Below are 113170 nucleotides of genomic sequence, written 5' to 3' on the forward strand. Positions count from 1 at the left end.
ATTTGGAAAGCTTGAAACCAAGGCTTTTGTTGAGGCTCCCATGCTTGTATATGCTATAGCCAGTCTTTCTCAGCCCATAGACAGTTGTCCCCACTTGAAGACTTCCTTCCCTGGGACAACTGCATTTTAGTGGGGAATAAGTCCCCACTGCTCTACTGGCCCATCTCCTTCTCTCCCTTCCAGTCCTTCCATCTTAGAAGAATCAGCTTACTATCTCAATGAACTACCAGTCAATTCCTTCCTCCCTCTCCACAGCAATCCCCAACTTCCAAACAAAGTTCTAATACACAAAGAAACTTTGAATTCCCTAAGGGACTAAGGAGAATAGAACACAAAGACCTGGATATAGGGAGTGGGGAGTGTGTCAGGGAAAGAGAACATTAACTCTCAATCTTCCCAACTTTCTAGAGCAGTGAAAAAAATACAAGATAGCAGTAAACATCTCAGTAAAATTTCCTACAACATAGTTACTCTTATCCATATTTTAGAGGTGAAAAAACTGAAATTCAAGGAGTTTTAGCAATTTGCCTAAGGTGGATAAAAAATAAATAAAAAAAAAAACCAGCCTCCTGCATTTGTGTGTTGCAGGGAGAGACCTGTTTCCAATAAAGGATTTTCCAGAAGACAAAAACGATCAACCTACAGGGGCTTTCTGAGAAAATGAAACACACCCTGTGGAATGTAGATAAGCTACAACTGGTAAAATATCAGTTTTTGTCCAAGAGAAATAGCCTATCATAATGGACATACCATACTAATCAATGTATATATGCTCCCCACTTTGTAAGACCCCCATGTAAAATGAAAACTTAACATCAGCCAATCAGAAAATTTCCTTGCTTGCTTCCACATAAGAGCTCCTTACCACCTGGGTTTGGTGCTGCCAAATCTGCAATTTGTCTATTGTCCATATCAAGTTTTACAATATTTTTTTCCATGCCTCAGTTTATCTTTGACAACACAGAGCTAACCGATAAAGGACAGCAACAAGTCCTGGATTTGGATCTCTCCTCTTAAAGGTCCCATTATCCCACCCCAGAGAATTTTAAAGCAACAAATGAAGCAGAATACCATGTGAATACTCCAACTTTAAAATCATAATTATGTGCAAAATTAACTGCCAATCAGTTATGGTGTTTGAGCTCTACAGCATGGAAATAAATCGGCAATTTCCATGGTATAACTTATGAATATTTTAGACGATGGCATATTGTTGATTTTTGCTAGGCCACAAGAACAACATAATAACAGACAGCCAGAAAAGGCTCCAGTTTTAACGATTTCACTATGGACATGGAATTGTCAGTAATTTTTCTCCAGATTCCTCAGGAGCTGTCACACAAAAGCTTAGAAGGTAAGGCAGGCCTTCTTAGTGGGTACGTGTGGATATACCTATAAGTGGAACACTGGATTCCTGATGCTATTCGTTGCTCAAAAATGGGCTATAAATGAGACGCTTGTGTGCCAAACTGGCATTCGCATTGTATGTCTCTCATGGGCAGTCCCTCCTGCCAGACAGATTACAGTCTGTCATGCTTCCTCCCACAAAGGATATGGAAGAGGGGCAGCTCAAAATTTTGACACTCAGATGACAAAGGAAAGCATTACTTGAGGAAGCCATTTCTTTAAACCCCAAATCCAGTCATTTCCTTTCTGACTCTGTCAACATTCACAAAGTAGAAGTAGCACAATGAGCCGCTATACCGCCAGGTGCCCAGAGCCTCCACGGCCTTGATCTGACGTGATTTTATCAGCCCTTCCCTCTTCAAACCCTTCAGGGTATTCTACTCCTACCCCAAAGTTCCTAGTGAAACAGAGTGCTTACCCTTCCAGCTCCTACCTGAGTTAAGGGTGGATTCCTCTGTTGGCTAGAATGTTTTTGAATCAGCCCACTCACGATGGTCAGAAAGTAATATCCTGAAACCTCAGCAGTCAGCATTTTACAGATATAAGACCTTGGAAACATATTTCCAGAGGGAATTTCTAATCAGTGACTTCTTTTTATTATTTCAATCCAATATGTGTTTTTAAACCATTTTCTATTTGTTCGGTGCTATAGAGTATATGAAAATTAAGCGCTTGCAATAGAGTTAGGGGTCTAAAATAAATAAGAGCAAATAGTAGAAGAGACAGAGTTTTCACTCTGGAATCCTGGCACCTGGTCTGATGTGTGGTGCTCCAGATTTGTTTAATAAATACAAATCGAATTGAAACTAAATAAATGGAGTAAATTGAATATCAGAAGCCAATTAAGTAACAAGATGAATGGAACAAACAACCATAATAAGAGGTCATTACGGAATGATTACCACATCAGCGAAGGTTTCAGGGACTAAGTTTGACCTTGAGGAACAGGTAGATACCCAACATTGAGAGAGTATTTAAAATAAAGCAAAAAGCAGAAATAGGCAAAATGTGTGTTGGCTAAACAAGCATTTTTGGAAAGGAAATTGTAAAAGACAAAGCTGGAAAGGGAAGTTAGGCTGAATTTGGGAGCAATTCAAATCCCTGGTTGAAGAGTTATGTCTTCTGTGCTCATGGCAGAGCCTTTGCTGAAAGCAGGAGTCTGCTACTACTTCCTGCATTTGGTATAAAGCTGCCAGTTCTAATGTACTTCTCATTGCAACTTCAGTCCTCTATTTACTATGAGGTATTTTGTAAAATATGTAATAAGAAAACTTCTGTCACTAAGGTAAGAAGGTAAATAGGTCTGTGTTTGTGTGTGTGTCTTTAGTTGGGAAATAAGCCTCAGAGTTATCATAAATAATCAGACTCCATACACACAACCTGTACTATATGTAAAGTAATAAGAAGTTTCTCACATATATAAATACTTCAATTTTTAAAATTAAATAGATAATGCTAAGATTAATAAAATATAAATTAATCTAAACACATGCACTGCATTTAGAATACTTTTTGCTATTATGTAATTTCTCAGTCAGGCACAGTTAATATTATGTAAGGGTCTGAAAGTGCTTTGTTATTGAAAAGGAGTCTCCAGCCTCTGAAATCTTAATAACCTCTGCACGAAGACAATTCTTCAACTTTGATATCTGATGGATCATCGTAATTTCAGGATGCTCCATCAATTTCAGCAAGTTCCTTCTCTGAAATTGTAAGGGCAAGTAGAATCGCCACAAAAAGAAGAGGTCAGATCTTTCAACGCCAAATCTTCTAATCCAAGATTCATATTCTTTTAGAGGAAGGTAGGTATTTTAGTTTCCCACCTGCTAAAACAAACACCATACAATGGGTTGACTTAATTAATGTGAATTTATTGGCTCATGGTTTCAGAAGCTAGAAGGCATGCTTTCTCCCAGGATCAGTATCTCTGGCTGTCGATCTTTGACATGTTTGACATGTTTGGCTTTTCCATCACAAGTCAATACACATAGTGGTGTTTCCTCTTTCTCTTCCAGGTTCCATCGATTTCCAAATTCTGGCTGCTCCCCATGGCTTCCTCTGTAAGACTTCCAATAATAAGATTAAGGCCCAACCTCATTCAGTTGACCCTCACCTTAACTGAAATAACTTCTTCAAAAGGCTTATTTATGATGACTTCACATCCACAGAATGGAATAAGATGTTTTTCTGGGGTATATAACTCCAAGAACCACAGCAGGTAAAGAATAATGGGTTAATTATTGAACAATTATCTCACTAATTAATGGGAGGTAGAAGAATGAAATGGGGTGTAAGCTCCATCACCATCATATATTGATTGCTTTAATGGTCCTAATTTTTTACCTGTCCAGACTCTTTGCTGTGCAACTTTGTCAAGCCCTCTTACCCTAATGCTAGGTCTGGCCATGTGACTTGTTTTGCTCAATGATATATTAGCAGACATGACACAAGCAGAGACTTGAACACTTGTTTCTGTTTGTTTCTCTTGCCTTTTCCACACCATGAAAGGCACAAAAGCTAACATGGTGGAGGGTGAAAAAGAAGTGGAGCATAAAAAACACCTAGTCAACCTAACTGAGACCATCCTAAATAGCCAATAGCCTGCCAAACCCTAAGTACATGGGCAAGTTCAGCCAAGATTAGCAGAGTCAACCAGCCAACCCAGAGCTGACCACATGCTTGAGATCAACTGAGATAAGCTTGTCGAGACCATCTCAAAGTCCTGACTTAAGAAAGAACAGAATTAAAAGAGGCAATTATTCTCTCCCAATCTAAGAACTACCTCATGAATCAGTTTCCTATCAGAAGAGTCATTACTTCCATAGATGATATACTCAGAAACTCATCCCCTTTAAAGGAGGTCCCATCTCCTGGTCATGACAGAGTGGCCTTAACAAAACAAACATGTCAGAATACAATAGTTCATACACCTCTAAAAGGTATATAAACAAATAGGGAGCGTTGAGGACATGAGAAAACCTACAATGCCCTGTTTGTTCCCTCCTTACTATCTCTATCATTCAGATTCCAACTCATGCTTCAAGACCATCTGTAGCCATTTGATATGGTTTATGAATTCCAAAAACAGATATTGCATTATGTTTGTAAACTGGTCTGTACCTGGGTATGATTAAATTATGATTAGGGCTTTGATTGGACCATGTCAGTAGGACGTCGATAAAACTACACAGTAGAGCAGAGGAATTAGTTGAAATTTTGATGCTGGAGTTTTGAGCTGGAGCTCGGGAAGTGAAGACACAAGAGAAGAACACAGAGCAATAGAGAAAGCTCCTTAGAAACTGCAGAAACTCTGGTGAGACAGACAGAGCCATTCACTTTATGTTTATAGCTGGCCTTGTGGAGAAAGCACAGCATCTGCACCTGGAGAGAAATGGAGCCCCAAGAAGAGGAGAACCCAGGAAGCCTGAGCTCTTGATCGATGTCAGCAGACATCTTTTTCCAACACATGAAAATAGAGTTTGGAGAGGGAAGTAATTTATACTTTATAGCCTGGTATCTGTAAGGTCCTACCACAAATAAATACCTTTTATAAAAGCCAACAGATTTCTGGTATTTTGCACCAGCACCCCTTTGGCTGACTAATACACTATCTCATATGGATTCTCTGAGGCTTCTCTGAAAATTTCTCTGATCATCATCACCATTCAAATTCATATAGGCCGGGAAGGAGACTTGGCCCAATGGATAGGGTGTCTGCCTACTACATGGGAGGTCCACGGTTGAAACTCTGGGTCTCCTTGACCCATGTGGAGGTGGCCCGTGCGCAGTGCTGATGTGTGCAAGGAGTGCCGTGCTACGCAGGGGTGTCCCCTGCATAAGGGAGCCCCACACACAAGGAGTGCGCCCCGTAAGAAGACCCGCCCAGCGCGAAAGAAAGTGCAGCCTGCCAAGAGTGGCACCACACACACGGAGAGCTGACACAGCAAGATGATGCAACAAAAAGAAACACAGATTCCCAGTGCTGCTGATAAGGATAGAAGCAGTCACGGAAGAACACACAGCGAATGGACACAGAGAGCAGACAATGGGGAGGGGGGAAGAAAAAAGAAAATCATATAGGCCTTTGTCTGTGGAGTAACTATATAGAAAAGGGAGAAAAACATAACTTTGACAATCAGAATTCAAGCTGTGCCACACATTAGTGGCGGGATCTTGGGCAAGTTGCTTATTCCATCTAACCCTCATCTTCTTCATCTGAAAATAGAGATGGTAATAATGCCAACCTCAAACCGTGAAGAGGTAGTTTATATAAAGTACTTAGTACAGGCTGGCATAAGGTAGGTATTAAAGAAATATTAGATAGCATCATCACTATTATTATAACTAGGAAAATAACTATTTTGCAATATGTAAAAATACTATAATAGATAGCACATAGTGAAATAAGATTTTTTTATTACTTATGATTTTGTCATTTTATGTCAGTTTTTTTTTTTACTTTTCATCTAAGAATTCTTAAATTCACACTGAGAACATTTTTTTTTTCAGTCATGTACCCATCTTATCTCCCCAGTGAAATTCTGAGTTCTTGAAGGTACATTATTTCAAAACATCTTATCTGTGGAGGGCAGAGAAACTTGAGTTACTCACAGTTTTATTGCTGTTTGCTCTCTGGCAGGGAATTCCTAACCTCACTACTAATGAAAGAAATGCCACCTCAAATTCTAATCTAGCTGCACAGCACTGAAGGTCTAGCAGAGCCAGGGCAGACACAGGGTTTCTGTTGCCCCTAGCAACCAGGGAGCTTCTGAATGAATGTATCAAGTCTCCAGCCTACTAGCATTACCAAGGGAGGCCAGAAAAACAGCCCAGAGAGGAGAGGTTGTTAAATAGGTGGAGACTGGAGAAAATAAGACCTCCTTCTTGTCTCACTCATAAACGTGGCAAACCCCAGACAGCCTGGATGCCTAGGTTCCAGGCATAAATGGATTTAGGATTATTTTACCCCTGTGAGTCATAATTGCCATGATATTAACACCTGTTGCCAGGAAAAGGCAAAAATCACTGTAATTACCAAAGCAATTGTCTCAGGAACACATTCTTTTAGTATTTTGGTTGGAGGAAGTTCAAGAATGCAAGTGATGGGTTTCAAATGTGGAGTTACTGGAGTTGCCCTACGTGCTGAGCTCTCGGAATTTAAGGAAGAAGGGGGAGTCAAAAGGAGTTATATTATTATTACCAACAGCAGGAAATCAAATAATTGGACACTCAACTCATTCAGTAATGGATGAAAACAGCTCTGAAACAGAGCATTGTAGTCTGTGGGAAAATATGGGAAGAAAAAAGATGAATAGATTCCTCAACCAAGCAATCAGTAATAGCTTGACCCGATAAATGGTAATACTTGGGAGTGGATGAGGCTCCCACATGGGAGGTCCCAGTTTTGGTTCCCGGTGCCTCCTGAATAAAACAAAAACAGACAACAAGCAAACAATGGAAAAACCAATTCAGGGGAGCCAATGTGGCTCAGTGGTTGAGCACCGGCTTCCCACATATGAGGTCCTAGCTTCCATCCCCAGCCTAGTACCTAAAAAAAAAAAAATTATATATATATATATATATATATATATATATATATATATATATATGTAATATTTGATGGCTGAAGAACCCACCTTTTAAAATAAAGCCAGATAAAAAAGACAACTGTGCAGGGGAAGTGACTTTGAATGGTAGGATAGGACTTAACACTGATAGCACACTGCTGATGGTTATTTTCTTGCTGTCTTTATGCTGTAATTCCTTAAAGGCCCTGTAATTCTAGATGGAATTTAAATCACAGACCAATGCAGTCATCTTGTTCTTAGAACACCAACTTTGTAGTTCCTTATGCTAATAGCTCAATTTCCCTGCAAGGACCATCTGGTTGTTTTCTTTCTTTTCTAAGAATTTCAAAACTTATTGTGCATTTTGTACTACTTACCTTGACTTCTACCCTCAAATTTGAGAGTAACTGCCTCTCCCCCAAGCACCACTGTCTTTCCAGACATGCTGCTGGAACTTAAGAGAGGTAATAGAAGAATAACCATGTAATACATTTAGCTTACTATAATCAAAACCTAATAAGTGTTAGCCGTTGTCATTATATATGATATGTTTTATTTATAATAATTGTATTAGCTTTGTTATAGCTGGGTTTACACAAAAACAAGGATGCAAAATATATTAAATTACATTATTTTTACAAAATTAAATTAAAGTGACTCCAAGTCACCTTTGAACTAGAACCTTGTCTACTACATAAAATGTGCTCAGAAAGAAGTTGTTGAATGGATGAACGAATGAACGACAGTGGGACAACAAGCACAAAGAAAGCAATAAGTCCCAATCAGAGCAGAAATTGAAGGAGATAGTAAAGGAAACTATCAGAGAAAACGAGGGAAAAACACTACTTACTCATAGACTTGCTAGTGTTTTTTGTTGGTTTCTTTTTGTTTTTTGAGCCTTTTGACAAAGTTAAGAATGGGATATGGTGAGCAATAAAGAAAAAGGAAAGGCAACGAGGATTTCCTACTCCCAGGGTGGCAAACAATGGCCCGCCAACCAAACCTATTATAGGTCTACCACCTATTTCGTAAATAAAGTTTTATGGGAAAACAGTCACAGTTATTTGTTTCTGTATTCTCCATGGTTGCTTTCATACTAAAGCAGCAAAATGAAGTAATCGTAACAGTGAACATACATTCTGCAAAACCTAAAATGTTCACTATCTGACTCATCCAGAAAAATTTTGCCACTCCATCTCCTATACAAACATAAGGTTGTACATGAAATGAACTGCTATCATAGCAGACCACTTGGATCTCCTGTCAATTAACTTATATTGTTATAACTAAAGACTGTTTTCTAAATTACAAACAGTTTGAACCAATCTACAGTCAAAATGCTATAGATTAATAATGATTAGGAAAAAGGATGCAAATGTTATTGGCCTTAAGAGCATAAAAGTATAAGTCGAAAAAGTTTAAACATGAAAATGAGGGAGGAAAACTGGAGAAAAAGGGCACTATTATTCTCATCTTACAAAATGAAGAGTCAAGTATAATTATATTTTATAATTACAAATGTAATCAATAAGATAACTAAAATAGTGACATATTTATATTCGGAAGGGGTAAAGGGAACTAGTGAGATATTTCTGAACTGAATCCTTCTTGATAACAGCAGGATGGCAATAGATAATATTAAAAATACATATACAAGATTAAGCAATAAAAACAAATGCTTTACAGAGTGGGCATTACCATCCCCAAATTCTCATGACTGAGGAACAAACAAACATAAGGTAGGAATGCAACCATGGACCAAAGTTGGCTTTTTACTATTCTAGTAATGAAAGAAGTTGTAACATTGATATAAAGACAGTGGTCACCAGAATTTCTGAAGGGAGCATATTAGTCAGCCAAAGTGATGCTAGTGTAAGGTACCAGAACTCTGTTGGCTATTATAAAGAGTATTTATTTGGAGTAAAAGCTTACAGTTACCAGGCCCTAAAGAGTCCAACTCAAGGTACCATAAGAGGTACTTTCTCACCAAAGTCAGCTGCCACGTGTTGAAGCAAGATGGCAGGCAGTCTCTCCTGGTCTCTCCTTCCTTCTTCCTCACAAGGCTCCATGGACCCACCTTCTTCTGATCTCAGCTGTAGGCTGGCATATGGCTTGTCTCTCAGCATTTGCTCTATCAGTCTGGCATAGGGCTCATTTCCTTCTAGGCTTTCTCAGCTGCTCAGCTGCAAACTATCAGGCAAATGGCTCAGCTCTCCTGGGGCCTGAGCTGTCTGAGCATCTCCTTTCTGTCACAGGGCAGGACAAAATGACCAAGTTCTCTTCTCTTCTGTGTCTTCTATGAGTGTCTGTTTATATAGGAACACCAAGAGGGCAGGGACTCAACCTGCGTTACACCCTACTGGCTTGGTTGAATCAAAGCTGGAATCTTAACATAATTTAATCAAAGACATCTCAGCTGAATCTAATACAATCCAAGGTTATCTCACCAAGAGGAATAGATTAGTTTACAAACGTAATCTCTCTTTTGGGGGTTCATAAATAATCTCAAACTGCCACAGGGAGGAAGAGAGAAGAATAGGTGTAACATGGGGCTTTTGGGGAACATTGGAATTGTTCTGCATGATATTGCAATGATGGCTACAAACCAGTATACATTTGGTCAAAATCTATAAAATTGTGTGGTGCAAAGTGTAAACCGTAATTTAAACTATAGACCACGCTTAGTAGCAATGCTTCAATATGTGTTCATCAATTAGAACAAATGTACCACACTAATGAAAGATGTTGTTAAAGGGGGAAGGTGTGGGGAGAAGGAGTAGGGCATATGGGAAATCCCTGTGTTTTTGATGTAACATTTATGTAATCAAAAGCTTTTTAAAAAAAAAAAAAAGTGTGTTAAAAATTGTGATATCTCAAGGTGCCACACTTCTTCAAAATAAAATTGATATGGAATGTTTCAAGAAAAGAAAATGCTTTAGAAATAGGTGGGTAACAACCAGAAGAATTAAAAGAAAAAAGTCAGTTAAAAGAGTTAAAAAGTGATCGCCTGGAGGGAGACACCGGGGAGCAGACCTGCAGCTGGAGAACAGCAAAATTCCTCCAGGTGAATCTGAGGCAGTTGATTTCATGGACCAGCATTTGGGAACAACTGCTAGAGACAGGACCAATTTCCTAGACATTTTTGAAGTTGTTTTCTGGTTCCTAGTTTGACTAGGACCATTCAAAGTAGGAAGCTCTCTATAACAGCAGAATGTTGCAAAGTAAATCAGGAAACCTGGGTTCAAACTGTTTTTCTACCTCTTTTCAGGGTAGGTGAAACTCCCTTAAGGTATAATAGGGTTAGTAACCCTAGTCTGCCTAACAATCAGGATAATTAGTGGGGCAATATAAAACGATGTTTGTATGATTGCTTTAGAGATTATATAAATACTATTTAAATGTATTGTTATGGTTATTACTCAATATAATCAAAAGGGGTTCAAGAAGCTTGATAATCTCTAGTTGCCAATTGTCCTTATTAAAATGTGTTATCCAGGAGGAAGGTTAAATTATCTCTCAAAGGCATTTTTCTTGTTTAAATCAGCCCACCATCTAAACATCCTTTCTGCTTGAGGGAGGGCCCATATCCCATTACTAAAGTTTGAGTAGGGTAGATATTTTCTTCTTCAGCTCCCTGGCAGCAAGGACAGAGGCCTGGCCAACTGGATGCTTCTTACTTGACTTTGAATCTGGAGGAAATGACACGACACAAATAACAGAGACAGTGGCCAAATGCCAGGACACCAGCAGCTTTAACTCAGAGGGTCCCAGGGAGGTCAGGCCAGTGGCCATATCCCAATCAGCTTTTCCTGTAATATGTTCTTAATTGTGTGTCCTATTGCCTGGCCTCTCTCAGGGTCTGTCATTTTCTGAGCTTACAAGACTTCCCCTTCCATTTCTGTGAGTTACCCAATATATTTTCAGTTCCTTCTTTTCTTTCCTAAGATAGATTTAGCCTCTGTTGTATATAACCAAGACCCAACAGATAGACTGATAGAAAACTTGAACTGGAGTTTGTTAACCTCCTTATAATAGTTAACAGTAGCTACTCAGCTAAACATTATAAAAACTAGTAATTAGAGATACTAATAAAAGAGATACTAGTAAAAGAGAGGGAATGTTTAAATAGATCTAATAGGGCAAACTTGGATTCCTTCTATGCAGCAAGTGATGGATAAGGATACAGAGGGGCTAGCCAGAGATGGAGTTCTGAAAATAAGGAGGGGTTCCTCAACAAGGCATCAAACGGCATCCAAATCTAATGCTACTGGTTTGTTATTTTGTTTTAGGCAAAACCTACTCACCAAGACATTCAATGCCAGTCCTTCAACTATGGGGATCTATAGCACCAAAGTAGAGACGAGAAGAAGGGATAAAATATTTTACATGCCTTCCCTTCAATGGAAGACAGAAAATGAGTAGGGAAGGAGGGAAAGCTACTAGGTCAGAACTATAGGAGTGAAGACAAGAAAAGAAATTTCTGTCTGCATTTTCTAGTTGTTTAAAAGAAATATTCCCAAATATTTCTGGCAAACTCTGGGAAAAGTTGTTGTGGGAAGAGTGAATAGTTCAGTGAAGGGCTATGAGCATAAACTTTCTTTCTCCTTCCATCTCTCAGTCTGTCCAAGCAAAAGAAGCATTGGAAGGAGATCAGCCAGAAGAGCTTATGCATTTGCCCCTACATTGTCATGTCAGAGCTTTGATGAGTTCTAACAATAAATAAACCTTGTTTGCTTGCTCACTTTTAAGATGGCAGGAATGGACTGAGCTTGCGTTTTTCTAGCAAGCATCGCGTATGAGGGGGAGCGGGAATGTTAGCCGTGTCTGTAGGAGGGTTCTAGAGGGGAATCATCTAGAGGTGGTCCCACGTGTGAGTCATAGCCATGTCTCAGGATGGTCCTCACCACTGCGAGAGCCGAGAGGACGGCGTCTACAACGGTACCCGCTGGGCCCTGAAAAGCAAAATGGACGAGCCATCACCCACAGGAGGCTTCGGACAGGACCAGTGTCTCCTCCGCAGTCACCAATCCAGAAACCCCTGCTCTGCCCAGCAGCTCACAGCAGAAATGCACAGGCTGCATCCAGGGACCTTAGCCCTCCCAGGAGCATTATGTGAGCCACACCCCTCCCCATGCTCCTGGACGCCATCCTGGGAAGGAAGGGTAGAAATCTGCCTAAGGACTGAGCCTCCTACCCTATCTAATCACTACCAAATGTTTCCCACTTAAATTATTAGATTAGACTGATACAATATAGTCCTTATCCTGGTGTCCACCCCTCACTCACACCACTGCCACTGTCCAGCAGGATGGGGACTTATAAGGACATCAGATCATTTAACAGAAATAAATTCCTCCTCCCTCCCTTCCCTCAGTTTCATTTTCACATAAAGGCAATATAAAGTAGGGAGGAAGAAAATATTAATTAATGTAACCTGGCAGCCTACTGCCTCAGTTTCCCACTCCCAGGTTAAGCGAGTCCTATAGCAGGAAAAAAGGATGCACAAGAAAGAGCTAAGTCAATACCAATTCAGCACTAAATTCCATTCCTTATGTGGCAAAAGGAGCAAATAAAAGCCAAAATGGTTGGAATCTGATGGGGGGATCTGTTAATCTTAAACTGGAGGATTTGCGCAGAAAAGTTAGACCTCTAGGGTGTGCTGTAACCTCTGACGTATCCAATCTAAGGAGAAACAGAGGAAGGGCTTGCATGCTGGGTTTAGGGGTATAAATTGTGTCATTTTCCTTTGTTCCGGGCGTCAGCCACGTTTTCTGGTTGTGCACCCCTTCTTGCAAAATTGAGAATAAATTATTTTTTTCTCCAAAAAAAAAAAAAGATTGCAGGAATGGCATTAGTATGCACTCTTTTTTTTAAAGATTTATTTTATTTATTTCTCTCCCCTTTCCCCCTGTAGTCTGCTCTCTGTGTCCATTCGCTGTGTGTTCTTCTGCATCCACTTGCATTATCCGGCGGCACTGGGAAACTGCGTCTTTTTTTTGTTGCATCATCTTGCTGCGTCAGCTTTCCGTGTGTGCGGTGCCACTCTGGGCGGGCTGCGCTTTTTTCATACGGGGTGGCTCTCCTTACGAGGCGCACACCTTGAGCATGGGGCACCCCTACATGGGGGCACCCCTGCGTGGCATGGCACTCCTTGTGCGTGGCAGCACTGCGCTTCGGCTAGCTCACCACACAGGTCAGGAGGCCCTGGGGATTGAACCCTGGACCTTCCACATGGTAGACAGATGCTCTATGAGTTGAGCCACATCTGCTTCCCAGTATGAACTTTTGTACTCCAATCAATGGATAACCCTAGACCAGCAGCCTTTTTCAAACCCCAGGACCAATAGAGCAAGGAGGGAAGGATGACCAGAATCATACTGCCAGCTAGAAGTAACCATGGAACCAACCATATCAGAAAAATAAAATAAAATAAAACTCTCTGGAGAAAAATTCTTAAGCAGCTATGAGATTTACAACACTTCACTTAGGGCTTAAGTGGAATATTAAAAACATAGAAAAAGAATTGTCAGAATGTATCTATACATGTTTGTCAAAGATTATAGAGAAACCCAAAAATAAACAAATTTGGAAAACGAATTGTCTCTAATTTGTCTCAATTCTCCAGGCTTTTTGTCTCTTTGCTCTTCTGGTTACATTCAGTATGAAACCTCAGTTAGTAGCTACTACGATATCAAATGTAATGTTTTCAAATTTTACTATTTTGATCAGGTGATAGCTGAGAAGGGGCCCAACACACAGACCATGCTATGAGTGACACCCCCTGGACCTGGCCAGGATTCAGAATAATCTGAGCAAGAGTGTAAGGGACTCAAATTTTTTTGAAAATGTAATAAAAATAGTCTTTATTTTATGCATGTAGGAATCATTGGAGATTTATTTCTTGTGATAACTTTCTCTTCCTATAGTATGTTGAGTCCCCTTTTCCTGCTGCTGAGTTCCTTACAATCTCAGTCTAAATTCTACAATTTTCCCATTCCCTTTGGTTATTAAAAGAGCCTATTTTCAGCAGTTACAGCTCAGACCTATTCATCTTCAAAATTTCAAACTTCATACTACTCCTACTCTCCCTCTCCTACCTCAAGTCTTAATTATTTGGAGTGGAGGGGAGAGACGTGATTAGGTGCCAAGACATACTTTCTCCCCATTCTCTTTGAAGACAAGCTCCCTAGATAATGGGGGCAGAGCAGAAGCTGCCCTATGGGAGGACCCACTCCTGCTAATGGAAAGACCTCTGCAGATGTCTGTAGTTCAGGTAAGCTGTGGGCATGGTTATCTTGAGGCTTCATTTCCACCCCCTCCATCACTAAGGACCAAATCATAGGGGGAAGGAGATGAGCTTGGAATGATACGTGAGTAACATTCTTAAAATCAACAGACTTGAGACTAAAGAACTGAAAATGACAGGAAAATTATGGAATACAGTCCAGATGTAATTAAAGAACTCAAAATCCAGGAAGAAAGGGGAATTTGACCCCCCCAGAAAAAAAAACACACCTGTTTTTTATGTTTTTACCATCAAGAAACTGCAAAGAAAATTTCTAAAAAGATTCACGAGAATCAGCTCTGCTTAGTTCTGGCAAATAGGTCAGGGGAACAGTAAGAAATAGTTCTGAGAACAAGAATTTTTATGTTGTTAAAATATATCATTTACCATGTTTTTATTACTTATAGAACAAACATTTTATCAAATAAAAGTAAATAAGTGCTAACAAGTGAGAATATTTGGTGTTGAAAAGATTGTGAAGAAACAAGCCATCTCATAACCAAGGGTGGCAGTGTGAATAGGTAGATGGTAATTGGATGGTATAGATCTTATTTTTTTTTAATTGTCTTTATTTTGACAGTTTGCTTTTCATTCTTTGTTCAAAGCTAGTGAGATAACGGTAGATACAATGTCCATGAAAGTTCTAATTAGCAGAACCTGTAAGAAGGGAAACCAATCAATACTTCTGAAACGTTTGCAAACTCAGAGATTTTAGTTTGGTCACGCTGAACTAACATACCTTGTCTAATATCTATTCTTCAACATTAAAGAACAACAAAAAAATAAAATAAAATACATAAAATAATGATTTTCTGTTTTCTGACACAAAGAAAGGAAACAAATGAGACCTCTTAGGCATACAAAAGTTGAAAGGATTCATTGCCAGCAGACCTACACTAAGCAAAAGAAAGATGCTACCAAATGGAAATTTGAATTATATAAAAGAATGGATAGTGCCATAACGGTAAATAAATATACACATAATAATTATAAAAAATTTTTCTCATTATAAAAATTGCTTTAAAAGATTATTGACTGGGGAGCAGATGTGTCTCAAATGGTTGAGTGCCTGCTTTCCCTGTCCGAGGTGCTGGTTTCAATCCCCAGTACCTCCTTAAAAAAAAAGATTATTGACTATTTAAAGCAAAAAACAATATTATAGAGTTTTGAGTTCATAAAATATACAGATGAAAATGTCTGACAACAGTAGCACAAAAGTTAAGAATAAGTGAATGGAGTAGAATTTTTTAAAATTTCTTAATACATGAATTAAGTATAATATTATATGACAGTAGTCTGTGATAAAAAGATGTATACTGTAAACACTACAGCAACCACTAAAAGTAAAAACAAAAGATAAAAGAGATATAGCTAATAAGTCAATAACAGAGTAAATGGATTGATAAAAATATTCAATCTAAAGAAAGTAAGGAAAGAGAAAAAAAAGGAACAAAGAACAGATGGGACCAATAGAAAACAAATAGCATGATAGATTTAAACCCAATCATATAGTAATCATATTAAAGGTCTAAATACTCCTATTAAAAGAGAAAGTATTCATATGAGATAAGAAAGCAAAATTCAACTATACTCTGTCTACAAGACACCCATTTTAAACATAACCTAATAGGTTAAGAATAAAGGATGGAAAAACCACAATGCTAAGCCTAATCAATCCATCAATCCATAAATCTTTTAAAAAAATAATAAAATAAAAGTATTATTCTAAGTATTAGATGCCAGACAAAATAAGACTGCATGTAGTTTGATTCAATTTATATGAAATTCTAGAAAAGACAGAATTATAATGATAGAAAGCAGATCAGGGAGTTGACAGGGGCCAAGGGACTGGGGACAGAGGACTGCCTGCAAGTAGATGCAAGGGAATTTTAGAGTGGTGAAAGACATGTTCTATATCATGAATGCAGTGGTTGTTACAAAGCTGTACACATTTGTCAAATATCATTATATTGTACATTTTCCCTTGACTTCCATTCAAGAATCTGTTCTAAGAGAGAAATCTTTGATATGTGGAAAAGTTTAGCCACAATAATATTTATTACTTTTTTAATTTAAAAAATTTTTTGAACTATATCACTCACACACAAACATACATAAACAATAAGTGTATTTGAATAGTCGTGAACTTACAAAACAAACATACATAGCATTATACTGGATTCTCATAACTCACCCTACTACCAATATCTTGCATTGTTTTAATGTATTGCATTTTAAACTAATGATTAAAGAGCATTATCAAAATATTACTACTAAGCAAAGTATTTTTCCCCAACCCACCCTATATTTATATTTTTAAAATAATAGCAAAATCTTGGGAATGCTGTCCAACTATAATAAATTAAACTAAGTAAAAAATGGTATATCTACATTATGGATTGCTACAAAGCCATTACTAAATATATTGTGTTTTTCTTTGAAGCTTAATAGTACAAAATGTTAATATCAGACAAAAAATGATATTATTCCATTGTAACAATTGTACCACACCAATGCAAGGTGTTAATAATAGGGTAGTATATGGGAATCCTATATTTTACCCATGATTGTTCTGTAAATCCACAATTTCTCTAACAACAAGAAAAATTATGTTAATTGGTGAACATTTAATGACACAAAAAGATATATATTTTAAAGTAGATAAAAACAGTATATATAGTCCATTTTATTATCCATTTAGGTAACTGCTAACACACAGCATGTGAGTGTGTATGTATATACAAATTTTTTAGATCTTTATATATTATTAGAAGGTTATGCCCCATTATATTAACTGTTTCTTCTTTTTGCTTGTATATATTGTCTGTCTGATAATAAGCATTCATTTCCTTTGAAGTAGGAGAAAAAACAACAAAAATCACTAAAACAACAAAAGGCAGACATTGCCTGCCTTTAAGGAGCTTATAGACTAGCTAGAGAAAGAGAAATGTAAATAAAGAATAGATTGGGGTGGGCCAAGGATAGTTTTGCACCAAAGCTGGAAGCACTGCATCTTCAGACCATGACCACATCGTTCTTTCTGAACCCCTGAGGCACTCATGATCACATTTCATGACGACTTCTGGGGTGTCTCAATGAATCAGACAGGAATGTGGATATCTGAACCTCATTTATGGACCAAGTTCAACTGCTTTCCCACAACAAGGCAAGGATGCACCCCTGCCACAGTGCCCCTGAACAGTGTAAAAGACCCCCTGATCATTCCATATCGGAAGATGACAGCCCAGAATATCAGAGCACCTCTAAAAGGCATTGAGTCCCTGGTGCCTTTCAGAGTGCTGGCACAGAAGAGGTGCTTAGTAAGTTTTCGCTAATCATTTAATGGATATATTGAGGATAAAAGCACAAGTGAAGATTGTTGGGAGAACTGGTTATTACTCTGGCTTAATCTGAGAGGGCTTCCTGATAAAGAGCTATCATTCTTTGGTTTAAAGTGATTTCTACAGATTGGCCTCCACCCTTGTTGTGTGATTACATGTAGGGTAATTCCAGGACAGAAGTGTTCCTGCTGGCTGCCAGGATCCTTTCCCTCTCACCAGTTGGGATATTTATACACTACACCTATTTCTAGTGGTTTCCATTAAACTTTCCCGTAGTGCTGAGCAGAGCTTAGCAAGCCAAGCAATGGGCAATTTGGTTCAAATTCTCCAACTCTTTCTCAATATTCTGGATTCACAAGCACATTCCTAGCCAGAAGTTTTGTCTTTCATTTTTTAATTTCATTGGGTTTTCAATAAAACTGAATCTCTGTTGCAGATCTATTTGTGTTCCACTCCACCCAAATGCCAGAATTTTGCCAGAACCACCTAGTTTTTCCAGTTAGACGCCTCTAAAGCCTTGTGTATAAGGAAAGGATATGAGGGGAATCCCAATTTGTCCTCAAACAAATTAAAAGTAAAAACACCAAATGTGGATAAAAGCTACATAGATAAATAAAATCCAAATCATGAGTCCTAATTTATGGCATAGAAAAATGAAAATTGATTTAGGAATGAGAAGATGTTGAATCCAAAATCTGCTTTTATCTCTTGATTAACTGAGGCAGATCACTTGACCTTTCTGGCCTCAGTTTCTCTCTTTCTAGTCTAGGGAAGCAGTTTTCTTTTATTTGGATCACTAAGTTCTCTTCAACTCTAATGTTTTGAGTCTATAATGTTCCCTAACAGATTCTCTGGGTCCTATCCCTGCCTTGCTTCATCTCTTGTCAACATATGCAACAAAATAAATAACCAAATGGTTGCAAGAAAACTGTGTGTTGGATCAAGCTGATGAGTCTGCTTTCTATCTTCCAGAAAGGACAGAGTAAGCTTTGATTGTTGTCAGAACATGCTCCCCATTTTGACTCAGGGACTCCTCAATCCCAATCGAGCCCCACTACCAAATATGTGAAACTATTATTTACAATTAAAAAAGCATTCCATACTTCTTTCAAAACTACCACAATTGTTATAGTTTTGTGGTTTTTAAATCCCAAAGACTTCCTGATCCTGGACACGGAATAAAAGATCAAAAAGGCCTGGAATCTGCTCTCTCCAGATTGCTCCCTTTTAACAACAGGAAAGGAACAGGCTACGTGATATAGCCTTCTGCGTGCTAACAAGGAGCTAAACCACATTCCTGGTTTCTATGTGGGAAAACGGACGTGAAACACTTGCGGAACGCCACATCACTCCAAGCAACCAACAGTCCGAGGTCTTTCTTGGCTCAGCACTGGTTTCCAAATCAACCAATATCCTTGGCCTGGAGCTCTGTGGTGGCCTATGAGATTGGTTATTCACAGGACACAGCACAGAGCCTGTCACATGAAAACTACGCCCTAATGTGGTTATAAAGATATCCAAAGGGCTGCCTTCATCCACATTCACTGGCTCTTTTAGATTAGAATAGAATTTTCTGGAATATGTCCTATGGAGCTCTGTGCTCTAATAGGTTCATGATGTGCTGCATAATCTCTCCTTCTCTTGAAGTTCACTTAGTGCTATCAAAGCTCTGAGAGGTCCCATACATAATAAATAATAGTTTCTTTCTTGGCCAGGAAGAGCAAATGTTACTGGGGCACATAGCACTTCGTTCTTCTGTAAACATTGTTCATATTTCCAGACTTAGCTCCTCCACCACTCCCACTAGTTGGGAGTAATCTCTTCTCTGAAGTTCAATAGCTCTTTATTTGCATGTTTTAAATGTATTTCTTTTATTATAATTTTATATGAATATTTCTTATCTGTATTAAGAGCTCCATATAGATTATCAATTTTCAAACAATTTTAGTTTCATAAAAATGTACCTAATGTTGAAACTAGGTTGACAGACTACTTTGGTTTTAGGAGGACATGGGAAATAAGTATTGATCTTCTGGAAACAAATAGGAACAAGATAGAGCAAGATACAATCCCTAACCTCAACAGGTTTCCCATTTAGAGGGGTTTCTCAATCTTGACACTGTTAACATTTCAGGCCAGATAATTTGTTGTTTTAAGGGGCTGTCGTATACATCATAGGATGTGTAGTGGCATCCCTGGGTTCTATCCATTAAATGCCAGTAGCATTTCCCAGTCATGATGATCAAAATGTCTCTAGACAGTCATATATCTCTTGAGAAGGGGAGTAAGTATAGCTCAGTGGTCAAGCACTTCCTTCCCATGTATGAGGTCCCTGGTTCAATCCCTGTTACCTTCTGGAGAAAAAAAAAGTGTATCTCTTGGGGGACAAAAGTGCCCCAGTTGAGAACCACTGCCGTGTAGGAAGAGATTTTTACAATTGTATAAGATCTTAGAATCATCTTCTGACCACAGAATCTCATTTTATAATCTTATTAGATGTAATAAACATAGGAAACCTTGGGTTAATTATATATACTGATCCTAACATACAGTAATAAATGCTTGATATTTAATTCCCCTACTCACAGAATAGAAGAAAAATTAAAATATGTGTGCTTCCTTGGTATTTGAATCAGCTACTAGGACTCAGCTAGGCATGACAGAGAACATAGAAGCAATAGAATCGTAACAAAAGTCACCTCAGAGACAATATACTCACTTCTCTAATTGTTTATATAAGAAAAATAAGACCCAGGAAAATAAAAAAGGTGATATAACTTATCCAAGGACATCTACCAAGTAAATAAACTTGGGTTAAAACCTAAGTGTCTTGACTCCCAATTAATGACTTTGGCTAATACCAAATATTAACTAACTGCTAAATAGTGGGAGACAAACTGCAAGTGGTAGAGACATTCAGAGTGAAAAGAAACTCAAAAATGGTTGGAATATTTAGAGAAGGCAGCTAGGAAGAGAAGGGATTTAAGCCAGGCCTTGAAGAACACATGAGGGTTCAGGGAAGGAGTTGGAAGGGCTGTTCTGGGATCTTTCCCATTTCCTTGGTGCCAAGTTGGGAATGGCAAGAAAGAAAACAGAGAGGCAGGAAAGTGCTTGTTATGAGCCAGGGACTGAGTTCCTGTGGGGAAATTAAAAATAATAATAATAAGAGTTGGAATAGTTTTCTAAATCATTCTAAGGCAGGAGTTCTTAACAAGGGGCCCATGAGCCTAAATTGAAATTCAAAAAAATCATTATTCTTGTGGGGATGTGTTGATGCGGGTGTGATATATTCATTAAATAATATATAGTATAGTGTGGACTTCGTAAGGCGTCCATGGTTTTCACCTGACTGGCAAAGGAGTCCGTGGAACAAAAAAAGTTAAGAACCCCTGTTCTAAGGAATATCAGACTACCTTCTTTTTGGGATATTGTCCCCACATTTGCTCTTCTACTGCAAAACCAGCCCTTGGCCTAAAGAGAGCTTTTTGGAATAGCTTTGCTATCTTCAGCAACCCTTAAAACTAACTGCCTGATGTTGAAAGAAAATATAATTAAATATGAACTAAAAAGATTCCCAAGCAACAGAGTCCTAGGAACAAAAATAATCATTGTGTTTCTGAAACTGAAACTTTCATCACTTCTCTTGCTTTAGTATTTGACCTTGAATATAAAATTAGACTTCATTCCTTCTGTCTTGTACTAGCTAAATTTCCCCTCCATCAAGGGATAAGTTTGGAAAAGTGAATGGATTATGTAAATCATAAGAAAAGAATCTGATTATACAGTTCAAAAAGTTGAATTTATCCAGTACCAAAAAAAGATTAATCATAAAACACAAAAATGTCATCAAAACCTGAAAAAGAGGATTACCCAATCTATCTGTTGACAAGAATTCTACAGGAAAGAGTGAGAGATGAGCTCAATAATATTGTCAGAAACATTGTCTAGAAAACAAAGAGAGAGTAAGAGAGGGGCCACATCTCATTCCATTGGTGGTAGAGATGATCGTGTGTATGTGTGCATATGTGTGTTTGTGTATCTGTGTATCTGCAGAGAGAGAGAGGGAGAGAGAAGTTGATTGGTTCTGGGATGAAGGACTGGCATTGATTCAAGAAGGCAAAAATGAGAGAAAAGTTACATCATCCAGTTGAGATTTTAAAAATTTCTGAGATGCATATACATTTAGCTGTAACAACACATACTACCACTGTCAGCACCAGTAATTTTAAATTAAATTAAATTAAATAGTACTCTCCTCCCACTTTCTCAGACATATTCTCAGGCCTACTGCTTTCTAAAAGTATTCCTGAGTACCAACGATGTAATTTCTCTTTCCCCTTGTAACCAAATTTCACTTGTATGAAAACATTTGGAAAGAAGTGAAATAAGGACATAAAACTGGGGAAAATATTACAGTGATTGTTACAGATATTGTTCCCAGATCTGATTTTCTAAAGACTCAGGTCTGAGTCTAGTGAAGAGGGACCACAAGCAGAAGAGGGAGGAAATGTTTTCAAAGGGACTTGATGAAACATGGGAGCTTGTGCAGTAAGGCATCAATGTTTTGGGTGACAAAGTATGGCACAGAGCTGGGAAGCAGGGTCTTCTCCACTCCCCTGTGTGAAGTAATCCCTCTAGCATAGTGAGAACTTTAAAAAGAGCACTAGGAGACGTACCTTTAGTCAGACAACAGTGTCCTCAAAAAGAGTATCGTCATTATTGAGCTGTAAAGAGGAATAAAGTTCTGATACATGCAACAACATGGATGAACCTTGAAGACATCATGTTGAGTGTAATTAAGCCAGACACAAAAGGACAACTATTGTATGATATCACTGGGTGGGATAGAGAATAGGGAGTTAAAGCTTAACACGTAGAGTTTCTGTTTGGATGGATAGAAATGTTCTCATAATGGGTTGGTGGTGATAGTAGCACAACATTATGAATATAACTAACAGCACTGAAATACATATCTGCATATGGTTAAATAGGGAAAATGTTAGGTTGTATATTTGGTAATAGAATAAAAATTAAGAAAAAAAATCCACGGAACTGCATTACACAAACAATGAACCCTAAGTTAAACCATGGACTATAATTAATAGTACAATTATAAAAATGTGCTTTCATCAATAATAAAAAATGTATCACACCAAATGCAATAATAGGGTGGTATATGAGAATCCTGTATTTTATGCATGATTGTTCTGTAAACCCACAACTTCTCCAATAAAATAAAATAAAATAAAAGATCATCAGCTGGGACACTGTTGAAGCTTCTCTCAAGGGAATTCATTCATTTCCTTCAGTTCACTAAGGAACATATTTATTGGGCACCTTTCTATACTAGGCATTCTTCTAGATGCCAAGGATACAACAGCAAACAAGAAACAAGGGTGGGAAGAGGATTTGGCTCAACTGATAGAGCATCTGTCTACCAAATGGGAAATCCAGAGTTCAAATCCAGGGCTTCCTGACCCGTGTGTGAGCTGTCCCACGTGCAGTGCTGATGCACATAAAGAGTGCTATGCCACCCAGGGGCACAGCCTGCCCAGGAGTGGCGCCGCACACACAGAGAGCTGACGCAGCAAGATGACACACCAAAAAGAGACACAGTTTCCCAGTGCTGCTGACAAGAATACAAGCGGACACAGAAGAATACAGAGCGAATGGACACAGAGAGCAGACAACTGGGGGGGGGGGGGGGTGAGGGGGGAAAGGGAGAGAAGAAGATAAAAAATAAATCTTAAAAAAAAAAAAAGAAGCAAGGGCAACAGAAAGCAGTAAGGGAAACAGATGTAAACGAGGTCCTCTTTATGAACTCATATAGGATACCTCAGAGGCTCCCAGAAATAACTGGATGAGATGGAGTAGAAGGTGGCAGTTGGAGACTATGACTGTGCAGACAAAGGAAGCCAGCTAGATGTTGGCTGGTACTCTTATTATGACCCAATTGATACATGTATACATGCATGGATAGTGCTGGAAGGAAATATACCAAAATGGTAAAGGTGATTATTTTTGGATAGTAGGCTTATGGTGATATATATATATATATTTTTTTTTTTTAATATTTATTTTTTTATTTCTCTCCCCTTCCCACCCCCCAGTTGTCTGCTCTCTGTTCATTCGTTGTGTGTTCTTCTGTGACCAATTCTATCCTTATCAGCAGTAGCGGGAATCTGTGTTTCTTTTTGTTGTTGTTGCATCATCTTGTTGTGTCAGCTCTCTGTGTGTGGGCGCCATTCTTGGGCAGGCTGCACTTTCGCGCTGGGCAGCTCTCCTTATGGGGCGCACTCCTTGTGCGTGGGGCTCCCCTAGGTGGGGGGCACCCCTGTGTGGCACGGCACTCTTTGAGCACATCAGCACTGTGCATGGGCCAGCTCCACATGGGTCAAGGAGGCCTGGGGTTTGAACCGTGGACCTCCCATATGGTAGGTGGACGCCCTATCCATTGGGCCAAGTCCGCTTCCCTATGGGTGATATTTTGATTTAATTTTGTATATTGTCTATTTTCCCAAGAGTGAACTTTTTAAACAGAAGAAAAAATTAGTACTTTTTTTTTGCTTTTTTGGAGGGAGGAGGCAATGTTATTCTGTCATTAATTTTCTAAAGATAGTATGATTCTCTAGAGAAAACTGACCCTACTGTATAGTTAGAAAAAAAATTGTATTTGATGATAAAATTACTAAAATAATAGATTAAAATGAAATGTGTTTCTAAAAAACAATGCAGATAGAAGAATAGACAAAATTCTCTGCTATTGATATAATTAGATTCATCTTTTACTTTTTCCAGCAAAGCAAATTTTACCAGAAATGACAAAAAAAAAGAATGTAATTACCTCTTTCTGTGAGCAATCATAAAAATAAGCTCTGTGATTTCCCAGACTTATGACCAGAAGCTAAATTCTACAACGAAAATTAAGTCATAAATTGAACCCTCTAGACAATTCAAGAATACGAATAGTGCATCTTTGCCCCGGTGTTTCCATAAAGGGATGAAAAGGTACATGTATGGCTTGTTCTACATCCTGTCATCATAAAAGTGTACTTCCTAGCTCATTTATCAGGAGTTACCCTTGAAACATATGGGCTTCAAAAGTTTACTGTTATTGATGATGTATCCATGAAACTTAATATTATATATATTAACTATCTTGTAGATCTGTACTTCCACCTAGTATCTGATACAGTTGGTATTCTTTTGGCATTTTCTGACTAGAAAAAAAAGTAACAAGAAATTTTACCTAGTTTGTTCCTCTTCAGGACTGATTTTTTTTTAAAAGGAGGATAAATGTGCTTGAAAACAGTGCATGAGATTTTATCCCAACTTTATTCAACTTTATTCCTTATCAGAGTTGAGATATGAATAAGTCACAGAGATATGTAAAAAGTCTGGAGATGCCAGGCTTGGGTGGGGCATAATAGCGTGGGACAGTAGAAATGTGGGAATTCCTGGGAATGAGAGACTCTGGGATGAGAGGTGAATGGTGTTGTCTAGTATATTGTTGTTCCCAAATGGGTCATTCATTACTGTTTGATGATTATATTATTGGTAACCACGCACCTGCTTTATTCCTACCCCAAATAAACTACAAATGCTGATTTGTTAGAACAGGTTTTCAACAGAGGTGATGGAAGAAGATGGTCCGAGAATTGCCAAGGAGGTTTATTGTCCCCAAACATTCGTGCCCCCATTACAGCTTACCAACCTTCAGAAACCAAAGCAGTTCCATCATAAGGGAAGATGTGCCAAGAGTTTCAGCCAAGAATCAATGGTTTTGTACTGGAGGGTCAGATCTTGGAGCTTGTTTGTCCCTCCAAGACTTGGTTGGTTAAGAGGTAACCTTTGCTGTGGGGAAGTTCACACTGCCTAGGTCAAGTTCTTTGGGAACCTTTAATATAATAGGCCTTCTTTGGGTCCATGCACCTTCTCAGTGGACAGCTGGGAAATCTAAGAGAAGAGTTGTGAAAAGCATCACAGATCACAATCAGTCTACAGAAAAAGTTGACAATTGGTTTCACCACATTGAAAATAGGGGCAAATCTCTAGTCAATAGTTTACTGTTTTCCCATTTGGTCTCCGTCAAGCCATTTTGAAGGCAGGAGGTAATTGGGGGGAACTCTCCCTCCCCTCCATGATGGAGATAAACCAACTTGAATTTTCAGTGTACTTCATAGTCTTACCAAATAAGATGCTTTGCCTGAGTAAAGATCCCAACAGTCTCGTAAAAATGCATACATTTTCCCATATCACAAACACCATGCAGCTAAAGATGCAAGCCCTACAGTCACCAAAATCACACAAGAGGATGGGAATGGCATTTGTGTTAAATTACCATTCACCAAGAGCGGATGGGGCTCAAGCAGCTAAGCACCTGTCTTCCACATGGGAGATCTGGGTTTGTTTCCCAGTGCCTCATGAAAAAGCAAAAACAAACAACTAGCAAAACAAACAGTAAAATCAACTCAGGAAGCTGATGTAGCTCAGTGGTTGAGTGCCATTTTCCCACATCAGAGGTCCCAAGTTCAATCCCCAGCTCCCTGTAGCTTGGAAAAAAAGAAAAAAATTACCATTCACCATCTCTGTGTGCTTGCAAAGACTTTATCATTGTTGTCATGTCTGAATACTGTTTTTAAAAATCTCTTACGGGGAATGTGGTAAGGAGGATTAATGCTTTGGGTTAAAAGAGACACTCAGGTCTAAGGAAACAGTACACCTTAATAGTTCCTCTATTAAGAGAGAAAGCAAGTGGAAAAATTACTAAATACACTCAGAAAAAGGTGGAATTCCCGTTGCCAACTGAAAAATTAGTGAAACAAATATAGTCACATATCAGAAAAAATTATTTTGACCCATGTTAACAAGCCAAATTCCAAGAATCATCTGGAAAACATGTTCTGGGCAAACTATTCCAAATGCCATTCTATGACACTCACCAGTTGGAGTTATTAAAGATTTGTGTCTCATTGCTTAGCAATTCCTTTAGAGAAGCTCTTTCAGGTGGGAAGGCAAGTCTGTAGAAAGAAGAGATAATTGGGGCTGAGGCAGACAGGCCTAATGCTAAAAATCAGTTCCGCCATTTATTAGGTATGTGTTCCTGGGCAAGCGGATTCACTTCTCTAAGCTTTGGCTTCCTCATTCATAAACTGATGATAATAGTAGCACCTACCTCATTAGCTATGCTAATGAATGCAAAGCAGTTAACATGACGCCTGGCAGAAAATAAGCATATGTTAAACCAGGAGTCAGCTGTGACCTGTAGTGCCCCCATTTTTGTAAATAAAGTGTTTTTGGAACATAGTCATGACCAATCATTCATGTATTGTCTATGGCTGCTCTCTAGCTATGAAGACAAAACTGAGTCATTGCAACAGAGACCAAGTGGCCTGCAAAGTCAGAAATATTGGCTCTCTGACCCTTTCCAGAAAGTTTACCCAACGCTGCATTAAAGAGTTTTGAAAAGTAACTCTTTTATGATAGCTTGCTTTTATTTTTGTGTGTAGGAAGAACCTGATTTTCAGAGAAGTGGAGCAACTTAGAGAGAAGCTCCCAGCAAGGTGGCGGCAGAGTTCCTCTTATCCCCTTTCCCATCACATGTTCCTTAATATGTTCTAAGAACCTTGAACGAGGTCATTTCTTCAGGAAACATTTCAGTTTGGAGTTCCATAACATATCTGCTGTTTTTTTTTCCCAACTGACTGACTTTCCATTCATATTAAACAATAAAATCAAACATTATCATTTAGGAGTTTGAGGCTGATTGAAAGGTGGGCATAGCTTCATTGTCCTAAGAATCCTATCCCAAAATGCCCTTGATCAAAAATTTGGCTCAGAGATACCTAATGTGCCTATTTCTCTCAGAGTTTTCTTTGAAGTCAATGAGAAGAGATATCATCCCCACGGGAGGATGATACTGGAGACTTGATCCCTGAATATAAGTTCAACTAAAGCCTCAGGGTCACCCAAGTTATCATGAAGCCTGTAGATTTAAAAGTGAGGAGTGCAGACAAATTTGCACTTAAAAGTGTACAGCATTTCACTACTCCACAGCACTCTAGCTCAATTAATGATAAGTTACAAAGAGCTTAGCAACTTTTTAAAAAGTGAATTTGCTATACGGTTATGATCTGTTAATTTCTATCTCCAGAAATTCCTTTATATTAAAAAAAAAGAATTTGAATGAAAACTTAGAGAAAAGGCAAAAATTCTCAAATGGACTCAAGAGAAAGGGCTAGGCAAGCAGGATTTCTGTGGCTTCATCTCTCAGCTGAAGGTCATTCATTTATATTCATTTACAGGGTCTTTACAGACATTTCAGCCTTCATCACAACAGGTGTAAATGGCTCCCCCAGGAGCATTTGTGTTTTTCTTTCTGCCCTTCCACCATGTAACCCTTACTAAACTGTTGCTAAAAACAATGAACTTTTTAAAAATAGAATTATTTTTTCACCCAAATGTTGAATTGGTTTATTTGCAGAGATAAAATGTCCTTCACTGACCTAAAGAGGAATCTCCAAAATATGCCAAAATTCACACAGAATGAGAGAATTTATTGAATTTAAAAATTATGCTTTAGGTCTTTGGAGATGATAATAAATAGCCACTAGATCTGAACAATTGGCAGATTTTGCTGTTAATTATTCTGATTCTTCAACTTTTTATCCAATTTAAGATAAGTTTATTTTCTTCTTTCCTAAACGGCTCTGGGATTGAGTGCAAGTCTCAGACAAGGAAGAATTTTCAAGCCAAGTTACAAAAACCTGATAAACAAGGTTTGTAATGGGAATGCTGACATCACCTCAACACACATGACTGGGCCACTATAATGTAATCAAAATATGTGTGAAATAAAATGTTTTTTCTTTCAGTAACAGACAAGAGAATATGAAATTCCCACATTGAAATGAAGCACATTCGCTGGTATTTACCAGATTCTAACATCATAACAATTCTGCAGAATATGTGGTGACTTGAGGGAAGACAGAAATTCAATCAGCACGTGTGTGAAAGATACAGTTACAAGTGATGGCCAACTTGTCTTCCTCCCTCTCTGAAAGCAATAAGAATCTTTCAACAAGCAACTTCCATTGTTTAGTACAAAAGTTCATCAAGAGGATTAAAAAAGAGTGAGGAAAATACTAAAGCCTGAATCACAAAAAAAAAAAAAAAAAAAAAAAGGAAGAATAGCAGAATACCTCAATTTTGTCAAACCCAGGGGCAAATATAAAATAAAATTGAAAATGGCTCAAGGAAGACATTATATAGGTCCTGGGGTTCTTCATGTAGGGACTGAGGAGGAAAAATAAAAACAAAAAAACGGGGAAATAAAATATGAGAGCTGCTCCCTGATATTCAAAAAGTTCATTCCAGTGGTAGAGCCAAATTTTACACGCATTCATCAATAGAGAAGGTACATCTCAGTATTGGTTTAGAGACTATTTCCAAATTTCTACCCTGGCAGAATCCCTCCAATCACTTATTATCTTTGGGAAAGATGGAAATCAGCCCTGCTGTTTCCCATCCACAGAGAAGTTAACCCCATGGCCTTCCTTTCTGTTCTATCTCTTTAATTTTGAGCCCTTCCGTTTTGTCAGTTCATGTCCAAAGGGAGAGCTTTCCTTGAAAGGGTGTAGAGCATTCACCTTTCCTTACTGTCATCATCCTGATAGTGTACAATTACATAACACTTTCCATTTGCCACAACTCTTTCAAGCATCCCACAGCAAACTTATCCTGTGTTATTATTTCAGTTTACTTAAGAAAAAAGGCAAGAATTAACACACTCGCTATATATATGATCCATTTCTACCCCCACCCTGAAAAAGAGGACTTACTGTAACTTCATATTCATAAGACTAACATAAATAGCATAAGCACGACTTACCCCTTTTGGACACCAAAGTTTCATTTAACCATTTTGTAGGAAAACCTTCTCAAAAGGCTTATTGGAACAAAGGGGATCAACAGTGTCATCTTTTCTTAAAAACTAAACTTTGTCATTGTGTTATAAACTTATTTTACAATAATGTAATATAGTTTTGTTTCTTTGCATGTTATCAGGCTATCTGTTGTTATTTCTTATTTTAGTGGGCCTGTCTCTTACTGTCCCCTTCCTGTCCACACCCCCCAGCGCCTTTCAGTGTATCATCTACTGCTATGAATCCAGAAGCAGATAACCATGTCTACTAAGGACTGCATGTTAGGTGTGGTTCAAGAGATGGCCTAGGAATTAGTGTTCATGGGTTTGGTGCAGAGACCTTATAAAAATAATTTCACTTCTCAGAGAAAGTCCTTTTTAACTTACTTTCCATCCAGGGCCATTAAAAAAAGGAAAACCCAATATTGCCAAAAGTCTAAACTTCAGATAAGCAAGGGGCCTGTGAACTTTAATTTCCACTTTTATTCACATCTTCCTGATTTCTTACAGTCTTCTGTGAATTATCTGCAAATACGTTTCAAGATAAAGTGGTAGTCTATGGGTGCTATTACTTTGGGATCCAGTATTTTAGGTAATATTTTAAATCACTGAAATTTGAACAATCCAGTCCCCAATATTACTTTGAGTAATAGTTAAAGGAGAATAAGTGGGGGAAAGCCATTATCATCGTTCATTACAGATGCAAGCACATAATATCCAAACATCATTCCGTTTCCTCAGTAAAGAGTAAATCATAGTTGTCTTTCTTTAAAAGAAAAAAGTTCACTGAAATAGGAATCAGAAAGTCTGATTTTAATGCTATGTGGACTTAGCTAAGTCATTTGATCTATTTAGTCCAAATAGTCTATTCTTCTTATTATTATTAGTGAACATGGTTGAACAAATATGATTTTTTAAGATACCGCTCAGTTCCCACATATGCAGGCATTTAAAAATAAGGGTTTGAATAACAAAATCTGTGAAGAGGGTGACATCTAGTGGCTTCTCAGTTTATATATCCTGACTAATCGAATATTCCAGTGAAGACACTATTTACTGCAATCGCAAACATCCAAATACCTTAGAATTTTAAAATGTAAAGAAATGTCAGGGATCATTTAGTTCAACATCCTCATGTTTACACTACTGAAAACAGAGAACCAAAGTGATCTTATCTTTGCTTAAAATTACACAGTTAGAGGTCATCAAAGTCTACTGACTCGAAATCCAGTGTGTTTGTCTTTTTCCCCACCATAGCCCAAAAAGAAAGAAATAATACAATGAAAGACCAAGAGGAGTTTTATTTTTTTGGTACAATATCATTATCTGTCATCATACCTGTCAGTGGTTGTTACACTGTTTTGTAGTGTTTATTTACTTACTTAACTTTCCCCATTATACATGAGCTTCCTGAGGTTAGGAGCCAGGTCTCATTTGTCTTTGCTTCCTCAGCACCCCGAGCTATACTGATGCTTGAATCTATCTATCTATCTATCTATCTATCTATCTATCTATCTATCTATCTATCTATCTATCTATCTATCTATCTATCTGTCTGTCTGTCTGTCTGTCTGTCTGTCTGTCTACTGATGCTTGAATCTATCTATCTATCTATCTATCTATCTATCTGTCTGTCTGTCTGTCTGTCTGTCTGTCTCTCCATCTATCTTTTTTAAAGATTTATTTTATTTATTTCTCTCCCCTCCCCCCCTTACCCCAGTTATCTGTTCTCTGTGTCCATTTGCTGTGTGTTCTTCTTTTTGTCCACTTCTGTTGTTGTCAGTGGCACGGGAATCTGTGTTTCTTTTTGTTGCTTCATCTTGCTGTGTCAGCTCTCCGTGTGTGCAATGCCATTCCTGGGCAGGCTGCACTTTCTTTCGCACTGGGCGGCTCTCCTTACGGGGCGCACTCCTTGCGCATGGGGCTCCCCTACGCGGGGGCACCCCTGCATGTCATGGCACTCCTTGCGCACATGAGCACTGCACGTGGGCCAGCTCCACCTATCTATCTATCTATCCACCCATCCATCTATGTATCCATCCATCTCAATTACCTACCTACCGATCAATCAAGGATTGTTAGCATATTATCAATATATTCTTTAAAAATGTAGTGGGGAGTGTGCAATTTTACAAAATGAAAATGTATTTGCATGTGTGGTAAAAAAGAAAAATAATTAATTTATTGGAATTTTTAATTAATTTTGGCCCTTCTACATCCATTCTTCATCACGTTGATGGAGCTGGCCCAATTACTCTCAGTCCAAGAGGTGAGGCTCATGATCCAGGCATGACAGTTCTGGTTCATCTTCCCCTGCCAAAGTGACTTGCTCAGGGATTTTTCTGCTCAAGCCACTGGGAAAGATACCCCCTCTTTCTCTGAGTCCCTAAATGATTATAATAGGAAAATAAGTGAACATCTACCTTATTAAGTCACTGTATTTTGGAGCCTCTTTCTTATGTCAGCTTAGCCTTTACCCTAACTATTAAGTCTTATGAATAGACTTTCTACTTATCGTATATCTTTTTTTTGCCAGAAATAGGGGCCGCTATGGCAAGGAGGAAGCATGAATGTGGCAATGGTCTTGATTGCTTCAGGGTAGGTAGTACCAGCAGAGAACTCCACTTGAATTAATCCTCTAAATTGCTTCTTTTTTTTTTTTTAAGGTTTGTTTATTTATTTATTTATTTATTTATTTATTTATTTATTTATTTATTTATTTATCTCCCCTTCCCCCCACCTGGGTTGTCTGCTCTCTGTGTCCATTTGTATGGTCTTCTTTGTCCACTTCTGTTGTTGTCAGTGGCACGGGAATCTGTGTTTCTTTTTGTTGCGTCATCTTGTTGTGTCAGCTCTCCGTGTGTGTGACACCATTCCTGGGCAGGCTGCACTTTCTTTTGCACTGGGCGGCTCTCCTTACGGGACGCACTCCTTGAGCATGGGGCTCCCCTACGCGGGGGACACCCCTGTGTGGCAGGGCACTCCTTGCGCACATCAGCACTGTGCATGGGCCAGCTCCACACGGGTCAAGGAGGCCCAGGGTTTGAACTGTGGACCTCCCATGTGGTAGACGGACGCCCTAACCACTGGGCCAAGTCCGCCACCCTTGCTTCTTATTGAAGAGCTTGGCAGACTAACTCAGTGACTCAGATTGAAACCTTGGTAGCAACCTTCCTAAACTCAATTCTTGGAGAGATAGCAAAGGATAGTTCAAAACGTCCATGAGAGGATATTTCCACTGTCTATGTTAATCATTCATGCATTACCATGAGAAACAAACTTGGAAAGAAGATTTTTGTTCATAGCCATCAGCCATCATAAAGGTGAAGTAGGACATTTCACTAAGTAGGAAACTTCAGGGAAAATATGGATATGTGCAGATGTGTTTTGGAAGAAAAAAATAATCTGACCATACAATTCAGTTAGGGAACCAGGTAGTCCATTAATCAACAAGTCCTTTATAAAGAAGAGAATACAAAGCCACTGGCACACCGAAAGCTGCAGAGACAGAGAGAAACCAACCCAGAGAGGCTGAGAGAGAAGGCCCATGAAAAACAAGAGCTGAAATCAGGGTGACCTGAAGGAGAAGGCAGGGACCAGCAGAGCTGCCATTGTGCCCTGCCACTTGACAGGAGCCCAGGATCACCAGCAGCCAGCCTGCAGTGAGACAGCTTCCCCTGTTGCCTTGATACAGACATTTTTCTCAGCCTCAGAACTGTAAGCTAGTAAGTTAATAAATTCCATTGTAAAAGTCAACCCATTTCTGGTATATTGCTCCTAGTAGCTTTTAGCAAACTAAAACAGTGACATAAGGAGCTTCAAATAGCATCTAAACTAGGACAGTGTTTCCAGATGGAAGCATTCCTCACTGGACATTAGGGTCTCCAAACCCTCTGAGTTCAAGGTAGCAGAGATGGGAGGCAAAATTTATTATGATTTATTAAGGCTTATAGTGAGAGAGTCCACTCTCTTTCCATTCCTTGCTCCTGGATGCAGGCATTCTGGCTACAGGACAGAAAAACAAACATAAATTGGCTACTGGTTTAAGGCAAATGCTACATCCTGTAGTATTTACCCCAAACTTTCAGGATGTTGTTTTGTGTCTAGTGCCATTATTGAACCTTTAACAAGACATTCCAACACTCTATCAAGCCACCTGCTTCAAGAAAAAGAGTCTTACGGAAAATCTAGTCAATTACATGGACATGCACTAATTGCTGCTCTTCCTTTATTGTAAAATGTATGCCCTGGTCAGAACTCATGTGGGATCCCATTGAAAAGGTTAAGGCATTCTGCAAGTCTATTAATGGTGGTACTGACAGAAGGACTGCTGGCAAAGAAAGCAAATTTGTATCTAGAGTGTGCATCCATCCCTTTGAGAATAAATCACTGTTCCCTCCATAATAGAAAGGCTCCATTGTAATTAATCTATCACCAGCTGTGTGGCTGGTCTAAATCCAGGACTCAATTTTGGCATCAGTCTTTTCAGTTTGGGACACTTATTTGTAATGGTAGCCAGGTATGCTTTGGTAAGAGTGAAGTCTTTGTTGATATGCCTATGTCTAACCCAATCCCTAACTCCATGGACACTTTATACATTGGCCCACTGCGAAGGCACTGGGGCAGCTGGGGGAAAATTCTGGGAAAGGTTATCTTGTCCACTTGGTTATGGAGAGCCTTCTCTGCAGTAGATGACACCAGGTGGACATTTATGTAGGATGTAAATATCTTCTGTCAATTTCTAGTCATCCAAGAATTTTTCTATTCTTGTTCTTTCTAAGCAACAGTCAGTCACCCCATTAATACTGCTAATGAGCCCATTTAGTTCCATATCTCAGGCCATTTCTTCTTCCACAAAGAAGAACTAGATGTTCTGCTAGAACATTTTCCTACCTGGAGGATTTCCTCTCATTTCAGATACACTGGGCCTATAGGACTGCCAGATAAAGCACAGAATGCTCAGTTAAATTTGAATTCCAGATAAACATTGAATAATTTAGTAGTATAAATATTTCCCATGCACTGAAATATACTGAAAGTATTCATTATCTGAAATTCAAATTTATCTGGGTATCCTGTACTTTTATTTGCCAAATCTGGCACCTAACAAGCCATCCAATCATGGCTGATGCTTGCTAATTATGCAGACCATCTGTAAACCAGGTCTAGCTTTTGTCTCCATCATTAACTCATAATAAAGAATCTCCCTGAAACTTGTGGGTTAAGGGAGAGGCAGTGAAGGGATAGAAGTAGGTATCATGGGAGTCTGAGCCATGTGAACCTGCAGGTCTATGTTGTGTATACCATTTCCATTTTATGAGTAGTGCTGCTGTGTGCCTACACGTCCTGGTTTGGAAGATCAGTTAATACCCAGATTGTGAAGGCAGTTTGGTCACATGGTATTCTGGGTGCTATGTGACTAGGACCCAGCTGCTCTGGTCTCCACCAGGGCCCAGCAGAAGGCCAACAACTGCTTTTCCAATGGAGAATAGTTGCCCACGGTAGAGGGCATGAATTAGTGCCTCTCTGTAACGATTAGGTAAGGCAGTGGTGGGTGTGGACCCTGAGGAAAAGTGGCTTCAGCTTGTAAGGTAGCTAACCCAAGTGCAATCATTAAATGAGTAGTACATGAGGTAGGGAAGGAGTGGGAAGATGGAGCTAGATAACCAAGATACTTTCTTCCTCCAGCTTCACACCACTACAATCCATTCTTTATGCTATTTTCAGAATGGTATTCCTAACACAAATCTGATAGATCATAACCCTTCTGTTAGCTCTTCATTACTCCTAAAACAAAATTCTAAACTCCATTTATATTAGCCATCATCTCTAAATCTTGCCTGTCTGTCTAGCATCTTCTTTGCCACTACCTAATTTCCATATGACTCTTACAGACACACACTTTAAACATTTTTCAATTTTATTTATTTTGTTTCTAACATGCTGGGCTTACTCTTTTCTTGCAAAGTTGTCATTCAGCAAAGAAAAATTAGAATTGTAATCCCAGTTACCTAATAAAGAAAACAGGGTAGAAGAACCAATTTATTCTTGAAAATCTTTCTGGAAAAATTAACCAATCAATACAAGGTAAATACATTCTATACATGAAGCCATAGGTAAAGGTGCAATGCCTAATACAGTGATATATAAAAGGTTTACATCTTCAGTTAGCTTTATAAGCAATATGGAGACAATATATTAAATTCATAGAAAATTAAAAATAATAAAAGATACAAACACTATCAAAATAACAATGAGTACCTTCATATGCTTTCATATGATAGTCTGTGATTGTCAGGAAATAACCTAGTATTGGATAATGCAATTTGTGTAGGATGGAAGAACATCTGTAAATTAGGTCTGTGCTTTTGTCTCCTTCATTAACTAATAATAAAAATTTGGAAACAAATAGATCTACACCTAGTCCTGTTCTTTCCTAGCTATGTAACTTAGGCCAAATCTCTTAATCGTCTCAAATCTGTTTTCTCAACAACACGATACCAGACAATAATTATGAGGATTAAATGAGTTGCTCAAAAGTGGCAGTTGTTATTAAGATGAGACTTCTACATGGAATCAGATGTTTAAATGAGAGGCACCTATACCAGAGTACTTTTAGATCTAAATGCTCACTCTATGGACAGAGGGCCCTTGACTGGTGACACACTAAGGTAGTGGGCTGCTCCTCAAGCTCTACTGTCTGAGATAAAAGTGGCAAACCATAGACCAAAGAAGGATCCAGGAAATACAGACTAAGGAGGAGAATATTAGAATATTACAAAATTCATTACCACCACCCCCCTTATTTGCTATTTCTGTTATTCCTATTTGCTCTCTACAAAGACAATGTAAAAGCCTTAAAAAGGAAACACAGATGGACTTGATTTCAGAGACATAAGAGTGAGGATACAGGAGTAGGTGAAAAGAGTGAATCCCATCTCACAGTCTATATTGGACAGAGAAAAATCTCTGGAAAGAAAGTAGCTTCTAGCAATTTGAGAGTAAACAGAAGTAGGCTGAGTCCCAAGGGCCTGTACAGAAAAAGGGAAAAGTTGAGAAATTCTGCTAATGAAGCCATTAGGCACATCAGAGTTTTTGATATTTTATTAATTTCCAAAAGAATAGTTTACCCAGTATGTGCTATAGGTATAAATGATAACTATGAGTTTGCTAAGGTATTAAGCTAGGAAATAAGAGATGGAAGGACAAAAATTGAATATGAAAAAAGGAGAAAGAGAAAGGAGCAGAATGAATATTCAAAGAAACATTGGCTGAAAATTTCCCAAATTTAATGAAAGACATGAATACACATATCCAAGATGCTCAATAAACTCCGAAGAGGATAAAACCAATAGCCCCCCACTGAGCTACATTATAATCAACATTTGAATGCCAAAGTTAGAGAATTCTGAAAGCTGCAAGAGAGAAGCATTATGTCACAAACAAGGGAGAATCAATAAGATTAAGCGCTAATTTTTCAATGGAAACCATGGAAGCAAGAAAGTGGTGGGAAGACATATTTAAAGTGTTGAAAGCAGAAATTTTCCATCCAAAGATACTATATCCAACAAAACTGTCTTTCAAAAATGAAGGAGGAATGAGGACATTCCCAGATAAACAAAAGCTGAGGGACTTCATCACCACTAGACGAGTCCTACAAGAAATGCTAAAGGATGTTCTGCAAGTTGAAAGGAAAGGACACTAGACAATTGACTGAAGTCACGTGAAGAGATAAAGATCTCCAGGAAAAATAATGACATGGGTGAATATAAATAACAGTACTGTTGTATTCTTTGTTTTGTAACTCCACTTTTTACTTCCCACAGGATCTAAAAGGCAAATGCACACAATGTAATGATAAATTAGTGCTTTTGGATCTATAATGTATAAACATGTAATTTGTGACAAGAACTGCATAAAGATCAGGGGACGGGAGATAAAGGAAAATCGTGTGTGTATACAATTGAAGTTGAGCTGGTATCAAAGCAAACAATTTTTATAGATTTGGGATCTACAAATAGTGTGAACCCTATGGTTACCACAAGGAAACTGTCAGAGAATATGAAAACTCATAGAAACAAAAAGTAAAGTAGAGGTTACCTGGGGTAGAGGGCAGAAGCAAAGAGGAGTTAATGAAAAATGAAGGTTTCTGTTTGGAGTAAAAGGAAAGTTATAGTAATGAATGGTGGTGAGGGTGCTGTAACATTGTGAATCCATTAATACTGAATGGTATGCTTGGAAGGAGTTAGGGTGGAAAGATTTATGTTGTATATATGCTTCCATAATTTTAAAAAGAGAGAAAAAAGAGATATTAAAAAGATATTGACAATTAAATGCAATCTTGATACTGGATGGGATCTAAGAATGGAGGAGAAAAGCTCAAAAAGATATTGTGATAGTTAGGCTAACATATCAACTTGGTCAGGTAATGGTGCCCAGTTTTTGGTCAAGTGAACACTGTTCTAATTGTAATACAAGGGCATTTCTTGGACTTTAATCATCAGTGAGTTGATGGCATAGATGGCTGGTGTATTAGTCAGCCAAAGGGGTGCTGATGCAAAGTACCAGAAACCTGTTGGGTTTTATAAACGGTATTTATTTGGAATAGAAGTTTACAGTCACAAGGCCCTAAAGAGTCCAATGTAAGGTACCATAAGAGGTTCCTTCTCACCCAAAGTCTTTTGCCACATGTTGAGCAAGATGGTGGGTGATGTCTATGAGGGTTAAGCCATCCTTTTCCTCCTAAGGCTCTGTGGTCCCAGCTCCTTCCTTTCTCAGCTGTAGGTTATCATAATGCTTGTCTCTCTCCCTTAGGCTCATTTCTTTCTGGGCCCAGCTCCTCTACTCTCTTCACAAAATCAGCTGTAGACTATCAGACTCATTCTCTTCCTGGGGCCTTCTCTCTTTCCTCATATATGGGCTTCTCTGTGTATCTTTTATTATTTATTTTTTTTAAGCAACCTTTTTTTTTTAAGATTTATATTTTTAAATTTATTTCTCTCCCCTCCCCCACCCCCGCCAGTTGTCTGCTCTCTGTGTCCATTCACTAAATGTTCCTCTGTGACCGCTTCTATCCTTATCAGTGGCACCAGGAATCTGTGTTTCTTTTTGTTGCGTCATCTTGTTGTGTCAGCTCTCCATGTATGTGGCGCCATTCTTGGGCAGGCTGCACTTTCTTTCACGCTGGGTGGCTCTCCTTATAGGGCACACTCCTTGCACGTGGGGCTCCCCTACCTGGGGGATACCCCTGCATGGCACAGCACTCCTTGCACACATCAGCACTGCACATGGGCCAGCTCCACATGGGTCAAGGAGGCCCAAGGTTTGAACCATGACCTCTCATGTGGTAGACAGATGCCCTATCCATTGGGCCAAGTCTGCTTCCCATCTCTGTGTATTTACTTCTTAGGGCTCCAGCATCAAAACTCTACTTCTCTCCTCTGCCATGTTGTTTTCTCCTACTGATGTGGCCCAGTCAAAGCTCAAATCATAATTTAATCAAGTAAAAGTGAAATCTCTAAAGTTAATACAATCTGATACACCCGGAGGAACAGACCACTTTACAAACATAAGCCAATATCTATTTTTGGAATTCATAAGCAACATCAAACTGCTATGGCTGGTTACATCTGCAATCAACTGAGGATGTTGCCATCAGCAATGAGTGATGTCTCATCCAATCAGTTGAAGGTGCTAAAAGGAGAAGTGATTTCAGCATTCAGAGAGAGAATCCCCATCTCTACTTTAGATAGCCAAGGCCTCCAGGGGAATTCAATGAGGACCTTCATTGGAGTCCCTTGCTTGCAGCCTGCCCTACAAAATTTGGGCCTGTGCATACCATGGTCACATGAGACAATTTTATAAAGTGTCATACTATTTACAGATATCTCCTGTCCTGTTCCCCTTAGAACCCTGACTAATACAGAAATTATTAGGACATAAGAAAAAATTGGAATATATAATACAAGTTTTATATATATATTAAATTTCTTGAACTTGATGACTGCATTTAAGGTGATTACATAAGTGAATATTCTTTTTGTAGGAAAAGTATATGAAAGTACTATGTGTTCAAGGAGTGTGCAACCTGCTCTCAAATGTTCAGAAAATAGATGATAGATAGATAGATAGATAGATAGATAGATAGATAGATAGATAGATAGACTGACAGAAATAGACATAGACATAGGTAAATAGAATGATGCGATGTGGTAGTATGAGACTGCATGGACTGCAGAAAATCATGTCCTTAGAGTTAATCAAAGGTGTGAACCTATTGTAGGTGGGGACTTTTGACTGTTACTTCATTTTAGGGCCTTTGATTAGATTACTTCAGTAAGGCATGGCCCAGGGTGGGTCTTAATCCTCTTACTGGAATCCTTTATAAACAAGATGAATATGGAGAGAGACACAGAGAAACCCACAGAAGCTGAGAGAGGTAGCCACAGAAACCAGGAAGCTGAAAACAATGAGACTCAGAGTAAAGGGGAGATAGTCCCACGTGCCTTCCCATTTGACAGAGGAGTCCAGGATCACCAGCAGCCAGTCTTTGGGAAGAGAGTATTTCCTTATGCCTGATTTGGATATTTTCATCGCCTCAAAACAACTGTAAACTTGCAACCTAATATAACCCCGTTGTAAAAGCCAACCCACTTCTGATACACTGTTTCTGGCAGCTTTTAGCAAACTAAAACATATAGAAAAGATGGCAAAACATTAGAATTGATGGATCTGGGTATCTGGGACGGTATGGGTGTATGGTGGAATTCTCTATATTGGATTTGTAATATTTTTGCAACTGTCCTGTAAATTTGAAATTATTTCCAAATAAAAATTAAGAAAAAATAACCATTAAACAGATACTGCCCATTCCCATACCCCAAACCCCTGGCAATCTGCTTTCTGTTTCTACAGATTAACCTATTCTGGATATTTCATATAAATGGAATATAAATAGTCATATACTATGTGACCTTTTATGTTTGCCCTCTTTCACTTAGCATAATTTTTCAACGTTTATCCACATGAGAGTGTGAGTCAGTATATCATTACTTTCTAATGGTTGAATAATATTCCATTTTATGTATATACAACAATTTGTTTATCCATTCATCTATTGATGGACATTTGGGTTGTTTCCCCCATTTCGCGATTGTGAATAGTGCTGTTATCAACATTTGTGTGCAAGGATTTGAGTACCTGTTTTAAATGCTTTGGGGGATATACTAAGGAATGTAATCACTGGGTCATTTGGTAATTCTATGTTTAACTTTTTGAATAACTGTCAAACTATTCCACAACAGTGGATCATTTTACATTCCCAGTATGAGGGTTCTATTTTACTTTCTCTACATCCTTGCCAACATTTATTATTTTCCTTTTTTAAAATTATAGCCATGCTCATTGATTTGAAATCGTATCTCACTGAGGTTTTGATTCACATCTCCCTAATGACAATGGATGTGGAACATCATTCCATGTGCGTGTTGGCCATATCTATATCTTCTATGGACAAATATTATACTTAAGTCCTTTGCCCATTTTTTAATTGAGCTGTTTGTTTTTTTACTGTGGAGCTAAAATAATTCTTTAGACTTCTTTATATATTGTGGATATTAGACCCTTATCAGATATATAATTTGCAGATGTTTTTGATTTTTTCATAATGTCCTTTGTGGTGGTTTGAAACTATTTGCACCACCACCCCCAAATGTTCTTAAGTGTAATCCATTCCTATGGGTGTGAACACATTGTAAGTAGGGACTTTTGGCAAGGTTACCTCAGTTAAGGTGTGTCCGACCTCATTTAGAATGAGTTTTAATCCTATTACTAGAGTTCTTTATAAGAGAATGATATTCAGAGAGAAAGTCATGGAAGCAAGATGCTGAAATCAATGAAAGCTGAAGAGAAGGGAGAGACCAACAGACACAATCATATATCGCAACATGTGACAAAGGAGCCAAGGATCACCAGCAGGCAGTTTTTAGAAAGAAAGCTTTACTTTGATGATGCCTTGACTTAGACATTTTCCCAGCTGTAAAGCCATGAGCAAATAAACTCCCACTGTCTGACATGGCCCATTTCACGGCATCTGCTTTGGGCAGGGTAGAAAACTAAAACATCCTTTAATGCACAAATGTTTTCAATTTTGATAAAATCCAATTTATCTATTGTTTCTTTTGTTGCTCGTGCTTTGGGTGTCATATTTAAGAATTCATTGTTAAATCCAAGATCATGAAGATTTAACCTTATGTTTTCTTTTGTGGTTTTAACTCTTATATTTAGATAATTGAGTTAATGTTTGTATATGGTATGAGATAGGGGTCTAACGTCATTCTTTAGCTTGTAGATATAAAGGTGTCCTAGTACCACTTGTTAAAGAGACTTTGCTTTTTCCTATTGAATGGTCTTGGCACCTTTGTCAAAATCAATTGGCCATAAATCTACAGGTTTATTTCTAGACTATCAATTGTATTCCATTGGCACAGCTTCTATTTAAATCACACAGTCACTTTTTTTGGTCTTCCTTTTTCTCCCAATAATTTGTGGAATACTAGCAGTACTGCTGTGACAACATGGGGCTTTTTGTGGATCTAGAAAAAATCATGTTCTTGGAGTTGAGCCATTCCTATGGGTATGGGACACTTTGATTGGATTCATTCAGTTAGGCATGATCCAGGGTGGGTCTTGGCCCTCTTGCTGGAGTCCTTTATAAACAGAGGAATAAAAGCCTCACAAAACCTCACAGAGACACAGAAAAAAGCCAGAGAAGCCAAGAGAGATGAGCAGAGCTGCCATTATGCCTTGCCATGTGCCTGATTGCCCACATCCGAGCTCAGAGAGAAAGCATTAGCCATGCCTGATTGCCAAGAGCTGCAACTTGGTAAAACAGCACCTGTTGTTTCAGCCTTGATTTGAACACTTTCATGACCTCAGAACTGTAAGCTTTTAACCTAATAAATTCCCATTATAAAGCCAAACCATTTCTGGTATATTGCTCTGGAAGCCTTTGGCAAACTAAGACAATTGATCTGATCTAAACATATTGAAAAAATCTTATTTTTTGAAGTTTCCATAATTCTTTTATACTTTTTCTTTTCTCAAACTGCCTAACCCTTTTTGGCTCAACATTAGCTCATGACCTTGCGTCATTCTTTATTGGCAATTCAGAAGCAAACACACAGGTATGCTTTTATCTTCCCCCTTCCCCTCACTTCCCACCAGAAGGAGGAATGAGATACTTGTGTGTGATATTGATTGGTCCATGTTTTCCCCTTGGGTGGGTCTAGAGTTATATTATCTAATTATATTAATAGCAATAAAGTTTGCTTCAACTGCCTGATTTCCATGTCTTTTTCTCAATTGGTCAGGAAAGAAAAAGAAACAGCTGAGAATTTCTAAAATCCCATATCTTGATGCATAGACCAGACACCTTAAAAAATATAAAAATACAATCATTTGGGACTCAAAATAACATGTGGTGAGTATATTAATCAGTGTTCTCTAGGGAAACAGAACCAACAAGAGATATCTGTAAATATTATGAGATTTTATAAAATTGTCTCACATGACTGTGGGGGTGCACAAGTCCAAATTTCACAGGGCAGGCTGCAAGCCAGGAACTCTGACGAAGGTCCTAGATGAATTTCCCAAGAGAAGCTGGATGTCTGAAATAGAGATGGAAATTCTCTCTTATTACTTCAATCATCACTTCTCCTCTTACATATTCAACTGATTGGATGAGATATCTCTCATTGCTGAAGGCAATCTCCTCTGTTGTTGGTAGATGTAATCTACCATAGATGTAACTAGATTACTAATGATTTAAGTCCAAGAAATGTTTTCACAGTAACAGACCAGTTCTTGCTTGATCAGACAACCAGGGCCCATTTCCTGGCCAAGTATATGCATGATCCTAACCATCTGAATGAGATTTAAGTGGAGTAAGCATCTGACATGACTTTAGTCTGTAAGTTGCAACAAGCATGGGCTGAATAAGTTTGTTTACTTTGGAAGTTTTATGGTTGTTCATAATATGTGACCATCAGCATATTTTTATAGTTGTGCAGTTGACATTTAACAGGTAACACCCATGATTCTGTCATAGTAAGCAGGTCTTGTAGGTCTCTCCAACATTTCCTTACATTGAACATTGGGTTAGGGGATTCTGTTAGGCATTGTAAAAAGGAAAAATATTTTCTGTTTTATGGTGTTTCTCAGTCACACTGCAGGATGTTGAATTGCAAAGGCAGAGTACTATTGAGTGAAGTTCTAATATTTGTTATGGGTGTAAGTAGCCAGAGCTAGATTAGATGCCTTAAGTTTCATTTCTCTTTGTGTGATGTTTAAATTGTATTCAAAGATAAAGCAGGAGGCCTGGCCAGACAGACCTTTTTGACTTTTGTGATTTGTCCCAAGGTTTAACCAGCCATGTGGTATTAAGTAGTTCTTAAGAGTTAAGAGACCCAAAAAAGTGGTATTACTGGTGACAAAAAAAAAAAAAAAAAGAATGTGGGCTTTCAGTATGAAGAGAAAATACTCTTTAGGTAGAAGTAGAGAAACCATTCAATGAAATTATTGCAAACACAAGAGTAGAGAAGGTAATTACATTTTAAAAAGGCCTGTTCCTGGAGTCCCACTCTATGGGAAGCAAGTATTCTTAGGATATCCAGGGAAAACTAGAATAACTTGAAAAATATGCTTCAGTCTAATAATCAGAAATGAGCAGTGGAAGATTGAAAGCAAAATAAAAGAAGCCAGGCTGATTAAACTGCAGGAAATGAGAAGTTCTCTTAAGAAAAAGTTTTGGTTGGAGGTAAGAAGAGGACATTAGATCTTTTTAAGGAAAGGATAGACAGGTATAAAAAGAGTGCAACTTTAAAAGGTAGTAGAGAACTAGAGTGTTTCTCAAAAGCATGGTAGAAAACAGGAATGTGTTGGATGTTAATAGGTCAAAACACTCACTGAAACCATTCAAATAAAAGCAAACAGAGGAAGGAAAGCAAAGTCTCAGCAAACAAACTGGGATAACTCACTTAGAAGGCAGATTCAAGTACCACTGAGAATGCCCTTGTATTAGTCAACCAAAGGGGTGCTGATGCAAAATACCAGAAATTGGTTGGTTTTTATAAAGGATATTTATTTGGGGTAGGAAAGCTTCTACCAGATACAGGTCATAAAGCCAAGTTACTTCCCTCACCAAAGTCTATTTTCATGTGTTGGAGAAAGATGGCTGCCAACGTCTGTGAGGGTTCAGGTTTTGTGGGTTCCTCTCTTCCTGGGGCTTGCTTCTCTTTCCTCTGCGTGCTTACTTCCTGGGGCTCCAGTTTAAGGCTTTAGCATCAAGCTCCAACATCAAAAACCCTTAACTCTGTCCTTTGCTATGTCTTTTATCTTTTTATCAACACCCTAATGATGTGGCCCAAAGCCTTAATCATAACTTAATCATGCCCAGGTATGGACCAGATTACAAACGTAATCCAATACATATTTTTGTAATTAATAACAGTATCAAACTGCTACAGCCTTCTCAAAGCTGCAGATAGACTTTCTATTTGGGAATCACTTACTAAAGATTTAAACTGTCATTCAGAGGGTCAGGAGAACATTTGTACAGATTTAAAAAGGAATCCAGAAACATTGGTGTAAAATACTGAAAGAATTACCAGGTGAGTTTCAAGTTGACACAGTTATTATAAATGTGCCCTGAGTAAATATCATCTTTTAAATTTACATCAGCATTATATTCTGTGGTGTTGTCTATAGAGATTTTGTTAGGCATAATCTGAATGATGATTGGTATCATTTTTAATAGTATTCACAATTTTAACTGTCTTTTAAAGATATAAAATATTTTGTAGAACAACTGCAAAGATACCAGAAGAAGAAAATCCACATCAATGGGAACCATGTGTTTGATAATTTTAAGGATTTTTGACTAAAATAGGAGCCAAGATTTATTTGAAAAGCATTATGTCTCTCCAAATGGGATTGGTGAAAAATTTTATTACAATAACAAGTACCTTAGAAAGACAATGTCACATTTTCCAAAGTACCTTCCACAAAACTAGTTCAATTAGATATTGTTAGAAAAGTGTCTCCTCCACCCCACCTCCACACACACCAAAAAATCCCACAAGAACCTCTAGCTTTGAAAGTGAAATAGCACCCGAATTTCTGTAAAGTATATGATTGAAAGCCCCACCAAATGAATCACAAGCACATTTTGCCTTTGAGAAATCACTCATAGCCCCTGTTGTGCTCAGGATCCTCTCCTGAAGGAACTCATAGTCTAGAATGAGGAAACCAGCTAATCCTTGTGCTGTGGTGACTCTACCCTGTGACGAGCCACCCAGCCATTGCTGATACGACCAGGGGAGACATCTGATCTAAGGAGCAACTAATTAATCCATAGGCTGGCTAGTGACTCATGTTGATGTGGTTACTGTGATTAGGTTCCCTTGGGAACCTGAACCAGGATATCTGGAGTATATAGGCCAGCTGACAATAGGAGGAGGATCAAGAGACAAGAGTAGCTGAATTGTGGAGTACTAGATTTCAAGGTTACAACTTCCTTTTACTACAGAGGACATTGGATTTTGCTCTAACATCAAGCTGCAGTCTCTCCATTACCCATGAAGCCCAGTTGTTCAGTTGTTCCTCAGAGTCATGTGGCCTGGCTACAGAGGAGAGATTCCTATTTCCCTTTTACTTCATATTGTTTTAGAATAGATTCACTGTTTTTCAAAATCTCTAAATAAATCTCTGTTTCTTGCAACCAGAAGAGCAATCTTCCATTCTCTCCCTGTAATCAGATTCATATCTACCTGGCCATATCCCAACCCAAGTGCTTTTCTAAGATGTACTACAGCAAAACTTCCCAGGCATGTCTTCCACTGTTACACACATTTCCCAGCCCCTCTTTTTTTTTTTTTATTTAAAAAAGGCATTTTCTTACAGGAGTGTGTTTTCATTTCCTGGCTGCTAAAACAAATGCCACTCAATGGGTTTCTTAAACAATGGAAATTTATTGACTCATGCTTTTGAGGCTAGAAGTCCAAGGTCAAGCTTCATCAGGGCGATGCTTGCTCACAGAAGACAGTGGCATTCTGAGGCTGGCTGCTGGCAATCCTTGGTCCTTGGCTTTTCTGTCACATGAACAGGTAGCTTCTTCTGACTTCTCAGTGTCCTTGACTTCCAGCTTCTGACTGTTCCCTCAGGCTTTTCTCTCTGTGGCCTTCCCTGTAAGGCTTTCAGAAATAGGATTAAGACCCATCCTAACTCTGCTGGGTCACACTTTAGCTGAAGTAACTTATTTACAAGGGTTCACTCCCACTAGAATGGATTAAGATTAAGAACATGTTTTCCTGGGGAACACAGCTCCAAGCCATACAGAGTAAGAAGCTGAGTATAATTTTACTTAATATTTTTAAAAAGTTGATTATGTGCAAACTTCTATTATTTATAACATATCGGTGGCATAACTCACTGAGATTTTTGGTCCATTTCTCAAGGCAGAGTTGTTGAGAACCGCTGTCCCAAAAAGTACATAGGGTAATTATAACACTGGGAGTCATTCAAAAAATATTTTTTTGGTGGAAACACAAAAGTTGCCTAACAATGTGTTGTGATTGCTCTGGATCTGAGACCTTTTGAAGGTTCCCATTATCTTTTCTTAGCCCTTAATGCACATATGATGAAAGAATGCCTTTCTTAACACCAGAGGGCACTGTTTCACCGGGATACTTTCCTGAGATTCCCACACCTGCAATGACATATTTTCCTGTAATCTACACCACTCTACTTTCAGAAGTGTTTCCTGTTTGTTTGTTTTCCCCCTTTTTTTTTGGCTCAGGGTGTGGGGGTGGGGGAGAGCAAGAAGGGAAGAGAAGGTGCTAGAGAACATGTTACATGAAAGTAGGAAAACCTGTAATAGTCAGCCTTCAGGGATACAATGTGGCCTGGCTACAGAGGCTAGTTCCTGTTCTGCCTCTAGCAAATTCCATAGTTTTGATTTCTCTGGTCCTCAGTATGCTTATCTAAAATTAAGATACAATTTAGGCAAGCATGTCTAATAAGCAAAATTAAATTGTTTTATATTAGAAGGTAAGCCATAATCCTGTTGATTCCCATTCTAATTTAAATGTAGGCAAACTGGTCTATTTAAACCTAATAGGCCCAGTGGTTAGGGCCTCCGTCTAACACATGGGAGGTCCGTGGTTCAAACCCCGGGCCTCCTTGACCTTTGGGGAGCTGGCCCATGCGCAGTGCTGATGTGCACAGGGAGTGCCCTGCCATGCATGGGTGTCCCTGCATAGGGGAGCCCCACGCACAAGGAGGGCGCCCCGTAAGGAGAGCCGCCCAGCGCGAAACAAAGTTCAGCCTGCCCAAGAATGGCACCGCACACGTGGAGAGCTGACACAAGATGACGCAACAAAAAGAAACAGATTCTCACGCTGCTGACAACAAAAGAAGTGGACAAAAAGAACACACAGCAAATGGACACAGAGAACAGACAAACTGGGGAAGGGGAGAGAAATAAATTTAAAAAATAAATAAACCTAATAAAATTGTATACAACTCCTGTAAATTCACTCAAGTACTTCTCAAGTACACTCAAGTACTACTAATAATTTACTTTTATTATAACTGAGGCAGGTTAGTATAGTGAAAAGAGGAAAATGGCTGGCCTGGCAGACAACATAGCCAAAAAGACATGGTTAACAGACTGTATGGGTGTGAGCCCCCACCTGGAAACCTCTTGAAGAGAAGGTTGCTGGAAAGACCCTGCGAGACCCTGATCACAAGATACCGTTTGGAAAAACAGGATCCCATTTGACCCACAAGATCCTGTTTGGTCAAGGGAAAGCCCCAGATACCTTTAAAAGGCCTCATCATTCACCCCTTAAAAAATGACAGGTGGGACAGCCAATCAGAACAGCAAACAGCCGGGGCCCTTCCCCTAACAATATGAAAGGGGAGAAGACTTTAAAAAGCCCTGATCTTGTACTTTTTTCCTTTTCTTGTTTCTTAGTAAACTCTTTACTTCCTTGCCTACCCTATAGCACGCACTTAAATTCTTTTATGTGAGCTAAGGCAAGAACCTAGAAGCCCAGAACTCAGGGTCGTCCCATAACATAGCCTTCTTCTAGATATAGTTAGTGTAGAGAATTTGGTTTCTTTATTTTACAACTCAAATCAAACCTTTCAAGCAAGGTTTGTCTCAACATTTATTAATTCCCTCAATATTTATTTAAAAGTCTGCTGTGTGCGAGGCTTACATCTGCTAAATGCTGGCAAAAATACACACGTTGTGTCTTCCTGAAATTTTCAAACCAGGAGTCATTACTTTTTAAAAATTGTAAATCTGGAACTGGATAAATGCTACTAAGAGCACTACATGATGCCAGCAGCAGTTGTAACGGGATAAGGGTGGTAAAAAAAAAAAAAACCGTTCCCTTAGGAAACCAATCTTTGAGGTGAGGTCTGAAAAATAAGTAGGTGTTAAATAGGCTAAAAGTGTGTGTGGGCAGCTGGGGGTGAAAGTGCAAAAAAAAAAAAATAAAATAAAATAAAATTAAATCTATGAGAAGGACCTAGGAGGGAAAAGGCCACTGTGGTTGGAGTTCAGGGTATTGGGGCCGGCAATTTGGACAAGCAAGGGTCTTTAATGCTACAAAGATTAGGCATTTTTATTCTAAAAGCAACGGAAAGCTACTGAAGAGTTTTAAGAAAGAGGTTGCCGTGATCACATTTGTACTGGTAAAAACACTCCAGGTACCAGGCGAAAACCGGAGAGGGGTGGGAGAGCAGAGAGTCTGGTTGGGTGATTATTATCCTTCGCGAGAAATGAGCCAGGAGGTGGCGAGTTGTGGTGAACTGATATTTAGGAAGTAAAATTTATAAAGCTTTATGACGGGTTATATAAAGCGAAAGAGTTCTCACCGCCACTTCTGATTTCAAATTCGCATTTTAAAAATTGGATAGCAAAATAAATTGAAAAAGGCCTATTCTATTCCAAATAGAGTGCGTGAGAATCCGTGGAGTCGGCGCGGTAATTTAAGAAGTTTCATTTTACTTTCGTGGGCTCTATGGTGATGCTCCCTGAGGTGTTATGGACTGGCGGTGACATCTCTTAAGAAACGTCCGAGGAAAGGCGTTCGTTCCCGCGAGCACCCGGGCTGGGAGCTTGGGAAGCCCGGCATATCATTGGGCAAGCTGGATTCACCGCGACGGACGAAGAGCGAGTGGGACTAGGAAGTCCTCAGAGATCGGCACCTCGTAGCCGTAGCAAACGCTGGGCTCTATCCAGGAACTCGCCCTAGTACCAGTGACCGTGTGTAGGTTACAGGAAACTTCCGGGAAACTTGGCGCGAGCTTCTTTTACTTGTTACGGTGGCCGGGAAGGCCCTCAAATGGTCCGCCGAAAAGCAGCTGGGAAGAAAGGCGCATGCGCATTGCGGACTTCACAATTCTGGAACGGATCCAATGTCTGATAGGCTAGGAGTCTGAGTTCCCGTTTCTCACCGGCCGCGCGCTGACTTCCTAGAAGGTCTTTGTGCCCAGACAAATTTTTCCATTAACTTAGGGATGGGAAGACCCTACTTCACGCGTTGTCAATTGCATGTTCTTTCTGCCGGCAGGTTAGGGGCGGGGCGTGGGCGCCTCCGTATTGCATCAGCTGCTCAATTCCGGGCCACGTGGCGCAAGCGCAGTGTTCTTGGGCGCCCTCGCCCATCTCTGACCTGTCTCGCGTCTCCTCTTCCCGGGAGCGTCTCTTGTGGTTCCGTATTGCCGAAGTGCTTCGCCGATGTCGGAAGACAAAGCCAGCAGCCTTTCAGAGAAGATGGGAGGCGAGGAGAAGCCGGTGAGCGGGCTGAGTGGGGCCTGGAGGCCGGACCGGGCTCTCTTCGTGGCGGACGCCCCCTGGGTGCCCGCGGGGTTCGAGCCGGGAGGAAAAAGCGGCCCCGGGAATGGGGGCGGGAGAGGTCGAGGGGACAGCGGATCTCCTGCGGGAGTCCAAGCCCTCTTTGGGGAAGAATCGTCCACTCATGGAGTAGGACATGGCGGTCATCTTTGGGTCCATCGTCTTTGCAGGTGATGAAGGAGGCGGTGAGTAAGTGACTTGCCCAGAGCCACCACACAAATAATTTTAGAAGCCGAGACAAGTACAATCTAGGGTTCCGGACCCCTGGACTAGTGCATTTTGACTCACTCTGGGCGTTGGGGGTGGGGTTGGGTGGGAATGAACATTGCAGACCATCATATAATTCTAAAAGCCTATGGGAGAAGGAATTATTGCTCTAGTTTAAGAATGAAGAAACCGAGTCTCTGCTAGCTGATCCACCATGCCCCAGCTTGGTTGGCTAGTAAATGGGGAAGGATGGAAGACTCCAGCTGCCTGACTCCAGAGAGCTAGGCCCTTCCTCTCCAGGGCGCTGGAGGCATGCCTTATGCCATTCACAGAGCTGTGCATTTCACCTTTAAACTTTTCTCTTTGGTGTCATTCATTGTGTTGGAACGTCTCCCGGCTCGCTTTTACACCGTCAGGTCGTGTTTGTTTGTTTTATTTAAACTAATGTTAAGTATTCATTCTGCGAGACAGTGCCAGGAGCTGCACATAGGAAAATGAATATGGCCCAGACCCTGACTTTGAGAGCTTCACAGCTTAGTGCGTGAGCGACAGGAAAGCAATGTGCTATGGGATTACAGAGGAGAGAGCTCCTAATTCGGTTTGGGAAGGCTCACTTGAACTGCGTTTGGAAAAATAAGTTTGAGGTCACCAGGTGTTTGGGGCGTCCCAGGAAAGGGTAGGGAAAGCAGTGAAAAGGCACAACAAGGGTTGCTTGCAAAAGATAAGCTTTAACAGGATGTGCAGCCCTGAGAAGGTAGGGGCATACGGTAGGCTTATTTGAAATTGTGTTCTACACATGAAAGATTGTAAGCAGGAAAGTGATACATGGATTGTATTTGTAAAGATCACTCTGGGGTGGAAGTGCTTTGGAAAGAAGTGAGACCATACAGTGTAGGCTATTCCGGTAGTCGAAGAATTGATGAGATCAACTAAAACAGCCTTAACCCTAACTCTTTGACAGGACAAGGCACTTAAAAGCCACAGTTTTCATATCAGTAAAATGAGAATGCCCCCTAACTTGGATTGAATAAGGAAAATGCATGTGTTTGCACATCCAAAACTATATAGATTAAATTTAAGGTGATTTAAGGTAGTTAAGGACAATTTAAGCTAGGTATCCATGAACTTTCCCCTATATGTGTGAAATACATGGAATATATATTACTTTAAAATGGTATCTTTATTGTTTTGTAACTTGTTTACTTTATTTGCTTAATAGCATATATTCAACAACTTTCCATATCCATCTGCTATACCATTCAGAGTTGGAAGTGATGTATGGTTAACGAATACATGATTTCTCTCTCTTACAATGAAAATTGCACAATAGCTAATATTTACTGAGTGCTTACTATGGGTCAGGCACTGTATTAATGGATTACATGCATGAACTCTGTTCTCCTAACTATACTAATTGGGTTCTCTTGTTATCCCCATTATACAGATGAGGAAACAGGTTAGGAACAGTAAGTAACTTGCTCAAACTTGGTACTCTATAGCCCATAGTCATAACCCCAGTGCTATCCTGCCTCCCATTATCCACCAGAGAACCAGTCAGGGCCAGATACTCCATCAAACTGCTTGATTAAAGTTATGGAACCAGACCAAACTTTAGGGACTATGCCAGCTGTCAGTGTCTGGGCTTGAATTTACTTAAACCACACTCTGTGGATAATTTTCTTTCACTCCTAAGCATCCTTCAGGAAGGTAATTCTGTAGCTTCCCTTCACAATCTAGTTTTGTGTCCCAACTTTTGGGTTGAAATTTTGGGTTGCGTTAACATAAATATATATCACATAAATTCACGTTTTTGTTTTGTTTTCATTGGAAATAACATTAGCTTATATCTTCTCAATGTTGTATTAAAGAGAGAATGGGCCTCAGGGTTCCAGAAAGACATGTTTTAAGGTACTGGCTCTGCTTACTACTTGTTAGGTATCTACCTGAGGGCAAATGACTACCCTTCTTTGAGCTAGTGTTCTCATTTGTAAAATGGACAGGTGTTTTAGAACATAGAAAACTCTTGTGATAATTCTCTCCTTCTCTTGACTACTCTGATTTATTACATGTATCTATAGAAATGAACCCAAAATACTTTATCAGTAAAATAGACTGTACCATTCTTTTCCCATTTTAAACCTACAAAGACAGCTCTGCAATTTTTATCCCTCTTCATGCCCAGTATACTTGACTGATCGTGTTCATAGTGAAAGCATGTAGGGAGTCCTATAACTCTCTTGGTCAGTAATTCTTTCATTAGAATAGTCTTTTAAGTTTTGTTCATTGTTCATCATATAAATGAACCTTAAAGTTTTAAAAAGTCCACACTCCTGGAGTGGGGAAAGTTTTGGTCAGGATGAAATTGGGTTGTGTATTTTTTATTTAATTCATTTTTTAAATTATGCTGGTAATATGTTGATTTATAAGATTCAAAGGGCCCAAATACCCATCAGCTGACCAGTAGATAAATAAAATGTGATGTATCTATATAGCAGAATATTATTTGGCAATAAAAAGAATGAAGCATTGACACATGCTGTAGCATGGGTAAACCTTGAAAATATTATGCTAAGTGAAAGCAGCCAGTTACAAATGACCACATATTGTATGGTTTGATTTATATAAATGCCCAGAATAGGCAAAAAGTAAATTAATGCCTTCCTAGGGCCAAGGATGGTTGGGGGGAAATGGGTAGTAACTGCTAATGAGTTTGGGTTTTTGTTGGGGGGCGGGGCACAGGGTGATGAAAATATTCTAAACCTGTTTATGGTGATAGTTACATAAATGTGAATACATTAAAACCGTTGAATTATATACTTTACATGGGTGGACTTTATGTAAATTATATCTCAATAAAGCTATTAAAAATGATTCAAGGACAGAAACATACACAAAATTGGGTAAAATACCCTCACATCTCTAGTTCTCCTGAAGCCTCCTTTGCTGCTGCTGGTCACATCCCTCCTTAGAGCTAATCCCCGTCAGCATCTGGGCGGGCATCCTTCTGCCACTTAAAAGTTGTGTGAACCTAGGAGGATAATCTGGCTTTTCCCCATTTAATCTTTTCTGTAAGGTGGGGAAAATAATAGTAGCCATCTCACCGGGTTGCTGGAAGAGCCAGGTGTTATTGTTTGTGGTCTGCTTTGTAACCTTTAAAATATTTTATATTATAATTCACTTTAGGATGTCTGTGTTTGAGCAGCCAGTGAAGTAAGTAATACATTTCTGAGAAGATATTCTTAATGATATCCCATAGTGTAGAGTGTAGACCAGAGTTTCTCAACCTCAGTATTATTTACATTATGCATTGGATGATTCTTTATTGGAGAGATGGGTGTGGGAGTGGGGGCTGTCCCGTGCATTGTAGGACATTTAATAATGTCACTGGCTTGTACCAAATAGGTGCCAGTAGCAACTCCCCAGTATGACAACCCAAAATGTCTCTGGACATTGCCAAATGTCCCCTGTAGGGCAGAATTGCTCCCAGTAGTACATTGGTACTGATCAACTTCCATTGGTTACCTTTCTCTAAGACTTAGTACTTTAAAACTTTCTGCAGCTTCACCTGCTTCTAATTGAAGTCCACATTTCTTATGGTAACTTTTAGTGCTTACTTCTGAGTTCTAGTCTGTCCTAACATGCATTACATCCTAAAACAACCCTCTTGCTTTAGTCTACCTGGTTTAGTCACTTTCTCTCTTTTAATTTCTAACAACATGCTTATGCATATACCTAGAACACCTTTCCTTTGTTTTCAAAATCCAGATCAAAATCCTACTCATCCTTTAAAGCCCATATCCCTCTAGCTTGTATAGCTTATTTGATATCTAATCATAGTGCTGCTGCCTTGTTCTTTTCTCCCCCAAGGGTTTCTCACACATGTATGACTTAGTTTCCCTGAAGTGATTAAGTTTCTACAGGGGAGAGATTGGGTCTTATATTTGTTTCCTCCACAGGATTTTAAAAAATACCATGAATACCAAGGCTTTTATTAGTACTTGTGAAGGGGTGAATATATATTGCATGCTTCTTTGTGACTATATGCTTAGTATATGGTCCAACTAAACCTGAAGTGGGAGCCATGGGGACAGGCAGAACAAATGAATTTTATAAACTGAACATTGTCAAATAACTCCTTTCTACTTTTTTAACTTGACTTTATTAGAAGATGACTTACTTTGCCAGTGATAAAATTTCCTAGTCTTTCAAAATCAGATTTTTACTTTTTTTTTTTTTCTTTTTTAATAAAGGCTAAAATAACATCCTCAGAACTTTTCTGGGGGCAGGCTAGATGGAGTCAAACGAGCTTAACATATAAAACTTTCATTTCTTTTTTTATTTAGGTAAGCACCAGTGAGGAGAAGCGAAAGGAAGGAGGCAAGAAGAAGAACAAAGAAGGATCTGGGGATGGAGGTCGGGTAGAGGTAAATGTTTTATGGTTCTACTCTCAAAGATTGAGCAGTGGCCGGGAACTGTCTCAGACTTATCCTGTGTGTAAGGAATCATAGGCTTGTTTAAGATGGTAATAGGGAGAAATTTAGGAAGGGATAGTCTGTGTTTTATTTCCTTGTTGCTAAAGGAAATATCCTGCAATGGGTTGGCTTAAACATCGGCTTAATTTGCTCTTGGTTTTGAGTTTAGGAGAAGTCCAAATCAAGGCAAAGTTTTCTTCCTAAAGGTTGGTGTTCTGGGGCTGGCTGCCAGTGATCCTTGACCTGTGGCTCCTCTGTCACATAGCAGAGCACATGCCTCTCCTGGCCTCTCCCTTCTCTTCTGGGTTTCATTGACTTTCAGCTTCTTGCCTTTTGTAGCTTTCTCTCTGTTTGAAGTTCACCCCACTTACAAAGAACTCCAGTAATAGGAGTGAGACCCATCCTGATTGAGTTAGGCCACATCTTGACTGAAGTAACCTCATCAAAAGGTTCAGCTTACAATGAGTTCATTACCACAGGAAGTGATTATGTTTAAGAACATGTTTTTTCTGGGGTACACACAGTTTCAAACTGCCACAGTCTGTGAGGGGAAGAGATTTGCAATTTTTTATTGAAAAAGGAAGACAACTAGGGTATAAATGTAAGTTTATCTGATTGTGGAGTTAGTTATGAAATCAGGGATTGAAAGCTGGAGAGGAGGGGACTGATAATTACCTAGTTGCTTGGTCAGTGCTAGGTCTGATCAGCTCGTTAAATGAGATGTTAAGGGGTAGAGACTTTGTATTTTAGCTTATTGTAAATGAAAGAGAAATCAAAGAAAACCTAGTTCCTTGAACCCCTTCACACTCTTTCCATCTTGACTTGCCTTTAGTGTTTGGTTTGAACCAGGACAAATCCTCCTGAGGCCTCTCAAGTCTAGAGGAAATCCTTTTCTCTCATTTCCCCAGTCTCACACTAAATGGAAGTGGCATTTTCAAGTCCAGCCCACAATAAATGTGGTTCTTGAGTGTTTTGCTTTAGTTGGCAGTTGAGCTGGTCTTCTTACTTTCTTTTTGAAGTAGAACCATTCTGCTGTGTTCCACTTACTACAGCCATTTTATTGGAGACTCTTTAGAAAACTTGTACCTGAATGCAAAAGCACAAAGGAACAGGCTGTTCAGAAGTATCAGCAGCACAGATAAACTGGCTTCGAGGAGTTGCCTTTATAAATACTACTATCGTTAAATTTATAGTGCTTCCATTTACTTATGAGTAAGTTTGTAGATGGTCAGGTGTGGCATGGCTTAGAGCCCTACTTAGTCATTTATCTTATGTTCAGCCAATCTCTGCCCATTATCCTCCACTACACTTGTGGAGGAAATTGTTGATTTTGAATTTTTTAAAATTGTGAGTAAATAGAAAAATGCATATGTTCCGTAATTTCTTTTTGATATTTTAGTACAATAGTATATGTTTTTCTTAAGTACTGCTTGAGAACAATCCTGGAAACGGGAAACAAAGGGTGTTCCCAGAGGACTCTTCTGAATAGAGAATTTTAAGCTCAGCATGTCATTAAACATATTTTAAATGGTTTGTCAGGAGAAAAGAATGCACAGTGAGATATCTGAGACCTTTCCTCCTCCTCTTCGGGCTCTCATCATTTATATACTTGTCTCATTCCCCAGCTTAAGGTCAGTATGCAGGCGTCACTCATCTGCATTCCCACAGCCTGGCACTGAGGGTATCTGCTCATTGAATGATGAATGAATTAAATTTGACAGTAAATTCTAATTATGAAGTGCCAAATGGATGTGGAGATACACTGCAGGAAGATACAGAAGGGTCATGTATTTATGCTTCAGAGTGGGCAGAGCAGGCTGAGTGGGTCAGACTAATTGTAGAGAGACAGGTGTGAGCTTTCAGTTCATTCATTGGTCCCTCACCATCGAAGCTTATGGACTCTTGTGGTAATTTGATAGAAAGCTCCCAAGAAAAGCAATTAAACAAATAAAGGAAAGATCTGCTATAGGAGGGAAGTATAAAGATTTTGGGGAACTTCCATTTGAAAAGATGAAGGCTGAGAAAAGACATGATTGCAATGAGAAGGAAATTTTGCATAAGGAAAAAAAGTAATAAGATAAAAATGTTCTAAGAGGAGATGTTTGAATAGGCTGAACATACAAATATCTTTTTTTAAATGTTGTAGCTATTTATATTTATTAAATGTTTTTAACTATTACTGTACTTGGGTGAATGTTGTTAACCTCTAAGGTTGGCATGTGGACAACTGTGATCTCTGAAAACCAGGGTTCCCAAGCTTGGTACACCATGGGTCCATATATTATGATTGATTTTCATAGTCAGTTACCTCAGGTTTGGTGCCCCAGATTAGATACTAGCTTGTACTTCTTTCAGATTAAGCATGTGATGCCAGTATATATTATATGTAGAATTTTGTGGATAGTTTATTTAAATAATGACTTAATTACAGCATAAATAATTATTATAGCTGATTGGTTTAAATCCATATCAAGATAGAAACTCATAGTAAAATTAAGCCATCTCCTTTGCTTTCATGTGTGGCTTTTATTGTCCATGTTATTATTATTTAAAAATTGAAAGTAGTATAGTTGTTAGTGGTTTTGACTGTTTTGTGACCACAGATTCACTCCTGCTTTGTGAAATGTTTTTGAGACTGTGGTGACTGATAGTAGAGGAAGTCATATCTTTGTGTCCCTTTTTTGCCTCTTTCTTTGCCAAACTTACAAAAATCATTTGATGCAAATAATAATGAAATGGTAATAGTTGTCAGCTCCTGGTGTTGGCACAGCCCCTGTGTTTATTATATTATTATTTATACTTTTATATATATATATTTTTTATTCCTAAAACCTGTCATTAGGAGTTTCATTTAATTCCTTTTTTTTTTTTTTTTTGCCTTCCTTTAGGACCAGGTTAAAGTGATGTCTGGTGATAGCAGCAATCCATATACCATGTTGAATCAGTAATCTTGGGTTTTCATGTTTATTTTTAAAATTTTTCGCCCTTTTTAAAAATTGAAGTCAAGTGTTTATTGATTATTTCTTTCCTCATTTTTTGTCTTGCAGTTGAGTCCTTGGCCTGAATATATTAACACACGTCTTGAGATGTATAATAAACTTAAAGCAGAGCATGATTCCATTCTGGCAGAAAAAGCAGACAAAGATAGCAAGCCAATTAAAGTCACTCTGCCTGATGGTAAACAGGTTGATGCAGAATCCTGGAAAACTACACCATATAATATAGCTTGTGGAATTAGGTATACACTACAATGATCTTCAGTTCTATCTAAACTCTTTATTATCTTGCCAAGTTTTATCCTCATAATCTTGTTACATTACTGCTTAATGTCTTAAGTAAATGTGCTTAATTTACCTTATTTGGGATTTTTAAAAATCAAAATAATATGGAGCTTTAGAGTCAAGAGTCAAAGTTAATTTCTGAAAGAGTCTGCTTTGGCTTTATTTTATGAAGGATTTTATATTATTTTGTATTATTGTTCATTCTACTTTAATCATAAATATAACAAAGCCACGTAGACAAATCTCTTACTATTTTGAGTTAAATGTCTGTGTTTTGAAGATAAAAATAAAAGTAGATAACCTTACAGGGCAAAAGTTAAGAAACTAATATATGAAACATGAAAAAAAATACACTGTTTTTATCAAAGACAGATTGTACCTAATCTTAAAATTTACTGGATTTTAGTAAGCAACTGAGAATTAGATGCACACTCTGTAACAGAGTAAAAGCTGTCTTTATCTGATGCAATTAGGATTAGTAGTTGATCATATTACCAGAATATGATGATGATGGAAAATCATAAATTGATAGATATATCTTAAATTAGATTTTACAGAACAAAACAACAAAGAAGAATATGCAAGAGATTGTGTATGGTCCTCAAAGTCTAAAATGTTACTAGCTGGCCCATTACAGAAAAGGTTTGCCATCTATGTCTTAAACATTTTTGCTTAAAACATGTAAATATATATTTAATTACCAACTACATATGTACACACGCACATATAGCCAAGGCTTTTTGGGGTACAATGTGTTAGAGTTCTTCCATTATCTTAGCACTCTTGAGAAGCAGCCTTAATAAAGAATCATTTTCCCCTTAATCTTTCATCATTGTTTCCTCCATACCTAAGTTGGCACAATTTTTCTTTCTCTTTTTTTTTTTTTTTTCAGTGACTTGCCTTTATCAAGCCTTCTCAGACATCCTACTTGTTTTTCATTGAAACTATGGTGCCTTCTCTTGTTCTGTCCTTCCTCCCCTCATTCTTTCCTTTCCTTGCTCCCTGCTACCTCTCTTCCTCTCTCCCTCCCTCCCTTCCTTCTGCCAAATTTTTGAAGTTGGGAGATGCATGATTCCTCCCGCTTCTTGGCTGTGTCACATAAAAGAATTTAAGAACATGCCAGTTTAGTTAGGCCAGTAAAAGAGTTTACTGAGAAATGAGAGAAAAGAAAAAAGTACACACCCAGATGTGGATGCAGAATCCTCCAGGCAGAGAGGAGAATTAGGGGATGGGGACTGCCTTTATTAAAGCCATTCCTCAGTCCTCCCCTTTCCTAATGTTGGGGGAGGACCCCCAGCTGTTCGCTGTTCTGATAGGTTGCCCCACCTGTTAGCTCTCAGGGGGCCAATGATGAGGCCTTTTGTTTGTCGTTACCCAGAACCAATGGGGAGCCTGTTTGGAGTTATCTGGCTTCCCCTTGACCCTGGGTGAGTTCCAAATGGGACTTCTTAGCCAGTGTCTCCTGGGGGTCTTTTCCGCTTTGTTCCTAATAGCAGTTTTCCCCCAGGGGATTTCTGGGCAGAGTCTTATCTTCCCTTTTTCCCTATACTAACTTGCCTCAGTATGAATTGTTAAAACTGATTTAAAAAACTGTTAAAACTGATAATCATCAGTTTCATATTGTGAACTTAATAACAAATATGTAAGATTTGGCTTTCAACTCAGCTGATTCTTGTTAAGCTGACCTGGTGGAAATGGAAGCAGTTAGGTCTAGGAGCCATGAGCATCGGTTTGCGCTTTTTACAAAGGCACTGGAGTGCTTCGTTGAATTTGATGGGTACATCTACCTGCACTCCAGAGGAAGTAAGAATGAAAGTTAGAATATCAAGCAAGTTTCCATGCAAGGTCATAGAGAACTGGATAGACCTTTAAATACCATTTCAACCTTTTGTAGTAGAGACAGTTTTGAAGGTACTTTCTGCCTTAATGTTATAGGTACACTCTTTATGATAAAATAAAAACAAACAAGAATTCAAAGTGGCCATCAGAAATTCTTTATCCTTAGAACTTAGTGTTTCTAACTTGAGTGAAGATTTGGCTCAGAATCACTAGGGACCATCTTCCTAATATCTCTACACATCCTCCCTGACAGAGCACTGTCATGGGGATCATTTTATTTAACACCATCACAGGCCATGGCCTAGTCCTCTCATGTCAGAGTGAAAAGTCATTTTAATCTTTTCAGTTACTTTTAAATATTTTTATGTTCTATAACCTGTTATATCAACTAAATAAAATTAATACACATTTTATAAATTTTATTTGACTTGCCATAGAAACAGGATAAATTTGTTTCTATTTAAGGTGAAAGGGAAAGAAAATGACTCGCAGAGTGTCTAGATAATCGTTTTATCCATATCGTATTAATAGAAGCAATTTTATTACATAGTCGTTTATTTTACCTGTATATTTGTTATAAGTAAAATCATGGGCATTTGAAGAATTATTAGCTTTGTCTGTCAACAAAATGACCAGTTAAAGCTTAAAGCAGGAAGGAAGAGCAGAGAAGTTATATAGTAGCCGCCTTTTCTTTTGGGATCTCAATATCTTGGCTTTGGAAAACTTACTTGGAGAAATTAAAGATGAATCAAATTATTAGAAATAGTTTTGGCTTTTCAAACATGACTGCGTAAATAGAAGCATTCTTTATTTTCAGAATCTTCAGGATCTTGGGTCCATATTTTGGAGGTTATTGCTTTTTCCACTTTATGTCAGTAAGATATATATATATATATATGTATATGTGTGTGTATATATGTAGTGTAGATTTATTTGCCTATTCTCAAATGTTTGCTATAAAAGATAGTCTTTTTTAGATTTCTTGTGTATATGTGTATTATAAGTGTATGTGTGTATATGTAAACGTATATATACTTTTTTTTTAAGTCAAGGCCTGGCTGATAACACTGTTGTTGCTAAAGTGAATAAAGTTGTTTGGGACCTAGACCGCCCTCTGGAGGAAGATTGTACCTTGGAACTTCTCAAGTTTGAGGATGAGGAAGCTCAGGCAGTAAGTTTTTCAGTACCAAGTTATCCATTGAATTTCAAGATGAAGATTCATACCTGTAGTCTTTACCAGCTCATTACTACTGCCTGTGGGTAGTTCAGGCTTATGTCATATTTGAAATCCTAAATTCAAAATTCCTTTTGTCTTTCATTTAGGGAACATAATAAAAGCAAGTTGCTTGCATTATAAAGTTGAGAGGTGAAGTTGAATAAATTTGGTTTCACTACTAGATACATCAATGGGGAAAATGTAAAACTGCTGGAACTTTTATTAAAAATTATTTGGGAGAACTGGTGTAGCTCAGTGGTTGAGCACCTGCTTTCCATATATGAGGTCCTGGGTTTAATCTCCAGTACCTCCTAAAAAAATTAAAAATGGGCAGGTTAAAATTGTTTTCTGTACTGTATCAGTCAACATGCCAGCAATATGCATACATTAACAAATACATTTAAATATTACTTTCAGTTACTACTCTCCCTTTTCCCCCATTGGACAATTGATTTCCATATATTTTTTAACTTATTTAAAATACAAATTTTGCAAACCATACAAGCTATTGTTAACAGGGTCTGAGTTTTCTTTTTTTGAGTTTGGAGGACCTGTTTTCCCATATTTAGAAGGTGAATGAAGTTTCTTCCTTTTCTCTCTTTACTTTTCTGGGTTGACCAGGTTTATATTAATACTTCTACGAATTAAAGAGTCTTGTTATTATGTACTGTCATTTGTAAAGAATATGGAATTCTGTGAGGTTGTTCATGTTTGCACACCCTGCTATAGCTATGTGATAACCTACTTTGTATCTGATTGCTTTCTTCCCTCTCAAGGAGCATTTTAAGGAGATAAATTGAGAAGGCAAAGGATCTCATTAAACTTAACTGTTCTAGAAAAAATTATTTTTCTTTTCATCACTTGTACTTCATACCTAGTATGGAGTATTAGAAAAAGTTGTTAGATCTATTGTTATTATTAATAAATTTAGACAAGATTTGAAAAATTAAGTAGCTTAGGGTGTTAGTGTTGTTCTAGTCTCTGTACAAATACGATTTTATTCTCGTGTTTTCAGTTTACTAACCAATGAATGAATTGCCCATTTTTAATCCCTAATCTCTAGTAATGCAAAGATTTGGTCTATAATATCATGGTTGATAGAATAGCAGATACTAACATAAGTACCAATTATCTTAATGAAATTTCGTAATAATATATGCCTGCCCTTTTAATTTCTTCTTTCTTGTCAAGTCTTACTGCATTTTAATATAAGAAAGCATTTTGGTATAGGTAGAGTTAAGAACATGAGCTGTTGATTACCTAAAACTATATTTATATCCCTTATCAGATCTAAATTACAACTGTTTCAGAAATAATTTTGTAAAACTTTGAGTAATACTATTTACTGAATACTGAATTTATACCACACAGTATGAAATCAGATGGCAGCATTTGGTTAAGGCAGTTATTCAGAATGCACTCAACTGTAATTTTAATATTTATTAGTACAAACGTGGTATTAAAAATTCTCATAAAAAATGTGATGATTCCCAGAATATACTTTAATGTAGATTCAAACCATTAATCTACATACATAAGTAAACCATCACTCAACCAAAGTAGTTTATTTCCCCTTTTATGGTATACCATAATGGAAAAATAAGTAGAAAACCTTGCCGTCAAATGGAGGCTATTAAAGTGCTCTTTGAAAGCATAGCACTGAGGTATTTAATTATAAATTGCTGCTGTCAGTATAAATGCAGCCTATTAAATGCATTTGATTCTAACAGAAATGCCAACTTTCTCTTCTGATTTTGTATGTCTCAGCCCAGTTTAAATGAGTTTATATAGCAATAAGATAGATTTGTAAATTTATGTTTTCATGTATAGGTTCTATTTATAATAAATTTTATCTATCTCTTTCAAGTGACATTATTAATTCCCAACTTTTATGCCCAGACTCAAGGCCTCCCATTTTTCTTTGCATTTTCAGGTATACTGGCACTCAAGTGCTCACATAATGGGTGAAGCCATGGAAAGAGTCTATGGTGGATGTTTGTGTTATGGTCCGCCAATAGAAAATGGATTCTATTATGACATGTACCTCGAAGAAGGGTAAGTTATATAACTGGATAAAAAAAAAAACAATCTGAATTACTGGGGTCCAAAAGTTATTTTTAAAGAGTTCTCAAGAAAGGAGGACTGCTATAAAGCTCATTGCTTCATAGTCACCAAGTATTTTCACTATCAAAACTTGAAGCATTGCAGTTTACTTATGTTGTAGTAGAGGCTTTAGTGCTCCTCAGGGGGCTAGGAATGGGTTTACAGAGAACTTTGTTCTAGCCCGATGGAAGTGAAACCCTAAGGTGTCTTGGAGCATAAAATAAAGTCAGTCCTCCCCTCTTCTTTAAACCTGGTTAGGGTTATAGAGTTGAGGGACAAGGTCACTCGTGGGAATGGTCTTCATGAAGACCAAAGTAGAAATCATTGAAAATATAAAACATATAAATAATTTGTTATTTTTATTTAAATTTAAGTATTTAACTTTTTATTAAAAATTTTAGTTTAAAATGTTAATACATGATGCAAGACTAATTTTTTTCCCCTTGAAGTATATTTTAAAAAAACATTCCTCCAATCTACAGTGTGGTTAGAATGGAATGAAAGAGGTTATACTTGCTTCTCCTTCAGGGGTGTGTCCAGCAATGATTTCTCTTCCTTGGAGACTTTATGTAAGAAAATCATTAAAGAAAAGCAAGCTTTTGAAAGATTGGAAGTTAAGAAAGAAACTTTACTGGAAATGTTTAAGGTAAATTGAACTATAACTTACGGCTTCCACTTTAATATCATACATTATGTTACTTAAAATTGTACTCCTGGGGTTTAGTGTACTAAGTGGAAGCCTATTTTGTTAATTAGAAAATTTAAGCTTTTTAAAAAAAATTTCATTGTGGAAACATAGTCAATGCAAAATTTCCATTTTTAAGAGTACAATTCAGTGATATTAATTACGTTCAAATTAAAGGAGGGTTTTTAAAAACATCATTTTTTCTATTTTTAGTACAATAAGTTCAAATGCCGGATATTGAATGAAAAAGTGAATACTCCAACTACCACAGTCTATAGGTGAGGATATCAAGTTATATTAAGTGCACCTGTTGCATATGTCATTTTCAGTCTTTATTAAAATACCTTTCATTTCATCTTTAGGTGTGGCCCCTTGATAGATCTCTGCCGGGGTCCCCATGTCAGACATACTGGCAAAATTAAAACTTTAAAAATACACAAAGTAAGTAATAGAACTTTGAAGACCCTCTATCTAAATAAATTTGTCTAACACAGATAAGTGCTTAAAATTTGTGTTTTATTGCTTTCTCTTTTCTACCACTTTTTCCAGTGGTTTCCTCTTAGATATATAAGAATGAGTTTTTTTCCTCATGCTATCTGCTAACTTTTCCATGGGGGCTGTGTCTTGTCAGTCTTTTATCACTCACATTAACAAGGATCAACTAACTTAATATTCCTCACTAGAGCATGTGGGTGGGGATGGAGATTTGGGAGATTTGGGTCCATTGTGACTTCGAGATTCACTCTGGGTGAAGTGCTTTTACCCTCTGGATGTTTGAGTTAAAATTTACCCATATTGTTCTTTATTTAAAAATTATTCCTGTCAATTTTATACTAGTTCATAAACATGTTATGATTATTAGATTGCACTTTAAATCATGAGAATAATTAAGTCATTTCCAGTTTTTTTGTTATTCATTTTCCATTTTTGTTTAATCACTTTTTGAGAGATAACCTTGCAGTCAGAATAATGTTCATAGACTTGTGGTTTGAGAGGGTATTGGTGGGTGGGCATCTCTGAGGGAAGAAGACAGCCAGCTTTGTGCTGCTGATGAGCACAATTCCTCTAGTTGGCCCCAGAGCACTTAGGAGCTGATTACTGAATATGCTTTTTATGCCATTTTTCTTGTTATAAGGAATAATGTGAATTTGACTGTTATGATGATAATGAGGAAGAAAATCTAACTCTTAAAATAAGTGTGAGAGATTTAAAAATTTGAATGGTATTTCATGGCTAATCCTTGTTTTCAGAATTCCTCCACATACTGGGAAGGTAAAGCAGATATGGAGACTCTCCAGAGAATTTACGGCATTTCGTTTCCAGACACTAAAATGTTGAAAGAGTGGGAGAAGTTCCAAGAGGAAGCTAAAAACCGAGATCATAGGAAAATTGGGAGGGTATGTGACAGAATAGTGATGTGTCTAGAATGAGTTCTCTTCCTTTTCATTTTCATTGAAAATTTAGCAGTATTATACACTAGGAATTTCCTACTCTCTTTAAATAGAGATGCCTTTTGAAGAGATGCTGCAGCTTTTAAGTAATAATGGTACTGTGCCCCTTACATGCCTTAAACTACTGACTGACTGCACACATAATGTTTCTGGAATATTCTCAGTACCACACAGACCTATAGTTTGACTTATTTTATTGAGAAAAAGTTGATAACATACAATTTTCTGTAAAAGAAGTATAACAGCATTGTATGGAGCTGGGAGATATTTTGGAAATCATCTAGTCCTACTCTCTCATTTTAAAGATGAAGAAGCCGAGTCCCAAAAAAGATAAATCTATTTGTTGCCAAGGTGATACAGTGAGTCCCTAATGGATTCCCTGGTGTCATTTCCTTTATCCCTCTATCTCTTCATGTTCTCTAAATCAGAAGTTAGATTTGATAAGAACATTCCTACCTAAAATGGTCTTCAGTGTGTGCCAGGGTCCTAATCTGTTAGGTTCAAAGCTTTAATTGGAGACAGGAGCTGGGAATCGATTCCAGCAGTAAGCAATCGGCAGCCATTGGTGGTACCTCCTGAGGCTGTTGGGCATGTGGTGAGGGTGGGGTGGGGAGTGGGCAGGATGAGAAGAAACTGTTTTTACATTTCCTTTTCCATAGCCTCAAGGCAGCCCACTTGTCTCCTATTTCAGTATCATTATCTTTTCCCAGTTTCCCTCCTGCCTCTCCTATTAAAAAAGAGAGAAATGCTAAAAACAAAAAACAAAGAGGAAAAGATGAGAGAGAGAAAAACCTCTAACTGAAAATTATTAGAGGTCCTCCTCTGAGAATAGTAGAAGAGAACTGAGAGACCCCCCTACCACATTTCACTGTTGGGTAAATTTGGATTTAGGAATGGAAGATACGGGGAACATATTTGTACTGAGTTGTAAATCAATTGCAATTCTTTACCCTTACATTGTATCCTTAGAAATGTTGATAGGTTTTTTGTCTCTTTTTGATTCAGGAGTGGCATTAATTAAGATATGAAGTGTAATGACTGTATTCTGAGCTCAAGAACACTAGTGTTTATGTTGATGGTCTATAGATATATAAACATTCTTTTGCTCTTTTTTTTACCCAGGACCAAGAGCTATATTTCTTCCATGAACTCAGCCCTGGAAGTTGCTTTTTCCTGCCAAAGGGAGCCTACATTTATAATACCCTTATTGAATTTATCAGGGTAAACCATATTCATTATTTTCTTGTGTAGACTTAGGGTATAGAATGATTTTTATTAACTGAGGTTCGTGAAAAGGAAAGGTAATCTTGTATTTGAGAAGAAACCTGTAAAAGAAGAAATAAAAATATAAGTACAGTATCTTCAACTGTTTTTAAAAATTCTCTCTAATACAGGATTTTGTTCATAAACATGGATCTGTACATAAGAGAGAAGCTGTACCCTTTACACAGGAGCTCTGAATCCTCTGTGACTAATTTTTTATTTTCCTTGAAAAAGCAAAGTTTAAGTATAGAGAATAGGCTAACCATCTATATACTTACCACCCAGATTTAACAAGTATTTACATTGTGCTATATTTGCCTGGATTTTTAATTAAAGAAATAAAACATTGTCCAAACAGTGGTAAGCCCTCCTTTGAAATATTCTTGATTACCTACAGATCTAGTTTGTTCACTTTCATTGTTGCATATGGTTCTATTATATAACTACCCCAGTATACTCATTCCTTTTTTGATGGACATTATGTAATTTCCAAGACTTACATATTACTAACCATGCTGCAGTAGCATCCTTTTCTCAAGCCTCCTTGGGTACATATGCCAGTTTCTTCTGTGGTACACATTGCAAAGTGGAATTTCTGGGTCAGAGTGTATGTGTATCTTGAACTTTATTAGATAGTATGAAATTGTTCTTCAAATATTTACTGCCACCAGAAAGTATGAGTGTTGATTTCTCCATGCATGTCTTCTCTTTGTGTTCTGACAGAGTGAATATAGGAAACGAGGATTCCAAGAGGTGGTCACCCCAAACATCTACAATAGCCGACTCTGGGTGACCTCGGGTCACTGGCAGCACTACAGCGAGAACATGTTCTCCTTTGAGGTGGAGAAGGAGTTGTTTGCTCTGAAACCCATGAACTGCCCAGGACACTGGTATTTGGCAGCTTTGCATTTCTGTCACGTGCTATAAATTAGTTCTATATTACTTTTTCTCCTTTAATGGAATTTTTGTTTAAAAACAAATTAGGAAAAAAAATTGGGTAGTAGAAGAGTATTTCAATGGAACATTTTTGTGGCATTGTTATATCTCCTGTGTCTTAATAGATCCCTAAGATCTACAGACGTTCAAGATGGCACTGGGATTATAGCAGTGAACAAAGCAGATTATGAAACAGAGAGACCGAATATGGTGCTTAGGGGCTTAGCATCTTCTTTAGAGGTTTTTGTTTGGTTTTGTTTTTTTTTAGAAACATGCTCTCTTAACCTATTGCTAATGAATTGACATCCTTAGAAAATCTTTTGTGGCTTGAGGCTGCTCCACACTTTGCATCCTCCTTGAAAGTTGGGTGAAGAGACATGGATGCCAGTAACTCTGGCCCAGCCCCACAGACAGTGTTCACAGCTCCTAGCAATGTCTCTAGGTCAGAGGAGGCAAGATGGGGAAATCTCCCTGAGGAGCCTGGTTTATATGCTAGGGTGTCAACTGTGATTTAATTTTTTGAATAAGTTCAAGTTCAGAAGCATCTTCAGCCCAACCAAAAATGAAGCACTTTTGGGAAAGACAAGAAAGCACATCTCACTTTAGTTTCCATTGATATAAATGATTTATATGTGGTTAGGATACTTTTTTATTTTTTAGAAATGAACCTTAAAGGCATTCCTCAAATTAATGTAAATATTGATAATATATTATAAATAGAAATAAGGATTTGACTTAAGGCTTGTGGGAATAAACCTCTTATTCTCTCTTAGCTACACTTAGTTGTGTTGTATTTCATTTGCTGTTTTATTCATATGAGTGCTCAAATTGCCGTATGAAGCTCAGAATTAAGAAATGACGCTTTTACGGACATCAAGAAACAGTGGCTTTTTGTCAGCTTTTTGTATGATTAAATGTATTAGAGAAGAAGTTTTATTTTTGTGAAATTAAATATCAGTGGATTTTATTTTTATTTTTTCTTCAGCCTCATGTTCGATCACCGGCCAAGGTCCTGGCGAGAGTTGCCTCTGCGAGTGGCTGATTTTGGGGTTCTTCATAGAAATGAGCTGTCAGGAGCACTCACAGGACTCACCCGAGTCCGAAGATTCCAACAGGATGATGCTCACATATTCTGTGCCATGGAGCAGGTATGAGACCCTGTTGAATAGAATATTTTGAAAGAATTGCCAAAAAAATCAAGGAAAATAACCAGTTTCCTCTTTTTTATTTAAAGATTGAGGATGAAATAAAAGGTTGTTTGGATTTCCTACGTACGGTATATAATATATTTGGATTTTCTTTTAAACTGAACCTTTCCACTCGCCCAGAAAAATTCCTTGGAGATATTGAAGTGTGGAATCAAGCTGAGAAAGTAAGTGGTGTTTTTCAGCATGCTTTGAATACTGTTAGTTTGAAAATGACTTGGTCCGAGATAGAAGAAAATCAATGCTCTTTAAATGGATAAAAGCAAAAGAAAATTGGAAATGGATCCTAGGTTTGAATGAGCTAATTTTTTACTGTATGGTAATGCATTTTAGAAATGGTTGAATGTTTTTATAGTTCTCAAGCCATAAACTTTAAAAGGGGACTGTCTGAGAGTGTGTTTAGGTGGCCAAAATTACTAATATAAAGTAAACAATAGTGATCTATGAAAGTGGTGGCATTTTTAGTCTCAGATTAGGTTGAAAGAAGGGAAGTTAGAGATGAACAAAAACAAAAGTAATTTTCTCTATCCTTAGCAACTTGAAAATAGCCTGAATGAATTTGGTGAAAAGTGGGAGTTAAACCCAGGAGATGGAGCGTTCTATGGTCCAAAGGTCAGTACCAATGTATATTGGGGTAGATCTTTGGACTAACATGATTTTCATTTTGGGGTGAAGAAGACATTTACTTTAAAATAAGTTAAAAAACAACAACAAAAAAAAAAACCCCAGAAAATCAGCCTTAACCTACCTACTGAGTTCAGCTTTATTAAAGACAGCATCTTATGATTGCCCTATCCATGTTTCTTAGATCGACATACAGATTAAAGATGCAATTGGTCGGTACCATCAGTGTGCAACAATCCAGCTGGATTTTCAGTTGCCCATCAGATTTAATCTTACTTTTGTAAGGTGAGTTCCTGGTGCCTACCCTGAACATTTTTCTCCATGAATGTAAGTGAAAAAAATAAATAAAAAAGCCAAACAACTTCTTTTTTCCTTTGTAGTCCTGATGGTGATGATAAGAAAAGGCCAGTGATTATTCATCGAGCCATCTTAGGATCGGTAGAGAGAATGGTTGCTATTCTCACTGAAAACTATGGGGGCAAATGGTAATTTTTTTGTTGTTTTCTTTTGTTTTTGTCTGGATAATATAAACTTGATGACTTTCTGATTTAGTGATGAGATGGAAAGGGAGAATGATTCTGCTCACTCCTAATGAATGACAAGTGTTCACTTAAAAGTAAGAAATCAAAGTGTAGACCCAACTTTTTTTAGTCATAAGAATATTTGTCATTACTAATTATTTCATAGCTTGATTTGTTGCGTAGTATTTTCTTAATAGGAACTATTCCATAAGAAGTATATTTGTTATTCTGATTGCTTTCAAGTAATTTAACATTGGGATTTATATGGCTCTGCTGTTTCTGTATGAGTGAATAAGAGTAGGCTTTTGATTTACCTTGTTCAGCCTTGCTGATCATAATGAGCACGTATTTTGGCATCTATTAGAAGCCAAGCATTTTTTAACTTGATAGTATAGACTCCAAACTGTTTGATCAATTTTTTGTGACCTCTTCCCGTAAGTTATGTTTTTGCTGGAAATAAATTACCGTATGACTTCTGTTTTATTTTTCAAGCAGTTTCGTCTGGCCCCATAGTTTGTAAAAGCAGTTGGAAGCAGCATAAGTTTATAAAACACCCATTTTGTAGAGATTGCCATATTAACTTTTTTATGAAAAACTTTTGTAGAGTATTGTAAGTCTTTTTATCTTACACATTGCCATCATTTATTTCAGTTTTATTTGTAATTTGGTTAGCTCGGCTATTATGGAAAGTTTTTCATACTTATGAATTAAACTAATCTCATTTCAGTTTTATTTCACACAATCAGATAAAATATGAGATACATTCTGTACACGGACCCTGGAGAATTGGGGGATCCTTGACTAATTGTAGGTAGAAAAAGGCCCTTGATGAGGGAAGAATTTAGAGTCTACTCCAGCCTTTTCCCTGATATAACAAAACAACTGAAAATAGAGAGTGAGGGAGAGAAACACAGCCTTGTGTCTGCATCATCAGGATGGTTTGACACCCTCCCCATGAATGCCGCCAAGGGAGAACTGCACATAGATTTTTTAAATAAGTAATGAAAGCACAACCATTTTTAAACAACCTTCGCCAGTTATCAGTTAAAATTTGCTGAATCTTGCAAATTGGATCTTGAATAAACTGAAAGCATGGTCTGTGTCACCCATGAAGAATAAGTTACAAAATTATGAATAATTAATCACTGAGCTGTAATTATTTAAGAATTTTTAACCTCTTCTTTTCATCCAGCATGTGGCACGTCATGCATGGTGTTTGAAGTGTGAGGCACAAACCCTGTTCTCAGTTTGCTTTGCAGTCTGCTTAGCAAGACAAATTGTAGTTACAGATTTTCATTATTTAGGGTTCATTTTCTGCTCCTGAATTTTTCCCTCTTAGTTTTCATTGGATATTGAAAAAAGCCAAGTTTTTTTTAAAGTAGCCTGTCTGTGTTTCAGGAAAAGGTACTTACTGGAAAATAGAATAGGAAATGTGCTGTCCTTGCTTAAGGAATGTGTCCAAGTCTACCTCAAATGTTTTTCTTTTTTTCTAAAGGCCTTTCTGGCTATCTCCTCGCCAGATAATGGTAGTTCCAGTAGGGCCGACATGTGATGAATATGCCCAAAAGGTAATCTTTCAATATGAGTTTCTTTAAATTTAGTATCTGTTAACTTGGTTTTTCAAATCTTGTAAGCCAAAGATACTTCGTAAATAAAGCTGCTTGTGATAAAGAGAAATGTTACTATTTTCTATCTGTGGTAAGCCCAAATAGATTATATTGCCTTCTTTTTTTTCTTTTAAAGATTTATTTCTCTCCCTCTCTTCCTCTCTCCTCTTCCTCTCTCTCTCTCCCCCTCTCCCTCTCTTCCCCTCCATTGTCTGCTCTCTCTGTCCATTTGCTATGTGTTCTTCTGTGTCTGCTTATATTCTCATTAGGCGGTTCCTGGGACTTCCTGGAGTGAGAGAGAGGTAATCGTTCTCTTGTGCCACCTCAGCTCCCCTGGTCTGCTGTGTCTTTTATTATCTCTCTTCCGTGTCTCTTTTTGTTGTGTTGTCTTGCTGCGTCAGTTATCCATGTGGGCCAGCATTCCTGCGTGGGGCCACACTTGTGTGGGCCAGCTTGCCTTCACCAGGAGGCCCTGGGTATCAAACCTTGGCCCTCCTGTATGGTAAACGGGAGCCCAATTGCTTGGGCCACATTCACTTCCCTATATTGCCTTTTAAAGGCATTTTTACGTGGTTCCATGAACAGAAGACATATCTGTATGATGTTTTGCATAAACTTGTATATTTAATAGTATTCCCTGTTTAGAAAACTTCCTAACCAAATTAGAAAGCATTGAATGTCTGAATAATATATGTAAGTCCAAATGCATAATGCAGTATAAACTGTTGACTAAAAGAGTAATTTTTCATTATTTTAATTTCAATTATTTGAAAATTTTTTTCAGATCAACAACATACCTGACTAATGTAATGTTCCCCCTCCCCCACCAAAGAAACTAACTTACTAACAAATACATAAATTTCCTTTCATATGCCACATTTTAAAGGCTAGAGCAGTATGTTCTGCTACACTGATAATCCCATAATCAAAAATTTCAAATTATTAGATGTAGTGTTATGAAAAAGCATTCTTTCAGTGGAGAAAAAGGTAAACAGCCAGAGTTTCTGAATTGCAAACTTAAAAGCACTACATTAGTTAGTCAAAACAGACAAGAATCTAAATATCAATAAATAATTCTGTGTCATCAAAATCCTCATGTTTCCAGATCATCAAAATAAATTGTGCTCAGGTCTTGACTGTCAGAAAGAAGTAAATGAACATTAAACCAGCTGATAAGCAAACCAGTCAAACTGTATTCTTGCCAACATTAAACCAGCTGGTAAGGAAACCAGTCAAATTGTATTTTTTTTTTTTTAAGATATATGTATTTATTTCTCTACCCTTCCCCTCCACCCCCCTGCCCCAGTTGTCTGTTCTCTGTGTCTATTTGGTGCATCTTCTTCTTTGTCTGCTTCTGTTGTTGTCAGCGGCACGGGAATCTGTGTTTCTTTTTGTTGCATCATCTTGTTGTGTCAGCTTTCTGTATGGGCGGTGCCATTCCTGGGCAGGCTGTACTTTCTTTCGCGCTGGGCAGCTCTCCTTACGGGGTGCACTTCTTGCACATGGGGCTCCCCTACACGGGGACACCCTTGTGTGGCACGGCACTCCTTGCGTGCATGAGCACTGCACATGGGCCAGCTCCCCATGGGTCAAGGAGGCCCGGGGTTTGAATGGCGGACCTCCCATGTGGTAGACGGATGCCCTAACCACTGGGCCAAATCCGCTTCCCCAAATTATATTCTTAAACCAGTCAAACTTTTATTGTTTTGTTCCTCCCCCCCCCAAATACGTACTTTTTGTTATAAATAGCGAGAATCAAAGTTATGTTCCTTGGGTTATTGATTATATTTTATCTTATTTATCTCTATCAGTTCATTAAGTAGTTCTTATCTGGAGATGGTACTGACCTCCCTCCTTCCTCGTGAAGATGGGATATTTGGAATAATTATGTGGTGTGTTTATTTTGTGTGTGTGTTTATTACTGATATTTAATGACTAGGGCCAGAGATTTTAAACAGCCTGCAATTATCAGGACACTTCCCCAGTTGAAGAATTGCCCCAATTTAAGTATACAGAAGGACCATGTGAGAAACTAAGTAAATGGTGCTTTATTTTTTAATGTATGTTATAGTTGAATGTGTAGACTTATCCTAGTACTCATATAAACAATGTTAAGAGCCCTTATGAAATTTGCATACTTACAAATTCCCAACAGTGATTATTATTTGGTAATGATCACTAAGGCACAGAAATCTATTAAGACTTGGGTACAGGGAAGCAGATGTGGCTCAAGCGATTGAGCTCCCACCTACCACATGGAAGGTCCCAGGTTTGGTTCCTGGTGCCTCCTGGAAAAGATGAGCAAGACAGCAAGCTGGCATGATGGGCTGGTGTGACGAGCTGACACAAGATGATGCAACAAGGAGACACAAAGCAGGGAGCAGAGGTGGCTCAAATGTTTGAGTGCCTCTCTCCCACATGGGAGATCCCAGGTTCAGTTCCCAGTGCCTCCTAAAGAGAAGATGAGCAGATACAGAGCAGAAAGCAAGTGCAAAACAACAAGGGTGGGAATAAATAAAAATTAAAAAAAAAAACCTTAGAGGTCGCTTAGATTTTAAAAAGTTTCCTTATGGATAAAACATCTGACAGGCATAAATAGCCCTGAGGTTACATGTGGATTTCAAAATTTAACATGTTAGAAATCATTGAGAATATTTTCCCCAATGACAAGTTACGTTTTCTTACCCAATTATTTTTACCAAAAGAAAGTTGAAAAAAATAATTGGGCATTTAGTGCTACCCAAGAAAGCTAGTTTACAGGTGTAGTAGTTAAAGCAGGGTACTGGTAGTACTGTTTGGCTTTAGCTGTACCCAAGATGTTTCCATGGAAATGTTTATCCTGCATTCTGACAAGGACTTCCAGAAACTCCTATCCTTCTCTGTAGTAGTTGGGGAGATTACTGTGGTGATGGATTTGCTTAGCAGAAACTTTGTAACTTCTGTTTCTGCATAAGGAAAATAGATGATCAGTGCTGTGGCTTTCAGCGAGACTCAAAGGGTGCTGCCCCTATTGCAGAGCAGAGGAAGGAACTCTAGCCAAGCTCAGAAGCTCCTGCTCTCATTTGCCTGAAGCCCAGGAAATTTTTTTCAATCAGATATGGTAATTTTTTTTAATGTAAGATGCCAAACTCTGAGCTGATTGTTTATGAACAGAAACATACTTTTCATATTCTTCCATCAATTTGTTATAATCAAATTACTTTCAGACTTAAATGTTATCTTTTTAAAAAATTTTATATATATATTATATTTTAAGATATTTAGATTACATAAATGTTACATAAAAAATACAGGGGCTTCCCATATGCCCTGCTCCCCACACCACCCACATTTGTCCCCATTAACACCATCCTTCATTAGTGTGATACATTCATTGCAATTGATGAACTATTCTCTCTCAAAGTGGGATTAAATTAATGCCATATGAGAAACTAATAGAAGACAACATTTTCATACTTGGAAGTTAATATCTACTCAGTTGAAGAGTTCTCTGAAGCATTAAACATGTGGTGGTTTTTCATTTCTGATATTTGAGGTTCATGGTAGTGACAGTGAAATAAAAATGATGCATCTCTGTCTTTGTATATCAGTGATAATTGGTTTGTTAATAGAAAATTTAATCAGCTTTATTGGTTTGTCTTTTCTTTTTTAATCCCCCCCCTTTGCAGCTTTTTGCTTGTTGTCTGTTCTCTGTGTCCATTCACTGCGTTCTCTTCTGTGTCTGTATTTATTTTTATTTTTTGTTTATTTCCCCCTACTTGCAGCTTGCTAGCTGTCTGCTCTCTGTCCATTCACTGCATGCTCTTCTGTATTTTTTATTTTTTGCTTTGTCTCCCCTTTTTTTGTTGTTGTGTTACCTTGCTGAGTCGGCTCTCCGCAGCGCTTGCAGACCGTCAGCTCTCTGCAGCATGCAGGTGAACCTGCCTTCACAAGGAGGCCCCAGGACACAAACCCAGGGCCTCCCATATGGTAGACGGGAGCCCAACTGATTGAGCCACAGCCGCTTCCCTTGTCTTTTTTTTTTTTTTAAGATTTATTTCTCTCCCCTTCCCCCCCATTCTGTCCTCTATGTCTATTTGCTGCATCTTCTTTGTCCACTTCTGTTGTTGTCAGCGGCACAAAAATCTGTGTTTCCTTTTGTTGCGTCATTTTGCTGCGTCAGCTCTCCGTGTGTGCAGTGCCACTCCTGGGCAGGCTGCACTTTCTTTCGCACTGGGCGGCTCCCCTTACGTGGCATACTCCTTGCTCATGGGGCTCCCCTACATGGGGGGGCTCCCCTTAAGGGGCGCACTCCTTGCATGTGGGGCTCCCCTACGCGGGGGACACCCCTGCGTGGCGTGGCACTCCTTGCGCGCATCAGCACTCTGCATGGGCCAGCTCCACATGGGTCACGGATGCCCAGGGTTTGAACTGCAGACCTCCCATGTGGTAGACGGACGCCCTAACCACTGGGTCAAGTCCGCCGCCCCCTTGTCTTGTGGTAACATATAACATTTCCCGTTTTAACCATTTTAAGTATATAGTTCAGTATTATTATTTTCCTTCTTAAGGAGGTACTAGAGATTGAACTCAGGACCTCATAAATGAGAAGCAGGCATTCAACCACTGAGTTATGTTTTTTTTTTTTTTCATTTGTTTGTTTTTAGGAGGTACTGGGGATTGAACCAGGGACTTCATATGTGGGAAGCAGGTGCTCAACCACTTGAGCTACTTTTCCTCCCAGTTCAGTTTTATTAATTACATTTCACAATGTGGTGCTACCTTCACCATTTTCCACTATCAAAACTTCTATTTATCAGCCCACATAGAAATTCTGTATTCATTAAGCAATAACTCTTTCTCCCTCTTTCTCCCTAGTCCCTGGCAACCTCTAATCTATTTCTGTCTCTGTGAATTTGCCTATTTTAGCTATTTCATGTAAGTGGAATTGTACAGTATTTGCCTTTTTTCTTTCTGGCCCACTTTACTAAGCATAATATTTTCAAGGTTCATCCATTTGTATCAGAACTTTGTTCCTTTTTTATGGCTGAATAATACTCCACTGTTTGTATATATATGATGATTTGTTTGTTTGTTTAAGATTTGTTTTTTATTTTTCTCCCCTCCCATCCCCCAGTTGTCTGCTCTCTGTGTCCATTCACTGTGTGTTCCTCTGTCACCCCTTCTATCCTTATCAGTGGCACGGGAATCTGTGTTTTCTTTTTGTTGTGTCATCTTGTTGTGTCAGCTCTCCATGTGTGCGGCGCCATTCTTGGACAGGCTGCACTTTTCTTTTGTGCTGGGCGACTCTCCTTACTGGGCGCACTCCTTGTGCATGGGCTCCCCTACGCAGGAGACACCCCTGTGTGGCAGGGCACTCCTTGCGCGCATCAGCACTGTGCATGGGTCAGCTCCACATGGGTCAGGGAGACCCGGGGTATGAACTGCAGACCTCCTGTGTGGTAGGCGGATACCCTATCCATTGGGCCAAGGCACTTCCCTCATGGTTTGTTTATCCATTCACCTGTTGATGGATACTTTGGGTTGTTTGTACCTTTTTGCTATTATGAATAACTCTCTTGTGGACATTGATATACACATACTTATTTGAGCCCCTGTTTTCAGTTCTTTCTGGGTATATGTCTAGAAGTGGGATTGCTGGATTATATGATAATTCTATATTTAACTTTCTTGGAAGTACTAGATTGCTTTCCTTAGTGGCTGTTCCATTTTGCATTCCCACCAGCATATAAGAAGGTTGCAATTTCTTCACATCTTTGCTAACATTTATTTTCCACATATTAAGTAATAGTCATCCTAGTGAGTATGAAGTGATATCTCATTGTAGTTTTGATTTGTATTCCCCTTAGTGAATAATGAACATCTTTTTATGAATGCATTGTGTTTTTGCATAGGAAACACACTGTAAACATTGTTTTTCTAATATACATAGAAGGTAATAAAATTGAACTAGTATTTCTGAGAATAGAAAAAGGACAGTGAATAACAGTGTCTAATGCAGTTTGCCAATTTTAAATTCCTAGGAGCTTATTTCAAGAAATACTGATTTGATCTTTGTTCTAATCCCTTTATTTGCCACTTTCATTTATTAAGCTTTCTTTTAATCAAAGAGGAAATCACTATTCAAAACAATTACTTTTTAATATTTCTCAAGCCTTTTTTTTCAAATTTAAATTATTCTTATAGAGTCTGTTTAATTAGATCATTGTATATATACAGGGTTGTAAGAGACAGTTTTATATTGAAGCTGTTATATGGAAGAAGTTACTGCAATAATTTTAACCAATTACTGATATTCTCAACATTTTACTTGAAAAAATGTACACATAGATGGCAGCAACAGGTGGTGTCCTAACTGACTACTTACAAACTTGTTGCCTTTTTGAGGGATCAGAAATATTATATTCACTGTTCAACTGGACATCCATCATTGGATGTTATATGGAGGCTGATAACCAATTAATTTACTTGGAATCATATTAGGAACTTGAGGTATGTTTGCAAAAGGATTTCTTTCCCTTTGTAATGTGTTTTGTTTTAAGACAGCTGATTAAATGTAGCCAGTTACCTAAACTCTGATTTATAAGGATTTTCTAAAACTTTGTTTCAAGAGCAAAATATGTTGATTTTGAATTTCTAAAATGCAGAACCTAGTCATTTAAGAATACGTGCTTCAGAATATGCTGTTAGCATTCATTTTTCAATGGTTCCTTGATTATATAAAATTAGTTTTGCTTAGAAAAATAAAATCATTTAAGATCAAAGTATAATTCTAATTTTAGAGCTGAAGAATTCTGTGTCTGTTTAAATAGGTACGGCAAGAATTCCATGATGCTAAATTCATGGCAGACATTGACCTGGATCCGGGCTGCACATTGAATAAGAAGATCAGAAATGCACAGTTGGCACAATATAACTTCATCCTAGGTATGGAAGGAAGCTGACCAAAGAAAATTTCCCAAATCTCAGGAAAATCTGAAATCTTGAGACCTGGGCCTAAGTAAATTGTGGTTAAGAATGAATTTAGTTTTTTTCCAAACCTACTTCTTAAAGTATTGAATTTCTTCAGTTGATAAAGCAAAGGAAATTTGAGTTCCGAAAAGAATAATCTTAAAATATTCTCCCCTTCATGTTACTTCATACAATAAGTTTTTATTAAGTTAGCTGGATTTCGTGACTCAACAAGCACAGCAATTTTGGAGCAGCATTGGAGAGCGTAATATATATATATATTTTTAAATCAGTTGCCAATTAAATATAGTCACTTGTACACTTTCAAGAACCAGAAGCGACAGGGTGGCTCTTCATCCTAAAGTTTATTTCTTATATCTTTAGATTTAGTCTAACAAAGTTTCATGCCTTTTATGTTTCAGTTGTTGGTGAAAAAGAGAAAACCAGTGGCACTGTTAATATCCGTACAAGGGACAATAAGGTACATGGAGAGCGTACTGTTTCTGAAACCATTGAGCGGTTGCAGCAGCTTAAGCAGTCCCGCAGCAAGCAAGCAGAGGAAGAATTTTAACAAAGATCGATTGGCACAGTGGAAAAGAATAAGCCCATAACATTAAACTCGGGAGAATCTCAATTCCACCAAACTTGGAACAGTTGGGCAGAGTCTGTGTAGAAGACTGCAGGATAAACCTTTATTGACCCAGACAGGTTTTGGACAATGTGTATTTGAAGGAATTAATTAAATGAGACCCATTAAAATTATTTTATTCCTTAAATATCTGAACACTGGAAATAAATCATGAGGAATACTTTAGTGTAATGTGGAAGAACTTTTTTGTAAATTTAATGCAGCTGAAAAAGAAAATTTTTCCAATTAGATTTAGATGAAAGACAGATGAGTATTGGATTATGTTGAAAAAATAAAAACTTTCATTCAAGACTGCGCTGTCCTTCACATACATACACACCAGGAACAAATTGCATGATTCAATACTTACCTTTAGAGTTTTATGTCAAATGTGACGCATATTTAAGGTGAAAGATCAAATGCAAATGGAGGAAAATGGAGGGGGGCAAGTCAGTTCTCAGACTGGGGTATGAACTGTGTGCCAGTTTCTCAGTCATGACACCTTTCTGAAGTGTCACTTTTGCTTAACTTTTTTTGGGTTAAAACCTTTTATATTAAAAATAACCGTGGATCCACACAAATTTTCAAGATAAAAGATGAGCCTCCAAAGAATACCACATTAATGGTAGACTTCCCGTTTTGAAATTTTTATATCATTAAATGGTTGGGAAAAAGCCACAAAATAAGGAATTCCTTATATGGATATACATTAATTATTCTTTAGTTGTTTTTAAAAAGCAACATCTTGTCACTTCTCCAATAACCCCACTTCAAAACTAAGCCAATTTGCATAGATTAATTTGTACTTTAATAAAGGAGATAAGATCTTTAATTATAGGGAAATGTTTTGAAACTTCATAAGCTTACTTCTGAACTTTTTAAGGCAGTCTTTGATAGATTTGTAATGAGTTTTTATATGTATCTTGAGGGACACACTTTATATTTAAAACAACTGCATTCTCAAGTCCAATTTGTTTTAAAACTGATTTTATTTCTTTAAAATCCACAGTATCTTAGCTTGGATATTCAGTTTTAAAAACAATCAAGTTATAGAATCATTAAAAAATTGTCTCCATAATATGTAGTCCAAAGAGTCCATATTAATTAGATTTCACATTTGATACCTATTAAACACTTATGTGACAAATGACTTATGTGATATATTAACTCTTCTTGAAATACTTAAGCTTTGTAAATCTGCTGTAATTTGCGATGACATGAAAAGGCAGATCCTGATTCTGTAGGTATGAGCTGAGTAGTAAGCTCTCGGGTGAAGCTGAGGCATATACTTTGAGTAGAAGGCCCTTCCTACCCACTCTGACCACCTTTACGCTCCTTTGCCTAAAAAGCACTTTTAAAAAAAGGAAGTCGAATAGTGATAAAAGGCTCATAACTAAACCAACTTCTTATCCTTTTGACTCTCACCTGACTCCTACTCTCCAAGGCAACAACTCTGAGCCATGCTGTTTGTCTTCATTTTTAGCTAATACCATACAATGCATTGGCTAAAATAGCGGGAATGTAGTGGCTCATGGCTTTGAGAAGGCTAAAATAAAAAGTCAGCAAGGCAACACTTTCTCCCTGAAGACTTGACTTTCTAGGGCTGGCTGCTAGTGATCCTTGGGTCCTTGGCTTTTCTATCATGTGGCAGTGTCCTCTCTTTTCCAGGTTCTGTTGACTTTCAATTTCTGCTCCTCCATGTATCTTTCTCTTCATAAAGCCTCCAGGATTAAGATGAAGATCCAACCTGTCATCCTTTGAGTCTAGGATCCCAGAAGCCTGCAGTCTCTTTAGTTCCCCAGAGAACAAACTCTGTCTCCAGGAGGGGCAGAGGGAGACAGTCAGCTGATGGTACAGGATAGTGATAGGGTGTCTGTTCCTTCAGCAGCTTTTGAACAGCGTCCTTATATTTAGCCCCCTTTCATGTCTATCCTTTGCAACATTTAAATTTGACCATCCTTTTCTCTGCTGCATAATTCATCAATGTCCCATCTACTTTCCATCTTCGGATGTTTTGGTTTGGGGTTACAGATGTGTTCTGGTGTGTCAGCCCGCTGATTGCCTGTCCAACTTACTTGAACTCAGGTTTTGATGGGATAGACAATGCACCCTCCTTAAAATGCTCAGCTTCTCAGTTGCTTGCAACTAGGAGCATGCTTATGATAGCTCTGGCCAATGACATAAGAATAGAAATCCCTGCATAAAGCTACTAGGAAAGCTTGCCAAGGGGAACAAATTTTTGTTCTTCACCTGCCTTTCTTGCCAATTCTTTTTCTGCTTGGAAGGCAATCTGACGGCCATCTTGTAACAGTGAGGTGACCATGAGAATGAAAACCATGACTAAGAGTGGAGAACAGAATGATAAATGGCAGGAGCTCAGAACCTTGGTGATTTTGTGGACCTGCTCAATCTGCCTGTTTAACCTAACTCTAGATTTTTCATTAAAAAAAAATAAAATAAACCCCCCTTTGATCAGATTTAAAGTACACTGTAGCCAAAGCAATCCCTAATACGTACACTTAATTTCATCAAAATGAAGATTTTTTTTCTGTTTTGTTCTTGTTTCATGGTCATTTTTGAGCTAACAGGGTTGAAAATCTTTCCAATGCCGTTTCTACCTGCTTTTGGATTTCACAAAAGTCTAGTCTCTTAATTCCTGTTCCCCCACCCCCACCCCCGAGAATGCCCTGCCCCTGAAGTGCTTTACTTTTCTCCACTCAGCCTTGATTTCTGTGGCCAGTCACTTGAAAGATAGTCCTGCCAGTGAGAACGCCCTTGTGGGTGTTGCTATTGCAAAGGCTAACGCTCAGTGAAGTGTAAGTACAGGGCTCTGAATTTTTTCTGTAGCCGCTGTTTTCATAAGCTCCTACTGTTTGTAAGCTCTACTCATTTTCCATGTACCCTTATTCTTGTCTTGTCCAGTGACAAAGGCTTGGGTCAGGGCAATAAGTTCAGCCTTTTGGGCTGAGATACCTGGCGCCAGGGGTTTGGCCCTAGCACCTCTGTTAAGGTCACCACAGTATATCCAGCTTGTAAAACATGGCAAAAGGATTACATGCATCAGCCCCAAAGCTGGGGCAGCGCTCAGCTTTTCCCTAATCTGGTGAAAGGCCTGCTTACACTCACCAGGCCACTGTAGGGTTTCTCTGTCTGAGCCCTACACAGCATTATACAAGGCTTTGGCAATGAGTCCAAAGGTGGGGACCTAAATATGGCAGAAGTCGACCACTCCCCCCAAAACTCATAGTTTCCTTTTCATTTTAGGGACAGCAGTCTTCACAGGGTTTGACATCTATTAGACAGGAGGTTCCTCTGGCCCTGGGAGAGCAAATACGCGAGGTACTCGACACAGGATTTAGTAATTTGAGCCTTCTTCTGAGATACTTTGTATATTCTTGGAGTTTAGAAAATTCAAAGTTCTAATGGCATTTGTATCTGAATCTTTTGCAGTTTCACTGGTTATTAGTATGTCATTTACAGATTGGAGTAAGATGCCCCACTGCAATTGCAAATCCCTTAAATCTCTGGCTAAGACTTCCCCCAAAAGGGTGGGGGAATTCTTAAACCCTTGCGGTAAAACAGTCCCTGTAAATTGTTCTTTAGTTTTCCTGTCTGTGTCTTCCCATTCAAAGGCAAGTATTTCCTGTGACTCAAAATCTACAGGAATGCAAAAGAAGGCATTTTTTAAGTCCAGAGAACCATTTAAAATTCCCAGTTAAAGTGGTTAACAAAGTGTAAGGATTAGGCATAACTGGCTATACATCCTTTACAATCTTGTTTATAGCTCTAAAGTCCTGGATGAGCCTGTATTAATTTCAGTGCCAGGCTTCAAGACTGGAAGTATAGGTGTGTTATCTGGAGACCAACAAGACCGGATAAACCCAGCTCCTTTCAGTGTCTCTCTTAGTGGTGTAATGCTTCTCCCAACCTGCAACGATAAAGGACAGTGACGTAACTTGAACTGATTTGCTCCTGTTTTGAGCTGTTTTTTCCTGGAGAGGCTGCTACAGCCTTCCCTGGGATGCCAGATGACCATACCTCAGAGGTGACTTGTTCCAAAATGTGGGCTGGTACAGGGTCCTTTCCAGGTTCTTTGACTTGTAGGAGGGGCAGCTTGCAAATGCAGTCCTTTGTCAGGGGGTACTCAAAGTTTTACCTCTCCTTCTGAAAACACAGCTTGACCATTTAATTTGGTCAACAAATCTTTTTCTTAATAAGGGTCCAAGGTGGACAGGCACATAAAAAAATTGAGGCTGTAAATATTCCTGTCCATTTTGCAATCCAGGGGTTGTAAAAGCACTCCAGGTGTGCTCTGACTGTTTATTCCAATTATCATTATCCGCTCCTCTGTTTTTGTGGCTAATTTCTTATTCAGCACGGAAGAGGCTGCCCCTGTACCAATGAGAAAGTCCCTCAGTTTACTTCCCACCTTTACTTTTATCCGAGGTTCATCCTCAGGGCCCCTGAATCAGAATCCTTTGACTCAAGCCCACAGGCCATCATTTCTATTTCACTTTTCTCCTTTTTCTTTTTTTTTTTCTTTACCAATTTGGGGCATTCATTCTTCCAATCTCCTTTTTCCTTACAACAAGCACACCATTCTTTAGTAGGCCTATCAACCTCCCTTCTGAAATCCCTTGCGTTGCTCCCTTTGTTTCTTTCTGCTAAAAATGCAATCTGCTTCTCTGGCTGTTGCTTCTGGCCTTGTTCCTGGTTATTGCATACTCTGAAAGCAACGTCTATTAGTATTAACGTAGGCATCGAAAACCTACCTATTTTCTACAATTCATAAGGGATGTCTGGAGCGCTTTAGCTAATGAAGGTATATTAATAATCTTAGAAATCTCAGGATTCTCTGTGGCTACATCAGTGTATCTGCCATATGCCTCAAAAATTCTGTCCCAAAAGGCTGAGGGATTCTCATTAGATTCCTAGTATACTCCTTGTATTTTATTCAGAGATTTTTGTTTTGGATCTCCATTCTTTAAACCAGCCAAAACACATACCTTATAATGATTCAACCAGGCACCCTCCACAGGCACATTTGGTTCCCAGTGGGGATCTGCTTCAGGAACAGCATATCCTGGGGCAGCAAAAAGGACCCCTTCCCTCAGGTGCTCAACTTCTTATCTAGCGTTATCCAAAACCATCTGTCTTTCCTCTGAACTCATACCAACAGTCGAAAATGAATATCTGCCCAGTTAGATGTGTGTGTGGCAAAGATAGATACAAACTGTCTTTTCTTTCGTTCTGGATCTTTTCTATAGCCAAGGATGCTATTTTTCCAATTTATTAAATCAGAGGTTGAGAACAGGGCATGTACCAGCATGAATCATGGAGATTGTCATTGATCATCAATCCCTAAAGGGACCTGGCACATTGGGAATTGCCCTACCCCAGAAGTGGCTGCTTCCTGACCAAATTGTACACCAGTACAGGTGTGGGGTGAGGAAGTTATTTTTGAGGATCCAGTGAGTCCTGGGCCCTGGCTCCCCCTCCCTAAGGGAAATTCAGCCCCAGCACGTAGCCACCTGCATACCCAGGACACAAGTTAAAATGGAAGAGACCTCCCCACAGGAAGCAATGGACAGAATACAGTCATAGACTGTAATTTTCTCCAGGAGGTACACTTCCTACAAAAACATCACAAGACCCAATTTATGTGCTTTGTGTGACCCTAGCAGAAACTCTGCTATGAAATGTCTTTGTTCTGAGACTCATTATATTGTACCTTATTTTCCCACCTCTTTGCTGAGTGCAACTTTCATTTTCTATCCTGCTGCCATCAGAGAATCCCTCCTGTCCATAAGTCCCAATAAATAAAGCTTATGTCTGACTCTGTGCTAGGTGCGTTCTTTGGCCTTGAGGTTGCCCCAACCTGTGCACTCCAGGAGCTGTGTTGGAAGACCATTCCTCCAGCTGCACCCTCTCCTGGGTCATGAGGAGGTGCTGCAGTGCATCAGGAGCCACCACTAAACCTGTAGGGGGTGGCAAGGAGGGAACAGACTATCATCTAAGGTGTCTCCTCCTTCAGCTGCTAGAGGCTCTCAAGGCACTTTCTTTTGGCTCTTTAAAACTAAGTAATCTACATTTTTCCAAGTCTTCCTGGTCATTATACAATTCTAAAAAAAATCTAAACATAAGGTACCTCATTCCATTTGTGATTTTTCTTACAAAACAAACATACCTGGAAAATAGTATTAAAGGTTACAGTCCCATTCTTAGACCACTTTTCACCATAATCCAGTTTTTACTGTGACCAGGCAGTATTACAATAGAAAATCAATTTCTTTTTCCTTAGAGGGTCCTTCAATATTTGAGCAATTGTCCAAAGCCCAACCTAAAGGAGACACAGCTGGCATATCCTGAGAGTTTCCCATGTCCAGGTACACCATGGAAACATGAAGACAGAACATAAGAACAGGGGCTCCTCAAAATCAACAGGTTCCCCAACTTCAGAGCAAAAATATGATTTCAAAATCAACAGGTGAACTCCAAATCTGAGATCATGGATAATGGAATTCACACCCACCAGGTTGGTATTCACATGCTCAGATCAATTCAAAATTCAACAGCCCCCTTGGCAAGAACAGAACAACAAAGCCAATCCAACAGTCTCAACATGAGTAGAACGACCAAGCCAATCCAACAGCCTCCTTGGCAAGAGCAGGCTGACAAAGTTAACATAAGCACGGATCAGAAATCATGAAGATATACCACTCTCAGTATTGGATAGATTATCTGGGCAGAGGATCAATAAAGAAATAGCTTGAATAATATGATAAATGGACTAAACCTAATAATAGACATATATAGAACATTGTACCCCAAAACAGCAGAATACACATTCTTTTCAAATGCTCATGGATCTTTCTCCAGAATGGACCACATGTTGGGTCACAAACCAGATCTCAATAAATTCAGTAAGATTAAAATTATACAAAGCACTTTCTCTGATCCTAATGGAATAAGGTTGGAAATCAAGAAAAGGCAGAAAAAGGGAAAAAATCACAACTATATGAAGATTAAACAACACATTCTTAAGTAATCAGTGGGTCAAAGAAGAAATTGTGAGAGAAATCAATAAATATCTAGAGGGAAATGACAATGAGAACATAACATATCAAAACCTATGGGATGTAGTTAAGGCAGTGCTGAGAAGGAAATTCATAGGCCTCAATGCTTACATTAAAAAAGAAGGAAGAGCTAAAATCAATTACCTAAATACACAGCTCAAGGGACTAGAAAAAGAACAGCAAACTATTCCCAAAGCAAGCAGAAGGAATGAAATAAGATAAGAACAGAAATAAATAAAATTGAGAACAACATTGCCAAAAAAAGGCAATAGAGACAATTAACAAAGCTAGAAGTTGGTTCTTCCAAGAACATTAACAAAATCTGCAAACCCTTAGCTAGACTGACAAAGAAAAAAAAGAGATGCAAAGAAATAAGTTAAAAAATGAAAATGGGAACATTCCTACTGACCCCACAAAAATAAAAGAGACCATAAGAGGAAACTATGAATAACTGTAGGCCACTGAACTAGACAATGTAGATGAATTGGAAAAATTCCTAGAAATGTACGAATAATCTACACTGACCCTAGAAGAAATAGAAGACCTCAACATACCAATCACAAGTAAGAAGACTGAAACAGCCATCAAACATCTCCCCAAAATTAAAAGCCCATGACTGGATGATGGTTTCACAGGTAAATGCTAATAAGCATTCAAAGAAGATGTAATATCAATCTTACTCAAACTCTTCCGAAAAATTGAACTAGAAGGAATGCTACCAAATTCATTCTTTGGAGCCAATATCACCCTAATACCAAAGCCAGATAAAGATACTATGAAAAAAGAAAATTACAGACCCATTTCCCTAATGAATGCAGATGCAAAAATCCTCAACAAAATACTTGCTAATCTAAATCAACAACACATTAAACTAATTATTCATCATGATCAAGTGGGATTTATACCAGGCATGCAAGGGTAGTTGAACACAAGAAAATCAATCAGCATAATACATCACATAAATACATCAAAGAAGAATAATTACATAATCCTATTGTTTGATGTGGAAAAGGCATTTGATAAAATATGGCATCCTTTAAAAATACCACAAAAGATAGGAATTAAAGAAAACTTTTTTAACATGATAAAGGCCATGTATGAAAAGCCCACAGCTGACATTGTACTTAATGGTGAAAGACTGAAAGCTTTCCCGTTGAGATAAGAACAAGAAAAGGATGCCCACTGTCACCACTATTGTTCAGTATAGCGCTAGAGGTTCTAGCTAGAACAGTCAGTCAAGAAAAAGAAATAAAAGGCACCCAAATTGGAAAAGAAGAAATAAAACTTTCGCTATTCGCAGATGATATGATCCTATATCTAGAAAGTCCCCAAAATTGACAACAAAGCTGCCAGAGCTAATAAATATAATTTCAGCAGAGTGGCAGATACAAGTTTAATATGCAAAAATCAGTAGTGTTCTATATATTAGCAATGCACACTCTTTGGAGGAAGTCAGGAAAACCTCTATTTACAATAGCAACTAAAAGAAAATATTTAGAAATAAACTTCACCAAGGACATAAAACACTTGTATTCAGAAAGCTACAATGCATTGCTAAAAGAAAATTTAAAAAGACCTAAATAAATGGAAAAACATTCTGTGCTCATGGATTGGAAGACTAAATATCGTTAAGATGTCAGTTCTACCCAAATTGACGTACAGCTTCAATGCAGTCCTGATTAAAATGCCACCAGAATTGTTTTTAAAGAAATGGAAAACACAATTATCAAATTTATTTGGAAGGATAAGGATGCCAAATAGCCAGAAAAATCTTAAAAAGGAAGAGTGAAGTTGGAGGAGTCTCACTTCCAGACTTTAAATGTTATTACCTAGCTACAGTGTAAAAACAGCATGGTACTGGCATAAAGATAAGACACATAAATCAATTGATGAATTAACGGTTCAGAAACAGACCCTCACGTCTATTAAGTGATTTTTGACACGGCTGTCAAACCCACCCAACCAGGGCAGAACAATCTATTCAAAAAATGTTGCCGGGAAAACTGGATATCCATACCCTAAAGAAAGAAAGAAGACCCCTATCTTACACCTTATACAAAAGTTAACTCAAAATGGATCAAAGACTTAAATATGAAAGCTAGAACCATAAACCTTCTAGAAGAAAATATAGGGAAGCATCTTCAAGACCTGAAGGTAGGTGGTGGATTCTTAAATCTTACACCCAAAGCATGAGCAATGAAAGAAAACATGCATAAAATTAAACACTTTTGTGATTCAAAGGACTTGGTCAAGAAGATGAAAAGGCAGCCCACTCAATGGGAGGAAATATTTAGAAACCACATATCTGATAAAGGTTTGACTTCCATTCAATTTAAAGAGATCATACAACTGAAAAATAAAAGAGCCAGCAATCCAATTTAAAAATGGGCAAAAGACTTAAAATAGACATTTCTCCAAAGAGGAAATACAAATGGTCAAAAAGCACATGAAAAAATGTTCACTCTCACTAGCTGTTAGAGAAATGCAAATCAAAATGACAATGAGTTATCATTTCACACCGCATAGAATGGCCATTATTTTAAAAAAAGACAATACGTGCTCCAGAGAATGTGGAGAAATAGGAACACTCCTTCACTCCTTCACTGTTGGTAGGAATGTAAAATGGTGCAGCCTCTGTGGAAGACAGTTTGGCAGTCCCTCAGGAAGTTAAATATAGAACTGCCATATGATCCAGCAATTCCTCTACTAGGAATATATCCAGAAGAACTGAAAATTGTGACACAAACAGACATTTGCATATCAATGTTCATAGTGGCATTATTCACAATTGTAAAAGGGTGGAAACAACCCAAGTGTTGATCAACTGATGCATGAATAAATATAATATAGTATATACATATGATGGAATACTATGCTGCTGCAAGAAGACATGAAATTGGGACACATATGATAACATGGATAAACCCTGAAGACATTATGCTATGTGAAATAAGCCAGACACAAAAGGACAAATATTGCATGATTTCACTAATATGAAATAAATATGAAAAATAAATGTATAGAGTTAAAACCTAGAGTATAGGTTATGAGGAGATTGGAGGTCTGAGAAGGGGTATTGATGTTTAATGTATGTAGAAGTTTCAATTAACTTGACTGTAAAAGTGTGGAAATGGATAGAGTGGGTGGTACATTGTAGTGAGCAGAACTAACACAGCTGGTTTATAAATAGGATTGTGGCTGAAAAGGGTAGTCTAGGGATGTAAATGTCAACTGAAAGAAAGCTAGAGAATAATCTAGGGACTGAACAACAATGTGAACCCAGAGGTGGATGAGAATTGTGGTTAATAGTATAAATACAAAAATGTCCTTCTATGAATTAGAACAAATGTACATTGCTATTGCAAGGTGGTGTGAGTGTGGAGAAGCATGGGGGGAAAATTAATGAAACCTATGGACTATAGTTAACAGCAATACTGCACTATTCTTGTATCAATCACAAAGACATACTGTGTTAATAATAGGGGGTATGGAAAAAATATACCTAAGGTACACTATAGACCATAGTTAGTGGTAATAGTCTGATGATTCTATCTTAAAATTTGCAACAAATGATCCACAACAATGTAGTGTGTTGGTGGAGGGGTGTTGTATGGGAATTCCACACATGTGCATGATTGTTTTGTAAGTTCAAAACTTCTCTAATAAAAATATGTTAAAAACCAAACAACAAAGAAATCACAAAGAAGGAATTTTACACACTTACCTGGCACAGGGGAAAGCTCAGCTTCAGAATGACCTTCACACAAAGCACCCAGGGTCCTTCCACAGTAGAAAACTCACCCGGAACCTCCAGCCTCAGTCCTCCAAGGAAATCTCGGGGCAGCTGCTAGGCAGGGAACTGAGTGGTGCAGGGAAGCCCACAGCCAACGAGACAAGGTTCGGGGCTGCTCCAGGGGGCTGCAACCCAGAGCAGCACAGCTCCTGGCTTCCCTGGGTGGCTTGCCAAAATTGTTACCGTAAGCATGGCTATTTCCAATAGACAGGCCCTCCCAATCCAGCACCAAAAATGACAAATGCACCTCTTAGTGAGAAGGTGATTTAATTTGCCAGTGCACAAGCAAGGAACTGGGGGAATCTTCCCCAAACCAGTTCAAAGTGAAAATGGGAGCTAGGGTTATAGGGAAGAAGAAGAAGGAAGGGGGGGGGGAAGGAGGGTGGGAGGAGGGGGGGCGAAGGAGGGTGGGAGGAAGGGGGGAGGAGGAGGAGGAAGAAGAGGAGGAGGAGGGGAGAAGGAGGAGGAGGAGGAGGAGGAAGAGGAGGAGGAGGAGGAGGAAGAGGAGGAGGAGGAGGAGGAAGAGGAGGAGAAGGAGGGGGGAAGGAGGGGGAGGAGGAGGAGGAGGAAAGAGGGGAAGGGAAGGAGGGGGAGGAGGGGGAGGAAGGGGAGGGGGAGGGGGGAGGAAGAGGAAGGGGAAGAAGAAGGGGAAGAAGAAGGGAAAGAAGAAGAGGAAGAGGAGGAGGAAGAAGAAAGAAAAGGGGGTATTTGAGAAGAAAAACAAGTAAAAAAATACACAAGTGATATTAGTCTTTTGAGGTGGTACATACAATTTCTCAATTGCACATCCAGCTTGTCCTTGATTTCAGTGGCTAAAAAAGCACAGTTTAGATATAATTGCATAGGTGCAAGGCCTTCATTGCTCCTTTCTCAGCCAATCACTCAAGGAAATCAAACTTTTTGTCTCTGAGAAAAGTTACAGATTTATACCATTCTGTCTGGTTTTGTTTTGAGAAGTTATCTTATTCCTGTAAGCAAAACTGAGAAGGTCTGGCTAAAATCCTTCAGGGAACAAAGTGAAAAGTATAAACTTCTAAAATTAAATGAACAGAAAACCAATTTGATCAGTTTTAGAATTTTCAGAGCTGCTTAACTGGAGAAATTTTAATAAGCATATTTTCTAGCTATCATTCTATATGTAGTGTAAGAACAGCAATGGCCTTAGTCTCACCTGCTCTAGCACCTTCCTCCAAAAGTCATCCTCTATAACATTAACTTCCCCTCTAATTGACTTCTACCTCTTAACCTAAAGTTACAAAAATCTTTCCACCCCACTTTATTCTACGTCTTTGTGTACTTTAACTCCAGCTCTTACCACGCTATTCCATGCCTCTTACATTTGCCAACTCTCTTTCAGGGAATTCGGGTTTTCAGGAGAAAACAACAACAAAACCTAAAAACACAACCTTGGGGGTCTAGTTGTGGAACTGGTGCTGTGGGTGGTAAACAAGACAGACCTGATCCCTGTCCTAGTGGAGTTAACAGTCTAGCATGAGAAGAGGAAATCAAATACTTACAAGCCTGGGGCATATTTTGAAGGAAGAAACATGGAGTACTGTGGAAGCACATAGGGTCTGCAGCATCATGGAAGGCAGATCAAGAAAAAAACCCTGAATTAAATCAGGGTCTGGGGAGAATGAGAAAAAAGGACTGACAGAAGAGTTATCAAGATAGGGAAGGTGGGCTGGACTTGGAAGGAGGATAGGGTAGAGAAAGGAGTAGGGAAGAAGAGTCAGGGCTAGTGAGAAACTGAGGGAAGGTGTCATTCACTGAGACAGACTGGTAAGAGGGTAGGGGTGAAGGGGAGAAGACACATTTATAAAATTTGTGACCCATCCTAGGAGAGATGGATAATTAGATCTAGATTCGCAATGGCCTATGTGAAGTGACATTACGTGATCACTTTGAAAATAGGAAATTATGTGCTTTCTATAGGCTCTTACAGATAGTCAATCTGGGAGAGACTTAGATAAACCAATTTCTTCAAGGTGTGAGTTTTTGAAGTCTTCAATATTTCAAGTGCAGTGTGAAACTCCACCGCTGCTATGGCTCCTTTTATCAAAGGAGACCCTCTTCTGGCTACAAATGTAAGGATTTTACTGTGGGAAAGCCTAGTCTACAGAAAAGCCTAAATCGTGCAAAATTGAAAGCACTTTAGCCTAAAGACAGCAGGGGGCAATCTTGCCCTCCTAATCCAGTCTATTAATGTATGCCAGATAAGGTTGAGATAAAATTAGTTAAAAAATAACCTTAGAGACAGCCATTGTTATGAAAGAGAATGAGAACCTATATCCCTCCTAATGGGGAAGCAAAAAAGAAGTTCAAGGATCCCAATGCACCCAAGAGGCCTCCTTCGGCCTTTTTCTTGTTTTGTTCTGAGTATCGCCCAAAAATCAAAGGCGAACATCCTCGCCTCTCCATTGGTGATGTTGCAAAGAAGCTGGGAGAGATGTGGAATAATACCGCTGCGGATGACAAGCAGCCTTATGAAAAGAAGGCTGCTAAGCTGAAGGAGAAATATGAAAAGGATATTGCTGCATACTGGGCTAAAGGAAAGCCTGATGCAGCAAAAAAGGGAGTTGTCAAGGCTGAAAAAAGCAAGAAGAAGGAGGAAGAGGAGGAAGATGAAGAAGATGAGGTAGATGAGGAGGAGGAAGAGGATGAGGAAGACAAAGATGAAGATGAAGAAGATGATGACGATGAATAAGTTGGTTCTAGTGCAGTTTTTTCTTGTCTATAAAGCATTTAACCCCCCTGTACACAACTCACTCCTTCTATAGAAAAAAATTGAAATGTAAGGCTGTGTAAGATTTGTTTTTAAATTGTACAGTGTCTTTTTTTGTATAGTTAACACACTACCAAATGTGTCTTTAGATAGCCCTGTCCTGGTGGTCTTTTCAATAGCCACTAACCTTGCCTGGTACAGTATGGGGGTTGTAAATTGGCATGGAAATTTAAAGCAGGTTCTTGTTGGTGCACAGCACAAATTAGTTATATATGGGGATGGTAGTTTTTTCATCTTCAGTTGTCTCTGATGCAGCTTATCCGAAATAATTGTCGTTCTGTTAACTGAATACCACTCTGTAATTGCGAAAAAAAGTTGCAGCTGTTTTGTTGACATTCTGAATGCTTCTAAGTAAATACAATTTTTTTTTGAGAACAGTTGCTGTTGGGGAGTAAATCATGTCTCCTCTAAACACAGGTTCAAATTCTAACCCCTAACCTGTGTACTTGACCTCAATTGTAAACAGGACCGTCAAAGATCCTATTAAGATAAAGTTGAATTGAATCAGAGTATGCCTTAAACCAATATGACTGGAGTCCTTACAAGCAAATGAAATTTGAACACAGAAGAGGAACCTGAAGAGGGGACAGAAGGAAACAGATTGCCATGTGGACGGAGGCAGAGATTCCAGCAAGCCACCTCCAAGCACTACAGTCTTTGGAGAAAACATGACCTGCCAATACCTTATTTTGACTTCAGGCCTCCAAAATTGTGAGATAATAAATTCCTGTTGTGTGGTGTTTGTTATAGCAGCAATCTCAAAATAAGTCATTTCAGGTCCCTGCAATCTGTGGGTGATTGATTCGTTTGGAAGATGACCCCCCAAATCTCTACAAATACCAATATCATGATAGAGTAGGAAGGAGGAGGGAGTTTGTCTATACTAAGAACACTTTTGTGTATTAACTATTATGGGTTTATTTAAGTTCATTTAGAGAAACCAGAAAACATAAATAAGAAACAAAAGGCTCATTATTTCACAGCATTGATAAATGCCATTATACTTTCTTGTGTGTCCATTCACACTGTTAAACATATAAATAAATAAGCATTATATAATACATATTGTTTACTTGATATTTTCACTTCCAATTTATGTTCCAAAGCCCATTTTAATATCTATAGACTTGTTCAATAGATTAAAATGTGGCAAATTTAATAAAATTCCTATAATTGAGCATTTGATTTTCTAAACATTTCCACTTATGTTAAAGGATTTTGAGCCAACTTGTAGTGTTGTCTTCTAATTTATTTTTATTACTGTTTAAAAAAAGTTTATTTTTCCCCCTATCTCCCCCATTGTTATGGATCGAATTGCGTTTCCCCAAAAAATATGTTGAAGACCTAACCCCTGATACCAGTGTTTTTACTTGGAAATAGGGTCTTTGCCAATATAATCCAGTTAAGATGAGTCATACTGCATTATGCTGAGCCTTGTATCCAATGACTGGTGTTCTTGTAAGAAGACAGAGAGATGGAGACACAGACACACGCAAAGAGAACACCATGTGATGATGGCGGCAGAGATTGGAATGATACAACTGCAAGGCAAGGAATGCCAAGGACTGTGAACAACCAACTGTGGCTAGGAAGAGGCAAAGAAAGATTCTTCCCTATATCTTTCGAAGACGGAGCATTGTTCTCCCCACACTTGATTTTGAACTTCTGGCCTCCAGAACTATGAGAGAATAAATTTCTTTTTTTTTTTTTTAATTTTATTTTATTTTTTATTGACTTTGTAATAATATTACATTAAAAAAATATATATATGAGGTCCCATTGAACCCTACCACCCCCACCCCACCTCTCCCTCCCCCCCCCAGCAACACTCCTTCCCATCATCATGACACATCCATTGTATTTGGCAAGTACATCTCTGGGCACCCCCGCACCCCATGGTCAACGGTCCACACCATGGCCCACACTCTCCCCCATTCCATCCAGTGGGCCCTGTGAGGATTTACAATGTCCGGTGATTGCCCCTGAAGCACCATCCAGGGCAGCTCCATGTTCCAAAGATGCCTCCACCTCTCATCTCTTCCTGCCTTTCCCCATACCCATCAGCCATCATGTCCACTTTTCTCAATCCAATGCCACCTTTTCTATGTGGACATTGGATTGGTTGTGTCCATTGCACCTCTATGTCAAGAGGAGGCTCAGATTCCACATGGATGCTGGATGCAATCCTCCCACTTTCAGTTGTAATCACTCTAGGCTCCATGGTGTGGTGGTTGTCCTTCTTCAACTCCATCTTAGCTGAGTGTGGTGAGCCCAATAAGTCAGATTGTAGGTGCTGGAGTCTGTTGAGGCTCAGGACCTGGCTATCACATTGTCAGTCCAGAGATTCAAATCCCCTAAATATATCTTAAACCCCGACACTAACTGCACCTCCAGCACATTAGCATGAAAGTCTTATGAAGAGAGATCCCATCTGAGTCCAGATTCGTCACACATAAACACCATTTCCAAAGAGGGGCCATCTGACCTGATAGTTAACCCCATCGGCCATGACCATAACTCCCATGGGTCTCTTTAGCCCTCGAAGGAACCGATATCTGGGGGTTGTATCTGCTTTATCTGTCTCTCTGACTCTGCTCAGTTGTGCATAAGGGCAATCCTTCTGACAGCCTCCAGACTCTTTTTTAGAGACTCGTAGCCATAGAAACTCATTTCTCCTTTCCATTTCCCCCTTACATTAGGTCAAACAGCATTTTAAAGTCATGTTATTTTATGTAGACAGGGATATTCCGCTGATCCGCGTTGAACCTTCCATATGAGGTCATTTTCCAGTTGCATCATCAGTTGGTAGTTGATAGTGGTCCCTTGGTGCCAGGGAGGCTCATCCCCGGGTGTCATAAATTTCTTTTGTTTTAAGCCATCCATTTCGTGGTAATTTGTAGCAGTAGCTCTAGGAAAGTAATAGAACCAACCATAGGTACTTTTTATTTATATCAATTGTTGTCTCCCTCCCTCCCTTTCTCCAAGTTCTTGCAATAATACACAACCATCTATGCACTTACATGGTTTCATTTTAATCTTTTAAAGCAAATAAGATGATAGCATATGCAATAGCATATGCAATAAGCAAAAGCATCTTGCTTTTCTTGCTTTTCTTGTCTAACAGTATAAGAGGGCATAACTTCAGTCTTTTTAAAATCTGTATAAATCTCATCGTATGATTTTACCATTTTATACTTTTTCTTTTGGTTTGTCTGTTTTTGTTTATTTTTTCTCTTTTTGACACATAAACTATGGTGTAAAAAATACCTGTAACTCACATTTTATACAAAAATTAACCCAAAATGGCTCAAGGATCTAAATATGAAAGTGATAACCATAAAACTCCTAGAAGAAGAGGTAGGCAAACATCCTCAAGATCTTGTGGTAGGTGGTGGTTTCTTAAACCTTACACTGAAAGCACGAGCAATGAAAGAAAAAAAAAATAGATAAATAGGACATCCTCAAAATTAAACAATTTTGTGCTTTAAATGACTTTGTTTATCCTACTCAATAGGAGAAAATTGTTGGAAACCACATATCCAACTCCATGTTATATAAAGAAATCATACAACTCAATGAGAAAATGACAAGCAATCCAATTAAAAAACAGGCAAAAGACTTGAATAGACATCTTTCCAAAAAGGAAACACAAATGACCAAAAAGTACAGGAAAAGAAGCTCAACATCACTAGCTATTAGGGAAATGCAGATCAAAACTACAATGAGGTATTTCTCACCTTACAGAATGGCCGTTATTAAAAAAACCAAAACAAACAAACAATAAAAACAAAACACAAAGAAAACTACAAGTGCTGGAAAAGATGTTGAGAAATAGGAACACACCTTTGCTATTGGAGGGAATGTAAAATAGTGCAGCCTTTGTGGAAGACAATATGGCTGTTCCTCAGGAAGCTAAATATAGATCTGCCACATGATCCGGCAATCCTGCTACTAGGAATATATTCAGAAGAACTGAAGGCAAGGATGCAAACAGACATTTGCACACCCAATGCTCATAGTGACATTATTCACAATTGCTAAAAGATGGAAATAACTCAAGTATCTATTAACTGATGAATGAATAAACAAAATGCGATATATTCATATGATGGAATACTACTCAGCTGTAAGGAAAAAATGAAGTTGGGATACAGATGACAACATGGATGAACCTGGATGACATTAGGTTGAGAGAAATAAGCCAGACACAAAAGGACAAATATTGTATTGTCTCACTAATATGACCTAAACACAATGAATAAACTTACGGAGTTTAACTATGGAGTATAAATGTGGGTAGGGTTCAGTAAAGAATTCCTTCTTCTCCCTCTCCTGAGAGTGGAACCAATAGTGAGAGAGAAACATAGGAGTCTGGCAGCTAGAGATCCAAACATTACCTTCATCATGATAAAGCTGCTCAGAGCACACAACTCCAGATCTGTGATGAGAGTGGGCTAGCTGCCACTTCCCCACAGAGGTAGAAGGACATTTATCCACCTCACCAGACAGAAAGGAAAACTACAGGCTCCACTGTGGGGTCCTCTCCTGATACACATCCCTGGGCAAGCTGGTTCCCAACAAGAGGAACGGAGGGAAGGTGAAGGGGCTGATGGGACATGACCTGTTCTTTTTCTTCTCTCCAATCAGATTGCTTGCTCCCCATCTAGTCAGGGAGAGAGGAGTGTGGGGTGGAGTTTGGGACCAGGATTGTGAATCTAAACAAGAGTTTAGGCCTCCCTCCTAAAATTGATAGTTTATTTGTTGTTATTTAAACTCTTATTTCTGGGAAGCGGACATGGTTCAACTGATAGAGTGTCTGTCTACCATATGGAGGGTCCAGGGTTCGATCCCCAGGGCCTCCTGACCTGTGTGGTAAGCTGGCCCGTACGTAGTGCTGCTGTGCACAAGGAGTGCTGTACCATGTAGGGATGCCCCATGTGCAAGGTGTGTGCCCCGCGAGGAGAGCTGCCCTGTGTGAAAAAAGTGCAGCCTGCCCAGGAGTGGTGCTGCACACACAGAGAGCTGATGCAGCAAGATGACGCAACAAAAAGAGACACAGATTCCCAGTGCCACCTGATAATACAAGCAGATGAAGAAGAACACATAGCGAAAGGACACAGAGCAGACAACAGGGGAAAGGAGAGAGAAATAAACAAAATAAACCTTTAAAAACAACAACAACTCTTATTTCTGTTCAAAGATGGTCCTGCCAGTGAGAATGCCCACATGGATGTTGTGGTTGCAAAGGCTAAAGCTTCAGCAAAGGTCTTTTCTCTGTGAAGCACAATGACAAGACTCTAATTTTTTTTCTGTAGCCTCTATTTTCAAAAGATCCTACTGTTTGTAACCTCTACTGTTAACAATTAGCAAACAGAGTACTAAGGTCTTTTTCTATGTAATCCAGCGTGAATAAATTCTATTAACTTACAAGTCCTAGCACCTGCTCATGCACTAATAGAAGAAAACAGAGCTCGTATAGTAAAATCTCCACCTGGAGCTGATTGTTTGGAATGTGTAACCTGGGTGCAGGTAGTGGATCCAAAAGCCAGCTCTGTCCCATCTAGACACAGTCAAATTGCTTCCCCTCTCTGGGCTTCAGTTCTGTTTACTAAAAGTACAAAAAAGAACACTTTTCTAATGACATGCTTGTATTTGAAAGAAAAAGCAAAACCACAAAATGGATGTGATGATATTTTGGATAAAGAACAAATGTGGGTGGCAGGAAGGGTAATTATTGTTCCCCATCAGAATTCATAGTAGAAAACAACAGAATCCACTCCAGCTAGTTCAGATGGGAAGGAGTTTATTAAAGGATCCTAGCTAGTTCACAGCATTTCTGGGAGGGACTTGGAGTTCAACCAGGAAGTTAGCTAAGGCGAAACAGTCCCCAAATCGTAGCACTGGATTTCCCCACAGAGCTCCTGCTTCTGCCTCAAGAGGACACTGCCCTTGGCAAGCACCATGATGGGTGAGTGGGACTGTGCCCTTGCATCTCCACCGTGACTGTCCTTGAAAGTTGGGCTTCTCTCCACCACGATCCACTCGATCCACTCGCCCCTGGTTGCAGTCTGGATTCTCCTGGTGCTTCCTTCTCAATGAAAAGCTTGCTCCCTTGTATCCTACTTGCAAGGAAAGTTGGTGGGACAAATCTCAGACTTCCACCTTGGGGAGGTGGCATTTATAAGAAGGGGAAACTCACCAAGTGTAGGAACAGAGTTTTAAAGAAAAGTATTGGGTGACCAGAAAGTATGACAAATGTCCATGTCCACAGCTCTTACTTGTCCCATAGGCAGGAATTCAGGAGACTGGAATGTAATGCTCCACCTAACGCATTTGAATGGCATGTGTATATCCAGGCACCTGGAACCAGAGAACCACCCTAAGTTAATTTGCCACCACAGCTCTTGTAATAAATGAGCACTTCAAAAAATTCAATTCTGGGAAGTGAAAATCTTTATGGTGGTCATGGCTTGGAAATCAATATATGTTCAATTAGTCATTGAGTATTAATTCAATATGCAGCTAAATGAAAAGCTTGCTTGAATAAGCTGGCTTAGAGAGGGCTTTTGGGTGGGGAGAGCAGAGGTCGAGCAATGTGTGTTTGTTTTCAAAGGGTAACACCGTTTTGCAATCGGCCATGGTTCTTGTTAAAATCATTTTCCTAAGCTGATCCCTGACCTAAAAAAATCAATCTCTGGGTAAAAAGTCTGGTATATGCATTTTAACAAGTATGTTTCTTAAGTGATTCTTACACACATCAAAGTTTGAGAACTGCTTTATGTGAGACCTATAGACACCTGGAGGGAATACTAATTAACACATTTAAAGTTAATTAATTAGTATCGCAGGGTGCCAGTGTCATTTGTATGATTTAGTCTAGTATCTGTTTATCTGGACTAATGTCTCTGACATACATTCTAGTCCACAGTTTCTAAAATGAAAGTGTTTTCCTGTAATGAGCACATCTGAATTTCATATGTCTAGCATTTCTTAGCAATCATTAGTCCACATTTTCCTAAGCTGATGGTTACAATCAGGGCCCAGCTTCTTACCTAAGCTACTAAAATAGTCTTTGATGGTAGAGCTAGAAATAGGGCTTATTTTCCCTCCTATGAGATTCAGTGTCTATTTGGCATTTATTTCTTGAAACTTAAAGTCTCCCTCCACAGAAAAAAAATTATACCACCTTTTCCCACCAGCTAATCTTTCAAAATGGTGTTTCTCAAATGGTAGTGTGCACCAGAGAACTCTGAAGGCATGCCGAGACTGCGAAGCCTAAACCCACAGGCCTGGAATGTGGTTGGGCAGCTGCACTTTGGCACTTGCCGCCACGGAGGCTGCTGCAGGAGGTGCAGGGTCTACCCTTTAAACTCTGCTTGAACAGTCCCAGCTCCTCATTTCGTGATTATCCTACCATGATCAAAATGAAGCTAATTTAATTGTGCAAGAAAGATTCTGTGTGATCAGTCTCATGAAGAATGCAGACAAGTTGGGGTAATCAAAGTATTGCAACTGGATGGACAGAAATTCCAGGGTGAGCCAGCAGAGATACTGTAGCAAAGTCGGAGAGGGGTGAGGCAGGATAGAATAGGCACCCAAGGAATACGGGGGCAGAAAATCTAAAAAGCCACAGGAACAGAAACTGAGGCAATGGCCTGCTCACTTAACATTAGCCTGCTGACTCACATAAGCAAGTCAGGAAGAGGCAACATGCAAGCACACACCCTACAGCTCACAGCACATACACCCAAGGCTTACGTTATCGTTATCGGAAGGCAACCAGCAACAACATTACATGGTGGGAAAGAGGGAAAGGGTGAGGTGGTCACATCTAGTGGGCAGTGACCAGATGCCAATCACTGCCGGCCAGCATGCTCTGCAGAGTTCAAGGACAGCAACCCCCACACCCCTAAGCAAATCAAACCACCAATAGATTTCCCTTTCTTAGTCTCAAATATACCAATTAGCACAGACCCTGGAGGCCCTGTACCCCCCAGAAACAGGGGACCCCAGAGCAGAACTCTGCATTTCTGTCATTTGAGATTGTCTGCCTTCAACTCAGAAGATGTTCTTCTGCTCTCTTGCTTTACCCCACAATAAACTCATTGCTTGTTTCATTGATTTGTGGCTCGTCCTTGAATTCTTTCTCCTGAGGAAGCCAAGAACCTAGACACTGACTCTGATAACAGGGGGACTAAGTCCTGGCTCCCACTGCCCAGCTGTTCACCATCACTTCTCACCTGTGAACTATGCTCATGGAAGGTGGAGAGACATAACCAACTTTTATACAGTGCTTTAGAGTTTAGTACTTCTACCTATTCTTTACAACAACCTTGCAAGGAAGGTATTATTATTGACCCCACTTAAAGAAACTGAACGTCAAAGAGGTTGACTTGTCCAGGATTACAGAATGAAGTCATTGATGATTTGGGATTCAAACCCAATTCTTGATCTCCATCCCTTCGATTGCCTCATGGTGGCCTTTCACTCAACCTCCCTCTCTCTGGTGCAGTCACAGGAGCTGCACAACTTCCAGCCAATGGACTAGGCAGACTTCAAGGTGCCCTGGGGCAGTTTTCAGAGGCCAGAGTTTGCCCAACATCTCATGGCTTTGGGTGTCCCAAGAAGGCAGGCAAACCACTTCGGGAACTTTACTGCCAAGAGGCCCACTTTGACATGAGAAGCCACTGGAGGCTGATGGAATCACCCAGTCTTGGTGATGTAGGTGGCCTGGGCACTGGTGCAGACTGGAAAGAGATTTACAGCTCATTACAGATACCTTGGGAGTAAACCAGAGTGGATACACTGGGAAGTAAGTGAGGATTAAGCTTCAGGGTTGCTTCTCTGGGAGCATCCCAGCAATGGGTTAGGATGGAATTATAATTCTGAATATATATATATATATGTGTGTGTGTGTGTATATATATATACTTTTATTTAAAGAGGTTCTAAAAAATTTTCTAAGTCTCAGATCTACAGTCTTAGATTTGCCTCTGGGGTCTGCTCTGCAGGCATCATAGAAGTCCAAACATCTCTGCAGGGTCTATGTCCCATATGGTGAGATGTCTGGTCACTCTCGCTTGTGCTCTGATGTAACTCAATAATTGGAGGGAGTCCAGAGCCAGGGATATTCACAGTAATAGCTGGGGAGGGGCCTCATTTAATTAGAGTGAGAAAGTACCAATTTAGGAAACTCTTTTCCTTGGTAGTTAGGCATTACTCAGAATAAAATAATAGTAGTATCAGTAAGTGCTCCATAAATATCTGCTCCTGTTAGTTGCCACCTCACAGAACTTGCAGTAATGCTATAAGGCAGGTATATACCCATTGGAAAGCTATGGGAAGTGAGGCACAGAGGCCTTAAGGCCACACATTCAGTAAGGGGACAGAGCTGGAAATCAAAACACGGTAGTCTGAGTTCAGCACCCAACCTCTTAGCTAGAAGTTCCCTCACCTATTTCCTCTATTCCTTGTTTCTTGCCCCCATTCCTGCCTGCATGGTTGCACCATGAGACACTCATGTCCAGATCTGACTAACCTGATAATCTGATAATCTAATGTCTAAAACTTGCAGACCAGGAGCAGCAAATCACTGGCTGGTGATGGTAGAACCATTTACAAACTAGGCTGAAGGAGAACTTGACTTTAATCCCACAGATGTCAGAAGTGCCTATTAGAGGCCTCACTTTGTTGGGAGTTAGCATGGCACAAGCTTTCCAGATTCCTTTAGGCTGTATCTCAGCGGGAACGCTGCCAGCAATGGGTTGGCACTGACCCCTCATCACTGGGCACTTACAGGTATAAGAAGACCAACCTTGGGCAGCAACACAATAGGCCCATAGGTTAGCACTGGAGGGACCTCAGGGAAGAGTCCCCCTTCTGCCTGCCTTCCCAAATGGCATGTCACAGGGCCCTAAAATCCCCCCAAGAAACACTTTTGCCTCTTCCATCTCTAGTTGTTACCTGTGAGGTACACCATTTTAAAACTCTGTAAGTACCACTTTCCTCTGCAGAAAAGGGGAGCTAGAAAAGGTGATGGCATCTAGTCCAGAAGAGGTGGGGCAACACCAAGCGCCTGAAGCCATTGTGTGGCAGTTTCTAGGGTGAGAGGTGTAAGCAAGGGCTGTGGAGAAGAGTAAGCCTGGATGAGCCAAGATGGGAAAAGAAGCTGTAGTTAGGGCTTTTCAAATGTTGGAACCTCAAGATAGATGAGAAAGTAATTCTGGGTGTGTTTTCAACTGAATTAGAAAAACCAAAGAAATCCAATTACCCACATTAGTGCAAGGCTTTTCTCTCTTCCTTCCTACCTCTCTCCTTCCCTCCCTCCCTTCCTTCTCCTTTTCTTTTCCTTCCCTTCCTTTCCTTTCCTTCCTCTTTCCTTTCCTTCATTTCTTTTCCCCTTCCATTCCTCCCTCCTTCTCTACCTGCTTGCCTTTATTCTTTCCTTTAATCTTCCCTGAATAATTCAGTCCAAACACCATTAGGCAGGACTGAGTGAAATAGGCATCTACATGGGGGTGGGGGGTGGGGGTGGGGAGGAGATCCACAGTCCCAAAGGCATAAGGAGGGCATCTGCAGCATCTGTGGCATCTGGATGACATGGGTGGTAGCCCAGTGTGGCATATGTGAGTCCAAACAGGGTGAAGAGGACATCCATGTAGGAGTGCTGGCTGTGGTCAGAGCAGAGACTCAGAACACAAGTACGGTGAGGAGGTGTGTATATGTGGGATGGGTGAGAGGGGGCATATGGCAGTTTGAAACTTTTATGTGCCCCAGAGATTGGGGAGAGTCTGTCCATCACCCCAGTGTTCTTGGAAGGTGAAACCTAGTGCTTGGCTACCACCCAGATGCTTGATGAGGGTGGAGCCAAGAACATAGCCTCCAGGCAAGCCCTTGGAAAGGTGGGACTGCCTTTACACTAAGCCCCAGGGAGAATGAACCATGGCTCTGTAGATGACTCTCAGACTTTGAAATCTAAGGGAGTATGTCCTGCACATTTCTGGAACTGTCTGGGACCCTGGACCCCTGTTTTCCTTCCAATTTCTTCCTATGGCAATGGGAATGTGTATCTTGTGATTGCCTGTCTTTTGTATATTGGAAGCAGATAACTTATAAGTTTCAACCCATCCACAGTCTGAGGAGAAGTTTGCCCCAGGAAAGACTGCATGCCTATAACACTGATTTTGGTGAGGTTTTCTACTTAATATTGGTACTGAAATGATTTAAGGCTTTTGAAGTACTGTGATGGAATGAACATGTTTTGCATATGGAAAGAACATTTATTTTGAGGGTCCAGAGGGTGAAGTGTGGCAGTTTGAAGCTTTTGTGGACCCCAGAGAATCCTGTTCTTAAAGCTAGTCCATTCCTGTGTGTGTAAAAGGCAGGACCTTTTGATTACATTACTTCAGTTAAGTGCCTTTGATTGGATTGCATGACCTAGGGTGGGTCTTAATCCTTTTACTGGAGTCCTTTATAAATGGAGAAATAAAAAGCCACAGAGACAGAAACCCCCAGAGGCTGGGAAAGAGGGTCTTGGAGACTGGAATCAGTAGGGCACAGAGGAAACTGAGTGAGAAAGCCACAGATGTGTTGCCAGATTTACTCTACATTCTTGGCTAAGCTACAGAAAAAAAAAAAAAAGAATTTTAAGTGCAAGTCAGTTTAGTTAGGCCAGTAATTTATTAAGGAAGGGAGGGAAGAGAAATGGGAGAAAATAACAGATTATGGGTCCCAGGTAGAGAGGAAAGGGGCTGAAAAGAGATAAAGAGGGCTGATTTACAGGCTACAGTTCTCCATTACAGATTACAAACTTCCAGGTTTACTTGCATGCTCATCCAGGCAGGAGAGGAGAAGGCAAGACGAGGATTGCTTTAATTTCCTGCTTGCTTTTTAAACCATTAATTATTCTGCCCCTTTTCTAATGTGGGGGGAGGAGTACCAGTTGTTTGCTGTTTTGGTTGGTTATCCCACCCATCAATCCCCTGGGAAAGCCCAAGGATAAGGTCCCTGGAGAATATTCAAGGCTTCTCCTGGCTTCCAGAGGAAATCTCATTCCGAATGGGAGTTCTTGCAGGTTGTTCCAGCAGCCATCTTATGGGATATTGATGACCATATGTTTAATGGTGGCGATTTTTCTGCCAGGTTCCATATCTGTTTATTGATTCTTAATCTAGCCTGCCTCAGATGGAGCAGCTGGAAGCTGAAAGCAATAAGGCTTAGAGGAGAGGAAAGAGGTCCGTGGATGCTGCCATGTGTCTGATTGCCTAAAGCTGCAGGCCAGGGAAGAGGCATTGCCTGGTCATGCCTTCATCTGGACACTTCCACAGCCTCAGAACTGTAAGCTAAAAGCTTACCATTAAAAACCTATTAAATCCCCATTATCAAAACTAAACTTATTTCTGGTATATTGCTCCCAGCAGCTTTTATATAACCAACTAAAACAGGGCAGCAGTGGGTGACAGGAGATGATCCAACAAGAAAATACATTGAGGATAATGGGAGCCAGGTTTCCCACCATCCAAAAAGGGAGGTACATATATAGAAAGAAGAGTAAACTAAAATAAACTCTGTGGTACTAGCTTTCAACATACAGGTAAGTATAAAAATAAATTTAGATGTGACAGTTTGTGTATGTTTACCCCACATACACACACATACATGATTCTAGAACTTGGTCCACTGAAAGAGCACCCTGATTACAATGCCCAAATCTTGGCTTCCAAATACTATATTCTTCTAAAAAGAACCAGGTATCCTTGGAGACATGACTGATTCTAGGAACAGGGGAGGAAAAATTTTGAAGACGATCCTGGAACTTCTCAAAAATGATGGGACATATCAAGGAGACACAGAAGATTTATTGAAGGGACTCCCACTGGTCAAAGCTGGGTCCAGTTGTGTATCAAATACTTTTTTGAAAAAGATTTATTTTATTTATTTATCTCTCCCTTGCTGCTTGCTGTCTGCTCTCTGTGTCCATTTGCTGCACATTCTTCTGTGTCTGCTTGTCTCCCTTTGTTGGGTCATCTTGCTGCACCAGCTCTCCGTGGATGCGGGCTATCAGCTCTCCACAGGTGTGGGCCAGCTTGTCTTCACAAGGAGGCCCTGGGATGAGAACCCGGTGCCTCCTATATGGTAGACTATGGGAGCCCAATCGTTAAGCCACATCCACTTCCCCAAATAGGCAATTGATAATGCAGATTATAACCCATTAAATAAAATAGGAATGCATGAGTCCATATTGATGTAAATAAATATATAAATTAATACATGGGGAAAGAAGAAACTTCTTCCTTACAACAGAGTGCCAGTTAATAAATGTAAAGGGAATGATGAAATGAGACAATCATTTGGAATATCAATGGATGCTGAAACCAGTGGGCAAAAGTTTGATGAATGAGTTAGGCAGCCTCCAGGTGGGCCCCAAATGTCCCACCTCCAGGCCATCCACACTTTTGTGTAGTTCACATGGTTTTACAAGGTACTACAGTTGGTCTGTTTGACAATAGCAAAAGGCAGAAGTGATGGTGTGTTACTTCTGAGATCAGATTAAAAGACTGGAGCTTCTGTCTTGGTCTCTCTCCTCACTCACTTTGTGGAAAGCCAACTGCCATGACGTAAGAACACTCAGACAGCCTTATGGAGAGATTGACAAGGCAAAGAACTGAGGCCCTAGATCCAATAGCCCATGAATGACTGAAGCCTCCTGCCAACAACTGCGTGTGTGATCTTGGAAACAGATTCTCTGGCTCCAGTTGAGCCTTCATGTGCTACAGCCCCTGCTAACAGCTTGACTGAAATGTCAGGAGAAGACCCTGTGCTGGAACAACCCAGCTAAGCTGCTCCTGAACTCCTGACCCTCAGAAACTGTGTGAGATAAATGTTTATTATTAGCAATAGATAACTAATATAATGAGGAGTGGGACATTTACAGAGCCTCAAAGTACCTCTTCATAAAATATTTATTAATTACAAATTATGAAATAGTAACTTTAGGGTGGAGAAAGCTGGCAGACACCACCTTTAACAAGCAATCAAAATTAACATCACTAGTGACTGGACAATTTGAAATTGCGTGTCACCTGATAGGATTCAAGAAGAAAAAAAATCACTTCTATGGTATTTCTGCCAAAAACACAAAGCCTATCTAATTATGAGGAAATATCAGATAAATCCAAAGTCAGAGATTACAACTGACCTATAATATTCAAAAGTCAAAGTCATAAAAGTCAAGGGGAGACTGAGGAACTGTTCCAGACCAAAGGAAATGAGAGAGACATGATGACTATAATGTGTGATTCTGGATTTTGTCATTTTTCTATAGAGAAAATTATTGAGACAATTCTTGAAACCTGCATAGTGTCTCTATTTTTTATTTTATTTTATTTTCTTCTTTATTTTCTTTTAAATGTTACATTCAAAAAATATGAGGTCCCCATATACCCTCATCCCCCTCCATCCCACTCCTTCCATATCAACAACCTCTTCAATCATCATAGCACATTCACTGCACCTGGTGAATACATTTTGGAGCACTGCTGCACCATATGGACAGTGGTCTACATTGTAGTCTACACTCTCCCCTAGTCCACCCAGTGGGCCATGGCAGGACACACAATGTCCAGCATCTGTCCCTGCAGCACCACCCAGGACAACTCCAAGTCCTGAAAATGCCCCCACATCATATCTCTTCTTCCCTCTCCCTACCCTCAGCAGCTACCTTGGCCACTTTCTCCACATCAATGCTACAATTTCTTCCATTGCTAATCACAATAGTTCCATAGCAGAACACCAGTAAGTCCACTCTAATCCATACTCTATTCCTCCACCCTGTGGACCCTGGGATGGTTATGTCCACTCCACCTCTATATTAATAGGGGCCTTAGATTCCACATAGATGATGGATGCAATTCTCCTGCTTGCAGTTGTAGGCACTCTTGGCTCCCTGGTGTGGTGGTTGACCTTCTTCACCTTCCTGTTGCTGGCCAGGGTAAGTCCAACAAACCAGAGGATAGGAGTTGCAAGTGTGCTGAGGCTCAGGGCCTGGCTGTCACATGGACAGTCCAGAAATTCATGTCTCCTGAGTATACACAAACCCCAATGCCAACTACAGGTCTGTAAAAGTAACAGAAGAGGCATGTGTAGAAAGGTCGTATCTGAGTCCAACTCTATCACACTCAGGAACACAAACTCCAAAGTCGGGTCAACTGACATGGCACTGAACTCCAGAGTCATCTGCCATGACCATAGAACCTGTGAGTCTCTATAGCCCTCAGGAGAACTAGTACCTGGGTTTCTATCTACTTTGGCTGTTTCTGGTACCCTGCTGAGGGGTGAATAAGGTTACCCCTCTGATGACCTCCTGACTCTTTTTTGGAGACTCATAGCAATATAAATTCATTTGTCCTTTCCATTTCCCACTTTTACCCAAAGTCAAAAAGCAGTTTTAACCTGATATTACATATAGGCTGAGATATTCTGCTGGTCAGAGTTGACCTTTTTATTCAAGGTCATTTTCTAGTTACATCATCAGCTGGTACTTGGTAGTAATCTCTCAGCACCAGGGAGGTTCATCCCCAGGAGTCATGTCCCATGCTGGGGGGGAAGGTAATGCATTTACATGCTGAGTTTGGCTTAGAGAGTGGCCACATTTGAGCAACATGGAGGCTTTCAGGAGGTAACTCTTAGGCACCCTAGAAGCTCTAGGCCTAGCTCATATTTCAGGTGCACAGGCTCATAATCATAGTCATCAGTATCAACGACTCATTTTTGGACCATCCGTCTTTATTGGTGTTTGCCACTGAATAGTGTTATTCTGGCTATGTATCAATGTAATTTTCTGATTTCAATGGCTGTATTGTGGTTATGAGGGAGAATGTCCTTGTTTATAGGAAATACACTGAACATAATTGGGGGATAATGGGGAATTGGGTACGCAACTTACATTCAAATAGGTTCAGGCAAAAAGTTCTTTGTACTTTTCTTGAAACTTTCTGTAAGTTTTAAATTGTTTTCAAATAAAAATAATTTATTATGTCATTTATATAGTTCCTTAAAATTGCTTTTGCCATTTAGTAATTTAATTTTAGCTTTTTATTTTATTTTTTAAAATTTCCCCTTTCTTTTTTTTACTTTTATTTTTTATTTTATTTATTTCTCTCCCCTTCCCCCACCCCCCACCCAAGTTGTCTATTCTCCATGTTCATTCCCTGCGTGTTCTTTTGGCCGCTTCTGTTGTTGTCAGCGGCATGGGAATCTGTGTCTCTTTTTGTTGTGTCATCTTGCTGCATCAGCTATCTGTGTGTGCGGCATCATTACTGGGCAGGCTTCACTTTCTTTTGCACTGGGTGGCTCTCCTTACGGGGTGCACTCTTTGCACATGGGGCTCCCCTACATGGGGGACACTCCTGTGTGGCACAGCACTCCTTGTGCGCATCAGCACTGTGTATGGGCCAGCTCCACACGGGTCAAGGAGGCCTGGGGTTTGAACTGCAGCACGGACCTCCCACGTGGTAGACGGTCACCCTATCCATTGGGCCAAGTCCACTTCCCTTAATTTTAGCTTTTAAAGTCAGGTTTATTGAGGTATAATTTACATAGTGAAAATGCAGCCCTTTTGGGTGTGCAGTTCAATAAGTTTTGACAAATGTATATAGTCATATCACCACTACAAACAATATATAGAGATTTTATCCATGCCATTTACTCTTAAAACTGTGAAGGGATTTATTGGGTCTTTAGACATGCTTTGTTTATTTTGCAGGTATAAATATTAATCCTGTTGTTCTATTTCTCTTTTTTTTTTTTTAAGATTTTTTATCTATTTCTCTCCCCTTCCCCCCCGCCCCCCCCACACAGTTGTCTGCTCTCTGTGTCCATTCACTGTGTGTTCTTCTGTGACTGTATCTATCCTTATCAGTGGCACCGGGAATCTGTGTTTCTTTTTGTTGCGTCATCTTGTTGTGTCAGCTCTCTGTGTGTGCAGCACCATTCTTGGGCAGGCTGCACTTTCTGTCGCGCTGGGCGGCTCTCCTTACCACGGGGCACACTCCTTGCGCGTGGGGCTCCCCTATGCGGGGGACACCCCTGTGTGGCATGGCACTCCTTGCACGCATCAGCACTGCGCATGGGCCAGCTCCACACGGGTCAAGGAGGCCTGGGGTTTGAACCGTGGACCTCCCATGTGGTTGGTGGATGCCCTATCCATTAGGCCAAGTCCGCTTCCCCTATTTCTCTTTCAAGCAGTCAGTGACATAGCTAGTATACTAAAGCACAGTTGACTGTTAAAAAAAAAAAAAAAAACCTTACTATAAAATGATAAAACAAACAAACAAAAGACTTTATGTTTTGTCTTTCCCAGGAGAAAATGCTCACCTTTTCTCTCCTTTTCCCAACAACCTTGAATTAGTGCAGTGTAGGCAGAGAAATGTGCTTCTGTCAGGAAAGTCCTCATTAGTCCCAGGGAGAAGCCCTGCCTGCCTGCTTCCCTACCTCACTATCCCCCACCTGTCACAGGCACTTTCCGCAGCATGTCTTCCTCTCCAGGGCTCTGGAATCCAATTACCTGCTCCACTGTGGCCCACAACACTAACCTCCCCTTGTCGTTGCATTTGCCTAATGAGCTGTGAAGTGCTGACTGACACTTGTGCTCGGACATCAGGTGCTGCTGGTGCGCAACTCTCACGAGTTCGAAGAGAAGGATTGGAAATGGATCACTGAGCACGAAATTCACAGGTTCCTTAATTTGTTCTCTCGCCTTCTCCTGATGTCCTTGCAGCAAGGCAGAAAAATTCAACTCATGTCACAACTCAGAGATGCAGTGAAAAGGAGATTATTTTCTCTGTAATTGAAACCTTCTCCTGAGCCCTCTTCCAGTGGATACCATGTGAAAATTAACTACACTTCCAATCCAGTTTAAAGTGTATTTCCTTTAAGTGGTGTTCCATTTCCTTTAGTTAAAAATGCTCAATAGCTCAAACAGCTTCTCTTCCGTTGTTTCATTTGCTCACATTGTGTCTGATAATGGAATGATATGACTTCCTTTACCTCATTACTTTAGGGATGGAAGCTGGGGCACCCATGGAGCCCTGGAGACATTGTGTTGTCTATAGGTCTAATTTCTGGGTGATGTTTCTTTGCCTGGTTGAGAGGTGCCTTACTGAACTCCAGTGCCAATGTCTGGGTAGGTATTATTCAGGGTTCTTACTATTGCTTGAGCAATGTACCCAGAGGTGCTTTCTGGGCACTTCCATTTCATTTTGGCTTCTGCTGGCACCATCAGTACCTTGAAGACAGACTGAGCTTTCCATTTTATTCCAGCTTTTGCTTTTCATTCTTCAGGATTTTCTGCAAGGGTCCCTTGCCCCAGTAATGATAGCTCCTGGCTATTTCTCCTAGACAGGCAGGCAAGTATTTCCAGGTTCTATGAAGTACACCCCAAGTGGACTGGGCCATTACAGCAGTTTGATATTGTTTATGAATTCCAAAAACAGATAATAGATTATGTTTGTAAACTGGTCTGTCTGAAGTTTCACTTTCACTTAATTAAATTATGATTAGGGCTTTGATTGGGCCACATCAGTAGGACATTGAGTCCTCACTCTTTGGTGGGTGGGGGCTCACAGATAAAAGACATGGGAAAAGACAGAGTTGAAAGTTTTGATCTGGAGTCCAGAAAGTAAGCACACAGATGAGCAGAGTAGCTGATCCTGGAGAAAGCTGAGTCCCAGGGAGAGAGACAGAGCCAGTCACCTGATAGTCTACAGGTGACCTTGTGGAGAGAGGCAAAGCCTAGAGAGCTTCATAGTCTACAGTTGACCTTGTGGAGAAAGCAGAGGAGCTAAGCCCCAAGTGAAATGAGCCCCAAGAAGAGAGGAATCCAGGAAGCCTGAACCCTGGAAGACATCAGCTGCCATCTTGCTCCAACACGTGGCAATAGACTTGGTGAGGGAAGTAACATGCTTTATGGCCTGGTAACTGTGAGCTCCTACCCCAAATAAATACCCTTTATAAAAACCAACTTATTTCTGGTATTTTGCATCAGCACCCCTTTGGCTGACTAATGCAATCATGGATCCAGGACACTGGATGAGTCACTTAAGTGCTCCTTGCCTAAGAGTCTTCATCTATAAAACAGAAATGAACATAATAGCTCATGTTAATGGAGGCTTACGAATTTTAAGTCAGGCACTTTTTAATGTGTTTCATGTTCACTAAGTGGCAGGCATTGTTCTAAATAGTGCTTTCTCAAATTGTGGTAAATGACTATTAATTTTCCTTAATTTCCAATGTGTTACAGATCAATATTTTGTAAAATGCAATAAAAATGAATTACCAGTAAGGACTTCTGGGAAAATAGAGGATTAGAGAGGTGGAGGGATCACTTCTCTTCCAGAAAAAAATAGCTAGAGGATAGGTGGATACTGTCTGGAGGGCTGCTCTGGGACACGAGAGGAAAATGAGACACTACTCAGAAAAGAGAGGGGTGAAGGAAAGGAGTCTCAGCTGGCTGAAAAATCCCATTAGTAGAGGTGCATAAGCTGTAGCAGGCACTCTTCCCCCCCACCTACAGAACAAATAGCAGTCTATGAGTGCTGCAGCAGTGGACTGCAGGGGCTGTTGACTGAAGGGATTGCAGGGGTCTTCTTCCCTAAGAAAGGAGAGAGGGAGGGACACAGCCTACAGCAAATTTAGATTTTGGCCAGCAAATTTGGTCTGCTGCACTGGTGGGGTTGCACACTTCCAGTATGGATGCAATCCCAACATTGTTTGCCCTGAGAGCCTGCAGGGAGCTAAAGATAACTTGCCTTCTGAAACACCCTCCTTACTGTCCTAGGTTGATTGCTGAAAAGGCAGTGGCAGGGAGGGTATGGTTGGCCAAGGGTGGAAAATAGCCTCCACAAAGTATGTTTGTGAGGCTTGGCCAGGCCTGAGGACGTTGCTTCTGCACTGCCCACCCTTGGGGTGTTAAATTGAATGTATTCCCCTCATAGCACCTGGGATCTAAGCTGAGTGGTCAAAGAATGCCATCTGCTGGCCAGACCAGAAAAGTGCACAAAAATTGAAAAATAAAAATAAAT

At 39.2% G+C, this 113170-nt stretch overlaps 2 protein-coding genes across 2 annotated transcripts; both read left to right on the top strand.

Annotated features, from left to right (window-relative positions):
• The first annotated feature begins 49990 nt into the window (after positions 1–49990).
• On the top strand, positions 49991–79748 carry TARS1 (threonyl-tRNA synthetase 1). Its single transcript, XM_058307616.2, has 20 exons — positions 49991–50074; positions 50166–50389; positions 55000–55080; positions 58176–58366; positions 61296–61419; positions 63398–63519; positions 64096–64213; positions 64466–64530; positions 64615–64693; positions 65503–65649; positions 66826–66924; positions 67690–67856; positions 68888–69050; positions 69137–69274; positions 69642–69719; positions 69916–70016; positions 70112–70216; positions 71748–71820; positions 78672–78786; positions 79233–79748. Exons 2-20 carry the CDS (start codon positions 50333–50335, stop codon positions 79379–79381), a joined length of 2172 nt encoding a protein of 723 aa, XP_058163599.1. The 5' UTR covers positions 49991–50074; positions 50166–50332; the 3' UTR covers positions 79382–79748.
• A 12837-nt stretch (positions 79749–92585) lies between these two features.
• Positions 92586–93129, top strand: LOC101433056 (high mobility group protein B1-like). The gene has a single exon (XM_023592488.3). The coding sequence runs from the start codon at positions 92586–92588 to the stop codon at positions 93012–93014; it is 429 nt and encodes a 142-aa protein (XP_023448256.2). The 3' UTR covers positions 93015–93129.
• The last annotated feature ends 20041 nt before the right edge of the window (positions 93130–113170 follow it).

The sequence above is a fragment of the Dasypus novemcinctus genome, chromosome 2, assembly GCF_030445035.2.
Source record: "Dasypus novemcinctus isolate mDasNov1 chromosome 2, mDasNov1.1.hap2, whole genome shotgun sequence".
Lineage (NCBI taxonomy): Eukaryota > Metazoa > Chordata > Mammalia > Cingulata > Dasypodidae > Dasypus > Dasypus novemcinctus.

Coding starts and splice junctions, on each gene's coding strand:
- TARS1 (XM_058307616.2), top strand. CDS start 50,333: ATGTCGGAAGACAAAGCCAGCAGCCTTTCAGAGAAGATGGGAGGCGAG. Junction 65,650..66,825: donor ATCATAGGAAAATTGGGAGG/GTATGTGACAGA, acceptor TTTTTTACCCAG/GACCAAGAGCTATATTTCTT. Junction 69,275..69,641: donor TGTGGAATCAAGCTGAGAAA/GTAAGTGGTGTT, acceptor CTCTATCCTTAG/CAACTTGAAAATAGCCTGAA.
- LOC101433056 (XM_023592488.3), top strand. CDS start 92,586: ATGAGAACCTATATCCCTCCTAATGGGGAAGCAAAAAAGAAGTTCAAG.